This window comes from Maylandia zebra, linkage group LG8, assembly GCF_041146795.1.
Source record: "Maylandia zebra isolate NMK-2024a linkage group LG8, Mzebra_GT3a, whole genome shotgun sequence".
NCBI classification, from domain to species: Eukaryota; Metazoa; Chordata; class Actinopteri; order Cichliformes; family Cichlidae; genus Maylandia; species Maylandia zebra.
Genome location: NC_135174.1, coordinates 25,205,913 through 25,350,091, shown reverse-complemented (window position 1 = coordinate 25,350,091; position 144,179 = coordinate 25,205,913). Strand labels below are relative to the sequence as shown.

The following is a 144,179-nucleotide window of genomic DNA, read 5'->3' as shown; positions in this document are numbered from 1 at the left end:
GCCATGTCATTGGCTGATTAGAAATTAACAAGCAGATGAACAGGTGCCACTAATGAAGTGGTTGGTGAGTGTATTTTTACTGTTTCAGCAACAGAGCAAATAAACCCAAATGTTAAGCTATTCCCTTAGAAACTGCCTGCAGAGTAACCTCTCTTTGTTTTACATGTCCTTTATGTAGGGTGCCTCATTACCTTCTCTAATAAAAACTACTTTTCAAACAAAAGCCTGGGTCTTTGATGAACACCAACAAGAAAAGGCTTGTGCCTAAATGCAGACCTTCAAAAGTTCCACAACAAAAGCCATGTAAAGAGACTAAAGTTAAACATTAAGGCTGAGAATCCTAAACTGAAATCTGTGGGAGAATTTTATAAAAGGAAAGAAAAGAAACTGTTAATTATTGATTCTATTTATGCAGTTTAAAAAGTTTATTTTCCGCAGTTATTTTGCCCATAGTGACTTAAAATCATCAAAAGCTCTTCATCCCTTTTTTTAAGCTTGAACAATTGATAAGTCAAAATCTAAAGAAATGGAGGATGACTTAAGACTTTTGCACAGTTTTTTTTAGCATTTCTGTACCTATTAAACCTTTCAAAAGCATTTGTGTTGATTACATTAACCATGTTAGATTTGTATCGAGATACTCAAGCTAGGCCAGTAACCTCAGCAGTAATAACATTATTCTAACAGCACACTTGAAACAAGTCTTTTCTAACAACAAAATAAAAAAAGATCCATGCAACTTACAGCGTTGAAAATCATAACTACAAACTGGTTTTGTTTTGTTTACCTATATTTTAAATAAGTGAAGCTGTGACACAATGTGTGCAGTGGGTAGCTGATGTGATATAACCCCCATGGTAGTGCAGACCGGTATGTTCAGAGGGATGCTCTGCTCCTATTAAAGAGCTGGAAAGAGAAACTAAAGCCAGGCAGTGATCAGTCTTACTTACCTCAATATTAATACTGTTATGCTTTGACTTTTGTTTGAGGCCTTGAACTTAAATTGACCAAACAGAGGAAGTTTGAAATAAGAGTCTGCCACCACTAAATGCCTGCTTCAAATAAATGTCTGTTACCTTCAACAATACTACAAGAAATGCTAAACTGTTATTGTATTCCACTCCTTCTATACTGCCTAATAATCCAGACAATAATACTGTTATTTAGAGGTCACACAGCACGTCTGTGCACCCAGTCTAAAGCTCAGACCTGGCTGTTTGCCAGGCTCTGGTGATAGGTATCGGCATGCTTGTGCTCTGAGTCATTACAGTAGTTCTGTAAATAGCAACCCAACGAAAAGGAAATATCTTAGATCAAATCGGAACATGAGTATTTTTCCCTAAATGCTTCCCCAAACATAGCACACACACACACACACACTCACACACAGCAAAGAAGCAACCACCTACACACAGGCATGCACACTCACACTTTGGTACACTCTGCTTTGTCTTCTGAGGATTAGAGACTTTCTGGGATGACGATGACTCAACTGCTCCGCTGCGAGGATAATGTTAACAAAATAGAACATCTTATCAAACTGGTTCCTTGCTGCTTTACCACTCGCAGAAGAAGAATTGCAGTCTCTCTCTTGACATGTCCCGTTCAAACCTTTGATTTAGATACTAAACCAGATGACCAGAGCACTGGAGTTGCTCGCCATTCCCACACGGTCGATATGTTTCACTCAGATTACCGATTGTCACAACATAAAAATGAAGAAGTGACCGGTGGGGTCTCGTTGCAGCCTTTCTCTACTCTTTGGAAAGTCTCCCACGAAACGAACTGAAGTGCTACAATAACTTCACAACACACTTTCCCACTCCCAGAGGCTACATCCATACTACAGAGTAGCTGTTAATCTTGATGATACAGGATACAACGGCTCCGCTGTGGCTGCATTGCAGACTCAAATCTCTTTCTTACTCTCCATTTCAGTGACACATATCAGATATGTTATTTGTTGTCTTAACTAGGGTTTATTTACACGGGTCCAAACTTTTAGATTTTTAACTCTTTGCTGTACCAAAGCGGAAATGTCATGTTCAAATATGCTTTTGCGTTTCAAAGTGGATTGTCTTAATGGGCAAGAGTTGAGTTTTAGGATCTTTTATTTAATCTACGCTCAGATCAGATGTGCACACAATCTGGAAGATTTATTATTACTATTAGATACAGATATCTCATGATTGTGAGATTTTCCTGACTGATAATATAAATGAGGAAACCACATTAACCTGATTCTTTTCCCCTATTGTAGGATGTTATTAAGAGGCCACATCTGTGCCACAAAATACTTAAAACCAGATGTGTGTTACAATGTCAATACAGCCTGAGTCCTGTGGGCAGCATGTCAGGTTTATGCTGAGTGTGTAAATGTTGCCAGTGACAACTGTGTGCATTGGGAGTGAAGTTGTATGTCATTATATTTCAGCTGGGGTTTTTTGGTCTGATCCAGGAATGTGTAGGAGGCCCTTAATGGTGACATCACCATGCTGTGTATGACTCCCTTGAGTCACGATGTTGACCAAAACCAAGCTGCCTGGTCATGACCTTTTTGCTCTCGAAAACAGAATGATGCAATTACTTCTAAACAGTGGCAACATCCTAAAGTGGGAACATTTTACACAGAGTACAAAGAGAGTGGTTTCCTGAGTAATACCAGTGATTTAAATGTTACTTTATCCGTTCACCCAGTGTCTGTTTAAGCTTTTTGTGACAAGCACACTGACTGTACTCACAATTTATTAGGTACACTTGTGCAACTGCTTGTTTAAGGCAAATACCCAATTATATGTCAGTAACTAAATGCATTTAGCCATGTGGACATGGTCAAGAAGACATGCTGAAGTTCAAAATGAGCATGAGAATGGGGAAGAAAGGCGATTTAAGTGACTTTGAACGTGGCATCGTTTTTGGTGCCAGACTGACTGATCTGAGTATTTTGGAAACTGCTGCTCTACTGGGATTTTTCCATAAAAACATCCCTAGGGTTTAAAGAGGTTAGTCCGAAACAGAGAAAATATGCAGTAAGTGGCTGTTTTTTTTGGGCAAAATGCTTTGTTGTTCTCAGGGATCATTGGAGAATTGGAGAAAGCACTTATACAAAGGAAACAATAACTCAACCACTTGTTACAACCAAGGTATGCAGAAGAGCATCTTCTGAATGCACAAAATATCAAACGCTGACGTAGGAAGCAGAAGACCACATGGGTGCCACTCCTGGCAAGATGTAGATGGGATGCGCTACTGGACACACAAATGGAGTGGCTGGCATGTGTAGATAACTGAGTAATATAATCATTTACTTGACTCTGAATGTTTTATCTTACTGTACAGCTGGTGATTGATTTTGTCCTGGTCCTCTACAGCCTGGGTTAGCTGGTATATGGCACATGAAACAGTTCTCGGCCTGCCGCAGATTGAAGTTAAAGTGAGCCTCCAGTTCACAGTGAATCTTGAAAGTATATGAAACACCAACAAGGTGGAGTTTGAGTCCCACAACACCAGTCTGACCAGAAATTCAGCTGCTGAGAAAAAAAACACACAAGACGTGAAAGGCTAGGCCTGACTAGCTAGATCAAGTTGATCTTTCAAAATAAGTTAAAATCTTCTCTGAGTGTTTTTTCCACTCTAGACCATGTGAAACTGAGAAAGTAAGACAGACTTTAACGATTTATTCTAACTGGCAGAAGTGTCTGTCAGGGCCCGGGCAGGTGTGGTAGTTTTCTGTAATTTTTTCTCTTCGGGTGGAATGGTGGGCAGATCTTGTCTCTTCTCCGCCCTTGGGTGGAGTCGCTGTTCCGTGGCTTAAGATCAACTGGGGAACTGATTCTCTGCCAGTTTGTCCCAAGCATTATGATGGTAAACTGGCAAAACTTGTTGTTTCCTATGCCTTATTGCCCCCTAAAGGATTCAGTCCACTTACCTGTAAAACCCATCTGCCTCACCTTGTGGAACTCTCAGCTCACAGCCAGATTGGATACCCTCCATAACAAGTCTTCTGCTACTTGCCGGTAAATCTTTCTTCTAATACTCGCCTGCCCACTCTCCACCGCATCTGTCAAGCCTTCCCTTGATTCCAGCCTGCCCTCAGACAAATCCTCTCTCAGAAACACTAAAATACTGAATTTTGACACCCCCTCAAGTGAGACATCTAAACTCACAACCCAAAGAAACTATTCAGTCATACCTGCCAACACTACCTCTGTCTCTCCCGCAGAAACCCAAGTCTTGCAAGACTGAACAAGAAGCCGATGACATAAATAAGTAAAGGGGGTTACAACAGGTACGGTGACAGTAACAGCAAAAATATATAAAGATTTTTCTTTATTTATCTTACTCTGAATGAACATTAATTCCAAACATCCTTTAACGGTCTCATTGACAACTACTGTCTGAACCTGGAAAAGCCATAATGGTCATACATAATATGTTCATGTTTAATGGGGAAACAAGACGGTTCAATACATGACAAACAGAAAAGGTTTGAGCTATGAGGAAAGGTAAAATCAAGTGTAACACTAACATCAACACCCTGAGCACATGTGTCTTCAGTGACCACACATGTACTGCTGTGTGCATGCACATGTGTACCGTCGTATACAGTACAGACTCTGCATTGGTGGTCTGCTTGTGCATTAGTGCTGCGGTGGTCTGAACCTCAAGCTGGCTCCGTCCCAGCAGCTCCGAGGCAGACGTGAGCCCCGCTGCCAGCTCCGGCCTCACTGTGGGAAACAGCCTCCATGTTATTGTATGTGCAATGAATTGCTGATGACGCATTTGTTTATGTGCTCGCCTAAATAATGGGAACATTAAATATTTGGTCCGAATAATAATAATCCATTTCCTTGCCACTATAGAAATATGACTAATCACATGGAAATTTAAAAATAAGCAAACAAGCCGTGAAATTATTGTATTTTGTGAAAATGAAGATTTTTCTGCACACACCCTGCGAGGTGAACATTACCTCAGTTTTAAATGCATCACAGAATCCGTCCTTTACACGAGGACAGCCACAGTTTTTGGAAAGTCCGCAATGTTGATGTGAATTTGAAATGTCTGAAATTCAGGACTCTGTCATTTTCGGGAGGTGCATGGAAATTCTGATCAAAATTATGAATCTATGTTTGGCAGCAAAAACAACGTCTGGTATTAATGGATGAATCAAACTGTGTTTGCATGTGTAGCCTTGTAGGCAGCATCTTCACTGGAAACTTCAAACTCCCTTGCAAATCCTCCCATCTAATACACTTTCCTCTAACTGTGAATGTGACCACAGAGCTGTTATTCCCCTGTGACAGATATTCCTCTGTCGAGAACTCTTACACTCTCCCACAATCATTCTCACAAGCTCCTCGCTCCATAAATGTAGAAGGAAAAAAAAATCCAGGACACGTGAAGATCAAACACAGGAATAAAACACTATAAACATCACACGCATGCGAAGGGCTCTTTATGGGTCAGCACATCTTGACTGACAGACAGCATGGTGGCTGGCATGTAAAACGGAGGGAGTTCAGGTCTATTCACTGACTTTCCTGTTTATATGTGGTGGGATTTTTCTTGAGCTGCATTCGGTGGGCGAGCAGGAGGAGTGTTTATAAATGGCTGACTGGTAGAGGGGGGAGGGAAGGGTGTGAGAAGTTTGGAGGAGAGGGGAGGTGAGGAGCTGTGCAAGGTAATTTAAATTCCTGAGGTTTGGCTGTGGCAGCTTTACAAAGATGTGAAGAATAGCAGCTTGGCTTGCAAGGTGTAAGGTTTTTAAAAAGTAAAGCATGCTGGAAGGTAGGAAGCAGGGTACTGTAGTTTGAACAGGATCAGGGTTAGTGACCTGTGGTAACTTTTATTCAGATTGCAAGCACTTTAGAAGAAGACTAACCCCTTTGTTTGGTCATCATAGCAGGCTTAATAGTCCTAGCACTGTCAAATATAACAAGTGTCAAGAAATGCCAGCTCACTTATAGTTGAACGACTGCCATGTCCGCACTAATACGCTTTAGTTTGAAAACTTTTTCTCTCCGTTTTGGCCTTCCGTCCACACTGAGATGGCGTTTTCGGTCAAGGAAAACTGAGCATTTTGAAAACGCTCTCCAAAACACATACATTTGAAAAAACGACACATTTTAGTCAGGTGATGCAGTCATGTGACCAATTAAACTAAGATAGCGGAGGGCATTACACACCAGTTGTTTTGTTTGCTTTCAATTTTGACAGCCATAATAAAGATTAATATCAGTTTGTACTGCTCCAGAGAGCTTTTCTTCAGATTCTTTAACTCTCACTCACTTTTGCAACTTTGTACTTTTGTGTTACTCGCAGCAACAACTCCGCCTCATTGTCAGTCCATTTAAAAAACTCGGTGCTTTTCCTCAACATTTTGCTGCGACGTTTCAAAGAGACGGAAAGTAAATTAACGGCAGACGGCAGGACGAATCGTCTTGTGTTCCACCCATGCGCAGTACAGCTGTTTCACTGTGGACGCACAACTCTGTGAAAACACATGAAAACGATGATGTGGACACAGAGCGTTTTCTACGGAGCCCCTCTGATGACATGGTCCAAAAAATAAATAAATTGTGGCCACAAAATACTACTTCGTGCCCTCGAAATAGTATAACGTGCCCACGAAATGCTAATTTGTGGGCACGAATTGGGTATAACGTGGCAACGAATTACGCATTTGTGGCAACGAAATAAATAATGTGCGCACATCATATTGATACAATTCCTGGACAGCTGCGTAGAGACATAAGCATAAGAGTAGGCTAAACCTATACACCATGGACAAAGACGGCATGATTGAGTTTTATTTTAGGCTGGGAATGAACTACAAATGCATTTTGAAAAGCCTGGCAATGCAAGCAACCATTATTATGGAGAGACATTTAAACAGGATATTGAGAGCCCAGTTGCTTTACAGACGTAAGTACGACCTGGACGCCGGGATAGATTTTATTGTCAACCAACTGCAAGGGGCTGGGAAGGATCACGGTTATCGGTCAAGTGTTTTGTGCCCACAAATTAGCATTTCGTGCCCTCAAAATAGTATTTCGTGGGCACAAATAAGTGTTTCGTGGGCATGTTACACCCATTTCGTGCCCACGAAGTAGTATTTTGTGGCCACAATATATTTATTTTTTGGACCATGTGATCAGAGGGGCTCCGTAGTTTTCAGATATGTACGCTGTTTTCAAATTTATCTGGGCTAGTGTAGATGTAGCCTATGTACAGAAATGACATATTACTGATCCATAGTCTGGCTGTCGTATGGTCCATGCAAGCTACGAGGAACTACAGCAATCTGCTAGTGTTGAAATCAATCACAAGGAGGAGGTGAAAACTCGTCAAGGAGTACACATTTTTCTCTAGTGAACAAGGGTTGCCACAGGTTGCCGACCGGACACTAGGCCTGTATGACTAAGGTCTTAACTGCTTATCAAACTCAGGTGGGATACATCCTGGAGAAGTTGCTAGTCCATTTCAAGCTAACACAGAGAGGCAGACAGCCATTCATGTTTCGCTTTAGTGAAAAAACAGGCAGACCACCTAAGAAATGAAAATTCAGGCACATGAAAATAATAAAATGATGCAGTTTCTTGTTTCAGGTTCTCTCAGGGTCAGTGGAAAGTAACTCGATATCTTACATTTAGTAAAACTACATCTGCAGTAATACTATTTAAGGAAAAAGTACTTGTTACAAGTGTAGCCCCATAGCTGCTGTTGTTTGACTGAAAGTAAAAAAAGTAAGCGCAATACATTTTGTGTAAAACACAGTATCAGTTGACAAAATACTAATCACATGAAAACATCCAGAGCCGAACCACACAGAACATTTCCTACAGATTTCCTCCTTCACAGATGTTAAGTATTTGTTTTCTCTGCAGATGGTATTTATCAGTACATAGGAGTGAAACAAGTCATCTTGTATATGTTTCTCATGCATCACTGCTGATCAGCCTACATCATTTCACAGACCAGATTCTGATAAAATACTACAAGTCACATTCTCATCCCCAGAGAAAAAAACCTTACTCATGACTGAGACGGCCTGAAGACCAACCTGACGCACCGACGCGGAGCAAACAAAAAAAAAGCTTCATTTATCAAGCTTGGCTCGCTTTACATGAAAGCATTTTCACAATTTCATTCCTTGGCTTTTACTTTTAGTTGATAAATATAATGGAATTTGGATTTTTCTGCTCCAGAGAGGAAAAAAGAAGGGGACGCGAAGAGAAGAGCACTCAGGTTAAGACCTATCCTGCCAGACATTACTAATGAACTCAGCTGTCTGGGGACTTGCAATAGCAGCCTGCCTTCCGGCATTCTTATCATCACCCACACAAAACCTCCCCACCAATCAAACTGGATTCTGGAAAGGAAGTTGAAAATGTCAAAGGCTATTAATTCTGCTGCGGCCGCTTTGTCTGCCTCTCAGAATACTAATGGACAAGCAAGAGAGGGCCAACCCTCTTTTTTATGTTCGATTACAAGGAAAGTGAAAATCTTTTAAAGACAAGTGTGCTACAACTCACTGCCTAAGGGAAGTGAGAACCATGTAAAACCCTGTTATTTTAAGATTCAGCCTAAGACCACCTACACAATAAGGCATTCACATTTTTTAAAAGCATGTTGTTGGCACTGGTTAAGCCGCGTTTCCTCTTTAATAGTAATGATATCCTGTTCAGCACACTTTCTTTCAAAGGATTCAGGTAAAGCATGGGTGGGACCTTCCGTTTCATGACATATTTTGTCAAAGTGATGACTTTTCTTTGTGCCTCTGCATATAAAGGGGCTAAAGTATACTCTTTAATGCACTTCCTACAGGCACAGGACCTTTACAGGAACTGCATGTTTCATTTGAAGCTGAGACACTGTCTTAACAGTTATCCTTGCTCAAAGCAGGTTATGCCCCACTATTATCATTATTACTTTGTCATTGCTCCAGCAAACAAAGCCTTACATGCTCTCGGGGTTAAAGACATCTAGGGCACTTTGTGGCCACGTTTGTGCTGCACATGACAGCAAGTATGTTCCTTGAGCTTTTCACAGAACAATTGTTCCCATACCACTCACTCACTCACTCACTCACTCACTCACTCACATACTGCAAGCAAACATGTTTGTTAGATATAGCATGGTTTGAACCCTTTCCAATGTCAGCCCTATCTATGTCAAGTGCAATTTTGCTTTGTTACGTCTATAAACCCAATGAGAAACCCTGCAAAACACATGTGATGAACAGCCTGTTATACTTTACTAACCACACTGTTTAAAAAATTTCATCTGGATTACACAGTCTGTATTATATCTACATCAATCAGTACTTTTTAAACATTTTAATCAAATGTATGTATTCTTTAAAGATGCCTCTTTTAAAATGAGTCTGCAATGTGAACTCATTACTATTCCTGTCAGTCTCACCAAGTATGAACACCGAGCCATTTTATATCTATTGTTTACTAACAAATGGTTCTTATCAAGTGATCTTAAATTAATGCCAGATAAAATAAAACTGCACTGACATCCGTCGAGAGACTTCCTCAGATCTAATCTTTTGGCTGCCACTATGGCAGCTTTTTGGAGCAAGAACTGAACAAATTAGGATGAAAGGATTGAGTGACAAAACTAGCTTGGTTACCAAGCTGCATCCATGAACAGGGACACATATCTTTTAATTTCCAGTAACAGACAACAAAATTGAAGCATAAACTTTTTGAACAGCTAGTCATATTATCTGCCAGATAATTGCGTCAATAATGCTCCAAAAGGAACCAACTCAATGGCATTGAGGTTCAATTTGATAAGTCCAATTAGTAAGGACAGATACCGGGTTCAGTTATCTGTGTTAGTACATCTATCGAATCAAGCTGGGCATTTTAAAATGGGAGTATGGGGAGTTACTTTATTTTGGAGCCAAGTGGCCATTAAATGGAACTGCAGTTTTTGGTGCTAGCACATTGATTTTAATTTTTTAGCTGCTACTGACTAGTACAGAGCATAAAGTCAAGAGGTTACTGGTCTCAATCATATCAGTAACTACCAGCCTATTAAATACAAGGAAGATAATTAAAATCCACATATAAAAGGCTCAGCCACCAGGATTGAACTCTAGAATTTTCTTTGCTGCGAGGCAAAAACTCTAAGCTGCTTAGCTGAATAATATCCATCCACCCATTCGCTTCATTGAATAATATCCAATGAATATGAAATATAATTAATTGAAATGCCCAGTCCTTGTTAGGTTTAAGCATAACTAATTAGAATATATCGCTTTATGAGAGTAGAAAAATGACTCTTACAAAATGTATTCAAATGGAACTCTAAGCAGTCTTTTAGAAGCGTCCATATGCAAATAGCTTGGAATAAGACCTGCCTCACTTTTATTTTATAACCCACTGCATAACAGTTCACACACCTAAGGACAATTTGTATCTTTTAGATGTGAATAAGTGCATCAAAGCAGCAACCTCCAGGGCTGAAAAATGAAACCTTCATGCTAGAGCCAATTTCCTCTAATGACCACTGTTCCGACGACTCCCATCTAAAATGCCCAGCTCCAACCATGAAATTAACATGTTCGTCATGTGATAACAGGAGAAGGGAGAGCATTTTGATTGACAGCTGTGTCAAAATAGGCAGCCAACCGCTGCCTGCTTAACCTCATCTCTGCCAATCCCAGTCATTGAAGTGGACCTCCCAAACATGTTATGCATTATGGAGTGAATAATATGGTCTTATGTGAGGCATATCCCATCCAGGAAGTTTTGGAGGCTGAAATTACACAACCTTGAAAAAGTGTTTTGGTTTTTTTTTCCACACTTAAATGTTTCAGATCACACAAATTTTAATATGGGACAAAAATAACCTGAGTAAATATAAAATGCAGTTTTGAAATTAATTAATTAAGTGAAAAATGGCTCTTAAAAATCTACCATATGGGAAAAATTAATTGCCCACTAATCAAGTGTTTGTGGTAACTTAGTGTTTTGGCTCTCTTTCCTTTTCTGAAGAATTTTTGAGCATGAATGGGCCGTTTTTTAAGTTCATCTCGGATTTAAGCCCAGACTTTGAGAAAGCCAATCCAAAAAGTTTTTTGTTTTTTTTTTTAATTCAGAAATGGATTTGCTGGTGTGTTTCAGATCATTGTCCTGCTGCATAATCTAAGTGTGATAGAGCTTCAGGGCATTAACTGATACCCAGACATTCTTCTTCAAGATTTCTGGCAGGGAATCCACAATCCATCAAGTATGGCAAGTCATCCAGGTCCTGAAGCAGCGGAGCAGACACATACTATCATAGGGCCACCATGTTTGACCGTTGGTATGATCTTAATAAAATGCTGTCTTAGTTTTACAACACCTGCAGCAGGATTCAAACTTTCCACAAAGTTCAGCTGTTGGTTTGTCAGTCCACAGAATAGTCTGAAAAGTTCAGGAGATCACTGAGGTGTTTGGTATTTGTTAGCAAGTATGAGGCAAACATTTGGTTTTATTTGTTTTGTTTTTTTTGGTCAGCAGTGGCGATCACCTTGCTCTCCCATTGATGCAATTTTTTTGTCCAGTCCCTTACTGATTCGTGAACACCGACCTTAACTGAGGCAAGTGAAGACTTTAGTTCTTTAGATGTTGTTCTAGTATGTTTCGTGATGTCCTTGTTGACTTGTCAGTGTGTTTGGGGGGCATTTTTGATATTCAGGCCACTCCTGGGAAGGTTTGCCACTGTTCCAGGTTTTCTCGATATGTAAATGATGGCTCTCAGTGTGGGCCACTAAAGTCCCAAAGCCTTTGAAATGGCCTTGTAACCCTTTCCAGACTGAGAGATGTCAATTACTTTGTTTCTTAACTCTTCTATCCTTTCTTTAGGTTGAGCCATCATGTATTGGTTTTTGAGATCTCTAACCCTACATAACTTTATCAGACAAGCTCTTAAAGGATTTCTTGATTGAGCAGATCTGGCAGGGAGTTGCATGAAGAAGGCATTGATTGCGCCTTATAGTTTGTTGATGCAGCTTACTAGCCTAGCTTCCCAAGCTTTCTTACGCTAGCTGATAACTTAATTGTCTCTTCCAAATATGGCCAACTTCTAGTTCCAAAAATCCACCATAACCATGGCCAAAATGCTGAAGTTGAAACTTCAAAAGACAGAGTCCAAAAACAGATGTATGATATCAAGGTGTTTTTGCATGCAGGTTATGTGTTTGATGCCCTGGGATTGGGAGCAATGCCCCTTGTGGTCAAACACCGCCTGTAGCTGTGTTTACTTTGGACTGTATGAGGAGCCATCCATGCCTGCTTTTTTGTTTTTGAGGTTTTTAATGCCCATAAAGACAGAAAATTGTGTATGTTTTCTTTTCAGTGTGTCCAAAAACCACCAGCTTTCCCAGCTATCTCTGATTTGAGGACAAAAGCATTTCTGTTTTAAAAATGTTTTCATTGCCATTCAGAATCAGCCGCACTCATCACTACATATTGGAAATATTGGCAGGAACATCTAAGACCAATGATAGTGAAATAATACTGTTGATGCTGAGTTGGAAAGCAAACAGATAGATGATGAAACAGGAAATCTTTGTGCATGTGTGTTCCTCTTTCAGCAGCTTTTGATCTGAAATCTGACATCTTCATGCCAATTTAAAGTTGTTTCCCCTCCTCCAGTCTCTGTGGTTGTGTTGAAAACAAAAATCATCTGTTTAAGTGGCTGTCCTCCTCTGGGCCATGTGGCCAAGACTGAAGGTTTGGGAGCTGGTGACTAAGGCAAGATGTAATGCTTGGCACAAGGACACGCGTTCTCTTTTTTATTCCTCCCACAAATTCCCCCACTTTGGGGTGTGCAGAAGGATCAACAGGATAAGGTGCAAACTGTTCTGTGTGATCTAAAATGTTAGAACTTGGCTCATGAGCTTTTTCCCCCCCCTTACTATCCCTTTTCTCTATTATCTTTGTATGGAGTAATAGAAAAGCAAAGAGCTTATAAACCTCGCTTATTGCTCTTTTTCTTCCCCGGAGTCCCTCATTGAGCCTGTTGCTTGGAAGCTGGACAGACTGAGAATGATGGCAGCGTGCTCACCAGACCTTAGAGCATCTTAAAATGGACATATGTGTGGGATCTTTGTTTGAGCATGGGACCAGCTGGGCGCGGTAGCGTAGGTGTTCAAAGACAACCAGGGGGTATCAGTGAAGTCATCTCTGACAGTAAAAATCAAGTTTCAGTTGAAAGAAATAACAGGTCAGATGCAGGGGCAAGCAAGTTGGATCGACATGTTTTACCTCATTTACTCCACACTCTGTTCCGATGATCTCATTTCCTCCAGGGCATCCCACTGGACGTACCATCTTGGATGCTGACCAACCACTTGGGCCTGAATGATAGGGTGTGATCTGAATGGGTAGATCCGTGAGTGTTTTGCACATCATTGTCCCACAGAAAGGACCATTACCAGGACCTTTTTCTTTTAGTCCAAGCCAGACTTGACCACAGCAGGCTTTCTTCTGTTCCTGTGCATCTGTTTTAGGTCAGGTGAAGGTGCCACTCCACATAAGTTTCAGTTCATTCCAACAGCTTGTTTTTTTTGATAGACCGACAGATTTACTAGAAATATACCGAGTCCAGTATCCATCCATGCATCCATCAATTTTCTTCCACTTATTCAATTTTAGGGTTGCATAGGGGCTCAAGTATATCCCATATCTGTCAAAGCACTTGAACGAACTTCATAACAATCTTTTTTGACTTAATAGCAAAGAAAACTTCTAACCTTTCATTGTTAGCGTCCTTTATATTACGTTAGCTCTCCTGCTGGCAGCCCATGCACTGCTGCTGATGCTTGGCATAGTAAACACAGAGCAACAGATTATAAAGCGCCTTATGATTTGGTGCTATACAAATAAAATTGAACTGAAATGTAATTAATTTGTTACCAACAATTTCCATTAAAATTATCTTTTTTTATTTTAACCAGTATTTTTACAGTGTAGCTTCTATATTTGTCTACTGTAAATTAATGTATTTTCCTTTTTTTGGACATATGATGATAACAACATTTTAGAATATTAATTCTTTTTTAAAATTGTCTAGAAGACAGGAAATGACATTAGCATTAAACTATGGATTCTACTCACCTAAACCTGAATTCTGTATTTTTCTGATCCCAACAGATATCCCTGATAAACATGCACAGCTTGCTCACTCATTTGCTGCTATATCCATTGAGGACACAGGCTGAGACACCACAGCTAACAGCTACTGCTCTTATTCTTCTTTGAAGTATTCATTAAAAAAAAAAAAAAAAAAAAAGTACAGCAGGAATTTAAAGGAGTATTTGAAATTTTCTCTTTCAAGAAAAAAATAACATGGTTTGGAGTCAGTGCAGTCAATATATATAGTGATGATACCTAGTTCATCTAGAAGGACTGGAGTAGGGCAACCGAGAGGCTGTTTTGGATGTCTGTGCTCATGCTGCTGTGGGTTTTTTTCTGGGTGTTGTGGGATTGTTTCCAGAGCTCTTGAATGCTTCACTGCAGCTCAGTGTATGGAGGCATCACACCACTGTGACAGGCCTTTGTGAGCCAGTGGAACAGATTAAAACCCTGCTCCGCCCAAGTAGAGAAGCAATCAAAATAAATTTGAGGGGAAAAAAGTAAAAAGTGAGCACCTCTGTCTCATCCTCTCTCCTTCAGTCTGTCCTTCTGTTTCTTATATCTCTGAACTTTACCATCTGTTACCTGACACACACATTGGCCTTCAGCCACAAAGCACCATTTTCAAGACCAGGACAATAGCTCGCCCTATGAAGAACTTCTGAATGCACAGGGTGGCACGGCCGTGAGGTTACAGTCAGCTATTGTTGGCCAGCACAATACAGAAGCACATCCTTCTTTTGATTGTATTGTGGCACTTGCGCTCTAAACAGCCATTCTAGTGCTATTCCATGCACGAGGTGATTTCCGCTTGCAGGGTATCGGCTTTCAGGTTATTGATGTCTCGTTTTGTTACTGGTGGCTTTCACGCAGCGGGTCAATGGGGGTTTTTTGGAACAGGTTGTCCTGTTAGTGTGTGAGAATGTGTCTGGGGAGGAAATTCTACAGAAACATAGGATGTAGTCATCTTTTCACCTTTATCCTGTAGCTCATTTCTCTTTCACTCCCTTTTGTTTTTCCTGTCTGCCTGTGGGAAGATAGCATTTTTTTTTTGTTTGAAACTTTAAGAGCTTATCTCTTTTCATCAATAAACACGCTACAGTCTGCTGGAGGATAGGGCAGAACGATTTCTGGGCTAGGTAGGATGTAGTGTGTTGAATTCGTTGTAATGTTTGTAGAGGTGCAAGAATAAATATAAAGAAACATGGTGTCTAACCAGATGCCTACTTTGGATGTTATCGCCTCAGCCTGCAATAAAACAGAGGAAGGTTTGAATCATTGTTGACCAGGATCTGCTGTGTGCTTCCTTTAACACACGTATTAAATAAATTGTGAAAATTAGAAACATCCCCCGCTCAGTGATGCTGAAAAACAAGTCGTGCATTAGTCGTTTTGAGGCTAAACTTCTAGGTTGTTCTTAAAGCTCTCTAAAGTTCTGTTGTTCTGTCTATTATCCCGGGAAAAGTACAGTATTTTCCTGTAATAATTATAGAAATTAAGTAAATTACAGAAAGGGCAGTGTAAAAATGACAGTAATTTTAGGGCAGCAACTCATGTGCTCTGAACGAAAACAGTCAAGCCTACATTGTCTTTAGTATAACTCTCTTTTGATGACGCCGGGTAAAAGTATTTTAAGCTATCTTTGTTAAGAGCTGGTTAAACACAACAAAGACATCCATCAGAACATGGGTTCTTTTGCGTGTGTTTCTAACCACAAGTCTGCTTTCTAAGCTGTAAGCAGACACAACATCACTAGAAACAAGTTGAACATGCTTTTGACTGGAATTAATGTTGTGAAATGGCCCATTTGTTTTTATTTTCCCACTTCAACATCATTAAAAGTATCTACTAGAGTCCATGGGTCACAGGCATGAGACATTAACTGAAAACGTTAACTGGATTTTCTTCCACAATGGACAGTTTCTTTCCATATGTGCTTGTGGTTATACTTGTTCTTGTAAAACACGCCATTCATGTACGTGTAACCCTTGGATTACAGACTGCTCCAGACCAAAGCCTTTTTCTTCAAATTAGATCAAAGTTAGTATTTCAATCCAAGGAATGACTTCTAATCTGTGACATGGCCAAACAGTTTCTGGTGTTTACTTGGGTGGTGGCATAAATATGCAAAGTCTGGATCAAATTAGAAAAATATATTTGAAAATATTTGGAAATTCATGTGGAATCGCTCAAATAACAAATCTCGTGGAGAGTCGCATGGCTTTTCGGCTGCTTGACAGATTTGGTAGTCAGCGTTTCATGTCTGGTTGTCCTAAACATATTTTCAAAATATTTGTAAACCTAAATCACTTCAAGTACTTTAACAGACCTGCTGCATGCCATCTACTGAAAAGAGTCTTGATGGCATAAGGAGAATATTGGACTTGGCACACACTCACATATATACACATGGACGCGCGCACACACACACACACACACACACACACACACACACACACACACACACAGTCTGAGAACCAGCTGGCCTTGGTAACCTCTGGCAGCATGGCACTGTGACTTCGGCCTTGTAGCACTGACCCCCAGCCAGTCAGAGACGACTCGGGGAGCCACAGGGACCAAAAATTAAAAATGGGGGGCTTCCCATGAGCCCACTTGTAGTCCCTAATTAAACAGAATTGCATTCCTTTTCCTGGGATAAGGCTGGAAAAGGGGAACATTTTAAGGAAAGCCAATCTTCCCCCCTTTAAGTTTGTTTTCCCACAAAGCATGGATAAGAAGCTGGGAGGCTATTCCATTTTTGAATTCGCAGACAAAATATTTAGTCTTCCAAAGCATGAGCAACAGCATTATCTGCTGGGGCTGCACTGTTGTTGAATCATTAATAATCAGAGTTTCTTAATTTGGCCATGTGTCTGAGTGCACAGCCAGGCCATGTGGTTTGTTTGCTTAATAAACACAAAGGGAGAGGGAGCTGGTTTTATCCTTTAATCTCGCTCAACAGAGGCCCAGTGTCTTGACATTACTGAGCTTCTGAAAGACACAGCCATCAATTAAGAAACAATAAGGAGCTCTGAATGACCTCTTAAGAGAGTCATTCAGTCTATATGTATCAGTATAGACAGGCTTGTCTTGTCAGATTGAGACATTTTTGATGTGGAGAATACAGCCCAGCAACATGGATAAAAATGAATTCTGTGAGGTTAAAAAAAATAGTCTAGTGAAGCCCAAAGATAAGCTTTCTAACTGTCCATCTTAGCTTTTTAAGAGAAGATGTACTTTATTCATCCTCAAAATTGGGAAGTTACTGTGTCACATCAGACACACAAAAGTCTGTTTTTTTAATGGGACATTTAAAGGAAGGTTTATGAGACATTTTGAAATTCTGGGTTAGTCATATTGCTGGGAGTCTTGTTTCTAGTTTTATCTGTTTGGTTGTGAATTCTCAGTTATCCTGGCATTTTGTGTTTTTGGCTCTGGACTTTAGTACCATTTGTATTTGTTCCCTCTGTGTTTCCTGTTTCCGGTCCCCCAGGTTTAGATCATACATGTGTCATATGTGTTACTATCCTCACTTCCTGTTTTATTTTGGTAGTTATTTGTCCCTAGTGTCTCATCTTTAGTCTTACTTCCCCCTCCTGTCTCATTAACTTTGATTATCTGAACCTGCATCTTGTTACCCTCCTGTGTCCAATTCCCTTATTACCTCTTTATGTATAAATCGTGCTGTCCCAGCCCCTCCTCCTCATCTCGGTCTCTCCCAGTATTTTTTCCTATGTATGTGCTCAGAGGTTTCTGTTTGGAGCTTTATTATTTTACTTTTGTTACAACTGCAACAGAAAATAGCTCAGAAATGTAAAATATACTCTAAAGAACGAGCTTAATGTACAAAAAGTTAATCAAATATTAATATGATGCAATAAGGTGGTTAAATCTAAAGTGAAGACTGGGTTTGTGATGAAGGATTTTCTTTATCTGTGAATGTGGCAGCAGAAAATGATGTGTAATCCATATGTCACAAGTGTGGCACAGATCTCACTATGAAACCATAACAATTATAATGCATATATGTAGCCACCATGACCCATTGGTTCATGTTCCTTAGAGAAAACATTAAAAAAACCCTCACTTTATAAAGTTTTCCATTTTTCAAGCAGTTAAAGCATCTCTCACTCAGAATTTGTCATCATATACTCATTTGTTCAACCTGGCTGCACCAGCTGCTTCAGGTTACAATAATCGAAAGACCGAGCACAACCAGCAGAAACAACACTACATCGCAGTGCTTGAGCCTTCAAATGCAAAGCCCAAAACATGATGTCATTGTTCACAAGTGCATCTTTTATGTGATTCTCACAAATAGAGAAACTTTATTCGTTGCAATTAGTGTAATTTGAACACCAAGTGAATGTAGACTTCTTTTTGAGATATCACGTTTGATCAAGTTGTTTAAAACTTAATGTGCCACTCGGTTAGTTGAGAATAATGACTCCTCTGTGGTGCCGTATGAAAAAGTCACTTTTTCGAATTTCTGTGATTTATTTGCTCTTGAGCTTACTTCAAGTGTGTGTGTGTGTGTGTGTGTGTGTGTGTGTGTGTGTGTGTGTGTGTGTGTGTGTGTGTGTGTGTGTGTCTGCTTGTAAAAACTGTGATGTGATCATCAATTAAATCTGCTTGGAAAAAATAAAGACCAAAACAGCCACGATTTGTTATCATTTGCATATAAATTGAAAGCTTTTTCTTGGCATCTGCCATCGAATACATTTCAAGGGAAATCGCTTGAGAGGTTGAGTCCAAAAGGTGAAACTGCAGGTGGGGAATATATATATATATTTTTTTTTATATGAAGGAAAGGGGAAAAGATTTAGTAACGCTCACACATCCAGCATTTCAAATGAGCCGAAACATCACTGGGGAGCAAGTGAAAGACTGAAAAGGTGAGCTGAACACTATTGTACCATTTACTCAATTAGAAGCTGGAGCTGCACCAATCTAAACACTGGCGTGATGACAAAGTGATCACAGATTCTTGACAAGAGAACTTCCAGTGTTTGACCTGCATATGAGTTTGCTTTGGCTGATGCTCATGGCTTGTTGCCTCTCAAAAAAGTTCTGGGATCTCTAAATCTTCTTTTCTCATTACACTTTATACAGCACTTGCACCCCCTGTATCTACATGCACACTCTGACATGTACACACGTGTTGGCTGCTGGAGAGAATAACATTCAGAGAGAGCTTGGTAAGCTGATAATGTTTTCTCATGGATAAAAAGCAGTTGGAATCTGTAGTTTTGGTGGAAGTTATGTTGTAATTTACATAATCTTGCTGTACAAACACTACAGGCCAAGAATTGTGTTGCAGTAACACCAAAAAAAGCTACATCTAACAACCTCTATCCATCAAATTATTGCTGCTTATCTGGGGCTGAGGGGGCAGCAGTCTAACGAAAAACGCTTCCCAGCTGCCACCTACGGTTTTTCAAGGAGCTCACCAATGTGTTCCCAATCCGATCAACAGACATTTTTTCTCCACTGCATCCTGGCTCTGCCCAAAGTTCTTGTAATAGGAACAGGACATGCACAAAAGACCTCACCTAAGAGGTATTTAAGACACCCTGGTCACATGCACAAACAACCTCAACTGGCTCCTTTCAGTGTGTTTGTTTAAGCTTTCTTTGTGCAGTGGAGTGCTCACATGTCTGCTGGACATGATCACACTTGACCTTGCTGGAATTTTTTAGGACTTCTCAGTGTTAATGACTTTTAAAAGTGCTTTGCACTACAAGTGTACTTGATCTACCTCACATGCATGGCCAACTATGTCTCATGTAAACTCCAAAGAAAGGGCCCAGTCAACATGAAGGTCCGAACTAGGGACCTTCTTGCTTTGTAGTAACAGTGCAAACCATTGTACTACTGTGGCACCTCAGGCCTTAAGCCACATATACACTGGAAGTGATTCACTTGTTGCACATTGCTTTGAAACTGCCAGATGGTTGTATGACATTCCTGGCTATGGTTGCCTCAGTGACCCTCTAATGTATTAGATAGCAGGTCATTTATCCACCAATGATATTCTTCACCCTCACTGGAAGTCTCTTCAGTCGCTTGCCTGAAGGTTTATTGCGAGTCACACCCACTTTGGATCGCCAGCAGTTATTTCACCCATAGTCACAAATCGCCAAGTATCATTCACTTTCTTCTGGTCGCCATGTCACTGCGAATCGCTTCAAGTGTGTAGGCAGCTTTTACTCAACTATAACTGTTCAATTTTCCCCCCTTGTTGGATTTGTTTGAAAATTTAAGCCAGTATAGCTTAGAACAGCAATATGCTTTTCCCATTAAAAAAATAATATATGGGCTGTGGTCACTCTGACAGGTGTGCTTAATTCCTCTAAACTGAGTTATTTAATTGGATTTTAGTTTGTAAAAATTCCAGTATTTCATTTTGTTAAAGTTTTTAAATGAAACCACAGAAAGAAGGTGGACACGACCACCATGACATCATCCACTCATTTCCAAAGTCCAGTTTTGAAGCCTCAATGAGCATTTTACCTTCATCATAAAAGAATGTATTTTTTATGAGGAGGGGCAGGTCTCACTCAACAACCTGTCAAAAACTAATTGTTAGCCAATGAGGATAGCAATCTGTTTCTCTGTCTCTTTCCCCCAGTACGACCTGAAAAGAGTGGCTGAGCCCTACCTCATCAGTGAAGTATTTGCTGGGGTCAAGTCAGAGAGCCGTTTTGTTTTCTTCCAGAGAGTCGTTTCCCAGTAGACTTATATAGGACTGGAAGTCTTTTTGCAGCTTTTGCCATCCATTGGCCTTCAGACTAAGTGGCTTTATTTATCTGACCCAGAAGTTATATCCATGGATTATGTCTATGATCTCAGCATCCTAACCTAGTGTTAAGTCTGTCATCAAAATGTGAGAACTTTTAGTTTCAAAAAGATGAAATGAAAATGTGTCACAGTGGGTTCATCCATCTTTTATATACAGCTTATGGGTTTTGTTTTTTGATTTTTTTTTTTTTAAATCTACAAGGCTCAATTTCCTTAAAGGGAAAGGCTCGACCAGTAACAAGAATAGTGTTGCACTTTAGCTATCAGCCTCAGTCAACAGTTTACCAATACTGCAGGCCGGGTTGTTGCACGATGAACAAGTGCTCGACTCAGATTATTGACCTTTGATCATTCAAAGCAGCCCTAATATTAACATCAGCATGCCAGCAATCAAAATATATATATATATATATATATATATATATATATATATATATATATATATTAGGGGTGTAACGATACTCATATCGATATTGAACCGTTCGATACAGTGCTTTCGGTTCGGTACGCATATGTATCGAACAATACAAAATTTTAAATTTATTTTATCAACTTTCCTTCTGACGATGCTGTCTGTGTTGAGCGCTGAGTGGATCTGCGCTCGACAGTGCAGCCTAGGCGGAGTAGTCGAACGCAGATTCACTGAGCGCAGGGCAAGCTAGCCAGACAGAAGTTAAGCTCTCCTTGCAACATGGCAAATTGAACCTCCCCCACCCTCATTCAGATCTGGCGTTTGGAACTATTTTGGTTTTCATGTGACGTATGACCCTGAAGGTAAGCCCGTCATGGACTAAAGTAAAACAGTATGTTGGATGTGCCACGCAATGCTCAATTACATGGGTGGGAGCTAGTGTGTTAGCGCAGTTAGCTCATTAACGTGTTGGCCGTCCAGCCCCACGCACGGGGCGATCCGCGGTAGCTCGTTAACGGAGATTTGCCGTGTTGTGGCGTTAACGTCATTTCAACGAGATTAACCTGAAAGCACTAGTGGGAACACAACGAATATGACTGCACATTTACGCCGACAAACAACAAGCACGCATGCTACAAACTTTACCCGAGTCATTTAGACAGCCGTTAGCACATGATTCTCCTTATGGGGGCCTGATATGTTTAATATGCTGCTTAGAATATAGCCCATAAGAAGCGTATAGTATAGCTTTTATTTTGGAAAGAGCCATTTCTCTGTAATAAACTCTCTTTTCCAAAGATGAGTGATTCCTCAATCAGATACAGGGCTCGCAAAATCGCCTGCCCGACGTCCCGGGGCTAGCGATTTTTCCAGTCGGGTTACCAAAATCTATCTCTGCCCTGCCCATCGGGCTATCATAGGAAGGAAAAATATATGTCAATGCTTTTTCATTCTTTCGGAAATGTCATCATTGGCATCGGTGAGCCACTGTCAATATGTGACATATTGAAATCGCGTTTGAATTTGCGCTTGTTTTTTGCTTTCACTTTGCAATCGCACGAACTGTGTATAGAGATTGGTGAGTGATGATAATTTGCGCACCAATTCCTCTGACATCGTCTTATCAATCGTTAGCTTACTATGCAAACATGACAAGTGAAATCTCCCGCAGCAAGCTTAAACATGTGAGAGGTTGATCGCGCAGAGAATCGCTGAGCTTATGTGAGTGCGTGTGTAAAAGCAGCAGCATATATATTTTAGTTCTGCTGAGCCAAATAAGACAGGTCAGGGAGAAGAAGTGACAGTCAAAGAAAAGCTTACCACAAAACGGAAAAGTTATGACAAATCAGACTATAAGGCAAAAAGAAAGTGCAGCTTTATGGTTTCATGGACAAAAGAATTTCTGTGGCTGCAATACGACAAGCTAAATAACCAGGGCTGCACATAAGTGGTCCACAGGTGCGCATTCGCTGTCAAAATAAAAAACGCGCACAAGATAAGAAGTTGCAACGCGTGTTTGCGTACATAAGATTTTCAGGAGGAGGACAGACATTTGTTTAGAACTCTTAAAGATGTCGAAGAAGCAAGCTCCTTTAAGCAATTACTGTGATGTTCCTCCACCTCCAAAGAAATGTCAGGAGTCCGAACCACAAAAGAAGCGCGTATTCTCGGAAAAGTAGTTGCAGGAGGTGAGCTGGCTTCAAACAAATGATGAACGCACAGAGATGTGGTGCAAAATGTGCCATGAAAATTTAGTAAATGACAAATTAAAAAGGCATGAACATTTTTTTTGTATCGAAAAAATATCGAACCGTGACACCAAAGTATCGAACCGAACCGTGAATTTTGTGTATCATTGCACCCCTAATATATATATATATATATATATATATATATATATATATATCCACACCTTCAGCTACTATTATTCATAAGGAGTTAGCACATCAGTTAGCTTTGCATTTGTAATTTGGAAAATATAGTCTCCAAGGGAGTGTCTACTTTTGCTAATAAAGTAATGAAGAATTAAGAAATGAGACAAGACTTATTTTTGAGGGTTACTAAAATTGTGTTTGATTACGTTGGGAACATCATTGATGTAGTGAAGTAGGACATACAGAGGATGCAATGGAGAGTGTGAGATGGAGGCAGATGATCCAGTGTGGTGGTCCCTAAAGGGAGCAGCAGAAAAGGAGAAGGAAACATGAATATCTCTATTGCTAGTTCCAAATTCATTAAATAATATGAACAAAAAACAAAAATATCAGTGTTTAGTAAATGAAATATCAGGTGATCGTTTGGCGTTATCACCTAGGGACCATCAGACTACATGTCTGCCTGCAGATTGATGCCTCTAGCATGGTCCAGAAAAACTATAAAAGGATTGCAATTCACAGAGAAATAAACCAAAAAAATATGAAGTGTTTGGACATGCTGGATGCTGTTTTGGGCCAAAGTCCAGCATGTCAAACCACCTCATAATTTTTGCTTCACTGTTTGCATTTATACCACCACAGCTGTGCCTTGGCTTCAGTGTGAATAAATTAACAATATCACCACCACTTTTTCATTGTCTATCCTTTGGCATATTTCTTTAATGATGTGGGTCCAAAATAGCCCCATTTGTGTGGAAACACAAGGAAGTTGAGCCTATGCTGAAATAATTCTTCACTCAGTGGCAACAGAACGGCACACATGCACACGCATATACAAACATGTGGTTACACATAGGTGAACATAAATACACAGACACACGGATTAGAAAGCGGAGGACGCCTAACCACACTTGGGCAAGTTCGACTGTTTATTCACCGCAGGGGTGGGTCGTGGAGAACAAACACAGCCTCAGACACGGAAAAATGTGATTCAGGTGTGTGGGAAGTAAAGGTACTGTATATAAGGTGCAGCACAACATTAGTATGACATGCGTAGTGGAAATATTTACGAGCGGATGAGAAAGAAACAAATCAGACATAATGTCCTGGGTGTTGTCTTGGAGCATGAAGACAAACAATGGAGAGGATCAAATGGCATTTAAACCTTCAAGAGCCAACATGGTCATCATTTACAGATACTCAGAGCTGGCTGCTACTTCAATGCGCTGCTTAGATCCCTCTCAGAGTTTGATACACAGACCTGAGCTGCTGTTGGAGTATTTACTTGACATCAGTGGGTGTGAAGTGACATTGTTTATGTGCAGTCTTATGTAGCATGACATCAGCTACATCTGTAAAAGCTGGCTTTTTGTGGCCGTGATTGCAAAAATGAAGCAGCAACAGCTGATGTGCCAGACTCCCACAGCGTGAAGCCATGTGCCATTTTCCTGAGAGCCCCCACCAACACCGCCCTCGCTACAGTCCTTCCAGCATTAAAGAGCCTCTTTAACCCCAGTAATCATTTTAAGATGTCAAAAAAGGAGCACTGTGTTTCTGAGAAAAGTATGTATCACAACTGATGTCTGCAGCCTTCTAATGGATGTTAAGCTGAAATGATAAAGGGGCTAGTTCAAAGCAAAACACTCCCCTTCTACCTTGAAATCTTTAAAAGCCCCCCTCAAAGAGTGTGTAAGCATCCCAACTGGGCACCACCCTTAAATAAATTTGGCTCCACAGCCAACGACTGCCAAGAAAGTAATTGATGGTGGCTGACCAGTTATACTTTGAATGCAAACACTTTGGGGAGGATTGTGATGGTTCAACAGCATTTCTAAGAAGAACTCTCGGTCACTGGGCAGTTTACTGGCTCTCTGCGAGCAATGAGGAAGGTGAAGCAGAAGGCTGACATGTAATGCACACTGACAAAAACCCCTGGTTTTCATTTGGACAAACATTTACTGCATTTTCCGCTATTAAGTCTCAGAACAACAGCGAATCAACCTAAAGCCCCTATACTGAAGCCACAGACTTAGCATCATACCCACTGAAACAAAGCGCTGCCCTTCGCTGATGCATACTGTCTTGGACAGACTATGCACAAGGGATGGACTGTAAAGCTTTGTAACACAGCTTGCATGAATTAAGCTAGAGCACCTTGGAAGCGAAGCTAAACGCGCCATCTGTCAGAAAGAAATAATTCTCAGAAAACATAAACGTTGCAGGTACATACAAACAGCCAGCAACAAGCGTGACAGGCGCTCCAAATATTTAGGCTATATGTCCATGTACTCTACCGTAGGTACATGTCCATTGTTCCTCTGTGTGCATGTATGTATTTAAACATGCATGTACTTTAATTCATCCCCATGTTGCTATGCTGGCACAGGGAGACAGCTGAAGAATCTGCTCCCAAAAATTATCTGCTTCATCTCTCTTAGCCTCCATCCATCAGTCAGCTGTCAGAATTAGCAACCTCAAACTGACCTTAATATGTTCCCACAATCTCCCCTGTGGTGCTGCCTTTAAAACCTTGATAGATAAACAAGTATGTTCTTCCAGGTTTCATTTTTTTTAAATGGCAGAAAAGTTGCTATAACAAATAAATGTAATTATAATGATCTATCAGTCCTCTTCATGCCGGCTTCTTCTTTTCCTCTTGTAAATGATAAATGGACTCGTTCTTATAAAGTGCTTTTCTACTCAGCTTCCTAATTCACCCATTCATACAAGCACTTCTTTTTATGCTCTAAGAGGCATACATATTTATACTCCGATGGATGGATCGGGGAACAACTTGGGATGAGTATCTTTCCCAAGGATATTTGGCATGCCGACTGGAGGCATCAAACCAATGTTCCGATTAGCAGATGACCACCAGAGCTACAGCCACCCCGACACAGGTAAGTCTTTATTACTTGCTTGTGTTTGGTGGAAGGACTCTTTTTGGGTCCCATCCCTCTGGATCCACGCACCTGGAAGTGATCAGCTCACCTGTTCCTGATGATTTTGTTTGCAACCACTATTTAAGTTGACGGTTGATTTTCAGTCTTTGCTGAATTGCTAAACTACTCCCAAATGACCATATCTGGAAACCTCCAGGTGTCCTAACCACCTTAAATGAATAATTTGAATACAGTGATTTGCCTCACAGTGGGAGCTGTATTTCTCTAGGGTCTCTCAAGGCAAGTTGGCCTTGGGGCTGGGACTGGACTAAGAACAAATCATAAAACCCTAATGAAATTGAAATCTTTGTGCTGCATGACCTCAGAAGTGGGAATCCTGGGCCCCTTTCCCATGCCAGACCTAGAAAGAGGGCTTACAGATGAGTCTGTTTGCCAGGTCTGGATTCATGGGCATGCTGGGCACAGCCTAAAGAAATTATATGAATCCACTGCCCTGTATCCTACAAAAATATCCATCTAAAACTATAAATCCCAGATATCTGATTTATTAGCAGCAAATTACTCAAGGTACATGTTGGTATACTGAATGACAGGATCACAGTTTTTCTATTTGTACTTGCTGATGTACTGTATGTGTCATAGGGGCACCCATACATCTCATTCCATGGTGGCTTCACCTGGGTAGTCTAAGGAGCTTAGAAAGAAAGAAATTGGACTTCTTTAAGTTTCATGAAGATATTTCACCTGTCATTCAAGAGGTCCAAGAGGCTTTTTGATGACAAGCTCAGAATAAAGCTCACAATTGAATAACTGAACTAAATTAGTGTCTTGGTTGGATATAACTTCTATCTATCCAAGCTCCTTAGATTACCATGACCTGAATCATTGAGAAGCTATTTCAACTGGGAGTTTGCCATTGCCATTTGTTTGTGTTGAAGTGGCTCAGACTATGAAACCCAGCATCACTGGCTAACAACTTGTGACTAATAAGTTCGCCAATAAGTTATACTAGATAGTTCTCCTTTCTGACTCAAGTGATCACAAGTTACACATAGACTTCCATTCAGTTCAGTTTTATTTATATAATGCCAAATCACAACGGTTGCTTCAAGGCACTTTAATACAACTGAAAGGGGTTTTTTTTTTTTTTTTTATAGCTCCAGACGTCTTGGACGTAGATTTAAGCCACTCCTGACTTGACCTTTCAGGCCTTAAAGCTACATTTATTTTATCTCATCTATCTATTTTCATTCCAAATGGTAGAGATCGACTCTACCAAAGCTTGTAATGGCAACTAGTAACCAAATGTGATCTACAAACAGATCAGTAATGAGAAAATAGCTCTATTTGTAGATGGTCATTTATTACCAGTATCCTATTGGGTGTCCTACAAGGTTAGGTGTTCACCAAGTTATGAAAACTTATGTCTGGGTTTTTTATGGTGTTGGTAGTGCTTTACAAAACAGTTTTTAGTTTTTTGGTATTTTTAAAATTTTTACTGCAAGTAAGAAACAAAAGGAGGCACTGTCACACATATTTAAAGTTAACAGAAAACTGTTTGCTTTTTTCCCGAAGGTGAGGCTGTCTCTCTGTCTCCCTATTATGGGTGGGGTTTTTTTGGTTTTGTTTTTTTGTTTTGTTTTTTACCATTTTCTGATTGTTTGTGGACTGAACAATTACACCTGGACAGCCCACCCAAGTGAAGTGTCTGTATGGGAAACATTTCAGGGGTTTTGTCATTTAAAGAGGCAGTAGAAGCAAAGCATTCTGGCAGATTAAATGTGGAGTAGGTGGACAGATGTGAGAGATCAGATAAACACTGGCAGACTCAAAGAATTGAATTGATCCATCTGTACAACATATGCATGAGTGTGGTTTCCCTCTGAAACAAGGGAAACAAAATGAGGAGATCTTAACAGATAAGAAAAACACAATTGCAGAGAAAACTTTCTTCAACCCCCTGATGAGGGTCTCCTCCATGTCTCCGAGGGCTGACAGACTCAACATGCCCTTATTTAGAGAGTCGGGGGATGAGGAGTGTGTGAGGCTGGGTGATAGAGAGGATGAAAAGATGGTGGGGCAGGAGTATGAGGGATGTATAGATAGTGAAGGTTTATTGGTTCGGCCTTAACCCAAGGCCTCTCCCAGGTTGTACGACTGTCCCAAAGGATCTGAGCAATGCAAAACCCAGAGATGGAGCCCTACGATAAGGCCTCTGAGACTCCGCCCTTTCCCGCTATCTTCGTTTATAAACACCACAAGGGGGGTAAATAGGGGCACAGACTTCAAACACACACACACACTCCCTTCTCTTCTCACCGTACACCATCTGCATTCCTCTAATGCCCAGGGGATGGGTTTATTCCCTTTTCCTCACACGGTTGCGTATGCTTTGCACATGTTTGCTATAGACCTCAGTACACACAGAGACACCTTGACACACAAACACAGGCGCACTCGAAAGCAAACTCACACTGTAATCTCAGATTTGATAGATGTATGAGGCCCTCTTTAAGTGTACAACATGTGTGCCATATGATGCTACGGCCCCAAAGCGGGATGATTCAATCATGGTTTGAGTATATGCTGACAACTCTATAGTCGCTGTCCATTTAGAATAGCTCTGTGACATCAGATTTTTACTGCAGTGATGAGGTCTGGGCCCTCCGCGGACCGCTGTGATGCTTTCCCCACATCTGACTTGCATTTGTTTACATTCATTTATCAAAGCATTTGTTGTAGCTGATTTATTTGCATGAACATTTTTGTTTGTCCCAAAGGAGGTCTTGAACTAAAAGTTTGGAGTTCATCAACAAATACTTAAGCCAAGCAACATTTATATGAGACGTCCACAGAGGCTGGTAGAAAATTATGTCTTGGCTTGTCAGCAAGATTAATCAACAAGACTTTTAGAGCTTTTTTTCTTGGATAGATTTTCGAGAGTTTTAAGATATAATGTTCCTAATCTGTTAAATTTTTCGAATGCTATGGTAACCATTGCAGTAATGAAATTCAAAGCAACTTTAAACCTCAGGACATCTAACAGCTGTTTCTCCTGTTGGCAAATGCTGGAAAGAGAGGCTTAGTGCAATATTAGCAGAAATGTTATAAGCAATAGACATGGCACTAAAATGATCCGGAACAGAAATCGATGGGAGAATTCTGTAACGGCAAACATGGCAGTCAGCACCACCCTCCAACCGACAGCTAATCTGTTAACAGTTCAAATACATTTGAAAGTCACTGCATAGAAACTGCATTTTCATTTCTGTGCTTAATCAGCACACTGACAACGTTGGATTTTGCTTTTTGTGGATTAACAAGCATATAGGAAAAATAAACGTTAATTGTTTAGGCTTTTAAAAAAATAGAAAGCAAACTATTATATTAAAATCTTCCACGTAGAAGTTGCAGTATGATGTGATGCTCGAACTCAGCAGGCTGTCCATATCCAAATCATCTGTTTGAAACTTGAATATGAATGATAAAGAGTGGGCTTGTACTCATGACTTTTCTCATAATATTGGAATTGATGCTGATGAGTTTTCGACATCTTTGCATCATCGAACTTTAATTAAACTTTAAATTAAACCATTTGTCTCATCTGGCTTTTTGTGTGCTTATTTTTTGGAAATCCTGCCTAAATGTTAAATATTAGTGATGAGCAGCTCTGTAATGAGAAGTTTGTTTTCTTTATTTTTTATTAAAAGAACTCAGGGTGGTTTTTTTAGTTGATTGCTCATTAAATATGAAATTATCCTTGAAAAAATAACATGGCTGCTGTCTGTTGAATTTGTAAGGGTGTCATTCACTTTAGTTTAGATTATTTAACCACTTTTTGCTGATGTGAAGGTTATCAGAATGGAAATAATATAACTCCTCTTTTGGCAATGAGGTGGCTCAGAGGTCCATAAACAGAATTCCTTATATGGGGATAAAGGCGTAGTTTATAAGGCGGTTTTGCTTACTGACAAAGACATACTTATCTTTTAATAGTTCTAACGCTTGAAATATATTTTTATCTGTAAAAACGTTCAAATTTTAACTAGAAAAGGGATTAATGGAACATTAGGTTTATGTCTAAACCTCTGTCTTCATTACCACTCTCTCCACTTTACCTCAAGGTAAACTTATTTCCTTATCTGGAAAAACTGGGGTGTGGCAGTATGCCGATAATAAGCAGATTGTGGTGATTTAGAATTAGTCTTATTTACTACAGCAGTAAATTTACTAAAATTTTCTGATGCATATGTGAATAGGTTTGTATGCATTTTTTTTTCATAACGACAAAAGGCTCTCATACTAACAATGCAGGTGACTGTGGCAGGCATAGCAATGAAATACATCCTCTAGGGCTGCAGGAGCACAAGGGGAAAGGATTGGAGTTCAGACTCTTATCCTGAGAGTTAAACAGAGTGTATCAGTACAACCTGGATATTTATTTATCCACACAGATGTTAAGAAAAAAGTGACAACAACTGAAAGTAATTTACCCAGGCTGAAGTGAAAATAACAAACAGAACTAAGCTATCTTCCCCAAAAGAGGTGAAAACAAACAAAAACACCTCAACGTAACTCCCTGAAATACACAAAACAAAGAGTGCAAAAGAAAAAAGTTTCAATTCACTCCTTATTTTTCAAGGCGATTTTTAATAAAAGTGGAAAACTATGTTATGTATTATAGAAGTCTGGCAATGCCAACCAAATTATTAGCACTAGGCTGGCAAAAAATTGAGTATTTTCCATAAGAAACGCAAAATAAATTACAATGGATTTGAAGATGCTGTTGCTGCTGTCACTACTAGAGGAACCATGCAGACAAATGGATCTGCTACAGGCCACATAAGGCTGGAAGGGAACTATGATTCTGGCGATGATAACTCAATTCTTCCATGGAAAAGGCAGAGGGTGAACATCCTCTGCTCCATGTGTCTGTTGGAGCTGGCTGCACATTCACGGCTATTATATTACAGCTGTACCTGCTTGCCTTGCATCCCCCAGATGAAAGTGGTTAGGACAGCCCAATTAGGAAATTATGCTTGATGTTTCTAATCAGGCACTCGGCTAGAACAAAGAGGAGACTCACCCTGGCCCGTGGGGCTCGAACACGCGGATGTGGCCGTAGCTGTGTGTGTGTTTATATGCATGTGAAACCTGGATGAGCCCCAGTCCCTTACTGAAATGAAGAACATTAGTTCAATCACTCTGCTCGAGCAGATATACAACACAACTCCCCAGTGCCTCCCTATTTTTCCCCACAATAATTACAAATCTGAAGTTAAATGTGGTCTTTATTAACTAACTGCAGATTACACTTTAAGTATGACTAAATATCACAGTCATGGTTCTTGTTAGTTGTCCACGAGGACCCCTCTACTTACTAAACAGCCCTAATGAAATAGAAAATCTCACATCCAACCACAAGCTGAGCTGCCCTCCTTTTATGGACTGAAGTTCAACCATAGTGTGCCACGGTTTCCTTTCACCCGAGTTCAGGCAAGAGAAAGGGGTAGTTTAAAAAAGCCCTCAAACCCCAACTGTTGTTTTAACCATTTAGGAGATTTTGACCACAAGCCAGGGTGCTGTAACAGTATCCACTTTTATGTGCTCGTAAAGCCGTTCTTTTCACACCACAGTGCAGCCTGTTTGTAAAAACACAAAAGCTTTTGAAGTATTTTTATCAATATGGTATGAAGTCCAAGTGCAGCATACAGTACATATGTCTGGAGATCGAATCTTTTGTGTCGTAATTGCTGTTTTTAATATGAAATGTGTAGAACTGGAAGGGGTTTTCCTGCATAAAGAGCTTATTAGTGCAGCTAAAGCATAAGCATTGTAATATTTAGTAAAACTGTTTCATTTACTCAAGCTTCAGATGCACTCGCATTCAGATTTTTGCCAAAAAACGTACTCGAAGACAGTGTTTGCATTGTTTGCATGCGTAGTCACCCCCAATAAGGCCATCCTAGGCCAGGAAGAAATGATGGGGATCACAGGCAAAAGTCAAGCAAACACCTTTTCTTTTAGTTTGCATTAGCTGACTCGTGAGCATAGCACAAATATTTCCACAGAGCGCAGAAACAACAAACAGGATTAAACACGTTCTTCAAGGCTGTGATTCCACTGCAGTTGGCCTGTAACATGTAAATGTCTTCCTGGGATTCGTGTTGTTGTAACCACATTGGGAAACCTTGAATAAATTGACTACAGTGCGCAGCGCTGGAAACAAACTGAGCAGATAGAAAGGCGAGGTTGTCCATGGGTCACGTTATGAACATGGGGGTCACTGCTAATATTCTCTGTGGGGGAGATCACTTTGCTCCAGAGGGGACAAAATCCTGGCAAACAGCCACGGCACGTCAGTTTGTCATTGTTTCACCTCCATGTTCACTATTCCAAAGCAGAGACCTGCGACTAAAAAAACAACTCAGAACCAGGTTAAAAGTACGTACTACATTAAAACAACTCTGCCGTCAAGTTAGGTGAAATATCACAGCAATTCAGTCCTCACCTTCTGGCTGCTTTTTCATTGTTTTTAATGAGTTTCTGCTTTTTTCATATCTGTCAGTGCTCTCCCTATCTCTCTCTCTCTCTCTCCCCAGAGGGCAATGCGTTGTTCTAATGAAACTGTTAAAATTGACTTTGGAAGTACATTAAAGGAAGGGGTGGACAACTTTTAACGGGGCTTCTGCCAAGATGAACAAAGTAAGTCAGCTGCCCCGTTGGAAGATGAGCTAAAACACATCAGGAAACACACAGTCCATCTCCTCTCTGCAGACACGCAGTATTTATCTCCTCTCTCTCCCTCTTTTTCCACGGTCTCATTCCAAGATTGTTTTTTTCTTATTTGTGAATTCTAGTCATGCTAATAGAACAGCTAAAAACAGTTCACCGCTTTATCAGTTTTCCTCAAATATTCATGGTCCAGTCTGTCGATTAATCACTGAAAAACTGAAATGCAAGCCAGGCAGCTTTTTTTATTCTTCACAGAAATCGTTCCATTTACCAATACTAGTAAACTTAATGTATTCCTACTAGTTTGATCAGACAGCTGTGACAATAGGCTGGTTTATTCAGTTCTGTTGTTTTGTTTCCCATCTTATAAGTCAGAAATGCTGGTAGGAACTCATTTTTGCTAGGAGAACTAACAGTATCAATGATACATGCCAGCTAACACAAGAACGTGTCTTCTGTGTCCTAATAGTAAAGGTCAAATAAATACATTTGACAGTGCTTTGTGGCAACTGTCTATTTCCTTTTAAGCCCAAATGCAGAATAGGTTCAGTACAGATGCAGAACACCCATCATAAACACCTGCTGTGCTACATAACTGTGCAAAGGCAATATTTGGTATGGCTACTTTTATTTGTACTCATTTTAGCTTAGATAACCTGTACCACTGTTAAAGGGAAATGGGTGCAGTAATTTATTGAAACATGCAAACACACATGGAAATGCAGAAAGTCATGAAAGTCAATAGTTGGTATGAATACCGTCAGTCTTCAACACAGCCTGAACTCTTTTCAGGCAAATCTTCTAGGAATTTCTTCAAGTGGTTTTGAGGAATAGTTGCTTCTTGAAAGATATTCAAAGCCGTTCTTTGGATGTTGGCTGCCCTTTGTTCTGTTCTCTGTTAAAATGATCCCACACTGCTTGAAAAACGTTGAGGTCTGGATTTTGGGAAGGCCAATCCAAGGATGTGACTTTCAGAAATTTTGTAGATGGTTCTTTAGGTCTGCCACTTCTTTTGTCTCCATTTGGCCTGTTTCCTCAATTTTTTGGGACACACGAGATATGCCAAGTCTTAAGCTAACGGCTCTTTGGGAGTCATCTTGTTGGTGCAAAAGTACTAATTTATGCCTGTTAGAGTGTGTTATCTTTGGCATTTTTCATAAATTCAAGAACTGGGAAGAATTCATGTCTAGCTACAGGCTGTAAGTAACGACAGGTGCCAAAAGATAAAATTACATTGTAAATTAGTTCTTTGCCAAGTTGATTGTTATGTGTAGACACATCCATTGAGTGTGTTTTGTATGCTTAAGTGATTCATAGGTCAGTGGTAAGTGGCTTAACAGACAAACAAACACTCCTCTGAAAATGGTCATGTATATAAATTGGAATGAAACTGAGTGAAAAAGCAGTCGATGGTCAAAATGGAGAAAAGGAAGCGACAGATTAAAGCTGTGCGGGGGCCAACTGAAATATCAGTTGACTTCGTCATCTGCTCGATCAACACTAGAAAGTACTGTTTGCATCTTAGCGTGCACAGTCTGGTCTGAATATAATAGAGTTAGTCCAAAGTCAGTCCTTCCAGTCCATAATACAAGGTTAGAACAAGTAGCAGGCCTTAAAGGAAATGTTCTCTCATGGTTTGAATCATATTTCTCTGAGAGGTCGTTCTCTGTCATGATGGGAAAATATTCCTCTTCATCTGCCCTTTTCCGCTGTGGTGTGCCCCAGGGCTCAGTACTGGGTCCTGTGTTGTTTTCTCTGTACATGTTGCCTTTGGGCTCCATTTTTGAAAAACACAATGTCTCTTTTCACTGCTATGCTGATGATATTCAAATCTACCTCCACTTGACTGGGGATGTTTCATCTTCACTACATCCTCTGTTTGATTGTCTGAGGGATGTCAAAGACTGGTTATCACGTAACTCTTACTTTAAATGAAAAGAAGACAGAAATTATTGTTTTTGATAGGAATATGCCTCTGGGAAAACTGACTGGTACACTCGGGCCTGTTGCTAATCACCTTACTGATGCTGCTAGGAATCTTGGAGTTTTCATGGACAGTTGCTTCAAACTAGATAAACAGGTTTCTACTGTGGTAAAAACCAGCTTCCACCAACTACGCCTAATTTCTAAGGCTAAACCTTATATACCACGCAAAGATCTGGAGAAACTCATTCATGCGTTCATCACTTCAAGACTAGACTAATGTAATTCTCTCTACTTGGGCCTCCAATCTTCCCTCCTCCAGCGATTGCAGTTGGTCCAAAATGCCTCAGCACGTCTCTTAACTGGCACTAGAAAGTACGATTCTATCACCCCTGTTCTAGCCAACTTACATTGGCTTCCTATTAAATATCGAATTGATTTTAAAATTTTATTGTTTACTTATAAAATCCTAAATAATATGGCACCTAATTACCTAGCTGATCTCCTCTGTCTGTATAGCCCTAAGAGAGCACTAAGATCATCGGGCCAACTGCTCTTAGTGCAACCTAGGTCTCGGCTGAAGACCAGAGGAGGTGCCTTTGCCGTTGCCGCACCCAGGTTATGGAATAGTCTTCCTCTTCATATTCGCGCATCAGATTCTATTCAATCTTTTAAATCACGTCTAAAAACGTACTTGTTTAACCTGCCATTCAAGGCTAATTAGGGTAATTTACATCTGGCTTTGCATTTAGATTATGTAATTATTTTATATTCTATATCTGTAATTTATATTTTATATTGTGATTTTTATCTGTATCATGGTTTTAATGGAAAGCACTTTGGTGTACTTCGGTCTTAAAAATGTGCTATATAAATAAATTTTGATTTTTGATTTGATCCTAACAGGGCTGTCAAATGACATTGTCAGGCCAGGATGAGATCAATAATGATTAATTATTGTTGCTAAAGATTCTAATTGTTTAGCACAATAAAAATCAAAAGAAGAGTGAAAAGAAATTATAGTAAATGCCAGGAGAACTTCTTGCACTGAGCTGAAATTAATGCAAATAAACGAAATAAAAAAAAAAAAAATCCCATTGTTTACACCAAAAACCAATTTGATTCTTCCTGTTAGTTTGGATTTAAATGTTACATAAAGTTAAAGATCATGGGAACAATTCAGAGACAGACAGGTGTGTTCCTTATGACCAAAACGGATTAGAAATTTGAACTAGGCCCAACTATGGACTACAGCTGCGTGCACCGTAACTTTAAACCTTAACACTATAAATGAGCCACTTCTATGTCCAGTATCCAGATACATTTATTTATTATAAAATTTACCTATAATGCATTTATAACTAAGCAAGAACAGATCCATAGAGGCTAAAACTGTTTCATACCAGGCTGTAAAATAAAATTGGCTTTTTAACATGGCAGCCTATGGGGATTGACTCTTTTAGAGCCAGCCTCTAGTGGTAAGTGGATGAACTGCAGTTTTGCTACTTTGGTGTTTTGTACATCGACACTGTAAATTGTGTTTTACAACATTGCCTCATACACATACCTTTAAGATACCCAGACTCTTCTTTACAATTTGGAACATGCTATATCAATTTATCACCGGTATCACCGGGTCCATTTGTAGTTGGAGCTCGCCAATACACTAAACTATACAGATGATAAACATGCCAGACATAATTCCTGAACAGCAGCCCTTCAGTTTTGGCATTGCAGAGCATTTTCATATACACGGGAAGAAGCTCCAACATACTGCAGTATTTCGATTGTCAAAATAACCTAGGATTTGCATTCTTCACAAAAAAACCTCCCACTTTCTTCCAAAGTTTTCTTCTCAAAGAAACACGGAGGTCCATTGAATGAAGTCTGAGTCATGAGGCTTAAAGGCCAGCCGACCTCTCCCAGGTGCCTTGTATGAGCGCAGCGAGCAATAGGGTGAGTGTGATGATGTTATGGGATTATTTTTATAGAGCTGCTGCATGAGGACACTTTGCCTGTGTTGCCATGAATTATTCCACCCCCATCGGTGTTGTTAGAGAACTCAGTGCTGCATTGTGTGTGTGTGTCTGTGGGGGGGGGGCTGCTCTATTTTTCGTGTAGGAGATTAAACGCATGTTGCCGTTTTTATATGAAGCGTTGCCTTAGATGTACATTGGGTTGCCAGGGCCTCGTCCTCAGTGAGCTGTTTAAATTCACCACAGAGCTGCCTGCTCCCACACTAGACACCGCCACCACCACCACCGCCGCCATGCACACGCTCATGTACCAGCGTGAAATGTGCCACACACATTTGTCTTTCCCTGCATGAAAAGCTCTTTGGCCAGGTTTGCCTGCCTGCCAGGCTGTTCTATGAGAACTTAGACAACTGAATGCAGTGACTTGGGATGAAGACCACCAGGAAAGTGGATGATGAAAACTGCCAGAGGAGTATAAAAGTTGCCAGATTTGCTAGCCTGTCAGCTCAGTGCCAAAGTACTAAAGGTCCCACAGTGACAGCACACCCACATGCAGGTATTTCAGTGCTTTACTGGAGACTGAAGCCCTTTGTTTTCCAGTTTTCCACAACAAAGTCTTTAAACCCTAAAAGACATCAATGTCATGCTTCAACACAACATCATTCTGCGATCCTAGACCAACTGCGGACAGGTGAAATTGCTTGAAAAATGGGGATAGTCAGAAAGCAAGCTCAAGGGAAAGCCCTCGTTTTCCCTGCATCATTAAACTAAAATACGTCTTGGGTAACATAACAGCTTTCACTACCACAGAGCAGTGCGCCTGCCATGTCTGGCACTGGCCTTAAAAGTGTGCATCACTATTTCCCAGCGCATTAATAGTCACAACATCCTGATTGGGTGAGAATTAAAAATGCCAGTTAAAGCCAACAGTCGGTTTGCATTAAGTATACCGATGCAGACTCCTGTTATGATTCCTCACTCAGTCTCCACAAGAAATGCTTAGAAGATATAAGGTTACAACAAACTAAATCTCCACGCGATGGAACAAATTTGCTCCCATATGCATTCACTCACTGGCATTAAGTGGCCTTACTTGTTGGTGGAAATACAGATTTCTAACCAGTAAGTTCTAATAATTCCAAACATTAGATTTGTGGCAGAAGGTTTTGATATAATAAGTACTCTGGTAAGTGTCCAGTAATTTTGACCCGATAGCTTACCAACCAAACCATAAATCCACTTCTTATTTCTAATTCATTGAAACTGATGTAGCGTCCCAACACGGTTCTGCCATCATGGTCTGAAATACTTCTCCCTAATGCATACCTAGCTTTATCATCCATTTTACTCTAAACGCAGTTTTTCCTGTGTAGAAGAAAGTTTGGTTCTATCCCAAGCCATTTTACCTAGCGATTCAGGAAAATCATGAGTGCCAAAGTGATAGCAACGGAGACTAAAAATGTCAATTCAAGCACAATGATTGAACAAGCAGTTGAAACTTCAATATGACACTGTTATCTCATTTACAGTCATTGTATTTTACAGTATACAGGCACTGGATAAGCTAGCTAAAGCTGCATTATTTTTATTTTGACTAGGTACGACTTTTATACTATCTGCGCTCCAATCGGTCTGCAGGAAACGATTCAGTTACAGCCCAGGTGGTTTTAAAAATAGCTTTTAATCTGAATCAGTCAGGCTATACCAGTCCAGGCCCAGGGAAGTAATTTTATTTCTAATAGCAGTGTCCCCACATCAGCAGGGTAACGGCTATGCATGTTATGCTTTCTGTGCTCACATTGATCTCATTTTAATTTGGCAAAACTCCCAATAAAGCTGTTCTTTAGTACATATTTTCCTGTTTTTGTCGTCAGATGACTATACAGGTATGAAATGGTAAAACAAGCGCCTATCACTAAGACGAAGGTTTACTTTAAATCATTTCCAAAGCATTTTTCTTCATTTCTAGAATCCCAGTTTTAAAGCTGGCAAAATCACCATTAATGTTAGTTAAAATTAGTCATAACTGCTATATTTATATGTTGTATGACCTGCTGAATTAGAAGGTTTTAAATGACAAAATCCTGGTTAGTTATCACAACTCTCTGAGAGAAGGATGGAGGTAAAACACAGTTGTGTTCAGAACAAAGAAGTACAAGTCACTCAGCATCTGAACATTTAACAAGATAAAAACAAGATAAGTGAATTTCTGACTTGAGAAGTCAGAAATAAAAACACTAAATTTACTTTTTCTGTTCAGGAATGAGAGTAAACAGCTATAATTTGGCATCTTAGTCAAAAATAATAACGTGCTTTACAAATTTGTTATTTTGCTTTTTTTGTAAAACGGCAAATGTGAAAAATCAGACAAGAAGAATAATTATATTTTAGCATTTAAAATCTAATATTGATTAAAGAGCCTGTGGACACGGGTGGATTAACTATTACAGAAATATAAACTGTTGAACCTTTCTGTCATTTTAGATTATATTTAGCAGATTTAAATAAATTGTTCCATCTTTTCCGTCAACTCTTTGCATCTTTATTTCAAATTCTCACTTCAAACCCGTTTATAGTTGATGGTAATTTTAAAAACTTTTATACTTAGTTTCCAAGTTTATAAAATCAATGTTTTATTACAGTTTAGCTGTGACTGTTGATATTTTTGCAGCTATGACCCAGTAAATGTCAGCGCTAAAGTTTCTTAACTGACCTTTGCATTTAAATGTCAGCGAGTCAGTGAGAATGTCAGCAAGCTCATTTTTAGCTCGTTAGTCTCTAAAGACCCTGTGAAATCATTACCACTTTTCATTTAATATTTTAACCACTTAGCCTGTGGTTACACAGACACAGAGAGAGACAATATAATGTTTTCCACAGGTTTCAGAAGCTCTTTTAAGTTCTTAATGGAAATATCTCTTGCACATTATTCCTAACCTTGGATGTTTTAGCATCACTGAAAGCAGAAGTTGGTTTAACCATTATTTTCTTAAGGAAGGAACATCGTCTATGCTTACCTGAAATCTCAGTACTTGTGTGACTCTATTTGTGTATTTGTGACTCTACGGTTAGTAAGGAAGACAATCACAGTCCAATATGCGACACAAACAAATGTAAAGTGGAAACCCAAAGCCTCCAGAGCACACTATGAGAATGCACTTTTCAGAGAAGGAAACATCTTGTGACTAGTAGTAAAACATGAAATGAACAACAGATGCTGAAATTTTTCATCCAGGGAGGAGGAGTGCACGGACTATACTACAAGGTTGATGAAATCTAAATGCGCAATATGCTTTTAAATAGTGTAGCAATGCACAAATAATTTTACAAGCGTTTTCTTTTAACATATGTCTGGATGGGAGGTTTAGAAAAAATGTAGTATTGAACTGAATCCATTTTAAGTATTAAGAAAAATTTGCTGTGGACCTTCAGATGTAGGTTGTGTAATAGACCCCCCTTTTTTTTAAAGCAGACACTTTGATGTGATTAATGATGGCTGTATTTCTCTTAGAGGAGGTTCTGCTTTTGTACATGTTGGTTCACTGTCAAGGCTTCCTGGGACACTTAATGGAACAGAGCCATCATCAATTCCTGTGGTTTCCTTTCTGTAACAAGGTAAGGAAATAATGTCTGCTGTGGAGAAGGTCAATTTTAATGTAACTTTATAACCTCCGCCAAGAAGGTTTGCTTATTTCTTAGGATTAATCAAAAAGTTATGGATGGATTTGCATGAAAAGTTTACCAGAGGTGGAATTTGTCTCAACCTAGATGTGATTAGCTTTACATCCAGATCTATAGGGATCTTTTTTAAAAGAATAAAGGGCAAAGGCGGACATGTCTCAACTTTCAGAAATCAAATCAAATCGAAATACGAAAACCTGGGAGACAATTTCTGAATGTTTTCTAGGTAATATCACCAAATAATCTGGATCCAGGAACTAATGCATTGTTCTTGCATGGTGCAAAGGGAATTTTCGAGCCATTGAATTGCTTTTGTTAAAATAAATTAACGACAGATGACTCTGCAGGAGCCGATTTGTTCTTTTCTTCTTTTCTTCTATTAACCATCTTAAGAAAAATGTTTAGAAGTGACTTTTTAATGTTCAATATTAGAAAAAAAGTTGTTAAAGCATCAAACTAAAGATGGATTACTCTGTTTCTACTGATTGTTGTGGTGGTTATTTTCTGTGTTGGATCACTTATGACAGTATTTAATAAGAGCCCCTAGAAAAACACTAATTGCATCAAATGGCAGATTGTCATGTCACACTGATCTAAATGTTTTGTAATGGAGTTATGTCAACACTGAGCTTAAGCTAAGCTGCAGACACTCAACAGGACTCGGCAACAAAGCTACACAGAAGAAAGTCACATTGAACGAATTATTAACTCCTCCACGCAAAAAATACCCCATAGACAACTCCCATAAACACGGCTGAGCATTGATTACATATCATAAAGTCTTACAGTATTCTGTGTAGTCACAGCAGTGCTTTGGAGATTCTCATGTCTTAAAACTGTTGGCGAAACGGTTCGTATTCCTCTTTCTCCCTCCACTTGCGTTCCACTGGACCAAAATTTGCAAAACCTTAGCTGATTTACTGAGTGTCAGACAAGTCGTGATCTCTGGCCTTTACAGACAGCCAGTGGCAGTAAAACACACTCCCCATATGTAACCCACCTCCTCCGCTAATGAAGCCCATAAACCAGACTGTTTGACAAGCAGCAAACACAGCTGAGAGAGCAGGCCGGGTTTTAATCGGGCCTCTGGAGGGAGACCCACACCTACAGGGAGAGGACCCTGGGACACGCTGACATACATCAGGCGCGACAGGGAGGCCCGAGGCCCCGTGCAAGGCTTGAACGGGGACCGTCCCTGAGGTCCTCGGCTGCGCAGGTGTGTGACGGAGACACGGGGAGAGGGGTTAGAGTCAGGCTTCGGTAAACGCAACTGTTCGGGATGGGAAATGGTCTGTGCTGTTGTTTTCCCTTACCCGAGTCAGGTCGGGAAAGTGAAAAGAGTTATGTCATCTCTAATCGTAATCAGTAACCGGTGGCGTTCGCATGACCTTTAAGATGTTATGTTTTTGGCTTTTTATTAATATAACAAACACCCAAACCTTCAAAGTTATTTTAGATGGCTTTTGAGGCCAGCTGTGATATATTACTCTTTTAATACATTTGTCTTTTCACTTGTTATTTTATTACTTTTATCATTTTCTGCTTTACGACTCCTTTGTTTAATTGCTATGATACCAAACTAAACTTTACTACCAAAACATGGCAAGCAGAGAACCATTTGAGAGCAGACCAGAAAAAGTCATTATGCATGTTTATTTAAATAAACTCATTTCATTTAATACGCTCTGACCTCTATTACGCTGATACCACCTCAGGGCTGTTTGTTCCCCATTTGGCTCCTGATGCCAAATCACTTTATAAACCGGACTCAAAATGTGGGAGATTTTCAAAGTTAAGACTTTTAGTCCTCCTGTTATGAAAGATTAATCAATTTCAACAAAAAAAAAGAAAAGAAAGAAAAAACAGAGCGGAGACTTCCACTGGAAAATAAAGCAACAGATGCTGAACCACTCCGAGACGCAGCCTGCCAACTGAGGGTTTAGCAGAATGATTCCCCGGCCATTTTTTCCCCTGATCTTGCAAGGAAAATAAAATCTCTCCTTGGCTGCAGATTAAGCATAAACGGAGGGAGGTCAACCTTGCTGATGCCTTTTCATCATAATTTATACTCCATCTGCCGACTCAATCAGCACCTCAGAGACACCCAGCTCTATTTGTCCACAGAGCCATTATTCCTAATGGATATTGCAGCACATTTCAATGACCGCCATAAAAAGTACACACATTATGCATCTATCTGACCCATCACGAGTTCACCCTTTAATGGGTACGTGCACGGATACAAGAGGAGTCAGATGGCACTGTATTTCTGAAGAAGTAAATACAAAAAAGGGACATTAACTTGCAAAAACAGTTTTTCCTTTCTCCCTTTGGTGATCTAAGGTTTCGACACAACAGCCCCGTTTGGATGCGGCTCTGTTGTTATTCACAAGAGGATGCATGTTTTTAATGGCACAAACATCAGTGGAATCCTACAGCCTTTCGCCTTCCCCCTCTCTCACTGACTTGTAACGTGAAGTCAAATGTTTGCAGTATAGTTCTGGCAAAGGAATCTCATGTATTATTTCAACTTTATCTACAGTGTTGTGTCACCACAGCGGTACGTAATGCAAAAAAATGGGTAATTACAGCTAAGGTTTGTTAAATTATGCTAATGCTGTCCTTTGGGTTTTTGTGATTTTGAAGAAAAGCGCCTTTGGGCAATGAAATCTCTCAGAAAATATTTGGATTGCAGCTGGTTTGAAAGCAAAAACATCCTCCCAGCAGAGGCACATTTCTAATGCAGAACAAGCTCGGGAGCAACGTAGGAGTTTTCTTTTACAGTAAAACCAGATACCCATCTGTCGTGCTGCAGCCCCGTATCAAGAGCAGAAGACGTTGCTTTGACAGAAATCTTGTCAAGAAGCAGGTTTTTTTGGTAGAAAACTCTGGCATTTATTAGCAAGTTTAAAAAAAATCTAACATGAGGCAGTTCAGCCAAACCAAAGTAATAAAAATAATAAAAGAATACCACCTGCACAGGTAAGTGAAACACAAATAAAACTAAATCTAAATAAACAACAAATCATAACCTGATTTCTGCTGACATGCACCTGAAAGAAGGCAACATCAAGTATATAAACTGTGCATCCATATATCAAACAGCATGTCAGTGACTGCAGAAAACCCCTCCCTTATTCTCCCCTACTGACCCTGCATGTCTCAAAGGCCTTTTTATTGTCAGTTCTGCAATATGCACATAATATACACAGGATTGAAATATCGTTATTCTGACCCATGGTACGCAACAAGAAATGAATCATGAATAAAACAGAGAAATATAAGAATACACATTAAAGGTATTAATAAATAAAGTATACACAATTTATTAAGGCCTACATATATTTTTGCAGTCTAGGTAAAAGAAAAAAAAAAAGTAGAGGTACAAGAATTATTAAACCCGGTTTGTTCGCTTATCTGATTGTCCTCATGTCTTCAAATTAGATGCCAGGGGGATAAAACAAAACAGAATGACCACTAAAACAGTACAAATCAGTTTTCATAACTTAATATTATAAAACTGCTTGTATAATAATGATAATAGCTGACAATGTTCAGAAACCGGGAGAAGTGAGAAGAACTGGTCCATTTATAGCATAATTTAAAAAATGAGTAGCTGATATTTATTTCATCCTTTAAGCCAAAATAATATAAAGTGAACTGCAAGAAGCCATCAAAATAAAATGAGTGGAAAATATGCAGGCTGAAGCTATTCTCTGTTTAAAATATACAGTTTTATAATGAGTAAGCTCCTCAGTAGCTATAATACATTTAGTCTGGCTGTACGAATGCGCTTCTAATTCAAAATACAGACTGCACACACACACACACACGGCCTACATTTACCAAAAAACATCCATCCACATCCACCCCAGCAGCTGTGGCAATAAATATAATTTTTAGTGATTTTGTCAAAATGAATGACAATTACTGCAGCTTTCATGATGAAACTATGACACCAGCAGCATGAGAATTTGTGTTTTATATATTTATTTATGTAAAACTTTGCAGTTGTGACCTCTGTCAGTCTAAAAAAACTTCTCAAATTCAAATTCAAATTTTTATTTGTCACATACACAGTCATACACAGTATGATATGTAGTGAAATGCTTGGACAACTGCTCGTGACCTAAAGAAAACAAAAAAGGAAAAGGCTATGAATAAGAAAGGAAATAAATATGAAAAATTAAAAAGGGTAAATTTAACTAGGAAGGAATAAAATATAAATTAAGGTTAAAAATGAAATAACTGTACAACACAAATTAGAATGAAGGGTAAATTTAACTGGGAAGAATAAGATAAAGATAAATATATAAATTAAAGTTGAAAATAAAATAACTGTACAACAAAATACACAATACACAATATAGAACTATATAAGAATGTATGAAGAAATCTAAATATAAATAAATATATACACAATAACAGCAGCTGTTCTCCCAGACAAAGTCGTTCAGAGCTTTACTTTTACTTTACTTACTTACCTAGACATATAAAGTGAGCTACACAATGCATTGTGGTGAAAGACTTCAGACAGCTCCAGAGCTGTTTTTTGTTTTGTTTTTTTTTACCAAGTTATTACTAGTTTCTAAAGTCAGTGCTGTTTTAAAGGCTGTTTTTCTCTTCAGAATGCTGGTCTCATATTTCTTATTTGTTTAGCTCTTTGTCTATCCATTAAAATAAGTTTGTTCAATCTTTAGATTTGCATATATGGTCGAAATCTGAGGACAGTAAACAAAAAAAAATTCTGAATAAAAGAAGTACTCTACTCTGTCTGCAGCAAGTGGCTGTTTTCTTATAGTCCATCTTTTTGTTTGCATTTGCTGGAAAAGCTGTGATTGTCTGTTAAAGTTCTGAGTAGGCCTTTACAGACTCAGTGGGACATTTGCCTTTTCATCTGTCGAGTGCATGGTCTGTTTCCTCACAAACCCAGTTTTACAGCCAGAGTCCAATTGGCCCGTGCAGGCGCATACCATGCCAGTGCCTTTATAAGAACCGAGTGTGAGTGTGTGCAAGAGTACGTCTGGAGTTTCGAAAGCCATTAAACTGGCTAATTGTTTGTCGAGTTATTTACTTTTAATCCCATCCCTCCCGTTTATGACGAATCGCAGCTGTGGAGGCAGTAAAGACAGATTTCGGTCCCAGCAGCGCGCCTGTCCATGCCAGGTGATCAAATACTGCTCAAGTCATGGGAAAAATAAAATACAATCAGTGGCAGGTTACAGGTCACAAATAAATGCACAAATAAAATCAAAAGAAGATGTTAAAAGAATTTTTCTTTCTTCTTCTTTTTATTTTTCTGCCTCCATCTCACCCTGTCTCTAGCATCACGCTATCCATCTGCATGTCCACCTTTGCTACACGAGTCAAGCTTCTTCCCTTTCTCTTAAAAAGATTTCTCCAAGTTTTGAAAACTAGTACTTTTAACTGGGTTACAAAATTTGGGGAAATCTTTCAAAGTAACCACGAAAACCAGTCTGACCAGTGTTTGGATATTTAGATGATTGATATCTGTGCTAATTCTTCCTGTTCCATGAGCTGATCATTGTTTACAAAAGCAGTTAAAATTTAATTGTATTTTCTTTTTCAAATTTACTTTTTCAATAGTTTTCAGAGAATCTCTCAAGATTTTGCAATTGCATTTTGGTTAAGGAGGAGACGTGGCACCCCACACATTTAAAGATGCTGAATGTCCCTCCCCTCCCTCAAAGCAGCCAAACCCCAAAACGTATGCGCTAAACACATTGTTGAGATTAAGGATGGCTTCTACTGTGTTTAGATGAGCATATCTACTCATTATCATTCTTAATATAGGAATAGGTAATATAGAAATGAAATTCATAAGTGTACTTCTCATAATATTCTTGAATTTGCATGCCATATTTTTAGTGCTCATGAGATGATGAACAGAGAGAGTGATCTGGACTGAGCTGTTAATGAACATGCAATGTTGTGTAACTTTGTGCATATGTAATGTAAATATTTTATAGTTTTATTTTATAGTTTTATCAGTCACATCCAGAGATGGGCAGTAACTTTGTAATCCAATTACTCTTTTCATGTAATGAGTAAAGTAATGAAATACCGGTGCAAAAAAAGTAATTAGATTACAGTTACTTTCCCATAAGCACATTGCGTTACTACGATACTAAACCGTGATTTTGTTTGTGAGAGTGTCTCGTGACAATGACGTACGAGCGTGTGACGTTCGTAGTAACAGATGTGTGCAGATCAACAATGGATAATATGGCGTGCGGGAGGGAGTACGACCATGCAGGTTTAAAGCTTGGAAGTACTGACATTAGTTTGAGTTTGGTTCCGTAAAAAGTGACAAAAACTTTAGCATCTGCTGTACATTCTGAGTGGGAAGAAAACTTCTTTCTATAGCGAAAACTTAAACTTCAAATCTGAGCAGGCACCTAGCACGCCGTCATGGGAATGTGAAATTCACAGAGAAACAACCGGATCCTCTCACTGACATGACCGCTGCAGCATCAGGCAAACCTCCGCCCGCCCAACTCCTGCTAAACAGGTGACAATAGATTCAAGAGTGGCAGGACTCAGTGTTGCTGAATCTTTGATTTTATTTGTTTTTTGCTGCGTTTTACTTGCATCTATTTGAAAGAGTGAGTGTAAACACAAAACATTATTTTATTTTATATGCTTGAATATGCAGAAAATAGGTTTAAATGTTCAACAATTTCTTCAAGTCAAAGACAGTTGCATAGGATTAAATTTTTGCTTAATGCAATGTGCATAAAATTAGAAGATTAAAACTAATAAAACAATTTTTAAAAAATAGACTTTTTCACATGATTCAATTATATATGATGGATTATGCAGAAAAACTAGAATTGGGCTGAAAATTCTATTGGTTCATTACGTATTCAGGTTGTATATCATGTTTTTTTTAAAGTAACTAAGTAGTAAAGTAACTAATTACTTTTGAAAATAAGTAATCAGTAAAGTAACAGGATTACTTTCTTGTAGAAGTAATCAGAAATTAGTAACTAATTACTGTTTTTAAGTAACTGGACCAACACTGGTCACATCTGATTAAACTCAGGTGGTTTTTAATGTTCAAAATGAAAATTTCTTATTTGGAGCAAATGTTAAGCAGGGCCAAAGGAAAATCATTGCACAGTGTCATGTTATTTCCACCCCAGTATCTTAATATATAAATGCAGTTTTTAAAAAATATTTTTGATTTACCCCTCACCTCTCAAAGCATGAAAAGGAGAAATGTTCTCTGTCCCAAAGCGCCAGTTTGGATAGACAGTTTAGCTGCATTCAAACCTGACTACAGAACAATAGCTACATGCAGTTCATATAAGGAAGCCAGAAAGCATCCAGTGCCAGGAATCTTGTCCCCTGTCTTCAAAGTCTGTATATTTATATGTAGACATCTGTTTATAGGGATAAGTAATAGTGCCACTACACTTGGCTATCTGTTTTAAAATCTTGTTTTACCGCAGACTATTTCCATTCAGGCAGTGTTTTCTTCTATAAGAGTGTAGATTGACCAAATATGCTCTTCTCTTTGATCTATTACCCCTTGATTGGCTCACATGCTGCTCCTCTCTCTAGTTGCTGTCAGATGTGACATTTGATACTGCATAGGCCGTCTCACAGGATCTCCTGCTTTCTAATGACTAAACATGGCGTCACGTGCTAAGCCCCTCCATGGCTGTGGAACATCTTAGTGAGTGACGTGATGGAGCTCAGCTTAAAGAGGATGTGAGACGAGACGAAGGAGGAGGAGAGCCATTTAGGGGCTGACTTGCTGGCGACTCTGGCAGGAACAGGAGGCACCTGCACAGAGTCATGAGACAGCCCGCCTGGGGCCCCGATAGAGACTTATGGGTGCTGTCACGGGTCCAGGGCCGTGTCCTTGCTGTCACGCTGCATGATGGAGCCCAGAGCGATGCTTTAGAATCACGTTGTCTATCACACAGACAGGCACACTCCCTCACAGAGCAGCCAAAGTGGGGCTTTTTATGCCTTTCGGCCTCAGTTAAATTACTCTAAAAGACAAGCTAAGAAGGGGGAAAGGCGAGGAGATTTACCCATTGAGACCAATACCTATTAACAGCTAATAGAAATCACTAGGGCTGTATAGAACATTTACAAATCATTAGTAAGATTGAGTTTCTAGGTTGTAACAATGACTTTGGTTTGGATTTAAGCACCTCAAACATTATGTGTTGTGCTTTTTCCTCTTAAGGCCGCATGAAGACCCTTATCAACTGGAAATTTTGACCTCTAACCTTTTCAGAAACCTTTACACCTGAGCAAACATTAATGTACTATTAATATTCAGACCTGCACCTGTCCTTTTATTAAAGACTTAATATTTCTAATAGCAGAGGATTCCACAGGTATAAATCTCATTACCTATTTGTCTTACTCTATTCTGGGCCTCGGTGCAGCCCACTATAAATATTTTTCTGTCTAAAATAATTAGTTCAATGTTCTTCTCATTGGTTGAATCAAAAGGTTTGAATGGCTTGTTGAATGGAACTAGATACCTTAGCTGACCATATTAGGGATATCTCCTCTCACTGACTTTATACGGAGTCAAGGTAAAACTGTCCGAAACCTGGCCGAGTTTGTGTTCACAGGGACTACTTACACTGTTGATCTGATTATTTGAGACCATGTTTAAAATCATTTAGATATTTAGTTTGCACTAACTTGCCATTTTATCACATTCAGCTACTCATTAATGTAATCTAATTAGCAAATCACAGTGCAAAAACTCACTGTATCTAGTCACGTAGACATGGTCAAGACAACCTGCTGAGGTTCAAACCAACCATCAGAATGGGAAGAAATGTGATTTAAGGGATTTTGAGGCATAGTTGTCAGTACTAGGGATGGGTATCGTTTAGGTTTTATCCGATACCGATGCCAAACCGGACTTTTGAAACAGTGCCGGTGCTTAAACGGTGCTTGAACCGGTGCTTAAAGAATGGAGAACACAAACTTTGTCCAAAAACCTCTCATGTTCAGCTGTTTTCCACTTTTTCTTTGGTCATTTTAGCCTTTCTGGCCAGGGTGAAGGGAGTATCTGCCATCAAACAAGAAGACAGCCGCATGTAACTACGACGGTGTTTGCTAGTGCACCTTACGTGCATTAATTTAATAACGTGGTTAGCCTACTCAACGTAAATTACACACGAACAACATTAAGCTGTTCGTCAGAGAAGAACGGCTGCTGCTGCCATCATCATCCATCATCATTTCTGCTCCACTGGCAGGGCTAGGGGCCAGGACTCTCCTCTTCGGGTTGGGGGATGTTGCTAACTCCGGGTCCGATAACAGGCACCACACCCGCAGTAGGTGTACCGGTGTGAGGTCTCGCAGCAAGCTATCAAATACGGCGCATTTCTCGGCTTTTAAAAAAACGCTATACGTCGCCAGGTGTTTCATCAGATTCGAGGTACCGGATACCGGTACACTTCTCTAGTCAGTACTATATCAAAAACTGCAGATCTACTGGGTTGTTCTCACACTTACTTGGCTTTATAGAGATTTGTCTGAAAAAGGAAAAAAGTAAGTAGCAATTCTCTGGGCCAAAAGGCTTTTTGATGCCACAGCTCTGAGGAGCATGGCCAGACTGCTTTGTGCTGTTAAGAAATCAACAGCAACTCAAACACTTGTTGCCAAGGTAGGTTTCAGAAAAACATCCCTGAAATCACAATACATTGAACCATGAAGTAGACGGGCAAAAGCAGGAGAAGACCAGATGGGTGTTATTCCTCCCAGCTAAGAACAGGAAAATGAGACTACCGTTCACACAGGATCACCAAGTGTGATGTCGCCTGGTCTGATGAGTCTCTGTTTCTGCTCCCATATTTTGATGCTAGGGTCACAATTTGCAGCAAACAACATGAAAGCATTGAGCCATCCTGCCTTACAGCAACTGTTCAGTCTGGTGGAGGATGTTTTCTTGGCACATTCTGGGCCCATTAGTACCAGCTAAGCATCATTTAACACCATAGCAACACCACAGCTTACATGACTATTGATGCTGACCATGTCCATCCATCTTCTGATCACTACCGTTTCTAGTAGGAAATGATTTAAAACTGTTTCTTTGTTTGTTTGTTGTTGTTTTTTAACATGAAAATGAGTTCACTGCACTCAAATGGCATCAGATTCACACTGTGGATGTGCTGCTAACAAATCTGTGAAACTGTGTGATGATGTCATGTCAACATGAACCACAATCTCTGAGCAATGTCTCCTGTACCTTGTTGAATCTATTCCATAAAGAATTAAAGCAGTGCTGATGGAGGTGGTACTAGCAAGTTGTATAATGCAGAAAATGAGGAAAATACCAACAGGCCTCCTAACTGTAGTGGCAAATTTGATGTTTATTACTTTCTTGATATGCATTTATTGCCACAGACTTGGTGGGTTGAAGGAAAAATTAGATTATTAATGACTTTATTTTCTGCTCTTTTACCACTCTGTGAAATTCTCGCAAACCCTCTGCAAAGTGAAACTTGTGAAAACTGATAAGCAATGACGTGTGTTTATAGATGACTAGAAAATTTTAGATACACAAACTCCCTTTGGGTGCAAAACTTTTTACAGCCTCATAACCCAATGCTGATGAGTGAACTTGCCGTGATATTAAATCCCACGGAGTTCAAAGACGCTACAGTTGTTTGATGAAGAAAACACACTTAATAAATCCCATTCATCAATCAAGCATCTGCTTCTGCCCAGTTGTGCGGTCAGAAGGAATTCCAGGCATGTGGAGTGTGGTTTTAAGGAGTGCCACCTCTTCAGTTTTACTCAACAACACAATGCTGTTGACTCCCTCTGTGATCCAACGTGACTCTTTGGGATGGCTACGTGAAACCCCTGGAGACACCGAGAGTCCATTGCATTCTCCTTTAATTAATCAGACTGAGGTGAGATCAAGCAGCCTGCACCACTCCCACTGTAGGGTGGGGGAAAATACTGGAGCTGGGGAATTTTACTGCTTGTTTGGTTTTTGCAGCAGGAAGGGAATTGATGTTTGTTTTCTCTGCTTATGATTATCTTTTTCATTTAGATTTTTTAATAAGGTGATAAGGGATGATAGCCAAACGCACACTAATCTGTGTCCTTCCCTGCTGTCTTTATAAACACAGAGCTTTATTGGTCCAGATGCATGCATTTAAAAAGCTTGGGAATCTACAGCCGAGTCTGTCAAATTCAACACCTGCATTTCAGTCCCCCATAAAAACACTTTGTTTCACTCCCAGCGGTGATTTAAGGGCACGTTAGACTCCATCGCATCCCCTTAGCATCAAACTGCAGGTTTCGCCGGCTCGCTCACATCCCGAGGGTCATCTGTGTTTATTAAAATGATCACCGGCGTCATGGACTGACAGGAATCGTATGATTACGTCATGAAAAATGTCGAAAAATGTTCAAAGAGGCTGGCGAGAATCAAGAAGAAATTCAAACTGATTATATAAATATTTGGTCTGAATTGTTTTAAACCAATTCCATGTAGATCATTAAGCGTTCAAAGCTGTCATTTTTCATTTAATGAACAACAGAATCAGATTTAAAAAGACGTCAGAGCTGATTTCACATCATTTGAACACTTTGTTATTTCAGCTGTAATTCTCCTAAATAGCTTGACTGTTATTATAATTCTCAGCTGTAATATTTGTCTATTAAAAACAAACACTTATTGACATGTAGAAACTTTGCAGCATGCGAATGATTATTCTGTTCATGAACAAACTCATATAGCACTTTCTACTGAGCTCTCGTTGTATTTCACATCCTACATTAACACCTGTGTGACTCCCTGTAAGACTGAGGATGCATGTGCCTCTATTTCTCCTATATCAGCAGACTTATGCGCCCGAGATGTGCACTAAAACTTTAAATGAAAAACCTGTTGACATGTCCTCGGGGACAGCAGGAGAGCTTGTGGGACTGCGGCTCTCTTCGGTTCAGCTGGCCCGATGGCTAACGGGCTGCCATGAGGTGTTTAATGGCTGTGTGAAGTTCCCACAGGGGGATGGCTGCTGGGAACATGGATGAATCCGGCCCTCTCACTCCCTCCTGCTCCACAAACACAGCTCCAGCTCAGTGATGGATGAAACAGGCCGGAGCCTACCTCTCCTTTATTTATGGGAGCAGCAAGTGCTCTCCCCATTGCAGTGAATGCCATTATATGCAGGGGGAGAAGGGAAAAAGGTAAAAAAAAAGAAAAAGAGAAAAGACATCTGACATTGAAATGAGCTACAAGCTTGTAACAGTTCTTCTGGACATGGGAAGTTTTCACAGTTTGTAATATGGACATACCAGAAGTGGAAGTGAGGCAGACCACCAGAACTAGCCTGAGCTCCTCTGCTCTTCCAATCATGTTCTTTGCCCTCCACGGGTTGCTAATCCCTGATTGGGTTGCTGAATATACATTGGGCATTTGGTTGATGGGAGACTTAAGTGTGAAGATTACACTCATACGTGAAAGCTGAAATGCTAGATCTAAACAGCTGCCAACTGTACTTTTTTTCAGTTAGTGAGTGAGCATTCATTTGTTAACTGATAGTGTATTAACCCTGATTCTGGATCCTAGCTCCTACTGTGTTCATGAAATTGTTGTTTTAATGTGTTGCAATGCTTTTTCCTGAATAGAATAGAATAGAATAGAATAGAATAGAATAGAATAGAATAGCCCTTTACTAGTGCTCCACACAAACTGTGTTGGAATAAAATATGAATAGTAGACAGCAGGAATAAATAGAATCGAATCTGGATGTGTAAGAGTGGCCTGAGTGATGGGGGTTACTCTGACCATGGCTCAGATTGGGGGATGAGTGGACAGAAGCTGTTAGTGAGTCTGGAGGTGTTGGACCCGATTGACCTGAGGCGCCAGCCAGAGGGCAGCGGATCAAACAGGTGGTGTGCAGGGTGCAAGGGGTCACCTGTGTTGGCCCTGGTTTTCCTGAGGCAGGAGGATCTTGCGATGGCCTCCAGGGGTGGCAGAGGGCGACCAATGGCTTTTTTGGGAGTGTTAATTACCTTCCTGTTCTCAGTAGTGGTCCCTGTGTACCAAACATCCAGGCAGTAGGAGAGCATCTCCACTGAGGAGTGGTAGTCCAGGTTATTCTTATCAGGACATGGAGGAAGTGCAGAGAACTTCTTTACCAAGGCATTGGTGTTGTGGGTCCAGGTGAGATCGGCAAAGATGTGAGTGCCCAGAAACCTGAAGGTGAAGACATATTCCATCCATCCATTATGAGTTCTTTTGTTTTAAGGATGTTTGCATTCTGGTTATTTTCTGCACCAGTGGGACAAATTGAGCCCAACCACGGTGGTGTGACTGGCATATGTGACAGTGACATTGGTTGGGTGAGTTGGTGTAGAGTCTTAGGTGTGCAGGGCGTAAAGTTGGGGGCTGAGAACACAGTCCTGCTGGGATCTAGAGCTGAATGACAGGGGCAAGTCGGACTGATTGAGGCTGATCGATCAGTGTAGTTTTGCGTCTTCAACTGCAGATATGTGCATTTTAGTTTTTTAGAAATCTCTCAGTCAGAATATGGTATATCCTCTTTAGATAGAAACTAGCAAGTTAACTTCCTACTAACTTCTAAATCTGTTAAACCTTGTAAAACCTCTTTTTTTTATATAGATACCACGATGTTGAACTTTATTATAACACCTGGGAGAGCAGCCACACTTTATTAAAGAAAAAAACAATCTTGGCTGTTTTTTAACTCTCAGCGATGCCACAGTGTTTGAGTTTGATGTCACACTTAAGAATGGATAGCTGGCATGCTAACTGCTATCATGAATATGGTTATGTTAGATCAGCTGCAGTATTTGTCCAAACTTTTTTCAGGAAGTGTTTTCTTATAATAGAACTTACGGTAATACTGTTTAATAAAGAGCATCGGCATAACATTGTGCTGAACATTGGGGGAGTCAAGATCTCTGTCTAAATAAATAAATCTGGGTAAATTCCCAGATGTTTAAACATGCAACTATTTTGCTGCTAATAACTGAAATGAGTAAAGAAAATCAACAGATAATTGCATTGGGGGGGGGAGTTATATTGGTTGGGTCTGATTATTGGGGGGGTCATAACCCCCCTTCAAGGTATCCCAAACTGTTAAAAAATGCTTGATTTCAGACAGTTGCTTCTACCCATGGCGCTGTATGATAGGTACGTGTCCTTTATATGGTCACACAGCTTTGGATAGGAGCACAAGAGGCAGCCAATCAGAAGAAAGTTTGCCTAGCGGGAGAGGAAAGAGAATTAACACACCTTGTTTCAGACAGTGGATGAGAAACTGCATCAAGTCCCAGTATGGGATAAGCATGGATTATTTTCAACTTCAAATCATGCAAAGCTACTCTAGTGGAGTCCACTGTATGTTCAGTCCACTGTAAATCACAGCTACAGGTATAGTGGGTTCCCCCATTTTTGTCTACCTAGTTCACCGTTATTTTTAAGGCCAGCACTAATAAAATGACTCACCAACAGTTGAATATGAGTAGCAGATTAACCAGTAGTACCACTTCAAGTCAGGTCTGGTGGCTGAAATGTATGGCGTGGTCCTGTTTACCCTAAAGAAAGATGATTCACTGTGGGAGGAGGAAAGGAAGAAGAAAAGAAGAATGTTTACTATTGTAATAAATGGTGATTTCTATAGTATGTGTTTCTCAATCTTGGGATTGTCCACATACCTCTGGCCAAGACGAGTGTTGTGATAGTCCTGGGTGGCGCCTGTGACTTCAGCTGTTTCAGATCTGGAGGCTGATGGCGGGGGTCTGGAAACAACTTTAAAGGGCTAAACAATATTGCGCACAAGTGCTTCCCTGCTTCTGGAATTCTTCTTGTTTTCAGCATTAGTGGCCTATAAGTTTACAAAACACTTCAAATTAATCAGACAAGTATGATTGGAATTGTAAATTGTAGTGCACTTGTTTTTGTATTTTTCCTTTTAGTTTCAGTTCAACACTTCCATAAGTGTTTCATCGCCATCCAGACTGAGAGTGATTTTAAACCAGACAAAGAATACATCATTTATATTGCCTCGATTGGAGGGAAAACACAGTGTCTGCACTGGGTGATTAACTGTTGACGCTCTAGCAATCAGGTTTTATTTATCGGGGATATTTCTGAACGTGCACTTCTCCTAGCCAAGTGCTGCAAAATATGATCGATCGAGCCATAAAACTCTCATCTCCATTAACGTAGAGGTTTTTTAAGAAGGTATTTGGCTTTGCAGTCTTCTAGTCATATACCATTTAACATTCAATGTCCATCTCTCTAAATTTATTAGAGCAGAAATTGCTCAATATCTAGAGGTAAAATAGTGCAGCGACTTCCGAGTTTCCCTCCAAAGTCAACGATATGGTGCAGAGATTTTTTGCATTTAATGACTGACCCGCTATACACGGTAGTAGGAGAGGGTTTTGTTATGCGTTTAATTATCTATGTTCTTCCAGGTCGCGTGTCCACAAAAGATCCCGGAGGCATCTGCTGGTTAAATTATGTCTCTTTTCAGTGGAGGCAGAAAACACAGTGTCAGCCCAGTGCTTCTTCCTGCTGTCTCAGATATGCTGACTAAGGGAGCGATCGCAACACACTGTGATAACAGCATGAAACCAACCAGGCCTTTTTGAGCAACTGTTAAATTTAGGCATGTGAGTTTGGCTGAACAAAATCGAGAGAGAGAGAAAAATAAACAGGGAAACGGGCCCTCGCTGTTTTGTTGAAACAATAGCACCACATCATTATAGATGTTCTCAGGAACAGTGACAGTATATCATCTTCAACAGGGGGAAAAAACAAGCAGCATTTTATTTGTGAGTTCTGTCCCACGCTTCTACTGATCTCAGTGAGAATTTGGAGATGATGCAAACATTTTAATGCTTAAAGTGGAAAAGTTCTCAGCAGATACACAGATGGTAGACCGTGAGTCATAAGAAGAGACACTTTCTCATAGAACAGTTCTATAAACAATTAGCCTTAGCTGTCATAACAGTAATAATCCTGCCCACGCCCCGGTATCAGCCTGCTCTGCTCTCACACCACACATTTGCCTTTTCCATGAGAAAAGCAAATGCAAAATGTGATAGTCGTGCCCAGCTATCAATTATGTTGTTGTCAAGCACAGAGATGACTTTTTCTCAGGGAACATTACTTTATAGCAGCGTGTGGGTTGACAGATCCTCCCAGAATAGGCTAATGGGCATCATTATTCACCACATAATGGGAGCGTACGTTCAGAAACCTTCTTTGCAACCTGGGTCAAGTTTGGGACACTGAATCCGGCCTGGAGTTCCAGAGGCTCTTTGACATCTGATAAGGGCTGGAGCTCTGAATTGATCCTGATCTTAAACTCTCCTAAGCTGGGTAGATTGTGGAGATATCGGTCTTAGGCTCTCCTGGGTCTTGCACCCATGGCTATACGGATAGGAAACAATTTCCACTGCACTTGGAGCTGATTGCATTGAGCCCGTCCAAAGGGGTCAGAATAAAGTAGAAAATAACTGACGCCTGATTAATCAGCAACAGGCCTCAAATATAAAACAGCTTCCATCTGGGGCAAAAAAAAGGAATATACTGGCTGTTTATGTATCGGAGAAATGCTATCAAGTTTAGGGAGAAAGATGCTACGCTGCAGTGTTATGCTACTGCCCCAAAATAACCTCCTCAGATGAGGAACTATGACACAAACATACAAACAAGCATAAAGGCACCAGCATGTCTGTGGAAGTAGCCATAAAGCCTTGAGGGAAAGAAAACTCCAGTTTGTTGATCTGGGAAGGAGAATATGCCACTGTTTACTTCTCAATCCTGCAGACTCTATTTTGCAATGCCAGTGAACTGAGCACGGTGTCTGCGGCTTTTCAAGATAGGCTGCATTACATACGATACCCTCCGCAAGGGAGAGTCGATAAATTACTGTCTGTGCCATTATAATTCAAACAGCATAAAGATGCCATCAGCCAGCTTCTGTCCAGAGAGGTTTGTCATGATCAGAATTAGATTAAAAATTTATGAGTATAAAAAACAGGGAGGGTACCGGGAGGGAAGGATCACTAGTCACGGTCTGCTTGGCACTACCACATTAGTACAATCAGCATCACTGCGGTTAGCAATGATGACATCAACAAAATTGGTTTGATTCACTCATCTGTATGGATTCAAAATACAACGGGAGGTTTTGGTTAGAGACTGACTACTGCCTGTCATAAATCTGTTTCTCATGGGCTCCATAATCCCCGACATGCCATGTCTACCACCCCCACAAATACTTTGCTCCTGTTTTAAAATCATCCACAGCACATTTAATTGTTTCTGTGCGCCCTTAAAGGAGAAAAGCTTTAATGCCTCTGCTGATTTTAGTTTTTGCACAAATGTCTGCTAAATTAGCTCGCCTTATTGAAAACACACTTTGGCTGAAGTGCTTTGGGTGACCACCAGCTTTATGTGAGCGTGTGCTCGCACAAGGGTTGATGTGATTAAAAAAAAAAAGACAGCATTTGTCATTACCCAATAAATGGATATGGTTCACTCAGACACCACATGGTGATGTGGTTGCCAATAGGACCTCATGAATGCCTGAAAATAAAGCTGACATTTTCAAAATACACATTTTATGCCCCACCCGGGGATGGCTTTGTCCAGACCTGGGTGATAATCTTTGGAAAATGACCAGCTGAAAGGGGTATGGGAATAAAGTTAGCTCATATCTTGTTAACCAAATATATTAAACTTGTGAAATGTGAATTTGTTGCAACTGCTAAAATGTCTTGAACAAACTGTTTGTGGTTTTCTTGTGTCAGAGTTCATTTGAAAACAATGCATTACACTTGAGCTGGTAATCTGTACTTTATTTGTATGTCTAAACGCAGAAAACTAAGAAAAACTCCTACTTCCTGAACTTCTAGTTCAACATGGGGGTGCTGAAGATAATCCAGAAGAAAAGGGGGCCTATGGAGCTTTAGTCCAAAAATGGGGATTTTATTGGGTAAACATTTTTCCTCTGGCATTGCCAGCTATAAGTTGTGATAGGGGCTGACGACAGAGAGTCGTGTGAAAAAGAATTTTACAGGACTATGGAGGACTTTTTGCACAAACTCCAAAACATACCCAAGAGCTACATCTCAAAAACTACAGGCCTCAGTTAGCATGCTAATTATTAAAGTTCACATAAGAGCAATCGGAAATTAGAAAAAGACTGAAGTAAGGTTTTTTTGTAGACGTTGCCAAGGGAAAGCCTGGCAGCATGGCTTAGGTTTGCAAAGTTACATATAAATAAACCACAAGATGTCTGGAATATTGTCCTTTGGACAGACAATACCAAAGTGGAGATGTTTCGCCATAATGCAAAACAAACTGCTCATACTAGCTGATAATGAAACGGCTGAAAAAGAAAAGAATCAAGGTCAAAGTGCAGACCCCAACATGAGTGAAATGCTGTGGTGGGACCTTAAGAGAGCTGTGCATGAATGAATAAGGTTTGCAGACCTCAAGCCCACAAACTTTAATAAACTGACGCAACTTGTAAAGGAGAGTTGGCCAGAATTCCTCCACTAAGATGTAAGAAACTTCAGTATATTGCTGCTTAAGGTGACTGTACATGCTACTGAATTGTGGGTGTACATAGTTTTTCACAGAACTGCATAGACTGCCTGTGGAAACTATTTTCCTTTTTTTACATACAATTTGTTCCCTTGATTACCTAGATACTTTTTTTTTCGTTGTGGGAGTACTGCTGCTTAAAAAGTAAAAGTGGAAAGTCTTAGGACAGCATATTGATATTGCACCAAGGTACTTCCTCTGCTTCCCTGGATTTGTGTAAGTTATTGAGAGGCACCAGATTAAACCATTGACTAAAGCAGACTGGAGACTGACCTCCAAAAAAGGTTAAAAAAAAAGAAAGAAAAAAGATACTGTACTTCTCTGTCTGAAGAATGTGTCTATGGAAAACATTTAGCCATAAAAAACAGTTAAATAATAATAAGAAGTGTAACTTGATAAGCTAAAAGAGTCGGTTGCTTTTGCCTCTAGTAGCAAAAAGTAATTTAATGTGTCTGCAAAAGAAATTTATTGTAATATTTATTTCTATCATGTAAAAATGCTTAAAATTTACCATTTTACAATATTTAGCAACATTTAAATAAACAGAAGGACTGAACTTACATCTCTTATCCCATGCCAAAGGGATCTCTGCACAACCATTTATTTATACAAAAATTTGCTGTTATGCCGTTACAATGTTCTACACATTCAATGTCGCAGTTTACAGCCTGTCAAATGTCTACAGGCATTATAATTGCTTGTGTGTGTGGAGGAACTGACCTTGCTTATGTCAGCTTTCCCCGAGTTGTCAGAATCATTGACCTCAAGCTAATTACAGAATGACAGGTTATGTAAACTCTTGATAATACACGTGTAGGGCTGACCTTTCGTGCCCTCTCCGTCACACACATAATAACATACATGTACTATACAGTCTGCAGCAGCAGACACATGATATTTGGAATAAAGTGCATAAAAAGTTGGTAAATTGCCTTGGACGCTACTCAAGTGCTACTAAAGCAAATAAAGATTCAGTTCAGTTCTACTAGAGTTTTGTTGTTGTACTATAAATAACCACAAGCAAAACAACACATTTTTCTAAAACATGACTATGAGTTAGTATTTCAGTGCACGTTTGTTCAAGATACAAAGTCCATAAGGTGATGATTAAGCATGGAAATGCATTCTGCCTCCGGGATCTTGGGGCTCGCTGTGGTTGTTTAGAATTGTTTGTTGACAGCCCTGTTTCCTATCCTCTGCACCTCCTGTTGTCCTGAGCACATATGGTTGGCTCGCTTCTCTACATGCCTGGCCTCAGCCGAGAGACAGAAAGAGAGCCGTTCATGGCTCAGTGGAAGCTCCTGACCCGTGCGGTGCTCCTGTCCATCCCTGGAAAAGTGTCACCTGCTTCTAAGACTTTCTACTCATGCTTCGTCATAGTTTCTCTGGGATGCATCTGGAGCATTAAGCAACACTAACAACGCTCTGATTCACTTACCGAGGTGCAGTCTGGATGCTGAAGCTAACACAGAAAGTCTCGCCTCTATCCTGACCCCAGCTTCCCCCTTCCCTGCAGAGAATTATACTATGAGCTTGCAGGAAATGCTATCCACCTTCCAAAGCTTGTATTGCTGGAAGAACACAAAATTAGTTGAACTTGTGCTTTCCACGTTCCTCACTCCTTTAGGCAGCCAGACATCTCTTCTGGTTTCCATTTGTTTTAAAGCTATTAGTGTTCATGACCTGATAAGGGAGTGGTTGGTGTAGCGCAAACATCCGTCTCTGAGTATATCCGTCATCGTCCATATGTGTTTGACCAGAGCAATAATATCCTCTCCTGGAAAAGTTTGAGTGGGAAGCCTGGGAGGTGAAACTACTGGGATCGAAACAGTTTTAGTTTATGTAATTCTTAATGAAGGTCTGAGCAAGATGTGCTCTATTACTTTGGTAAATATTCTCCATCTCCATAAACATTTTGGGCAGCCTGAAACATTGCATTGCACAGGCAGCTGACCAGAAACCCAACACTTTAAACTCATTTATATTTATATGGGTTTGGCATCCTGGAGAAAGTTCTTCACATGCTATGGATGTCAACTAAAGTCATTTTCCACTGGTGCTGTTTTCAGTCAACTGCAAGAGAGATTTGCTTGCTTTTGTAAGATGGATTCCACTGGCAAAAACAAGCACCAGTCAAGCATCTCTTTATTTGCAGATGATATACAGTCTATTTTATTTGACTGTCTCTTGTGCACTTGGCAGAACATCAACTAAGTCTGTGTTGACAGTGCCTAAGCCATTCAAGTGGCTGCTTTTTAGACAATGTTCTGACGATGCGATAAACAAGAAGCCTGTGCGGCACAGAGCTGAAATTAGATATTTTACCATAGCATCGTGTGACTTCAAAACCACCTAAATATGCATTTGGAAGCAGCGTCTCAACATTTGCTGCATGTAAACTTGCACTGAAGACGTGGCGAGATGGAGACGGGTCGATGATCGCACTGCAGCGAGAGCAGGATATCTGGAAAGCTGTGAGTATGTGTGAGTTGAAAGATGAGTTTAACACATAGAAAACTGAAGATCCAGCATCATTTTTATTCCTATGATGCAGAGGTAGTAACCTTATTGTGCAACACAGGCCACATAGTCTGATTTTAAAATCCCTGACAAATAGTACCTTCACCGTCAAGTGACTGTTGTTATTTATGACCCCCTGCCTCATATTTATATGTGCCGCTGTGATGAGATATATAAAAATGTTTATTCATGGCACACATTCAACAAGGTGCTATAAAGATTTCTTAGAGATTTTGGTCCATACTAACCAGATTTGTTACAGATTTGTCACCTATAGCAACCCAAAGTTGTTGTATTGGGGATCTGGTGACTGTGGAGGCCGTTTGAGTACAATTACTCAATGTCATGTTCAAGAAACCAGTTTGATTTGAGCTTTATGACATGATGCATTATCCTGTTAAAAGCAGTCATCAGAAGATGGGCACATTGTGGCTATAAATGGATGTAACTGGCTGATTAGGTATTTGCATTAGTGAGCTGCTGAACAGGTGTGCCTAATGAATATATTCCTCATTACGATTCAAACAACCTGTTGAGATGTACAAATGCTCTCAACTTTCCTTACATCTTCACTCATGTGCTACATCCTCATTGAAAAATTTGAATTATATAACTTCTGTACAGTTTTCGGCCCCTTTGGTGGACCTTGTGCTTGACAACTGTGTCCTGGAACAAGATGTGAATGTAATGTACGTCCACACGTACCCGGGTATCTATGCGTTTGCACCTTTCGTTCACACGTAAACGGCGTTTTCGGTCACTGAAAACTGAGATTTTTAAAAAACGCCTGCCAGGGTGGATATTTTCGAAAACTCCGTTTTTGCATTTACGTGTGGACGAGAAAAACGGAGAAAACGCAGCGTCAAAGGTGTGCGCCTTTTTTTGACGTCACACTGTGCGCCATGTTATTGTTTCGGTGAAATTAATTTCTACAATGGGGACTTAGACAAAATACTGTTACTGTTAATTGTACTCTCTGCAGTGTTTAAATGCTTACATATACACACAGTTACTGTCCCTCCACACATACGACTCGTTTCTGCTTCTATGCCCCATCTTTGTTTACTATTTCCCACCGAGGCTTCTAGATTTCTGATTGGCCAACATTTCTACACGGTTATGATTATATCGCTACCTGTTGCTTTGGCATGTTCCTAGCAGTGTTTTCCTTCATTTTTGCGTTTATGTGTGGACGGGATTATTTTTTAAAACGATAACGGAAAATCTCAGTTTTCAAAAATACCCGCGTACGTGTGGACGTAGCCTAAGACAGATTTGGAAAGTGCTGCTAACTGTGTTATGAACAAATATGACAGCAGTTTAACAAGTAAACAATACGTGAAATAACTTCTGCTTCAGAGAACTTGCTGTTTTTGAGTGACTGTAAAAAGATTTTATTACTGTGTAATGTAGCGACATCGATAATTGAAGTACTAACACTGAATCTGTGATTTGGCACGTTTTAGTAAAAATGGCATTTTGAATGAATCACTTTAAGGGATTTTCTTTATTCTCCACAAGTTGTTTCTAAAAATACTTTTTATTCTCCTTTGTACTTTTACCTTCCTCTCCTCGCATTCTCACACCAGGAATAGCGGTGCAAAAATTCATAACAACTTTTCTAAATTTTGCACACTTTGCAAAGCCATCCACAGGACGAGATTGGACCCATGTCTCGGGCCCGGTCTGGCTCCTGGGCCCTATGTTTGACATCCCTGCCATAGTGCAATCATATCATTTATTCACCCACATTTGGACAAAGGAAGTCGGTAATCATTTGCTGTGGCCTGTGTGTCAGTTCTATAAATATTCCTTATAGAGGCCATGACTCAACTAGGAACTGTTTGTGAACTCTTGCTGTTGTGTGTACCGAACTGAATCCAGTTCTTACACTCGTAACAGAGGAGGGACCCTCAGGGACTTCTGCACCTGGTATTCAAAACTTCACCGATGACACTTGCGCCAGGGCCTGACCGAAGCGTCGTACACTTGCATCGCTTGCTGAACATAAATCATGTTTGGCTTCTCATGCACCTCTGTATTTCCCAGGTCTGTATGGGTTACTTGCAGGTCGCTGTGTGTGCAAGCGGTAACGCGGGGCAGATGCTTTGTCACCATCGATATATTTATATACTGTTTATATACAATTCTTAAGGATGTGTTATTGAATTTCTTAGGAAACTTTTCCATGCTAGTTGCCTGGCATGGCATATCTCTCCTGGAAAAGAGCGCTTGGAAATGACATAATGACAGCACATTATAGATGATGTAGTGAAATTTAATATCTACTGTTCTGCCTTGGCACAACTGAGGACAAGTTCTCAGTCACAGTTACCACAGTGATTTTCTGTTTTGTGTTTGCACTTAAGTTTATTTGGCCATTTAAGGGAGCTCTTGTGCTGCCAATTAAAAATAAATACTTCATTTAGGCTGGCTAGATTTTCAATGCTTGCATTGCATAAGTGCAAAGATTCGGTGAGCTTGGGTAGTATTGCTGGCAAGTTTGGATGGGCTACGACAAGCGTCCATTAAAAGCTCGCAGCACATCGAGCTCAGAGCCTCGAGGGAAGAGAGGTGGAGAGGAATAATGTTGAATGACGGCTATAGCCACCCGCACACGCAGAGAAGCGTTGGTGTTGTGACTGAGATGTCGAGAATGTCTTCTTTTGTAAAGTTGTGCAGACAAGCAAACCTCAACTTCTTAAGCGCCTGAATTTCTTTCCACACACAGCAAAGCATGTACGCTCAGAGAGAACACTTTAACCTTCAATATTCAGCATTTATTTATATCATATTGTAGCACATAGAAGAGGAAGAAGTGTTATGTTTTTGTAAATTTACAGTATTTTTCTTGATTTATACATTCTCCTGTCATTAAAGCTGTATTTTTCATTTGTGCAGCGGTCTTTGCAGCTTACACCTCAATGTCAGATGTTAGATTCAACAGGGTTTTTTTTTTAACTGCTGCTCTGAAAAGAATTTGAGACCAACTCAGGACAACTAAATCTGAAGAAAAACAGCAGCTATTAAAGGTTCGGGACACCAGCGGTTTGGTTTTTGTGGTTCGGTTGAGGACATTAAAACAAACATATCCTCGTTAGCAATCGCAGCAAGTTGATGTATGATGCTAATGAAAATTTGCTTATGTAGGCTCTCTTGTCACAGCTGCACAGTAACACGTGGGCAGTTTTTGTCTGGGAATATTTGAAGACTATGATTCCACGCCCTTGATTTGAGTCACTGCCAGTATAAATTACTTAGTGCCCAATAATGCTAACCTCTGTAAACAGAGTCTGTATATGATTGTGTAGGATATTTAGGCTGGTCTTAACATTTTTGACACCGGGAGGTTTCTGGTGTTTAGTCCAAGGGGAGTAGTATGTGCTGAATAACTGTCAGCTATAGTCTTATGAAGATTTTGCTTTCCATGTTAATCTGTAACAAAAAATGATAATAATGAGAAGACAGAAAAAAAAAGCCTCTGACTACTAAGGAAAACTGGTTATTATCCTTTAAATATGCAGACTATTTGTGAGGTTCCCAGTTTGCAGCTGTTCAGCAAGCATAGACATGTTTGATACATTATTTTCAAGATAATAAAGGAACAGATGTTACCAATTGTTTTGTGATTTTATACAGAAATATCAGAAATCCAATCAAAAGATTCTAAAATGTTCAGTGTTACTGTTTGTTTCTTGCTAAGTACCCAAGTTACCTAAATCTATATTCTGGAAATTGAAAAAAAAAAGGCTTCTTTGGGGGGAAAATTAACTTTATGTGAGTGTTTGGGTTTTTTTTTTTCCAAGACTTGGGAAGGCCACTGCAGGGCTCAAGGCTATCCCAGGCCTAATTCTATGTGTCAGTTTACAGTCTTTACTATCCTGTTTAATACAGGCTAAAATCGCATAATAGCTTATTGTAGAACTTGTTAACAGAGTGTTAAAAGGTGGGTTTAGTGTACTTATTGGATATGACAGTTAAAGACTTTTTATAGAGATTGCTTAACTGGTATTAAAATGCTTAAGATTAATGATTTGAGTGCCTTTGAATACATGCTCAAAGATGATATCCAAGAAACCTGCTGTGCTCAAGTACCAGCCTTCACTTTTGCAAAGGGAGTTGACAAATGCATTCATATCTGCTTGCAAAGTCTTTGTTATAGCCTGCAAGTCATTTATTATATACTACTTATGAATGAGAGCAAGCTGACACGTTGCCAGTTAACACCTTGGAAGACAAATGATACCAAAAAAGCCGTTTCTTTCAAATATATCTGGCTTTACTTTATTCATGTACTGTACAGTTTTTCACTTCCAAAGTCTTTATTATACTATATGACAATAATGGCTATCATTTACTACAAAAGGTTGCATAAATAATTTAAATGTGGAAATAAAAAATAAATATGTAGTTCATTCTTTTTTTTTTTATAACAGTCCTTCGTTGTGTCTGTAGAAAAACGGCCTTTCCTGCTTCTCTGTAACACCTTGTCATGTGAGGGCAGAAGACCACACAGGTATGATATGTACAATCGCGCTATGCATCGCAGCTCTCGGCTAACATAACAAGCCCCTTCCAGTTGCTCTTTCAAACACACAGTTGGAAAAAGAAGCAAACATAGTCAGCATAGACTGGACAACCAAATCAGAAAGCAGTTTGAGCAGAGCTGACAATATGTGGAAACACTGACTATTCTTCATGAGTTCAGGAGGAAGGAGCTCGCTCTGTCGGCAGTGACACACTGGGTTCCTCTTCCTTGCTGGATTTAATCATAAAAACCCAATTATTGTTTTTATTGTGTTATTTTTATTCCTATCTTTCCTGACTGAGCTATTTACAGATTGAGAGCGGAGAGGAGTGGAGGTGTCTTGCAACCAGCAGGCTAATACGGCAGATGGATTTTGGCTCGCTCACTGCTCTGTTTGGCCCGTTGCAAAAGAATTCCAGTGTGGGTGTGCTGGAGAGCGCTTTGCCACTAGGTAACAACACAACCACACACATTTTCTGATGCCTCCTACACACCATGTGCACTTTTTTGTGTGTGATTCCAGCAAACAGGAACCGGCTATGACGACAGGAAGAGGCTTTTTTTATGACTCAAATCCCAGCACAGGAATGGGCTCATTTAGTGATTAAGAGGAGCCACAGGAAGGCCCGGTGCCCGTGTGGTGTTAGTGCTGCTTTCTCCTCTACTTCTCTGTTTCTTTGCGTGTACTTGTGGGGAAAGCACTACCGTAACTGACAGGGCTGGTCAGGGCTTCAGCAGCGTGGAGAGTGCTGTAGGTCTGTCCTGATGAGTGAGGCCTTTAGCGGGCTGTCAAAGAACCGCCTGGACCGCAGTATAGACCAGGGCCTCTCAAAACCTGTCAACATGCCTCCATCAGAGACCCCAGAACTGCCGCCTTCTCCTCTCCACACACAGCTGAAAGGAGATGGATTACAACCACTCTGGAGCAAAGATACACCTTTTTTCAGCTTTTAACAGAGCTGCACCGAGCGTAGGTCTGCATCTGCTGGATGTTTGTACAGATGGGTCTGAAACCTCGGGGAGGAGTTCTTATTTTTCATAAAGAAAAGCTGTTGGAGTGGAAGTCTGAGCTGTTGGGGTTATCAAACACCATTCATCTTCATGGCAAGCCCTGGCACTGACTCATTTTGTCATGCAAAAAAGCCAAGTTCACAAATATGCAGACAGGTGGCTGAACAATATATGGACTGACGACTTAAATCAGTCCAGCATTTTAGCTTATGGATTTGCAGTCTTTGAAATTGTATCTCCTCGCTATTTGAAGGAGATATGTTGGTTGATGTGTTGTGTAACGTGTGCGTGAGTATGAGTATATCTGTCCTCTGTCCCGGGATGCCAAGGGGGAGGATCAATATGAGTTCCCCGTCAAAGGCGTGTTGTTCTTGCTCCGATCTTGAGGCAAACGACTGTGCTTCTTGCTGCGTTGCGTCTTAGGGACCTCCTTGGCCACCGACTGGTTGTGATGCGGCCTAAAACGCTTGCACTTGCAGGAGGTGACCACGCGGATTTTGTACGTCCGAGTGTTGCTGTTGGGACACTGCAGCTGGACCCTGCGTGTCCGGGAGTGCGCCGGGATGCAGCGGTAGTCTGAGGCGCTGCTTCTCCACCACTTGCCACGGAGGATGGAGTTCGGCATGAGGTGCGCCGGCAGGCACTGACCCGAGCACACCAGCTCTCGGATAGGCTTGGCACTGCGGCAAGAGCCGTCGGTGATGTAACGGGTCGAACGCAGCTCCCTGCAGCTCACCTCCGAGGCACCTGGGTTGAAGAGAGGAGATAACAGTTAACACTCATGGATCGAGTCCAGAACAAACACGCACAGTGCTGCGGACTTTCTGCAGGGCGACTGCAGCTGTGTCTTATTTCAGTGTGTGATCATTTGCCTCGGTCTGTTTCTGACTTCACGTGTGGCGTTATTTATGTGAAAAACAAACAACGTAAGGCCAATAAAGTCTGAACCGGAGGCAGCGTTACATTTCAGCTCCGACATGTTACGAGACACAAAAGAGCAGCTGAAAAATCCACTTTTCTAAATTCAGCCTAATACAGTAATTTTTTACTTTTAACTGGAGGCTTAAGCCAATGAGATCAGAGTTTCTGAATTTGATTTATGGTCTGATCATTAGCTGACAACTGGGCCTGACGAAGAAATCCAGCTGGCAGCAATCAGCTGATAGCAAATCCAGACCAGAGGGCCATTAAAAAGCTCAATCAAACCGAACGGAGGTTTGGTCTGGAAGGAAAAAGCTGGCATTCACCGTTGGCCCTCAGGAAATGTATGTGGTGATGGAAGAGTAAATAGCTGTCTGGTTATTTTAAGGCAGCGCTACAACTGTACACTTCTGAATAAACTGGACATCTGCCAGGCTGATTCGAGACAGCACACTCAGGCTGTAATCCTATATTTCAGCTGCAGCTTTTTAACAGCCGTACGCATGAGTTATTGTCCTGTGTTTCTTTTTCTTTTTTCTTACAAGCTGCATGTTCAAAAAAAAGGGAAAACGAGGAGGCAAAAGAACTGTTGGTTAAGAAATGATACACTCGGAGAAGGATCTGTTTTCCTCTGTGGCTTTCTTTGCAAAAAGGGCTGAACAAAGGATTTATGTGAGGTGACTTCCTTTTTTTCCCTCCTCACGAGAACATGATCTAGCGTTATTCTGCGGCTGCTGGTGAAGGCGACCGCAGAAGTATACAACGCCTACAGCGTACACCGGGTGGCGGTTTGCACCAGTTACCACCATATGCCAAAACAGACAGGTTGTCTTATTTATGAAGCACCAGGATGTGTTTTAATCCAGCATAACATTTTCAATTCTCCACCCTGGTTTTAAAATTACTAATTAGCCTGAAATTTTCATGATTACACACTAGACTACTGTAGAGTTGCGTGAGCTGTTCTTTTCCCTCAGCTGTGGGAGACAAGCCTCTGGGGAAGACTGGAGGGAGGCCAGGCAGTGGTCACAGCCTCTTTTGTGACCCCACAGGGGAAGGGATAATTTGAGAATTAAGATATGGCTGAAGAAAATAATCCAGGAGAGTTCTGCCTCCATAAACTGCACATTCACTGTAAAAGCAAGAGATGCATTTTCCATCCTTGCTAATAACGAATAAATTCCTGTTAAATGAGATCTTCTGGAGCTGTTGCTTGGCGTGTGATTTTTTTTTTTTTTTCCTTTTTTTTTTACCCTTTAAGACAACAAAATCAGTCACATTAACTTTCCTCGACTTAATAATCACTTCTTGTCAGCTGTTGCTCTTCTAATCTAATCAATCACCTCCTCTGATCTCCAAATCAAGGGGCCATAATTGAACAAAAATGTTGCACCACCCATCTCGAATCCATGAGACCAAGCATGAGATTATCCTGCATGCGCCACTTAATCAGAACACACAACCGTTACCGGCCACAGGTGGGAATCATTGTCAAAGGCAGTGTTGCATTTAAAAAGCAATTTCTAACCCCCCCAAAGACATCTCCCCGAAGAGCAAACTGTGGGCTTTTTTCTGTTTGGGAGACATGTTGTTGCAATCAAATAGTTATGGTGGAAGTAGAGCTTGACTAATAGTATAAAGAGAGAAGGAAACAACCTGGAAGACAATGTGAAAAAGCCCCGATGTCTCACTGAATGCTATGTGTAGGGGAAGAAACCACAGGAATGTGCGTCTGCGCAGCTCTCATCACCCTCACCTCTGGATTAAACCAGATCTTTTACACTCTTCTTAATCAGGGAATTGATGTGATAATGAAGCACGATGTAGAGGCAGGGTGTTTTAGGGCAATTTCTAAAAAGCCACATTAATTTGGAGAGCCTACATTTTCCACATACACTGAATATTTTTGACACAAGATTTTAAATTGTTGTTTTAAGCCAGAGAAAAAGTTGAATTAAAGTTTAAAATTCTTAAATGTGGAAAATATAACGAGAAGTAAACTTTCCTAATTTATATCACATTTTTGTGTATTAAGTAAAGGTTGGGTGTACAGCGCAGTTGGGTCCACGTTTATTCTTTATAAACGTGCACTAATTGGAAATGGGGACCTAAAATCAAATAAATAAGCATTTATGCTCCTTCCTGCTTGTTCTCATACAAGCTGGGAATAGGTTTTAGGCGATAAACCCGAAAGTTTTCTAAATTTAAGCCTTTTAATGAGTTTTTATAAAGCTCTGACGGATGGTTAATTTTAGGCACAGGAGCCTCCAATTAAGAGATCAAATTAAATCACTTCAGCATTTAAACTTTAAGCATTGCGTCGATTTACTTACTGATCTTTACCGTTTAATTCTTGTAAAATTAAATATTTAACATTTGTTCTGTCATCTTTATCATACTTACTGTAGGAAACTGCGTTTGCCGCCCGTCCGCCGTTTTTTGCCCTGTTATTCATAGCGTTGCTGTTGTTGTTGTTGTTGTTATTGTTGCTGTTGGACGGCTGTAGTATTGCCTCCAGCGGCGTCCGCGTATTTTCTCTACGTTCTGGTAAAATCTCCGTGCCATCATTTTTTAAGACCTTCCATCCCTTCACAGCGGTGCAGCATCCCTGGAGCAGCAGGAAAGCCGAACTGGAGACGAGGAGGGCCACAGACACCTGCATGCTTGTCGGTCAGCAGGAATAAATCACACAAGGAGATTTAAAAAAATAAAATAAAATAAAAAATATTAGTTAAAATTTAAAAAACACACACACACATACACACACATACACAAGAGATGTCCTTCTGAACAGGCTGATCACTTGCACTCTCAACGCAAGAGGCGAATGCGGTATTTAAGCCCTGCGCAAGTTTTCGTCAGGGCTGACAATTAGGCGCTTACACAAAGTGGGAGGGATTGAACCTGGCCGAGAGATTCATTGAGAAAGGAGGAGGGGAGAGGTTTGGATGAATGCGCAGAGAGAGGAGAGAGCAGGAGAGGAGTAACAGAGAGAGGAGAGACAAGAAGAAAAGTAATAGAAAACTGAGAAGATCAAGGAAGAAGAGACCGCAGTGAAGGAAAATACAGATATGAGCAGGAGTGCTTCCATTATTTATTTACTTATTTTTAAAATAGTTATTCAGAATATTTGATCAGAAATAAAAAGAGTGTAGAGGATATTAGCGAAGATTTCCAGGCTTGTGTGCAGCCTTATGCCTTCACACAGTACATGTGTTTTATATGAAAAGTGTCTGCACAAGTGCCTGAAAATCATTTTGTCAAATATTTAGACCCTTTATTGAAGTAAAAGCCATAATCTTACAGCTAATGTGTTTTGGGTCAATGTGTTTTGGCCATTTAGAGCAACAGTGTGGTGATATTTCCATCTACACGCAATAAAAGTAACATTTTCTTCTTTTTTTGATCTTTAAATGCTTCACAGTACTCATTATGCTATTCAATCATAAAAATTGATTCATTAATGTACATGTCATTTTAATCACCTTTACATACAAAATAATAAGTAACCAGACCAATGTCTGCATTGGTCAGTTAAATGCTTGAATAAAATTCTGAAGTTATGCTCTACCACTTATCCATGTCCTTATCCACTGGTGTTGGGGATTATAAGTCGAATAATTCTGGGCTGGTGAGATGAAACTGAAAAAGGAGAAGAGAGGGAAAGGTCAAAGGAGAGTGGAGGAAATGGGAGTAAAAAGAGGTAAAATAAGGGGGATGAACGCCAAAGGAAAGGGTTGAAAGGACAGAGAAATAAAAAGAGAGAGAGAGATACTGGAGAGGAGCTTACTTATGTCGGAGAGTGTTGAGTGAGGCAGCTCATCTGCACATCGCTCTGTGCCGCTGTTGTTGTTACTGGATTTAAGTGCACCGGTGCATCTTCTCCTCCCCCTTCTTTAACAACTTCCGCAGCATTACGTGTCTCAAAAAGCATCTTTTTTTTTTCAAGGGGGTTTATTTTGGACTGCATCGCAGGGTGCAACTTGTTCCACTGCTGCTGCAAACATGCGCCACACGCACTCCTCCCGAGACACGTTTTTACCCTGTCTTTGACTCAAGGCTACACAAATTAATCATTTGATCCTTCAAATTAATTACCCATCATTACACTTCTCAGCAGAGACACTTAATATAACGAGATGTGAAAATCTAAAAACGTATGAGCACATCAACATGTGTTCTGAGCACAATTTAAATGTTTGCCATGACAATCCAATATTCCATATCCACATATCTGTTTTAAATGAAATGTTATAGACTGTGAGTTCTTGGCACCCCTCATATCCCAGTGATTTGATGAGTGCTGACAGATGGAGGCTCTTCCATTCAAACACTGCCCTCTTGAGGGAGACTAAACAAGTTTTGCATGACACTGTCTGGCTCTACTGATGGGTACAGGCATGCAGATCTTTGGTTTTTATCTCTTAAACTCTAAAGTGGTTCTCTCGGTCAGTATTGCATCACTCTAACCGCTCATTGAGGCACCGATGTGCTTCCATAATCATACACACCCCCCTCATTGTCTTTCTAGTTTTACACAAGCCTCAAATGAGGGTTTGAAGCTTTGGCCAACTGGCCCATCCATCACAATTTAAAGTGGTGAACATAATGGGGATAAGATTAAATGACATTTATTGTTAAGGAGTTTTGAATAACATCATCCAGTCAAAAACATTTTCTTCTGAAGAGCAAGTAACAACAGAGCTTTTCATCATTTCTAAAAGCCTCGTATAGGGGCCACTCTTCTTGAGTGTCAAATCCAATTATCTTTCAAATTTGCATTTTCAGTCCAGCCTTTAGGAGCATAACAGTCCTTTCTTGTGTTAACGTCCCTGCATCGACTGTAGGTATGTACTAGTGTTGTTTTACAGCTGCTACTTGATTTGATGGAATTAAAAAAAATGTCAAATGTTGGTTTAGAGAGAACAAGTTTTTTTTCTTGGGGCTAAAACCAAATCTGCATTAAAAGTGAAGTAAAAAAAACACAACACAGCAAAAACACTGAGCAGAAATGAAGATAAGAACATGGAACTTTCAAACAACAAGAGAAAACAGTCTTCAAATGGGGTTTGCGAGCCCTGAATATTAATTGTAGTTAAAAAGACTTAAAAAGCACCTGGATCTGTAACTCTGTTGTTCACAATAGTGAAGCTGCTCTTTAAGCAATAATCACGTCAGAGCTGAAAAACACTTTTTACTTTCAAAAAAGTACATAAAGAGAAATTTTGATACCTTCTGTGCAACCGCAGTACAGCTTCAAACATCAGGACACATTGCTGTGAAAACACAAAACAGTTTTTGCAGTAATTTAGCATTTTTTGTGCGTGTGTGCGGATAAATACTGTAATTGTTGACCGCCTGCTCATCTGAGCTTAACAGAACGACTCAAGTCATTCAACTCATTAATGTAGAAGTGTTGTTATGCCTGTTTTAGGTATGTCGTGTTTAGATTATGATCGTTGTGGATGTGTGGTTTGTGTGGTCCTAGCTAACAAAGGGCTATCAACACAAAGACTCCTGAAGCAATTCATCATGTCCAGACAGTGTTGTTCTAAAAGTCGGCTGTTCAAATGTTCTGTAAAGTATTATTCACATGACTGTTTGATGTGATGATGGGAAACTGCACAAAAGCTGATGTCAATACATAGTTTAAGAAGGAAAAGAAACTTGTTCAACAGCCATAATCTTACATTTTTATCTTTTTTTATCAGACAATATGATAAATTTACCACCTATTTGCACCAACTAACCTCAACTTTTTTGAGTGCATATAGTGCATTTCATATAGATGCATATTTGCCAGTAAAAACACAGTTATGCACTGGCTATCTCATGTGTTTGCATGGTTTCTGTTATAATTTATGATATTCATAACATGTAGGAGTTTATTCTATAAAACCCTTTTAGACTGAATGTATTTTCAGTGCATTTAAATAATATATATTTTATATTTTGGCATCTAAATGCCCCCAAAATATCAAGTGACCCAAAGATAAATTCAGAATAAAAAGTGCTGGGATCATTTTTATGATTGTTGAAATAAATTAAAATGTACAAAAATCAAAAGCTGTTGAGATGCCTACATTTTCTGTAATTTTGCCAAAATGTGTAAGTAGAGGAAATATTTATGGCATAACCATAAATATTGATAAAAAGTGATAGTGACACATTTAACACATAAAGAGCAACACTGCAGTGGTATTTCTGGCCATTTCCAATTTTCACTTACATTTTCATCTTTGCTGTTAAAATGCAGCACTATATTTAGCAGCTGTTTGGTGCTATCAGAAACTAAAATTCACACTTTAAAAGCGGGAAAAAATTGTTGTTCATTTTTAAAATGTATTTTATTTAAAACATGGTTTTACTTCTTAAGTGCAAACTTGTAAGAATTGGTCGAATTAATAAAAATGAGTTTGCCACACTTGGGCTAAACAGTGTTTTTATCCATGCATCCATTTTTTCTCCAGCTTATTTAATTCCGGTTCAAGGTGGAACTTGAGCGTATCCCAGCTGTCATAGGGCGACAGGTCAGGTAAATGCTCTAGTCTGTTGTACAGAGGGGCAAACAACCATTCACATTCCAGCCTAATGTGCATGTCTTTGGACTGTGGGAGGAAGTTGGAGCACCTGAAGAGAATCTACGCAGGTGCAGGGAGAACGTGAACACTTGCTTGGACGAGGCTAAGCACTGCGCCGCCATGCCGCCAAGGTGCAATGTGTAATATAGGAGTCTTCTACTGGCTACAACGGATAGAGTATAAAACTTTATTGCACTGAAGTTTGCATCAAATTCAAAGTGTTCGCTTTTTCCCAAAAACTGCAGATTGGCAGCAAGAACAACGTGAAATCTGATGAACAAGAGTATTGTGAAAGATGCTAACAGGGGAGTTTGGCAGACCTGTGCCAAAAATAAAAAAATTTGAACCAGAGGGTGATCTTTTGCAATGGTATCCATTGGTAATATAATATAATTACAGGTAAGAACTCTGTATTGGAGTATCATGTTTTGCCCCAGCACCGACGCTGCTTCTTTTGTAACATTTATGAATTTTGACATCAAGCATGATTCTCATTTTATAATCCAAGGGGTTCTAAAGTAGACCGAGCAGACAGCCTTGTCTTCCTATTGTGTGTAACCCTCCAGCTCTGAGGCTGTGCCAGATTTTTTTTTTCCTAGTGGGGGATTGATGGTCCCACTGTCTACACTAAGCCAACTCTGATTACAGACTTCTCGCCGACATTGCGACGGATGCCAGTCACAGTCTCAATTTAGACCTCTCTGGGTTTCTTTATAGAGCCCTTGGGCCCCAGCACAGTGTTTTTATCATGATAACAGTACAATGAGGCCCAAATAACAATCAGATGCTCACCAGATTGCAAGAACGCCTCCAGCAATGCAGAGCGTGGTGGAGCGTAATTTTTATGGAAATGAAGAAAAACTGTGTTTTTAGTTCATAAACAAACTGTTGCAGCTCCTTGTGCCCAGTGTTTGGTAATGTGATTCACTGTGCATGCTTCTTAACTGCTTTCTCACCAAGTTTAGAAGGAAATTTGTCATTTCCGCAACACAATTACGGGCCAGTGATAGCAAAGAAGGGCTGTGTCACCTGTTTGCCACCCTCACTGAGGGTTTGACTGAGGGAATTATTCATCATGTGTCCACAACAATTATGCAAAGTAGGTCAAAATTTGGCTGCTTGGCTTCCCTCATCTACAACCTCAAAGATATTACACTCGGGTCTTTGTGGGCGTGTAGAGGTTTCAAGGATTCAAAGAGCTTTACACATGTTTACATGAGGTGGAATGAAATTACGTGCACACAGTCCCAGAAATCAAGAAAAACAGTGTTTCTTTTTTCCTGATGAAAATGCTGGTAAACTATCAACTTTGTCCCAGCAATTTATTAAAAAGTCAAATTCACCATGCTCACTTTGTGACTACGACTGCATCATATTATCCGAATGATCTGCAGCCACTCATTTGGAAAAGAAAAGAGGTTTTCATACCTTGAGACTAAGTAAGGATTGATATTCAGCGTTGTTTTGATGCCGACTGAAACACATCTTTTATATAAACTCACTAGCCACTTTGTTATCTCTTTAAATTTTTGTCTTAGCAAACAGCTCATTAGTCAATCAAATAGCAGCAACTTCACATCATCAAGATGAATTGCTGGAGCTCAAATTGCGCATGAGAATGGGGAAGTGAGGTGACTTATTTGACTTTAAATTTTCAGTTTAATTCACTTTTACTTATAAATCACCGATTCACAACAGATGCCTCAAAGTGTTTTATATAGGCTAGAGATCTTACAGTATTAGAAATAAACCACAAAGTGCACAAAGAGAAGAGAGCAAGGAGAGAAATGACAAAAGACTAGAGTTTAACAATGGCTAATGATTAAATGCAGTAGTGAAATACACTGTTAAAAAAAAAATCCCAGAAAAACAGTAATATTCCGGCAGCTGGGGCGCCAAAATAATACCATGAAATAACAGAAAATAACTTTCCCATAAAAATACGGTTATTTTCAGTAATGACAATACAGTTTGTTGCCCTAATTTTACATGGGATTTTGCCTTTTCCAAGTGCTTTTAAACATTAAATTAGGAACATTTTAATGTGATCAAACAATGAAATTACCTATAAACAAGGTCAATGAATTTGGCAATATGAATAATAATACTTAAATGTACAGAAATATACAGTTAACAGTTGGTTTAAATAATAATGGATTGCATGCCCTGGGACAGACTGACAGAGGCGAGGCTGCCATATCGCACCATCGGCCCCTCTGGCCATCACCAGTAGGCTGTAGGTGAAGTGTCTTGACCAAGGACACAACGACCGAGACTGTCCGAGCTGGGGCTCAAACCGTCAACCTTCTGATTACAAGGCGAACTGCCAACTCTTGAGCCACGATCGCCCTAAATAGCAATAATAGTAATAATTATTTGATGTAAACAAAGTTTATAGGAATCATGTTATATATTTTTCCATAGCACTACATTTGAATTTAACAGTTCAATCCTTCACATAACGGACAAATATTTGTGCAATCATGATACATTTGTGAATGTATTTTAACAATCTAAATATGCATATGTACAGACAAATACATTTAAAAAACAAGGAAATTATGTTTTATTACATTACAGTGATTTTACATTAATTTACATTTGAAATGTGAAATCACATTCTATTGATGTAAATTTAATGATATTCTAGAAGAACAGAACAAAACTGTAAAATACACAGTAAAATACTTTTATATTAGGACTTTTTCTTACAGTGTATAAACACAAAGAGAGTGAGACGTAAGTGAAGAAGAAATGCTCAATGCATCATGGGAAACCTCGCAGCAGCGCAAGCCTATTGCAGCATAACTAAGGGATGGTTCAGGGTCACCTGATTTAGTCCAAACTAGAAAAATTTGCATTTCCTGCGAAAATGCAGTGTGGATGCCTTAACGGCTGAAGATATCTGCTGAAAAAAGCTGAAAAAGTTGGAAAAAAGAAAAAAAAAGATTCCCTGAGCAGGATTTGAACCTGGCCCTCCTGGTCAAAGGGCAGCTATTTAGCTCACTGAGCCAAACACTTTTTCACAAAGAAAAGGTGGAGAGATTGACAATTGTGCTAGCAGAATTTGGGCAAAAAAAAGGGGGTGAAAATTCTGCTGAAAAGAGTTCAATCAGCAGAATTTCTGCTGAAAAGAGGTGACTGAGCAGAATTCTGCTGAAAAGAGGTTTTTGCTGAAAAAGAGCTGAAAAAGTTTGGATTTGTGCTGAAAAGGGGTTAAAAAAACTGAAAATTTTGCTGAAAAGGGGTGAAAAAAATGAAATTTGTGTTGAAAAGAGTTTAAAAAAAGTTTAACTGTTAAGTGAAAGAAATGTTGCCATAAGCTGGATTTGAACCCAGGCCTCCCAGTCTGAGAACGGATGCTTATCTCACTGAGGTAAAACACAGCTCAGCCCATCATGCAAAATCAGTGACCACATTGATAATGTGTTCCATTCATTTCAATGGTCTAAAGTCATAACACACATCAGCAGAAATAGCAGAATTTTTTAAAGTTTAAACATAGCATTTCTGCTAAAACTTAGTATTTATGCTAAATAATATTTTTTTCCTGCCAAATCATAGCATTTGTGCTGGAACACAGAAAGTTCCACCAAATCATACAATTTGTACTAAAACATTATTTATGATTTAGCAGAAACATTGGGACTTGGTAGAAATACTATGATTTACATAAAATACTTTGACTTAGCAGAAGTACTACAATCTAGGAAAAAAGTACTAAAGCATAGCAGAAATTCTATCATTGAGCAGAATTACTAGGATTTAGAAGAAATACTAAGATTTGGCACAAACACTGATGTGGCTCAAGAACCTTTATTGTGCAGTTATACTATGATTTGGAAGAAATACTATACTTTGGCACAAATACTATGATTTGGAAGAAATACTATGTTTTAGCACAAATACTATGATTTGGCTCAAATACTATAACTATCCTCGGTCAGAAGGAGAGGCTGACATCCAGGGATTAGATTACCACGAGGTGGAGTTTATTGCGGTCAGATGGATGGTACAGGGAGGTATGGCATACAGTAGGAAGATGTGGAGAGGTGATATGGTGTGGTTTCTATGATTAAGAACAGAGTATGCATTACAACATGCATACAGATTAAAGATTAAGAAAACTGGTAACAAATTCCTCCACTACAAATCAGTCTGATGCCACTTTTTACAGGGTTCCCGTTTACTAAGGCACTACCCAAAAGGCGCCACAAGAGGGCACTCCAACACAAGAGATGACCTATTTACACTGATGCACTTAGTAAACAGCCCCTACTTAGCCACTACATAATACAGTGATATTACAGTATACAAATTCACACAAATACTATGATTTGGCAGAAATACTATGACTGAGTAGTAATACTATAACATAACAGATTTCCTAAAAAAAACTATTAAATTGCAGTAATTCTATGACTTGGCAGAGATACTACGTTTTAGCACAAATACTATAACAATGCAGAAATACTATGACTTAGTAGTAATACTATAACATAACAGTTCAATGTTCTTGCACAAATACCACAATATGGCAGAAATACTATGTTTTAGCACAAATACTGTGATTTGGTATAAATACTATGATTTGGCACACATACTATATTCCGCAGATACACTATAACATAACAGATATTCTACAACTTAGTAGTAATACTATAACATAACAAAATTATTATTTGGGCACAAATACCACGATTTGGCAAAAATACTATGATTGGGTACAAATACTATGATTTGGCAATAATACTGCATTTTAACACAACTACTGAGATTTAATTGAAATACTATGATTTAGAAGAAATACTATTACTCCATACAAATACGATACTTTGGGACAAATACTATGTTTTGGTTCCAATACTATGATGTGCAACAAATACTATGATTTGGCACAAGTACTATGATTTAGTACAAATACTATGATTTGGCAGAAATACTATGACTTAGTAGTAATACTATAACATAACAGATTTCCTAAAAAAAAACTATGAAATTGCATTAATTCTATGACTTGGCAGAGATACTACGTTTTAGCACAAATACTATAACAACGCAGAAATACTATGACTTAGTAGTAATACTATAACATAACAGTTCAATGTTCTTGCACAAATACCACAATATGGCAGAAATACTATGTTTTAGCAAAAATACTGTGATTTGGTGTAAATACTATGATTTGGCACACATACTATATTCCGCAGATACACTATAACATAACAGATATGCTACAACTTAGTAGTAATACTATAACATAACAGAATTATTATTTGGGCACAAATACCACGATTTGGCAAAAATACTATGATTGGGTACAAATACTATGATTTGGCAATAATACTGCATTTTAACACAACTACTGAGATTTAATTGAAATACTATGATTTAGAAGAAATACTATTACTCCATACAAATACGATACTTTGGGACAAATACTATGTTTTGGTTCTAATACTATGATGTGCAACAAATACTATGATTTGGCACAAGTACTATGATTTAGTACAAATACTATGATTTGGCAGAAATACTATGCCTTAGTAGTAATACTATGACATAAAAGATATACTATAGTTTTGCAGACATACTATGATTTTGCACAAATACCATGATTTGGCACAAATGCTATGATTTAGCAGAAATACTATGATTGGGTACAAATACTATGATTTGGCAATAATACTGCGTTTTAACAACAACTACTGAGATTTGATTGAAATACTATGATTTAGAAGAAATACTATGACTCCATACAAATACGATGCTTTGGCACAAATACTGTGATTTGGCAGAAATACTATGACTTAGTAGTAATACTATAACATAACAGATTTCCTAAAAAAAACTATGAAATTGCAGTAATTCTATGACTTGGCAGAGATACTACGTTTTAGTACAAATACTATAACAATGCAGAAATACTATGACTTAGTAGTAATACTATAACATAACAGTTCAATGTTCTTGCACAAATACCACAATATGGCAGAAATACTATGTTTTACCACAAATACTGTGATTTGGTATAAATACTGCGATTTGGCACACATACTATGATTTGGCAGAAATACTATGCCTTAGTAGTAATACTATAACATAAGAGATATACTATGGTTTTGCAGACATACTATGTTTTTGCACAAATACCATGATTTGGCACAAATGCTATGATTTAGCAGAAATACTATGATTGGGTATAAATACTATGATTGGGCAGAAGTACCATGTTTCAGTACAAATACTATGATTTGGCAGGAATACTCTGGTTTAGCAGAAATACTCTGATTTAGCAGAAGTACTATCTTTTGGTAGAAATTCCTGCTAAAAGGTACTATTTCTGCGTTTTAGCAGAAATACTGTAATTTGGCATAAATACTATAATTTGGGATAAATACTATGATTTGGCACATATAATATATTCAGCACATATATTATAAAATAACAGAAATATTTGGCCCCAAAACCATGATTTTGCACAAATACCATGATTTTGCAAAAATACTATGAATTGGCAGAAATACTATGATTTAGCAGAAATACTATGATTTGGCAAAAGTACTTAGATGTAGTAGAAGTACTTTGCTTTAGCAGAAATACTATGATTGAGGAGTAATACCTAAACATAGGAGAAATATTGATACACAGACACACATACACAGACAGTAAAGGGAACAGGAGCTGTGGAGAGTCTGGGCTTGGTATATGTAGGTCAGTTAAATTAGCTGCACCTGCTGTAGTCAGCCCTTACACACACAGACACAGAGAGAGGTGTGAGTTTTCTTCAGTGTATTTCTGACATTCAGGATTCCCCTCGAACAAATGGCCATAATTTCCTAACCGTAGAGGCTAGAACGGTCATTCAGGCATCGTTTTATTCAGAAGAGATGGGGGAATCTTCAGGTCTTCATAATTCAGAGATAAAACATACATTCTTAAAGATATATGACTTGTAATACACTGTAACTGAGTAGAGGCGAAGCAAAAACTGCCTTGACTTGCGCTCAAACAACCTTTGGTAACTCTAAATCTATATGGAGCATCAAAATCATTCTTTCACCGTAAGAAACAGCAGGCTTTGGTGAACAGTCATGGAAATTTTCAGGGCTCTGTGGAAATCCATCAAAAAGATATGACGAGAGAAAAAAGTGGTTCATTTCCAGAGATTGAAATCTGATGAAATCTGAGCGAGGGACAAATTTCCTACCCTCAAACAAGTCCAACTCATTTCACAACGGTAATAGGTGAGAAAGAAATTCTTGAATTGTGAGCGTCAGGAGTGTCTGAACATATACGGGAACAAGCCTCATGTCTTAACTTCGCTTCGTTAAGGAGATATGACAATTTGAAAATGCCTCTCATTAGAGAAATCCAGCGGTGATTTTGAACAAACTCTCCATTGAGTTTATATGGAGAGTTTTCTGACTTTGTGTTACTCTGAGGAGATTTGCAAAATATCTATGAGTCCCACAACAATGATAGTGACATTTTCTGAAAGCCAGCAAAAATACCTACGTTTTGGTGTATAATTTGTGGGGCTTGAGTGGAAATTGAGCGAGTAGCAAGAAGTTGTTTGGACATGAAGAGAAAATTCAAACAGTTTCACTGTCCCCTCTGAGTTAATTGCATAGCAACCATAGCAACGCATGTATTTTCTGAAAAATCACAATTTTGCAACTGAAAACTCAAAGAGGGATAAGATTAAAACGGTAGAAGATCTGAAAAAGCTGAATCATACAGGAATAGCCAAATCATTTGAGAACATTTTAAAGTTTGAATGAAGTTTCTAGGTGAAAGTATGAGGCAGTAGTTAAGTTTCAAAGACAAGAAAGTTTTAGCAGAATTGTGGAAGTTTCCCATTCATTTCAATGGGACAAATTAAAGGAAAAAAGTGTAATATTTTAAAAAGTATAATAGTAATAAACACCAAAAGTCATAGCCGGCATTAGCAGAAAGAGCAGAACAGTTTAGAGTTTGAATGGTGAAAATAGCACAAAAATTGTGGAAGTAGATCCACGGCAAAAAGTGTACGGAAACACCCGGAATAATAATAAAGAAGAAAGAGAAACAGGATCTCAATAGTGTGGATGCCTATTAAGGCATCCACACAACTATAAGTTTTGTCAAAAAGAAACGTTTTAAGCCTAAACTTCAAAGTAAAGAGAGTGCCTGTCTCCTGAATCCAAACAAGAAGCTGGTTCCATTTCAGCTTGTCTGTGGTCTGCTGCTTCTGACAGGAGTGACTGTAAGAGCCGCTCCGCACAAAGGCTCACCAAAATAGAAGAAGAAGAAAATAGGACAATGGAAGATTGGTGGTGAGTCTCCATTATAGGGTCAGAATCCGGCGTAAACAACATGAAAGCATGGCTCCATCCTGCCTTGTATCAACTTTTCAGTCTGGAGGTGATGTAGTGGATATGTTCTTGGCACACTTTGAGCCCCTTAGGACCGACTGAGCATCGTCGAAACACAACAGCCTATCTTGATGGACAGTGTATCTATCTTCTGATGGCTGGCTTTGTGAAAGTACAACACTGAGATAAACAATGTACTACTGGTTGGTGGAATTTATTCAAACATTTCTCAAGTTTCTCAAGACTCACAGTTTAAGCTTACCACATCAAATACAATATAATTGCTTTCATAAAACACAAGAATCTCAAAACAAGATAAGAAATGTATCACAATCTGCTGACAATGTAACGTGCTAACAAACACATATATTTATGCTGTCTGCTATTAAACAAATGCGCTGGTTTGTTCTCTTTAGATGTGGATCAGTGATAAATACACTGATGTTTCTCCGTGGTTTAAAACATTCCTGAACGTTATCCCACTTGAAACGCTGTCATACTCTGTATATCTAAGAACAAATTGGACCGATTCCTGCTTACAAAATCAAGAGTGCACGAATGTATCATTTGTGACATAACAAATCTGAGCGCAGATAAAGTTACAGAGCAGACCTCTCTGGAACATCTGCGATCATACATATGCAGATATTTATCAGTGTGTCCAAGTGTTTTTGCATTTCAGATATCGATCATATTTACATTTCAAGAAGCTGCACATCTGGATACATTTAGCTCTGTTTTTAAATAGACTACGTGAACTATTACCGATCTACGTTTAATGTCACCGCGTGATTCGTTTCCACTTTAAAATCAGTTGCGGTTTATGAGAGCAGCTTTCGCAACTAATAATGATGCAGATTTTATGAATAATGTAGAGCTACGAGACAAAGCCTCTTAACCCTTCGGAGTTAGTTGGATTTCTGCACTGATTACTCATAAAATTTGGCCTGATTCTCATCTAAATCACAAATACAGATACAATCTGACTAAATTAATAACATACAAGGTTGTGCTTTTCATGTATTAGCTGTACTTTTCATGTCTTTATTGAACACAGTCAGTGATTCCTCAAAGTGTAGACAGGAAAACATATGTGAAGTCACAAGAAGTGACGTTTCCTTTAGCTGCTTGTGAGACTTGCACAAAAAGATTGAGGAATTTTGGGTTAGTCATCGCTACAAAACTGTTTCAGCTCATCAATGTTTCTGGGATGTCTTGATTGAAATGCTCCCTCCAGCTCCAGCCAGAGCATCCCAATTGTTTTAATGCCAGGACTTTCTAACTTGGCCCTCTCTTGTTCAGTTATCTATGTTCTCTTGTGCTGTGGATCTTCGCGTTGAATCAGCCAACCTTAAGCTTCAGCTTCTGCTGCCCTAATATTTTCCAGATTTTTGAAGCTATTGTTCTCTTTTTGACTGCAAAGTGCTCAAACCAACTCCGAACTATGTTGGTGTCCGCTTCATTTTCCGTAACATGTCCTTCTCTATCTCCTCTGTCCTCCTGCCTGTGAAGGACAGAGGAAAGAAGTCTGTCAATGGAGCTATAACTGAAGATGGCAGGTGTATTGGAAAGAGTTTTTTCTTACTGGAAATTTTTTTTTACCCACAGTTCTTAACGACATTGCTTCAGTTCACTGAGGCTTTCAGGCATTCATTCTCCCACAGCTCTCTTAAGGTCCCAGCATTTCGGCTGAGCTGAGGTCTCAACTCTGATTGGACCACCGCAACACTTTATTTTTTTCATTTTCAGCCATTCTTTCCTGGATTTGTTGATGTGGTTAAGGCAGCGGTCCGCAACCTGTTCTGCGCCACGGACCAGTTTATGTCCGACAATATTTTCACGGCCTTTAAGGTGTCGCGGACAAATACAACAAAATAAAACCAGTACCGGTTCCAAAAAAAAGAAGATTTATTCATTCGTTTTTTTTTTTCAAACATGGTGTTGAACATTATGCTTTGGTCTCATATGTCTACAGGATGTTGTTCCAGAAGTCTTGTGGTTTGTTCACATGTAACTTTTTAAACCTACAATCTTGTTTTTAAAGAGGCTTTCTCCTGGCAACCCTTTACAACAGTCTTTTTCCAATTTTCTTATTATGAACTCTAACTTTCAAATTGCAAATTTAGGCCTGTAGAGTTTGACATGTAGCTCTTGAGCTTTTTGCAGTTTCTCTGCGCTTTGCATGTCTGACCTTAGGGTGACGGATGTGTTGAATATTTTCTACTTGTGAATTATCTTTCTCAGTGCTGAAATATGGACTTTAGATTGTTTGGGAATAGCCTTATAGTCCTTCCCAGATTAATGATCAGCAACAACTGCTTCTCTAAGATCATTACTGATATTTTTTCACCCTTGCTGATAAGTTAGTCAAGTGCATTTGATTAGTAGTGTTTGCTTGATACTCACCCTGGAAGCAGTAGGGGTGGATTTTGTTTTTCACATAACTGTATCTGCTGTATTTTTGCTTAGCTTTTGTTAAATAAATGATTACAAAGTGTTATACATTATATGCTGTTTTTCATCTTAGGTTATATTTATCTAATTTTAACATTTGATAAGGACCAGATCATTTTTCAATATGTCCTTGAGAACTTGAGAATTTTTTTCACATGATATATTACACTATATTAAACATTACTTTACAACGTCAGCTACTGTCACCAGTTTTGTACTGGTAACAGTAGTTCAATAAGGAGAGATCATTAAAAAGAAATTAACATGATTTATTGACGTACAGACATTAGATAAAGGTATGTGGCGGTTAGACTCCGATGGCCCGTCTCGGTGTAACGGAACCCCAGCGGTCACAGGGATTAGAGCAGGACCCCTCAGAGTCGCTGTTGGTGGAGACAAAGATGGAGGCTTGAATGGAGCCACAATGAGTTATGGGGAGGAGGTGGGTAGCACGAAGACGTCTGCAAAGGAGAACGATAGATGCGCAGGTTTATAGTACGCGGCGTGAATGCTGATTGGCCTGAACAAGGCCAAGAGAAAGATGATTGGAATAGACCAGTGATGTCACAAACAGCTGACAGTGTGGGAAAGCGGAAGTGATGTGAAGCATAACTGGCAACACCATAGTTATTGAACTTACACATGAGCTTCATAAAGTTGGGATAAGGTTTTGAAACTAGTGTGCAGTCCTTTGTTTCAACCCTTCGAAATACAGCAGCTGACATCTTTGCCTAAAAGAATCTTGATTCCAACTTTTTACCAAATTTTTGTCCCAGATCTGTTTTTAGAGAGCAGTGGTGTCCTTCCATTAACATCGCTTTTACTAGTGTTTTTCCTATAGTAGACACATACTGACAGATTTTAAGTAGATTTACCCTTGGTAGGCTTTCCCACCTCTTTGAGTAGTGCATATTGTCCTCTTGTTGCAACAAGAGTTGTAACAAAGTTACTACTGTCATCCATTTGTAAAGAGTTAAAGTAGGGAAACAGTGAAAACCTGAGTTTATAGTAATGCTTGTGTAGTCTTTGCCAATGTTGTGCTTCTCTATAACATTTCTTGTAAGGTTCTTTAAAAGTAGTGTGATTCACTCATTGTTCACCCCAATGAGGCTTTCTTGAGAAAAGCTGATTTCATCAGTAACTTGACTTGTAAGAGATTTATGGGGAGGGACACCTTCAGACTTCCGTTCTCATCTCCTAATTGAAACAAATTAGTTTTGGAGAACTTTCTAACGCAAAGGTTCATTTCCTTTTCCCGCCTGGGCTGTGAGCGATTACTGTGTTCAATGAAGATGAGAAGAGAAGTACAGCTGTTTATGTTTTATTAGCTTAGTCAGATTATATTACTCAGTAAATGCGACTTAGATAAAGATCAGACCACATTTTATGAGTAGTCAGCGCAGAAATATCAGTCATTCCAAACTGAACCAATCTTACTATCAGAACTCCCTTAATTTTAAATTAAGCCGAGGATACTGAAATGACAATGTCGCTGGGGTAAAGTGCTCAAAAACAACTCTGTGCTTGCACTTTGCATTTTCATTGCTCTCATCGTTTAAACACGTGTAAATAATTAAAAAATCATTCATGACAACAAAGACTTATTCACGGCTCAAAATGATAAATTGCTGTAAACTGACCTTGGACTCCTTTGAAAGTGTTTTGTTAGTGAGGGTGGCTCTGCTCAGCATCACTTTGTGTACATCACTGTACATCAGAGCCACTCCTCTCAGCGCTTTCCGACAACCCGGACAATTGATTTATCTGCTCTACCTTTAGTTTTTTCCAAGCCATATTGCTACAATGTCCTACAATGAAAAAAATATATCATAGAAAGATATTAAACAATGAGAGAGAGCGAGAGGAATCTGTTGTCCACTTGCAGCCATGATTGGTTACTTCAGTAGAGCAGGAGGTCACCACGAGGTGACTGACTGCTCCAGGCGAGCTCTAAGATAAGCCTTTAAGTCCAAAGTGGAATTCTTCTTCCTCACTGATCTTTTATGTGGTTTCCACGCAGGAACACGGGACATTTAACCCTGGCTGTTATAAATCAGACTCCAGCCATTTCCATTGTTTGCCTTTTCAGAGAATCATCAAAATAGAAAGTGCAGCCTTGAAGCCAAGACGTAGGAACTGTGGGAACTAGTCTGGCTGGACCTCGGAGACCACACAAAACTGGTTGCTAACCACTGTGAGCCTCTCAGCGCACCGCTTGCCACCGGCACGCTGCCTGCCGGCCAACCACAGGTACTATTCTTAGCAGCAAGAGAAATTACCCAACAAATTATTCACTACACATGGTAGACCACTATCTCCCTGTGTGAGTCTCTTTTTGTGTCACACATGAACACAGTTGTTGTCAGTGTCATGAGCTTTAGCTGTCAACCAGCTGAGGTTATTTTTGGGCCAGATTTTGACCAGGAGGCAACTTTATTACTCCAGAATTTAAGGAGCTCTGCATAACTTCAGGAAACCATTGTTATTAAAGGCAGCCACAGCCTTCAAATGGATGACAGTAATTACTGTGCAACTCCTCACTGCACACCACCTGCAGGCTGGCATTGGAAACAACAGTGATGAGACATACACAAGACTGTCCTGCACTATTACGATGCACTGCTGTATGTATGTATTTCATGAATGTTGTGGACCAGCTGAGAGTGAGAGAGATTGACATTGACTTGAAATTAACAAAGCTTCTAATGTCAGATGCATATTGGCTAGTAAAAACACAGCTCAATAACCCACCTGTTAACGTAGAAAAACAAAGCTAGTTATACAGCTTTCTTTTGTGCCATTACATCACATACTGATGGCTGAAATGAACACATAAACAAATAATATAGTAATACACTGAGTTAGTTTTACACTACCTGGTGAAGTCATTTAGCAAGATTTAATGTGATTTTGATCGTAGATGGGGAATAGAGGATAGTGTGTGCATGCAAGATATCTTATAATTTAGCAAACCTTATCTAGTCAAGAACATGTTTTGCTACATAAGACATTTTGCAGTTAACAGCCATGTTAGTGTTAGCTAACACTGACCAGAAGAGCAAAAGTCAGCTGCATTGTGATCCAGAAAAGAACTAATGTTACCTACATGAATGATGTTGAGCTGATTTGACACTTGTCAAATTGGCATTTAGGCGTCTTTTGGCCAACATTATTTTGGCTTCTAATGTGGATATATTTCTTGATACTAAACATACCATGCTAACCCTAACTTGCTGACTTGCTAGCGTTTTAAACTCTCTTTGTTTTGTTACTCTAATATGTGTGACTGACTTCACAGACAGGGTCGCCCAAATAACTGTGGCTGTGGTGAATGGATATGAATAAATAAATCTACTTATTCGTAGATTTATTTTATTTAAATAAATCTATTTATTTTTCTTTTTTTCTTTTTTTTCTTTTTTTACATTTTTCAAATATTATTCTTTTTAATTGAACTACAGATTTACAGTAATTCTTTTCATTGCTGGACTATTTTGTTTTGTGATGTTGCATTTTTTGGGCTGAGTGGTTTGGGCTGCTGGGAATATTTCCTCTCAGTTTTTTTGTTGTTGTTTTTTGTCAGAACCTAATAAAATGTATGCTAAAAATATCAGCCAAAACATAATTCTGGTCAAAGTAGTTCTGCCAAACACTGAAACTTCAAAGAAAGAAAAACAGAGAGAGACATTAATTACCTATACCTGTCCTTATAAAGGAAGAGACACTTTCTAACACTACCTACATAAGAAAGTACCAAATTTGAAAATTGTACAAGGTCAGGTAGTTTCAAGGGAAAAATTGGATTTTGTGTTTTCCTTTGTGCTATTCATATTATGTGTACATGTACTAAGGGTGAGTGCACGAGTTACACTGACATAAGATCAAGTTTTTATGTCAGTGTAGGACAACCATTACTGTTGTCATTGTTTTTCTCTATTCCCTAAATTGCCAAACCCTTCCCTTTCTTGCTTTTTTGGATCTAAACGTGTAGTTTCTTAGGAAACCTGCATCCGATTGTGTTTCACATGGCTGAAGAACACAAAAACTATATAAATACATTTGTTTTGAAGGATCTGTTATATCCACAGAAAATACAACCCTTTGTTTACAAGGTGGTTACTCATCCTTGATTGACAACATCAACTTTGCTGTGTTAAATTAAATGTGCATGTTCACCAGCCTGTATTACTGGTGTCTTTTTCAAAGGCACTATGAGTCAGAACCATTCTGCTGATTCATGTCTGCTTCCCATATTGCACCTTCCCTTCAATCTAAACTGTATAGTATAAAAGAGCAGTGCTATAAAATCTCTAACTATAACCTGTGGAGTAGTCAGAGAAGCACGGACTGTAATTAACACAGCAGCTATTGTCATAGAGATAAAGGACTGTTGTCTCTGCAATGATTACAGTGCACTGTCTTAACATATAAAAGCTACCATAAGTCCTAACCAGAAATGGTTTGTGTATATGTATGTACAGCATTACATGCTGGGAGTCATTTTTAACCTGTCATAGGGAAAACCCTCACTGTAGGCAATACATTTACACAAGTTTAACCCAATAGTTGAATCCTCAAAGCCAGCATTTTTGTCCATGTTCTGTGGAGCGTTGAGTGCTAAGTTACCTGGTTAGGAAGTGGTGTCCATTTATAAATGGACACCACTTTATAAATGGACTGGTTGTTCTGCGCTCACAGACGGGACAGACAGCGCGCAGCAATGTGCCTGATGACGTTTAAAAGATGCCAAAGCACAAGTGCAGCTTTTCACACAAACTGCAAAAGAAATTTCCCTCGAACCGTCCTGGTACTGGTAATTTTTTTATACAGATGAGCCCTTATTTCTGTACCATTATTTAATTCCAGAGGTTTTTAAGTTATTTTTTTGCACTTGTTGACTCATAAAAGCCTATATGACATTTTTTTATTTCACCATTCATTAACCGCACATAGAAGGCATCGTTTAAATATGTCTAAATTCTCTTTAAGCAAACAGTATTAAAGTTCTTTATGACTGGGCCAAGTGTCCTCTTTTTTGGAAATCAAAATATGGTCACCCCAGTATATTTCATCATGGCATCTAATGGGAATCTACTCACTGTTGGAGCCAACCTCAAGTGGGCAAAACAGCAGTTTTTGGTATTTTCGCATTGCCTTCATTTTTTATCCCTGTAGTTGTGGCTTGTGATGGAGACTAGGAGAGTTATTTAAACTTACTAAGAGTTGTGGCCGGTGTCTGTGCATTTTGGAGCATGTTTCAGCCATGTAAAATTCTGCCATGTATATGTTAGCACTAATTAGGAGATACCTGCATCTGTGCAATCCACCGTTAAAGTCTATGGATGCAACTTCCTAAAAATGCTGGTAGCTTAGCATTCAGTTATCTTAATACAAATATGGAAATTTTGTAGCTCCAGAAATGTTATGCGATCAAAACGTTAGTACACAGGCTAACTGGTAATATTACATGGGCTACACCTATCATAAAGTTCATTGGTTTTCTTTGCTTTCAGTATTTAAGCTGTGATAGAGTAATCACGTCATTGTTTCATACTTCATGCATAAAATTGGAAATCCTGGTGTATTTATGTCACTTTAAGTACCAAAGCTAATAATTGGATATGCCAAAAATAGCTCTATAAATTGCGTGTGCTAGAAATCCAGACAGACTGAACCTTTAAACTTCAATTTATGTGGCGCTCAAGTCATTATTCACATGCTGTAATGCTCCCTTGTGATAATATATGATGTGCAAGCTTCAGTATTAAGTGCCAAGTAATGACTGACAAGAAGGAAAAAAAGATCTCACTGAGTTCATATAAATATCGGTATAAGCCTGCTGTGATATACGTAGATGTTGAATGAAAAATCTGGTTCTGGGGCTGCACATTCTTCCCCACTGTCAAAATCTCCCAGAGTCCTTTGCGAGGTGTGCTAATTAAGCATGAAAGTACAAGCAGGCTCAGCAGCCAAGCCTCCGCCAGCACAGAGACGGATATAGGGCTCAGAGAACCATTCATAACTTTAGTTTGTTTGGGTTTTTTTACAAGATTAATAAAACTAGATAACAAGCATGTGAATTTAATCTGCAGCTCTTGTTTTTAATCCAATAAAGCTAATTATAAGCAGAGATTTTAAATGAGGCTGGGCTTCAGCTCATCATGTAAAGGTGCTGCAGCTTGCTGTCAGCTCCAAGCCCACCCACTGTGCAGCTTCCTGACAAAGTCCAGCCTTTGTTTTTTAAGCAGAAATGTTGCTTTCCTGCACCTCTTCACAAAGTATGACCGCACACGGGTTATTTGTGACTGAAACGGCTGCATGCACTGGAGATATGATCACAGTCATGGTACAGCTGAAAGAGTATTTATTGGCCGCGCTTCTGAGGCAAATTTCTGCATAAACAGGGCAGATGCTTTCCACACGAGAGTCCTGTCACAGCCAGCAAATACTCAATGTGATGTAAGGTGCATTGGCGCGCAAATATTTTTTCAGGTCTTAAAGATGTTTTCGTGCTTTCTCATGAACAGGATATCACTTGACTTCCTCTGAAACCTAAAAAGCTGCGTGCACACAAACAAACACAAAGGACTTGAATGAGGGTACTAAAATCCAAAACCATGCCTGGAAGAGGAAAAAGTCAGTGTGTACCTCTACAATATGGGGTTTAAAGAGACTGCATGAAGAATATGAGCCTGTTAACATCGAGCAGGTGATACTAATTGAGTGGTGCAGTCCATCTGGAGCCGATTAAGGAAAATGTATCACTCAGATACAATTCCTGTAACCGGACAGGCGCAGTCACAAGGATACAGACACAGTGCCTAAGCCGGTGTATTGTATTTATGTGCTTATAACAAACAGATTTAAGGTTCAGGGGAATACCTCATTTTTCCATTGTGCAGTGAAATGTTTCACTCCTGGTTACACAACCGGTTGATGATGTGCAGCTCTCCTTTGCAGTTAGTGTGGCTGCGAAATCTGTTTTCAAGCTGAGAAGGAGGCCTGTGTTTCAACAATGTCACCCAGCTACTTTCCACGACTATTAAATGTCAATCTACAACCAACAGCTCTTCATAAAGATGTTTGTGTTTATGGACAAGGATAACGGTTCTCCCAAAGCAAGTGGTTCTTATTAAGTGTTTTCCATCATTGTTAAGAAATATATCTCCTTACCGTTCACCGCAAATGAGTATTGTGTTCATACACACAGTGGTTTGCATCTCTGACCTCATGACAGCAAAGATGGTGCTTATAAGTATAACTTAAATGTTCTTTTAGTGCAATTTTTTTTTTAAGCAGTTCACATGCTTCAAGATAGCTGCCGAGTGAAAAGACTTGTGTATTGCTGTCTTATCGCAATTATCGCTTAAGTCACTTGCCTCGAGGCTGAGAAAAGTTTAACTTGGCACTTACCTCCTTCATGCCGCCAGCGGATGTTTGATCTGCGGTTACTTGAAGTTGTCAAATGCCTTTGGCTTTCTAAGTTCTCCTCATTGCTGAGAATCGCTTCCTGTGTAGATATCGCTTAAGGTGTTGTCTGTTGCTGTGTTAGCTCTGGTAATTGCCAGAAACTCCCAATAAGCATAGCTTTATTTACATTTTTTGAAGTGACTGGCAGGATATGTTGTCACGAGTATTAGTCACAAATGCTCACAGGAACTTGTGCCATGTCAGGTCTTGTCATGTCAATCACACAGTACGAACTCTGTCAAGAATCCATCAACCTATTCATTTTCTCGATCCATTGCCTTCAGATCTTCCTACTTTATGCCAAAAATTCCCAAACTGACTGAGAGACATCAATTTCTTAAAACATACCCAATTCTATTATCTCTTTTTTATTTACTTATAGGATTATAATTTATATCATGGCCCTCAACAAAATGTTTTGCTGGAGGTAACAGATCAAGTTAGCAAAGGCAGTGTAATTTTCTCCTAGACTTCTGTGCAATTGGACTTCCTTTGTAACCAGAAGTGTTGCACCTTGCTAGGTATTCAACAAAAAAAAATGCAGGTTTATGTACAGACTGCATAACAGATTGATATACTGGAGGTTCTGGTGTGAAAACTGGAGCCAATGTGGAATTTCCTTAAACCTACATTCTGTTTAATTGCCAGTGGAAGGTGACTCCTCTAGATGCAAGAACACTTATTATTGCATAGTTCTGCTTCCTTTCTCTGGTACCTTAGTAAACACTTTCTTAAAGAATGAGTGGGCTCACTTACTAGTTTCAGGTTAGTTATGGTAGTTAGAGTCAGAAAGGAGGATTAGCCAAAGTTTGTTCCACCCTTCATTCATCACAGGATGGCGACAGCAAAAACACCTAGCGTAACAGGACTTTCATTAGCCGTGTGACAGACTGGTGCCCTGCCTAGGGTAGACCCTGCCTCAATCCCTGTGCAGGCTGAGGTAGCCACGCTACTCTGAACTGTATAAGCAGAAGACGGTGGATGGATGGATGGATGGATGGATGGATGGATGGATGGATGGATGGGTAACAGTACTTCACTAACCAACTGATAGCCTCTTATCTATCTCCTTCTTTTATATACAGTCACTCTGGCGCTGGCTTAAATTTTCCGACCTGGAAGCTACATCCATCTTCTCTAAACATGTTTCTGTTATTGTTTTTAAAAAAAACTGTCTCGAAAGTACTTCTGCAGTGTCTTTTGTTTGCTCTTTTTATCTTCTTTGGCAGTTTTATCGTCACATCAGTCTAAGGGTTTGATCTACAAAAGCTGGACCCGCAGGATCAACGTATAGCACAACGAGAGCACTAAAAAGAAAAGGAGTTGAGAGACGTAGATGAAACAAGCAACACCAACATGGGCACAGGCACTTGGAAGAGGATCTGAGGACTGCTCGGTTCCAAAACCCAATCTCTCTTTCTCCCTCAGTATTTTCTTATAATTAGTGCTGCGCCACAGATGTGCATTTCTCCCTTTTTCGCCAGCTTCATACTCTGAATGTGAATGCAGGTTATTAGGATTTAAAGTGAGCATCATATGCTTTCTATTTGATAGTCATTAAAACCGGGGACAAAGATTAAAGTTGAAGGGTCCATGTGAAGAAAAGTGTATTTCAGGGCCGTAAGTAGTTCGATGAATCCTACATAAAAGAAAAGAAAAATGTAAGTGACTTTGGAAGTTTGAAACTCGAATCAGCGGAGTTCATAAAGCCCCAGGGAAACAGGATAAATGAGTCAACAAGCAGTAAAAAATTTCAAAGGCGAGTGATAACTTTATTTAGTGAGATTATGAGGAAAAATTTGGGTTCATTAAGGCCAGAAATATCTCACCAGTGAATCCAATGAATCATTTCCCCCATAAACAAATATCAAACATCAGCTCCCCACCCAGATTGTTCAAACATGATGAGTGTCTCTGAGATCATATGAGATCAGGTATGAAGACAATGAATCAGCGCGCGCTTTCATCTCCGGGTTCCCACCTAAAGCACGGCCCTTTAATTTGCTTTATTTGAAAAGCAGAAATCAAATCCATCGCAAATGTAAACACGCTCTTCCTGCAAGTCACTAAAGTGTCACCAAGCGCACAGGAACTCGTGTCTGCTTTGATTCCGGCGTCAGCTATAAACATTTCCATTCTGCGCAGACTGCCGCTGCACATAGCTGGAATAAATGGCACTTCATCACACAGAGCCCAGCGCCGTTATTGATGAGATTTCGGAAACAAGCATCCTGGATTCCTTCAAGTAAGCAGCAGAGAGGGACCTATAACCTGCTGCAACACATAATCCCTCCTTTTCTTGCTTGAGCTACTTCCTGACCCTCAGCTCTCCCCGGTGTGTGCTGTACCTGGCATATTTCTAAATCAGAAACACTGGATGTAGGCTAATAGGTCTGGGATCCGTTTAGTACAATTACAAAAAAATTAACCTTTTCTGTGCTTCGGCAGCACTGGAATTGTGGTTTCTATTTGAAACCCTCAGCTTGCAGGGATAGTTTGAATTCAGCCGGAGCAGGGAGGAGGTCCCTGGGTTACTGGAGGCCCCAAAGGGACCACACAGCTGGCCCGCTGTAATTGCAGTGTAAGGGACCGTGGAAAGAGAAGAGCAGCGCAGAAGGCAGAGAATTGGTTTCTCAGTAACCCTGATGGATGTCATGCTGTGTTACTGGTCCATCCCAGGTGTGTCTGTGCAGTCTTGTGAAACATAAAATAGCATTTGCATCAACACTTGGAGACTCAGACCTGGAAGGCTTGCTCATTCTCTCTCTGTCATCGTATTCCCATTCTTGATGTAATTTCCCCCTGGACTTTCTTTCCTTCTCTCCCTCTGTATCTGTTACTCTATTTTTGTCATTAGTCCTCGTTGCTGGGTCAAATCAGGAAGTTTGAACAAAGGTTTGCCTCCACCCAGTGGTGAACCTGTGCAGCAGCTACAGAGATACAAATGCAAGGCACACCCATAGACCCAGATATTTATTTCTGCATGTTTTGATTTTTTTATTTTAATGGTAAATGGACTGGTTCGTATATACACAACTTGCCTCATTCACCCATTCACGTAATCACTTTTTTGTACATTTTTGTGCTTTTTTTCTGATTTTATTTGTGTTTGAAATATATACTTCACTCACACAAACCTGCTACCGGCAAATAATTCATCAGCAAAGCTAAGATTTGATTTATGAACACAGTCTGATGCATGCATACTGTTTCCTTCCCGGATAGCTGACTCATTTGGGTAGAATCCAGGATACCTGTGACCTGTGATCTGTTACAGTTACAGCACTGGGAAGTGATGTGTCAGTCAAATATGGCCCAAAATGCCACAACACACACTCAACATTTGTCCCATAAAAGGTGATCAGTGGCTGAGCCAAAGTTATTATGGTTTTTTTTTCACATATATATAGTTGGTTTTTATTTATTTATTTTTTTTCATTTATTTCCAGCCATTGACGTTTAGTTTCAGTTACTTTCCAGAATGGATTTTTTGTTTCAGTGATACAATTTACATATTAAATATCAATTTGTTTATTTTTATTTTAGTTTTCTGAATTCACAAAATCATTTCTGTCAGTTGTTTTTCTTTTCCCCGTCGAGTTTTTAAAAAGAACCAATACAGCAAATACCTGGATCTCAATGATCGTTACTTTCCTCCACTATTGCCCTCACAGATGTGACTCAAATTCCTTTTGCATATAAAGGATAATTACGGACGGTAAAAGAACTGCTGAACTTTGGTCTATGATTTTCCTCTCTTATGTTTTTCTCTATTGACCCTGATGATCATGTGATTTATTGGCTGTATTTTTGTTGAAAAAAATTCAAAAGTAAAGTTAAAAAACTACTAATAAGTTAAAGTTAAAGGAATTAAGGTAGAGGCCCCATTGTTTTTGAAACCCTGTGTTGCCATTATACATTTAAATGACACTTAGTCTGGCCCATTTGCCCAATAAAAGACTCCAATAGGGTCAAACTGACCACTAGGACCACAGCTGCTGGGATCAGCTAGGCACACAAATCCCTCGACTGCAGTTCGGTGGTGATTCAGGGACGATGTTTCCATCAACCTCACAAACTAACCCGAAGGAAATGTAAATGTTAGAGTGGGATCACTGTAAAACACAATTTTGTTTCCAGTAGTCTATATTTTATATTTAAGTTTAATCCATTACCTTTAAATCTTTAATATTTAGAGGAAAAGTCGTTAAGCTTTAATCAGACTTTTTTTCTGATAGAATAGTAGGTGAACAAATACCTGACTAAGGACATTACTGAAGCTTCTGTTCCATTTAGGTGCAAAGCCTTAATTTATGTGATTGGTAACATCTGTGTTCACTATTTCATGTCAAAGTGGCTGCTGAGAAAAAGGTCTGTTGGCTGTTGTTCCTTTACTTCTCTTATGGCCTTACGTCTTAACTAAAACACTGTGAATTGCCTTGTTGAAAGACACAAATTTGCCGGCAAATGAGACGCACTTAATTTTTTTAAGGTTTCCACTTCAGTAGGAATGAGCTGGCTTGCAGTCGACAGCTACAGACTGACGGTAAGAAAAGTGCACAAAATCATCAGTCTCATATTTTAAAGGTGTAACCACTTAAATAGAAACCCAACTAGTCAGGATGTTGTGTAAAACAAATAAAAACAGAATGTAATGATTTGCACATCTCGTACACTCATATTTTATTCAAAAACAACATAAAACATATCAAAAATTTACACCAGGACATTTGATTTACGTAAAATATTATCTGTATAAATAAATCTGCAAATTGTGGAATCATTTCAGAATAATGTTCCTTAATGTTAAAATACAAAGACTTCTACAGTAAATATATCATCAAAAGATTCTATGAATCTGGAGCAATCGGTATGCAAAGGACAAAGCCGAAAATCAATATTGGATGGCCGTGATCTTCAGAGACTCAAACATGGTGCATTACAAACATGCTGCTGTGGAAATCACTGCATAGGCTCAGGAACACTCCCAGAAATCATGGCCTGTGAACACAGTTTGCTGTGTCATTCATTAATGCAGATTAAAGCTCTACCATGTGTACCACAAGGTGGTCCAGTGAGTCAACGTAACCTTTATTTAACCAGCCAATTCTTCAAGAAAATATTCTTTATTGCAGAAGTCTGGCTAAGGTCAAACCCTCTCAAAGAACTTGAGGAAGCCTAAAGAACAGAAATAAACATCTAATCACATCTTCACAACCACTCTCAAAATGCCACTTCCTGGTGGTTTAGTTCCAATTGGCAAAGGGTTGTTTAAGAAGTGGCTTTAAAGTTTTTGCAGCTCTTCATCAAGCTAAGTTTAGTCTATTTTGTTATACTTTGTGTTTAACATTTTACCTGCTGTGACTAAAAGGATTTATTCATAGCTTTTGGAATAAATGAAGAAGAATAACTGAAAAAAAAAAAACAAAGTAGTCCCAAAAAGAAAAGATTTGTGCTTAAAGTAAAATAAAAACTGAAATAAAAATATTTAATATTTATTGATAAATATTTCATCAGCTCAAAACTGACTCAACATATAAATATGTTGTACCCTTCCCCTGTGCTGATTTTGAAGTATGTGCAAATTATCTAGTCTTGGTAGCTGGGGATCAGTCCGCCGGGCCTCGGGGCGGCCTTTGCCATGGGAGACCCTACCCTCACCTATGGCTACGAGCTGTGGGTAGTGACTGAAAGAACGAGAGCGCAGATACAAGCAGCAGAAATGAGCTTCCTAGGAAAAGGTCCCTGTCTAAAGGCCTGTCCCTTAGAGGTAGGGTGAGAAGTTCAGCAATCCGGGAGGGGCTCAGAATAGAGCCGCTGCTCCACCACATCGAAAGGAGCCAGTTGAGGTGGTTCGGGCATCTGACAAGGATGCCCCTGGGCGCCTCCTGTGTTCTGGGCATGTGCCACCAGGAGGAGGCCCTGGGGCAGACTCAGGACACGCTGGAGAGATTTTATCTCTCGGCTGGCCTGGGAACGCCTTGGTGTTCCTCCGGACAAGCTAGAAGAGGTGGCTGGGGAGAGGGAGGTCTGGGCTTGGATGGATGGATGGACAAATTACCTAATTTGTGCTTTTGTCAGTTAAGCCTATTAATAAACTGCTTGTGTACAACACACAGAGCAATAAGGGCTCTGTTGTTAGCCAATGGCCATCCCTTAATCTTTAGTTTAATAATGCTCTTATTACAATACAACAAGACCTGAAGCTAGTGATCAAGCCCATAAAGTCATCAGGAAACTGGAATGTTTTCCTATAGACTTGTATACAATCACAGGAGTCGCCCCCTAGCTGGCAGTTAAGATAAATGCAGATTTAAGGCACTTCTGTGGCCTCACCTTTCAGGCCTAGAAGCTATGATCCAAGTACTGTTATTTTTTGGTGGGGTTGTTTTTTTTAGGCCACTGTTTACCAATGTTAGCTTATTTCATATTTTATATATAAATTATTAGCACTGTCTGGTTTTGATGCAACAGTCTCTTGATCCCAGATGATTTTTCTCTCGCGGGAGAGAACAAAGTCACTTTAAAATAATCGTGTTATGTTTGACAAAATAATAAACCACTCAAAGCCGTTAATACCTCAGCCATTTATTTCTTAAACATAAGAAAGAAGGGACTTCTCAAAGGTAAGAAAAATAACATTGCAATTTAAAATCAAGTGCACTTCAACGATGTCTCGCTCTATAATAAGGGAGCTGTCCCTTCCTACTGTGTGAAGTGAGATACACAAAAAACTCAAAAACATATCGTAAAGAATCGATCGTTTCCGTAAGGCTTTGGGTGCCGAGTGCCGTTACTGTTGTGATGCTTATGCTGAGATGACAGTGGTGGTGACAAATATATATGTACAGAAAGGTGACAGATTACAGGAAAAAATAAGAACATAAAGTGGCTTTTAAAGGTGTGGCAAGACTATGAGCTGCAAGAGTCGCTTCAATGCTCCTTGGCACTGGCATTTGGATGATGATGAGCCACAGTTTCCTCACATAATTTCCAAACCACTCTTTGTGCCCCGTTTATGGGGCTACTGTCATCCTGGAAGAGACGATATCATTAAGGGGACAAACTATGCCTGCAAAATGCCTCCAACAGCACAACAAAGCCACTGGATCCCCTCACTTTTCCTTTAATTTGCCACCGATCAGTATATATGTGCATATACCCATTAACAGCCAATACAACATCATCCCAACAACATCCTTTGCAACATCTGTACATATCTGTACAACAGAAATATGTGACGAGACTGTGTAATGGACTCCAGGAGGAGTCGGGCAGTGGGCTCATTTGTGCTAAAACTCTTGCTTTAAGCTGTTCATCAGGATGGGAGTGCAAAGTGGAAGAGAAATGATGACAGCTCTGCATGTCAGCGCCTTACCTGCGCCAGATGGTATTTGCAAGTCATTTCCGGTGTTTGTTTGAACGCCCTGAAGGGTAAGAGAAGGGAAGGAGTTTACTACATCAAGAAGCCAGATGAGTTTCCATGATGTAAGATATCAGCTGTCAGTCACAGAGGTCTTAAACATGGCAGCTTCTTGCCTTACAGAGACACGCCACACGGGACAGCGAGTTTGAGTGAAAATCGCAGGAAATTATTTGTAAGTCAATTTAAGGTACTTTTCTGCAATAATAAACACAACTACCTGGCTCCAGTCGAGTAATTTAACAACCCTCCATCCTCCTCTCCTCTCTGGTTTTAAAACGGGCGCTATGAATGAGCTGCAATTACAGTCTGGCCCTAGTCTGACTACCATTATACATGTGAGTGACTCATCCAAAAACAACACGGATAATAAACTCACTGGTTACACTGGAGAAGTGGGTCACACATTTCCTACCATAGAAAAAACCCTCTGAAATGAAAACAAACAAACAGCCTTCTTTAATGAAACTAAGAATAAACTTTAATCTAGATTAAAAAACTAAATGTTACTTTGAGGAGAAAATAAGTCAAACTTTTTTTTTTAATAACTCCCAAATATCAAACAATGTCCTATCTTTACACTGTAACACCCCAGTTACAGTAAAATGCAGCAATTCACAACGGTCTTAATGCCTTTTGTTACATACTCAGAATATAGAACCATATATATCAATATCAATGGCATTTCAACATTTTCGATAATACATAACACATACTCTATTACCCACAAAAAGATGCTGGTACTGTTTAAACAAACGGGTGCTTCAGATTGGCAATTCAGGGTTTCACATAAGGGGCAAAATAAATAAAAATGAAAAGAGACCTAGACAAACAACATGAGACTGGATTATAAATACTTACGATGTGTTAAAGTGGACCTATTATGCTCATTTCCAGATCCATATTGGCTTCTCTTCACTGGCTCCCTTCTCCTTAAAATCATTCAGTATCAGGGTTGGGATTCGCAATCAGATCCTACGGTATCTTATATCTGAATTATTATCTGAGTATTATCTGATTTAGACTTCTGCAGTGAGTCTTTTTAGAGGCCATGACATGAACTACTCCAGCGGCCGACATTGCTGGCAGCATTTATGGTTGTGTGTTAATTACCTTGTGGTTGTGTCCCAGTGTTTTAAATGCAGTGCCTGCCACAATAGGAACAAATAAAATATCCGGCATTTTTCCCTCCTGGCGTCACTACTCTTTGTTGTGGTCAGTATTTTTTCTCTTCAAAGGCAAACATATTTATCCCTCAAGTTTTTCCACTTCTCTGTACATTCCCTCATGTCCATTCCAACAGGTTTGGCAGTACCCCTTCAGGAATTTGCTGATATTTGCCCTTATATTGATACTATGATTATTATTCCTTATATTGAGGCAATGGTTATTATTCTCTTAATGACAAATTTTAAAATACAGATGCACCTGTGGCATCAGTTTCAAAATACTTGGACGTCCTTTTTGAGTTATCGGATTTAGAAGATTTTCAGAAAACTTGACCTCTGACCTTGATCTTGGGGTTGAGATCACTGAGATTTAAATTTGTCTGACACTTTTAACAGATACATCTATGGTATCAATTTGAAACTCCTAGGTTGCCTTTTTCTCAACTTATTACATTCACAAACTTGGGTGTCCACACCGCCTGCCTGGCAGGGTGATGACAATATCCCATCGGCGTTTTACGGCTGAGTGGTAACAGTACTGGACAGGCCAATCGTGGTAGTTGTGGGCCATGTTTATGGGACTTGTAGCCTCATTTTTAGGGTTAGGGTGTAGGTTAGGTCATAGGGTTTCAGAATATTTGTAGATACGATGAAGCATAAATCCCCAGTTATTTGTGGTCCCTAAAGTTTCTAAAAGTTGAATGGGAGCCATTCAGCTAAGGAACCTGCACATTGGATTCAGGAGACAGAGGACCTCTCTTCAAAGTTTCCTTTTGGAGAAAGATAATTGGCATTGAATAAGGTGACCCTTAACGATGTCCTGTGTGTCTCCACGCCACAACTGCATGACTTTAATTTTGATTTTGTCTTTTGTGTTTTGTTCTGTTTTCTCTCTTCCCCCCCACGAGCCAGTTTCTTCCTATTAAAAGGGAGTTCTTTCTCCTCACCATTGCTGCTGCTCAATGTTGAGGCTCTCTCACTAATATTGCAGCCAATATTCATCTTAATATATAAAGTACCTCAAAAGAATTGTTGCTGTGAACTGTAGCTATATAAATACAGTCTAAATTTAGTAGATTAGCTTTGCATAATTCTCATTCAAAACAGTCCATATTTATTTCATACTGAGCCTCGATGCAGCCCCTCCATTTGTCTTCTGTTTGCACTGAGCCATTTTAGCTCTCTAACTGTAAGTTGTAAAATGAGCATGCATCATTGTTATAGTACTAAAAAAATTTAAAAATACATATGCATAATAGGTCCACTTTAAATAATTAAAATTGGTGTGCAAACCAGTAGATTTGTTGAACAAGCAGGTGGCAGTGTTTTTTTCTTTTACAGAACAGTGTTTAAGCCAGCAGTGTTGCCATGATAAAAACTCTCTGTTCACATCATTGCATCCAAAAAGTCATTTCAGTTGCATCAGAAAATCAGTTTGGGCAACCACAGAGTGCTTTGAAAACCCTCCATGAGTTACCCGATAAGCAGGTCGGTGTAGGCAGTTGATGCTTTAAAGTACATACCCTCATCCTGGAATGAGCTGAGGACATTTATACCAATTCCCAAATTTAAAGAGGTACCAAACCGTGTCTTGTTGTTGCTTTTTGTGTATTCAGAAGGAGGGCAGTATTATAGAGCAGATCCAAACAGTTGCATGAGTGAAACCCCAGGCCATCTGAATGATGGCAAAGCCAATCATCTATAATATAAATTGTTTTTGTCGCGTATGTCGCTTGGAACTGACAATTTAAACACATAATATAGCCGTATATCTGTACTACCTTTTCATTGACAATAATGGTGGTGTGGGGTTCATGATGAGGTGATGGGAATGAGTGGTATGACGCATTTACTAAATTATACTTAAAGGTCGGGAATTTGAACTACTGCACCCGATTTATCTTGCCACAAGAGGAAGCAGCGTTTGCAAGATGTGAAATCAAATGCTTTGCTTAAAACATTTTCACATGTATAAAAATGGCCAAATGAGAGGGCTCAGAGTCAACTGGAACAACCTGCGCATGAACCGCAATCACAAGCGCACTTATGTTCTCGCTCTGCAGGGTTTGTCCTCGGTTTTAACTCCCTGTGAGAACATTACCTTCTCTGACTTTTCCTCCTGGCCAATAATGAGTCAGAGGCCAGAGCAGCACTGGACATTTCAGTGTATGTTTTGGAATCAGCACAAACACATGGCCTTTAAAATGTCTCTGCTGGCTGTATATTTGTAGACTCATGTACTCTTTACTTGCACTACATGGAGCAGGAAGGTGCTTTTTCCTCATTATTAATCAATCTGAGAATTGTTCTCCTGATTGATCAATAGGTTATTTGGTCAATAAAGCCTCTGAAAAAACAGTGAAAACCGAACTTTGTAATTTCCCAGAGCCAAATTATCATTAACAGTCCAACAGCAGAAGATATTTTACTTTAAGACATAAAAAATGTGCTGGAGCAGTCAAATACTTTCTTGAAAATTTCATTTTCAAACAAGTAAGTGATTAATTTGGGTAGACTTCCACTGCTTGCTTTGAAATATGAACATTTAATGTGAGACTTTAATCTTGATCTGCTTAATGTACCTAAAATTATAAAGAAAAATATAAATGTAAAAGCTGACTTATTAAATGGCGCACTTTGCTTGACTGCTTTGTGCTCGCTTTACGTAAGAGGAGAGAGCAACAAGACTACAGATCTGCAAGGTCTGAACGTCTGAAAAACTAGGACCATAAAATATCCAAGTCCAGCCACTCAAGGTGGATCTTTAGTTTTATATTAAATGCCTTTTGTCACTTTTCAAAACCTCCCTTTAGTTTCTGGACATGGATCTTTTATGCAATATTTTTGGTCATATTTTTTCCATTTTCTTTCTTTTTTCATTCCATAAGCACAAGTGGTTTGAGGGACACCAGACGTGATCCTGTTATTTCCTTTCACCTAAAAATATTCCTCTCACTAACACTCTCATCCAAACAAACCCATATATCGATCCTAAAGCATCAAAAGCGAGAGATGGAAATAATGCCAAATGAAATGGGTGATGGGATGAGTCCATCTTTGGATGGTCACTTGCGTCTAATGATGCCACCTGCATCTTGCTGTATTTAATGAATCCATTTGCACTGATATGAAGACGTTACGCTGTACAAAACGCTACTTAGATACAATGATTACATGCCCCAGTATCCTGGCTACACCAGGAAAAAAAAAAAAACCCTGCCATCATAAGCACGTTTTGCACAATTGCGATATGAACTACCACAATTACACAGAACAATTTACATGCACATCATATCCAAATATTAATGTGCATGTAATTAACAGAAAGAATGAAAGCGCTACATACAAGTAGAACATGTTATATAAAGACGATACTGACATTACCTACACGTTATAGACACATTGCTCATACATTCATATATGTCAACACTTAAATATGTATATACAGTATACATGTATATATTTAAATGTATACAGATATATCAAAGGAGGAATAAATAGTGCCATTAATGAGGTGAGAACCTAGTTTTCCTCTTCCTCTCTTGCATGACAACAATCCTGCCAACATGACATTTAGTTCACGAGTCTATGCGTGTCTGATCTCGCTCGTGCGACTTCTCTAACTTGAGGACTCATGTGGTGCAAGAATTCACTCCATCGCCATCCTTCCTGGCACTAGGTCTAGTTTACAGTATTATGCCCAGTATTAAATACAAAATGTACTGCTGAACTAAAGTTGCCTATATGTAACAGCTACTGCCTTGTTAGTCATATAAATGTGATTACATTCTATATATCGGATGGGGTATTGACATATATTGCAATGCTTTAGTGCACACAAAACAAAACAAAAAACAACAAAAAAAGGCGTTGTGATCTAATTTGACCCTGTGTGTGTATTAGTTAGCGTATGACACACACATTTAGGGGTGAGATAAGTGACATGTTGTGTGGGGACCTCTGTGTGGATGAAACAGTGGTTTTGGGATTCTGAGTGAATGGTTGTGTCAGGGAATTGGCAGTGTGCAACTCTCTGGTGGCGTGATGGCTGGATCTTTCTGTTGAAAGCGGGTGGCATCCCATCTGGCTGATGCATTTGACAGTTAAAACAACAGGCCCCTAGTTTGAAGGTGGCAGAGTAAACAACAACATCTTAAACACCTCTGAGCAGAATATTCATAACCCACTTTCTCAAACCCAAAGTGCAACAGTAACTATTTTGCCATCTTTAACTGAAGAACCTACATTCACATGCAACAGCCTTGTGTGTTACCTTTATATTATCCAGAAAAATATTATCAAAAAAATAGAAGCTCCTGATACAGGTGCAGAAATGAGGTCATGCCTTGATGTGTAATGCAGAGAAACACCACCGGAGGGCAGTCTCTACAGGGGAAATTATCGTTTCAGCTCAGTAAGTTTAAAGGAGGCAAGTGCAACTATAACTAGTAAATTGTTTGGGAGTATTTTAGCCTTGTTGATAAAGATAAGCAAGTTACGATTTTCCTCTAAGAACAAGAGGTCGTGCTGCTGGGTTTCGGAAAAAATCATAATCCCAGTTAGTTATTTTCTCCATATTGAGATCATGATGATGACTTAACATGTAACAATACATGAAAATTATGCAACCTGCAGTGAATCACTTCTTAAAACACATTTTTATACTTTGGCTTTAGTGTGATTCCATAACTGGATTCCCTTCTGGTCATCGTTTTGCTTATCGCCCGTTTCTTTCTATGTGACTTTAATATGTATTGTGTCAAAGCACTTTGTAAACTATTTTTTAAAGGCAAGCAATGTGCTGAAAGACAAAGCAAGAGTTACTGACAAACAACATACCGATTATGGTATTTTAAGAACATTTAGCAACAGTGTATTAGGGCTACTGCGAGTGTGTAAGGGGCTTGGTAAGGATGTTTACAATCTGAGAAAAAGTCCAAAATCTTCAAGATTATAATCATATTCATAAATTCAGGAAAAAAGGACAATTTATTATTTTACAAAAACATACAAATTCATGAGAAACAAAGGCAGATACAAGTTTTTTTCTTGTAAATTTGTCACATTAGCCTCAATTTTATTTTTTGTTAACCTTTAGTGACCCTAACATGCTGTTGCAGTCTCACAAATTTGAAGATTATCAAACCTAAACTTATTTTTAATAAAAATGTTATTTAAAAAAAAGAAAAGAAAAGCCGTCCTCTGGCTACAAACATACTTTAAAACCACTCACATGTGCCCATTACTGGGAATGACAATAAGCTCATTTCAAATTGAAGGCAAAGCATTTCGTGTTTTTAAGCAGATATTTGATCCAGCGTTCTCCTCAGATTTCTGCATCTACTGTACTGAGCTACTATCCAGCTGCAGTGAACACTCATCATATCAGAGGCTAAATATGGCTGCTACGTGAACGCCTCACGCAGCTCATTATTTTTAATTGGCTCGACCTTTTCCTGTTCTCAGCAGCGGCGGCTCTGTCGACAACCGTTTGCGCTGCAGATAAATTTCATGCTACCGCTGTCAAACAAGAGGCCTGAGTCTGTTAACTGAAATGCTACATTGTGTATTAGGGTGCATTAGAGTGTGAGTCATCTGTGTTTGTGCATTAAATCTTTCTCCCAAAGGGAAGAATTAAGGATTTTTAGGAATCGACTGGGCGTCATTGTTTTGTTTTTTTTAAGATTTAATGGAATGTGGGATTTTCCTTCATCCACTCTGTGTTGCATCATTTGTGGCCATCAACTTTCAATATTTAGGAGTTTATTTGGAATTATTTAGAGTACTCCTACTGGCGGAGACATCACTGACATTCCCGGCAGTGGTAAACTATGGAATGATTGTGCTATAATCTTCTATTTCCTACAAGTTTGTAAGTAAAATTTTAAAATCAGGGCAAAGATATCAAATTTCTAAGTTGTGGGAATTGAAGGAATGCTTTAAGTAGCTCAGAAATGAGAGGAATTCAGAGCTTTAGGGTATGAGCAGCAAAATCTGTGTGAAGTTATAAAAAGGGGGATGGGTTTTTTTTGAGATCACACTCTTTGTAGAACAGCAGTGAGAGACATGGACTAAAGATTCAAACAGAACAGCATGTACATGTGCAAGTGTGTGTGAACACGAGGAATAATTCCACAGATAAATGCATGTATGCTTCAGAATACCCCTGATGTGTTAGATGAGTGCTGGTTTGGTCAGGGTGGGGTCAGTCTACCAGAGCAGCTGCAGCCAGTCAAAGGCAGGGCCGGAGGAGACGGGCAGCACCTCTCCAGCTTTCACTTGGCCTTTAATTTGCCCAGGTCCCCGTTCAGCTTGCCCTCCTTTGCCAGCTTCTCGTTGAGTTGGCACAGTTGGCGAAGGAAGCCGTCGTTAGGACCGATCTCTCTCTTGTGCCGCACAGTGGCCACCGCCAGCCGTGCATCCATTCCGTGGCGCAGCATGAGGTAAGCAACAACCATGGTGGGGGAGCGGCTGTAGCCTTCTCTGCAGTGTACATACACCTTCCCTGGAGGACACAGAGAACAATAAGATGAAAGCTGTTTATGGTGCGAGGCTGGTTTCACACACACACACACACACACACACACACACACACACACACACACACACACACACACACACACACCACAGAGAAATAGTTTTCATAGAAGAGTTTTCTCAGGCCTCATTGTGGCTCCTCTGCTATCTGTTATCCACTGCACAGGAAAAAGCATAAACTAGTACATCCTGTAATTGTCACTCTGTAAGAGCGTCAAAAATATCTGTTCCCGGTATGACACTGGAAGAAGCATATAAATGAAACTTGTCGGATTGCCCTGGCTATCTTTATTCATGAACAATGACCAGCTGTTACAGAAGGCTGCTTGACTGCCACAAAAACTATGATCACAATTATGACAATTATTCGTGAAGTCATGGACTTACTGATCTGTGTATATTGTCTTGATTGGGATTTCTTTGAACTTCCTCTAGATAGATCTTTTTGACTGAAAACTCTTTTAGCCATCTTTGCTTGAGCTAAACTAAACAGCAAGTGAGTTTGAGATTTAAGAGAAAGCTGTGCGCTTGAGTTATTAATTAATCCAAATATATTAGAGTGGCTATCCCTTATATGGCCACCGTAGGCACAGACTGTGACAAATTAAGCCCCTCCCATTAACTGTTTAAACATATAGTTTGTGAAGAACAGCCAATCAAAAAAAAAAAGCTGGCTTTTCAGAAAGGAGGCAAAATAGTTATTCAGGTAGAGAATGAAGTAAACGTCAGTACAAAGGGCCACCACAAGATAAGTAAGGATTAAAATAAACCATGAATCATGCAAAGCTACTCTAGTCGAGTCCAAGAATACACATTTGGAGTTTGAAATTAACACAAAAAGTCCCCTTTAATGCAAATCATTAATCAAATCAAATATATTGTGTCTATTTCTTTTTATTTCTCACATGTGGGGCATTAAATTAAGATAAGTGAACATTCAACACAGAAATAAAACATGATTTTTCAGGTTCGTATCAAGTATACAGTGTCCTTAAAGCACCAGAGCACAAACAGGAGTTTTCCCTCGTGGTAATTTTGAGACTGCAGGACAAAAAGTAGGAGGTGGAAGAAAATGAGGAAATGAAGCAGAAACAAATAAATAGAAAATAAGAGATTGTTAGAGTAGTTGGAAAACATATGCTGTGACCAAGATTGTCCAGCAAAGCAGCTTCTCTTCTAGAAGCTGCATATATAAGACATGACCTTTGCTGCAGACTCAGCAAAGTCAATCATCTTCCACCAGCTGAGGTGAACCCACATCCTGACCACAGCAAAGAATCAATGTCGTCTTTGTGTGTGCAAAATACATATGTGTTTACTGTTCTGTATTTTTATGTTCATGCCAGTTTGTGTGTTTGTGTTCATTTTTAAGGTGTACCTTTGTCTAACTTACACTTCCATTACAGACTGGCTAAAACGCCACAGGGGATTTAACTTGGCAACCTTCACAGAGCAGCTGATGTGCTCGGCTCAGGTCAGATCTGCAGATTCTGCACTTTATTTGAAACCCAACACCTCTCTCTGTCTCTACTATAGTTTTATCCCCAACATCTTTCTCTCCCTCTTCTCTCCTTTTTCTTTGACTGGCTCCTCTCTCACACTCGACCGGGAACACTTCCATGCCAATGACGTGACCTCTTCAATACCAAATCACCATGTCTGCCACAGATCAATTCTAATTCCACTGTATCCTCTTGTTAGACACACACGCTCTTTGGCTCTCAACTCACTTGCTCCATCACTGTCCAGCTCCAATATCCCTCAGTCTTTACTGTGTCTTGTATTTTATTGTTTTATTAGACTTAATAGTCTTATCTGCATTTGTTGGAAAAACATTAAATTCTATCCACTGTTGGGCACTCTTTTCCTCAACAGGAGTTGTCAGTGGGTGCAGTCAGCATCGTTCTCTCAATGCTGCGGTCCTCCTGTAGACCAAGCTAGCAGCATTAGCATCCAGTCCGAACTGCAGCACTGGCACAGCTATGTACACTTTACACCCCCTGACTGACCCTTTCTCCCATTCTTTGTCTATTTGTATACTATTCATCCACCATATTGACAGTTGGCACTGGATCTACAGAAACAACATACGATTTAATTACAAAATATTTAAACAGTTTTCTAATCATGTTCCCTTCACTACAACATTAAAAAAATATTTACGTTAATGCTCCTCATGGGGAACTGTGCATGTTCCCCACGAGGACATGCACAGTATATTAACCCACGCATGCCTCCACCACTTATGAGAGTAATTTTATGTTTGTAGTGACAATGCTCAGCTCTATGGAAAAATGTGCCTACCAATTTCTCAGGGCCCAAATAAGAAATGATCAACTCCTGGAGTTTATCTGAAATCATATCAGGAGCTAGGAATTTTGACGTGGGAAGAAACTTCCACATTTTGCATATCTTCAAAAATCTAACTAAAATGAGAAAAACTCATCCCGATGCTCTTAGGAAAATATAAACGAATTCAGATTGAGCTAACCTTCTGGATCCAGGCACTTGATTCATGCATGGTGCAAAAGTATGGGCATGTATTCATTCCATCATTTTGACCTTAAAGGTTCAGCGTACTGTTTGATGGAGCTGCAGAGGACAGAACGATTAGGCAGAATTTTTAAAAGTTTTTCCAGCAGGATGCCTCCTTTTTATTGGCAACACACTCCAAATTTGTTGAACTATGGCGTTCAAAAAAAGCTCCTAAACTATGTCCTGCCACTTGCTCGGTGCAGCAACACATTTTCATTGCATTGCATGAGCCACTGAAAAAAAAAGCATCAGGCTCTTAAGGCTCCTCTCAGTGCTTCAAACGTGATCTGCAAGAAACTACCACACCCAAATTAAAAACAACTAATCAAAGCAAGGAGGCATGTCCGATACAGTCTCAATGGCTGCTTACGCAGACGGAGCAGCACCCTCCACCCCCTGCATGCCCTCAATTTGTCAAGCTAAATAACTATAAATAATAAATTAATAATTAATTTAAAAAATATAAATTTTGTCTGAAATATACATTCCAGCATAAATTATTATCTATCATACTTTAATTCTAGATCATGAATCCAACCATTTCTCCATATCACCACAGTTGATGCCGTTAAATTACTTTTTATCATTGCAGTTTTAATGTGTTGGTTTTCTGTTGATTGGAGGAAAATACACAGATCTGCACACTGTAACCTTGTGTCTTCATTATGGAAAACTCACAGGAGCAATGCATTAGTGCAGTTCCTCATTAAAATCCTGGACCTTGGACCTTTTCCAAGCTTACAGCTGAGGGTCACAAAATGTCACACTTAATGTGGCACAATGCACAAATGTCAAACTGCGGCAAAACCACCAAGCAGAGATGAGGCATGCTAAATCTCTTATGCGCTCTTCTCCACAGGAGCTCTTCATTCTTGATTTACCACAGCACTGTAGTGACAAAAAACATTCGGGGAATTAAGATGCTAGGTTTCAGATTTGAAACAGCTGCTTTTTGATTCGTACTATTCAAAATTCAAAGTTTGCACACCTGAAATGGTGTATAGTATGCCTGACCTAGAAGTTGTATGAAAGTCAAGACTCAGTTCCCTAGTGATTTCTGAATCTTCCCCTTTCTTACAACTTTTTACTGCAGTACTTGTTCTGTTCTTTTACACAGTCCCAAAGTATTACAGCACCCGTTTAACATCTTACAGGTGTGCTACACATCAAACATTGTGACGATGCTGATGTGCAGGGATGTGATCGGGTAATGGAATATGGAGCAGGACTCATGAGTGTGTCAGATTTAGCGAGAGGTGTTCAGGGCCACTGTGATTATCTCCTGTTGTTGCTTTAAGATCCACAACAATGAGGAGTACTAAGACTGGAGCTAAGACTGGATCTTGTTAGACAAACAACAAGAGGAACTTGTTTTCATGTCTCAACTTTTGGAGCAAATTACTTTTAAGTGTGAGCTATTGAAGTAAGAAAGGCATAGTGCTCCCATTTGTTAAATAAATATAAATATCCAGCATAAGGGATACATTTCTTTGAAGTGCTGGATATATTTAGGTGCTAGTTTTACCCAAGTTGTGGGGTACTAACACATACTAATACTGATGTAATGTAATATAGTCAATCAATATATTCTCTACCTGTGCATATATAAGCATACAGACTTCCTAGCACCATATATAGTCAATAGAGGGAAAACAATGGGCTTTTTCAAACATCGAGTGGGTGTTATCTCTAGTTATGGCTCCTGAACAGCTTTTTAGGACCTCACTAAATAAAAATAGTCTGAAGAATGTAGAAATGATGTATTATTTTTGTGCTTTCTCAAGAAACCGACTACAAATTTGGCAAACAGCTATTTAACAGAATTTGGTGCTTTTCTTTGCTACACAAGACTGTAACGGGAAGTTCTTTGGTCTCTGGACAGCTTGTAGTCCACAGTTTAATGCACATAAGCGTAAGTAAGAAAAACATCCCACAGTCTGTCCTTCTTTTTTTCCCCCCCCCATTTACAAATCAAGCAAAAAATGTCAACAACGTTATATGTGCAAAGTGTTAGGATGTCCTACCACTTTGTACACTTGTTGCTAAGTGGTAGATCACTTGCACACAAAAGTTTGGTGGCCATTATTTTAATATTCTACTAAAAATGAATACATGTATTTCAAGAGTTAACATTTACCTCCTTAGTCCAATAGATAAAACATAAACGACAAAATAACCCCACCTTTGCCATTATTGTGCGCTAGGGCCTTGTCGATAAAATCAGCCCCTTCCTCAAAGAAGGCACTGAGGTCGAACTGCTCTGTGTCATTGGCCTGGATGCCATGATAGGTGATGCCCGTGCCAGCGTAGAAATCCGCACTGGTGTTGACATGCATGAAGGAGGTGCCCTCTGCTACATTTAAGACGTGTGTCACACCAAGTTTCTGCAGACGCATTGTATTCTGAGCGACAAACCTGCAAAGGCGAGAAGAGGTTAATGATCAGAGATGAAAAAACTGATCAAATATGCTTACCAGTCTACAATTTAATTTCAATTTAGAGGCACTGGACTAAACTCACAGAGCCTCTGAAATTGAAATAAAATGATGAATGTGCAGACACAGAACAAGACATCTGAGACAAATAACAGTACTAACAGCACCTGACAGATACAGCAAAGCAGTGTGTCAGCACAATTTTTTTTTAAAGTGGTATTTTGACAAACAGGTCGCAATAACACCACATGCAGCACACAGTGTTTCGCTGCATCTGTTGATGAACAGCCAAATACTGAGTATCTGCTGGGAGACAAAAGCAGCTCCCTCGTACTGATTTTTCAAACAAAAGTCACATTAAAGTGCCTTTTGTCTCAACTTATTTCCAAAGTAGAGTTCTCATGACTCGAGGTCTAATTACAAATATCAATCAAACCTATAATCGCTCAGCAACTTTTTTTCCAGTTTAACCCTGAAAGACCCAACCCTTCAAAAAACTAGCCAGAAAATTCAGATTTTTTTGGAACTGAGATGTTTATTAACCCTTATAACAAAATCCACAATTTATTTTGCTATATCATGTTGTGTATGATATATTTTTATTGTATATTTATTATATATTTTCTGTATCGCATAGAATACATTGGGCATTTTTTGCAACTTTTTGTTAACAACAGTGTTAATTTTAGTTTTGTCTATAACATTTTGAAATTATGTCAAGTATTGATCATGTTGATGAGCTAGAGGTCTCAGAAACTCATATCAAATATGATACAACGGGCATTATAGGGTTAAAGTGCTTCAAAGGTTACAGATGGTAGAAGTGAGAAAAGAAAAACAAATATGCAGTGATAAATTTAAAATAAAATTAAAAAATTTAATTTAATAATGTAATACAATTCACTAACATGCCATCATTCATGTTAACGGTAGCACATGTGCTCATTAAACACTAAAGTAACACAGTTTCAGTTACCCTATATATTCATCTAGCTAACGTAAACTGTGTGGCCAGACTTGCACTACATTTTGAAGGTTTGGAATAATTGTTTTTGAAAAATAACCGCATTTATTTCAGGATTTCCTACAGAATCACAACAAGGACTCCTGTTACCAGCTGCAGTCCACACTACAGAATGAGACTCTCAGGTAATCACCACAACAGTGACCTGGTCAGTGTAATGTAAACCAGTGTTAGGCTTGGGCTAGCTACTGAGCAGTTTAAAACAAAGTGAAGTCAAGGTGATGGATAAAAAAAAACAAACTGCTAAACATCCTTGGGTGTCTGTTAAAATACTGCCTACATCCTGTGGGGCGCATGAAGCGCTCTAGTACGATTAATATATCTGAAATGTTTTAATTGAATGAATATTGGAATCATTTAGATCATTTATTTTATTTATTTCTCTTGAATATCTAAGTAGAGGTTCATTGTCAGTAAGCATTACTCCTATGTCTGTAACACATAAGCACAGCTTGTTGTACTGTGCTGAAAATAAGAAAAATAAGAAAATTTGGCTATTTGAGTGTCTAAAGCATCAGCCATTGTGAGTTCGATTATAGTCCCCCCCAAAAAGTCTTTTTTCTCAGTAATGGTTGGTTTTCATACAGCAGTGTGTACTACCCTCTTCACCAACCAGTCCAATCCAGCTCTAATGGGCACCATTTGAAACTGCTGAGGACCTATAAAGGTGTCCATTTTTCAGTCTGCAGACTCTGATGTATTTGTCTTTTTTATTTTATTTTTTGTAGGACAACAGACAAAAAGAACAATCTCTCTATTCTCAGACAGCTCTGCTCCAGTATTTTCACCTCCATCATCATTCACCCTACTTCCAGGAAACAATGAATCTGTTTCTGCTTACCTCCTGCTCTAATACACATCCCCTTTTAGAGCTGCGTTATTGCACATTAGACCCATACAAAGCAAACAGTCCCACACAGCTAACAAACCATAACAAAGCAGTACAAGCTTCTGGCTGCTCCAGCCTGCCTGGCCCAATGCCTGCATCCACATCCAACCTGGCCAAAGGCACTGCCCATTGATTCTGAACAAAAAACCTCCTTGCGTATTTAGGTTATAAGTTGTATTCCAAGTTTATGGTACATTTAGTGCCACTAATTGCACATAATTTTTTAAAACAAAAGAAATTGCACATAATCGAAAACACAAAAAATAGAAGAAAGAAATAGAAATGGAGAAGAAAACTGGAAGTATATAAAAGCTGTTGTACAATGATATGGCAAAGTTATGATGCAAGCAAAATATATTTCATTAAAGATTACTATATTTATAAGATGACTGCTATTTCTATCTGCAGTCATTTGTATTTGGTGATTTAGTGATGAGTGGTTGGAGGTGGGTTTCAAAGTAGCTTGCAGAAGAACCAGCACCTATGGGCATAGCAAAGCAGTGCAAATAGCACATCTTATGTTAGATTTGTCAATGGGATGCAATGAAACCTATCAGCTGAGCCATGAGCGTATGTTAGCTGGCATTGAGAGCAGCTGATCTAACAAGATCACAGCTAGGCATGGGACATGAGGAGAACTGATAACACCAAAGCTTTGGTAAGCATCTGGACAAACACTGCAGCTACAGTATAAGTATTTATGCAATGTCACTGATTCTTAGAGAAATTTTTGTGTTAAGGAAGTTTTGATTTTGGACTCAAGTGCATGGCACGGGGTAGCGAAAAAAAACAAAAAGAGAAAAAAGTAGTTAATACAAGAATCTAAAAATACAGAAAGTCCAACAGCTAAAAAGAAGTCCAAAAAATAGGTACAGGAAGCCGGAAGAAAATGTGGCAAAGTTAAAGGGAAAGCCAGGTTTATAAAAGTACACAAGGGTGAATGATGTTAAGAGACAGGTGGGAACAGGACACAGGTGGATGCAATCAAACAGGTGAAAGTAATGACAATCACAAAAGAGGGAAAAGAACAAATGCATGAATTAAAACCAAAATAAGGCACATCTAAACAACTAAACTTCAAAGTAAAACAGGAAATTACCTGGAGGAACATGAAGACTACCACAAATAATATCAAATATACTTTGAAATTAGTGTGAGCTGTTTTGGAGGCCAGACATAATTTTTCATTGGTCATAAGTCTGCTAAAGATTACTTTGTTTGATATTATGGTGATAATTTGACATGAATAATCATTAACTTAATAAGCCTGATGCAGTTCTTGAATTTCATTTACCCTGACCTTATTTTTAAATGCAAATAAAATTAAAAACAAATAAAAGGAAAAAAAGAGGTGGTTCTTGACATTGTGGTGTTTTTATGGCTATAAACACAGCCTGCCAGCCTGCTGCCATCACTAAATGTCTGGAGTTACAGATGGGGGGCGAAGAAAGCCCCAGGTGGAAGCTCGCGTGCCTTAGGAAATCTGCACAGTGACAATGGAGTGAAAATGGGTGAGAGACTCTGAGAAATCCAGAAATAAAGGCACCAGTCAATTCTCCACAGATTAAACTTTGTGAGTAATAATTCTGCCTTGGTATGTGTTGTTTATAAAGTTTTTTGTTCATATATCTGCAGTTTTATTTGCATACACTTATGCTTAAGACATATTTCTACTACACTGCAATGGACAATAAAGTTTTCTCATTATGATTTTAGACATAGCTTGTTAATTGAATTCTCTCATTTAGTTATCTCATCTGGAGCTGAACTAAACAGCAAGCATGTTTTTAGGTGCTTCTAGAAAGAGGTGAAATTGACACTGTAAAGGAAAGGGGTGTACTTTATGTATAACACATAGAAAAGTGAGGGATCCATAGCAAATAATAATGGATTGGATTTATATAGCGCTTTTCAAGGAACCCAAAGCGCTTTACAATGCCACTATTCATTCACTCTCACATTCACACACTGGTGGAGGCAAGCTACAGTTGTAGCCACAGCTGCCCTGGGGCAGACTGACAGAAGCGAGGCTGCCATATCGCGCCATCGGCCCCTCTGGCCAACACCATAGGCGATAGGGTAAAGTGTCTTGCCCAAGGACACAACGACCAGGACAGAGAGCCCGGGGATCGAGCCGGCGACCTTCCGGTTACAGATACGCTTCCCAACCCCCCTGAGCCACGGTCACCCCAAAATAGGACAAGAGTGACAGTTTTATCAAGATCATTTAATTAAGATCAATAATGACCTCGTAGCCTGCCTTACAAATACTATTCATGATATAAGTTTATATATGTATTGTTTTTTATTTTAAAACCATTTTCACGAATCTGTAAATCGTTCACTCTGACAAAGCTTTACTATACAGGCTTAACGTCAACGTGAGCCTGGAGGCAAGGTGAGGTGACCCTGGGCAGCTCCCTAGAGGTGGAGGCTGCAAAACCCAATACCTAACAAGAAATTCTGCTACAATGTTACTTTGCAACCAAAGGAGGAGGGATGAAGCAGCCTGTCTGCTAGCATCGTAGCTACAGGGCAGAGATTCAGAAATCCAGGCTACACATTAATAATATCTTCATTTCATTCACAAAAAGTCTGTGTATATTTAGACTAAGCTAGTGCTCATAAATGATTCAATATGCATGCACACTATGAGCACTTCAATGCAAAAAAAAGTGAAGCAAGTAAAGCGTAGGCATGCGTATCTCTTTGTGTGTAAAGGGTAGTAGTGTGTAAAGGCCTATACTGTACTTCTACACAACACAATGCAGAGGCACAGTAGGTTCAACTGGGTTCACAGCCGATGGCTTCCTTCCTATTTGCCGGGCCTGTCCCGGCCTCCTTACCCTGGGATCTGCAGTCCCAACACATCCATTATTAAAGACCAGCTTCACAAAGAGCCAGAGCGTTTCTCAAAGCAAACAACCACACCTTAAGTCCCTAAGCTGCACACCGTGGTTTAAGAGTGCTGACTACAACTGAACTGAAAACATTGCAAGCTGGCAAAGTAGACTCATAATCCATTTATGGATGCAAACATTGACTAGTTCAATAAACACAAGTGCTGCTCTAGTCAACATCTTGTTTATTGAATTAGTGACTTTAAACTTTTACTGAGTGTCTGCTGTATACATTATTTTAAGTGAAAGAACTGAATAAATCAGCAGAAAGACTCAACAAATGCAGATGTGTGGTCAAAACACCAACGTAGGAAAGAACTGTCACTCCAGTTGAGTTCAAAGACTAAGAAAACTTGTATTAATGGGCAATTGGCAGGTAACTACAGGCAAAATAATTTCTTGTGATTGTGAAGTGGGCGGAATCTGAGAATTGAATGCAACTACCAATGAGAGTGAGGAATACTGTTAATTGACAAATGAACAGGTAATAAATAAGTTAGAGGGTTAAGTAGGAAACCAAGCGACTAGCTGTGAGCTTTAAAGTGATGCACAATGAGCGAATGTATGTATGTACAAAAAAAATATGAACTTACAATTTAATGGTCTGTTGAAAATGTTAAATCCTTACAGAGTACGAAAATGGGATGTTTTTTGGCAGCTGTATAAGTATCCCTGATTTTTCTATTAAATGAAAATAAAGAAGGGAAAGCAATGCTGTACATTTTCCCAACAAATGTCAGCATGAGTGACTACTGTATATCTTAAATGAACAGTTATTATGTAAATGAAACTGTGTCTTGACCTAAAAAAATTAAAATCTGACAGGCAACTGTATATCAAAGCCTAAAAATGGTTAATGGGTCCAATTCCTGAGGGTACCTATGATAAGAAAGTTTAATGAACATTTTCAAGGACAGATCTCTTTCTAATTTAAGTCGAGCGCCGTAAAAAACGCGTATGCGAGATGCACCACATGCTAGTCTTGTGTTAATAGATGCACTGGTTTTCATCCAATGGATTTCTACCGGCCAGCTACATAATTTGATTTATAACGAGGTACAACTAATGAGATGAGCAGGGAGGATTACTGGGTCCCAGAGGTGGAAACTGTGGACAAGGCATAGCCTTTAATCAACAATCAATACCGGCTCTCCCTGCCTGAGATATGTGTAATATCACATTATGTTACACTGTCCTATCAAGCTTTTCTAAGCTCTAAGATATGCTTTAAAATAAAATAGCTCAGTAATTACCCCCCACCGAAAACTCAAACCTAGTTTGTTCATCAGACATCAAAATCTCTTCGACAAAAGAAGTCATAAAGCTGAGAGCACTTTAGAGTCGCTCTTTCATGCTGACAGTTTTCTCTGATCAGCTTCAGCAGAGCGCAGGTCTGCCAGCACTTTGTTTGGAGACTTGGCCGGACAGATTGGCACATCCAGATTGATTGTGTTGTAGCACTGAGCTACAGTAATGTGCTTGTATTCTGTCCGGCTCGGCTCCTCCACCACTCTACTGGCAGTGATTGAACCCACAAGTTTCTTTGAGGCATCCCTGAATCTGTTCTCTCTACCACAAATCCATAAAGGTGGCATTAAGAGCTGCTCTGTAAAAGCTGGTATACATTACCACACAGCAAAATATATGCAAAAGAAACTAAATTTGTTTCTTTAATAGCAACAAAATTACACTTTAAACACATAAAGAGGTTTTTTGCAAATTAGCCCACTTTTCCATGCAAACTACACAAAACTGTGGCAATCTGGTAATGACCAAAGGACCATTATTGTGACCAGTTTCACCTAGAGACTGCCAGCAACCACTCACCAACCAGTCGAGGAATAAGAGTAACAACAGTAAGGTGTTTAAGAGTAACTTTGCTAATAATGATGGCGCTAATAGAAGCAGTCAAACAGAAAAAAAATAGTAGCGCTGTTTTAACAGCACCCTCTTTTATCTTCAAGCAAATGCACCCTCCTCAGAGTGCACCCAAATGCTTGTTGATGGACCTGCAGAAGCTGGTGATAGCCTAGCATACTCAGGCGGATGGCGGACATGTACATGTCCATGCAAGTTAGTCGTGTTTAGAGTCCTTTGCTCACAGTGTATGTCTGCACAAGCGGCACTCCACTTTGGTTAGATCCTTAGGTTTACTTCTTTCATCTGGTTTAAAGCCAAAGAAATCCCAAATTGGCGACTTCATAATTTTTTTTAGTGCGGTCAGCGTTAACCCACCGTCATCACGACTAATGCAATTAACAATTAACATCTGGAGCGCAGACTGAGTCAGAATCTCTGAAATGTCTCTGTCAACGTATTTCGGGCATTTTGTCCAAAGTTTGTTTGTTCTGCGCTCCAGATGGGTTGAGCACGTTAAAAAAATTGATTGCGTTAATCGTGATAGCCGCGTTAATGCTGCATTAACGCCTTAATGCTGACAGCCCTAATTTTTTGGGAAATGAGTTCGTCCATGTTTGGACTTCTTCTGTGTTGTAAACGCGCAAATCAGTCCCCCCATGATTACATTGCTCCGCCCATCAAGTCTGCGCATGCGCGAATATATTGCCCATTGTCGATTACTGGACTGACGATTGCCGGTTGGAAAATTTTTTACATATCGCCCAACCCTAATTCACGCCTACAGCCAATTTCAAATTACAGAGGTACTGGAGAAAATCCACACATGCAGAGGGAGAGCATGCAAACCTTACACAGAAAGGTTCCAGCTTTCTGTTCAGGTGGATTCAAACCCAGGACCTCCTTGTTGATGGTGCTAACCAATTAATTCATCCATCCATCCATTCATCCTCTTCCGCTTATCCTTGTCAGGGTCACAGGGGGCTGGAGCCTATCCCAGCTGTCTTAGGGCAAGAGGCGGGGTACACCCTGAACAGGTCACCACTATGTTGCAGGGCTAACACATAGCGAGACAACCATTCGCACTCACATTCACACCTATGGGCAATTTAGAGTTACCAATTAACCCAATCTCACTAACTACATGTCTTTGGACTGTGGGAGGAAGCCAGAGTATCCGGAGAGAACCCAAGCAAACATGGGGAGAACATGCAAACTCCACAGAGAAAGACCCAGGCCTGGTGGTGTAATTGAACTCAGGAACTTCTTGCTAGGTAACAATGCTTTATTGGTAAATAAATTAAAATTTTGCCACAGGAGATGTTATAGTATTAATAACTGCCTCACAGCATGCAAACAACCAAATCAGGTAAGAAAACATTGGGGAATCACAGATTTGTGCATAAAATATTCATAAACTATGCATATGCAACTGGCAAGAATCAGTTCAGGATATTATCTGATATTGCTTTTTCTCACATGCAGCACACAGTAGGAGACAGTCCACTTTATCACTACTGGAAATACTATGGTTTAGGCAAGGGAGCTCTTAGGATAGAGCATGTAAGATATAAAATAGATGATTTCTACGCATTCATTTTAAATTCACCAGACTATAACTTACATTTGTAGTAAAGAACTGGCAGATTAAAACACATTAATGTAAATTCAACAGCCCCACATGCAGCTGTGTCGAATAAGGTCTGGAAAAGTTCAGAGCTGCGATGCGTGTATTGTAAAAGAGCTATTACAGGCAAAGAAAAAGCCCAAAATAGCAATACCAGTAGTGAGACGAGGACCGTCTCTGTTTATCTCTAGGTTCAGTGGGAAGATTTTACAGTACATCTCATACACAATCTGAACTGGCTTTACTGGAACACTGGGTAGTAAATTCCTAAACAGTCAGCATGTTCATTACAAAGCCAATAGCACCAAGTCAACAAACAACCATGGATTTATGGTTCAGCTGCAGACCTGTTTAATAAACAAATATACATTATACTCCATATACGCTGCATGTGTGGGTCTGTGTGTGTGTGTGTGTGCACAGCATCTCTTACAGGAAGAAATAAATTTAAAAAAAAAAAACATACTGCTGCTATTAAGTTAATTCTATTACCTTTGTTCCATGATTTGATTATGCACAAAGAAAGCACTGGTCTGGTTTGTGCCTGTGTTCAGTCTTAGACGTTTTCCAATAGATGTTTACAATCAACTATTTAATGCACAGATTTGTATTTGCAAATAATTTTGTGTTGTGTTTTGTGAGAAAGACACATATATACGTCACATTTCTTTACAGAGATGGGAGATTACCTGATTAATTAGTTACCTGGCAGGAAAAATATTAAATATGAATTCATTTTCTGCAAGGAATGTGACACATGACCTCCTTTTAGTATCTTAGCTGCAGTCATTTGCAGTTTCCATTTGCCTTAGGTGAGTGTACTTGTTAACATTATAAGTAAACAAAGGAATTAATGCAATATAATTTTATTAACATAGCGCCAGCCTAAAGAGATATGCAGGAGTTTCCAAAAGATCACACAATGACATATGAGCAAACACTTGGTTATGGTGGGGAGCAAGAAATCCTTTTTAATAGGAAGAGATAAAATGTGTTTGACACTGCTGAATTAACTTATATATGACATGAATTGACTAGATTCCTGTTTATTCCTGTCTAAAGAGCATCTTCACAATTTAGACTAAGAATTCACATCTCTTTTTTTCCACAATTTGCTCTGAGAGAAAATGTTTTTCTTCTTTTCATATAATAAATGAAAGATGGGGGGTGGGGGAAGAGTGGTGACGGTTGCTGTGTTCCTGCAGCCCAGCGGGACTGAAAGGGGAGCGGCTTGATGAAGACATGGCAATGATACTAATGACAGAGAGGGGTTCATTGAGTAAAAACACCTCTTTAGTTTCGTCCTTCGTGTTCTGAATTCGTTGGTTTCCTCTGCTTTAAAGGTAAAGAGGATCACACGTAGATTTGTAATAATAATAACAATAATAACAATAATATTATATATTGACAGATAGTCGTGATATTGCAGTGTTATCTGTTAATCAACTGTCTGGCTAATGACTTCTCCCTGAAATCAGGCTAGTATTTCGGGGTTATCTGTTGTCAACAACCGCCTGTCGCTTCCTCCATGATGATGACAGCGGAGGACCACCGCTCGTGCGCGCGTGCTAACCGACATGCGACACCGTTGTCATGGTCGCGTCTGGTCGGAGTATGTGTAGGGAGTGTCTCTCAGTGTCACAACGGCATCACGTGTTAGATTCAATGGTGAATGACTCACGCGTTACCGATGTATATCCTGGGAAAGACCTCGTTGAAGTGCTGTGTCGGTAGGCTGTAAAAGCCGTTGCCGTCGGACAGGAGCTCGTTGAGTTGCTGGACGGTCACCTCGCAGGCTGGAACTTCAGCCGGTGGTGGCGGCTGCGGCTGTTGATGCTGTTTCGTAGGACTCAGGTGTTTCTTCATGGCTCTTCTTCTGCTCGCAGAGTAATGTTAGAATTTAGCCAGAGCCCGACTCGTCAGACTGGTTTCGTTGTTCAACAGCATTTTATACGTCCGCGTGTGAGTCGTGCTCGCGCTGTCTTCTTGTCTCCAAGGTGTCTGAGTCTGAAGAGGCGCGAGCTCTACAGCTTCACACTTCGTCGGCGACAAGTGCGAAGCAGCTTTGAGACGGACTTCCGGTCACACTTTCAAAGTAAAAGATACATGTCTTTGAATGAAAAACCTAAAAACTGATTTGTTCTTTACTTTTTCAGTGCATTTTTTCAACATCAAATACCAGATTTAGAAAGTTATTGTTTAATTTTCTTGTGTTATTTTTTCAATTGCATATATTTTAGATTATAACCCCATACTGAATATCTTTTTTTTCTTCATTTTTTCTTATTTATAGATTTATTTCAGTTTGATCGTTGCTTGTGTTTTGTTTTTTTTTTGCTTTTCTTTCTTCAGTTTTACACTTTCTTTTGTGGTCTTTTAGTTTTTATTGTTCTTTTTCAGGCGACTTAATATTTCTTATAAATGTAGTTGGGGGGGGGGGGGGGGGTGACAATATACCCCCCCCCTTATTTTTTCAGTTTTGGGTCTCATTTCATTGTATTAAATGTTATTTTTATGTTTATTGTTTTTACTTTATTTTTTCTTCATTTAAAATGTAATTTTTCTTGGGTGGGGAGATCAACAGATAGTTGCAGCCCATTATGGCCTTTACCTTTCAGAAACAAGGAACCCTGATTACTGAGACAGAACTATGTAGAAAAAAGGACATTTTGAATATTAGTGGGAGTTTTGGAAGATTCTATTTTTCTGAAAGAATCTGCAGTAGGGTTTCAGTTTCATTTTATTTTTTGTGCAACAGTATTAAATCCTGAAACGTACTTCTGCAAAGAATAAGATATGAGGATCTCTTAATAACCCTTGTTGTACTCCAAAGGAAGAGGTTGCAGTTGGCAGGGACAGTGATTCAAGCCGTATCTTCACTGTCTCGGCAGTAACAACTGACTGTCCTGCATAGAGCAATGGCCTCAAACACATCCTTCGAGTGAAAAGAACAATTAAATGTGAGTTCTTATTAAATAAGTACTGAACTCTAATGCACATGTAGCACAAAAATCTAAGTTTTTACAAGTTTAGTTTAAATTGTGATCTCACACTCTGCAGATTTGTCGATGTCTTTCAGTTCAAATTCATTTATTTAAAAGTTTAATTACAGTTAAAGGCAAGCCAGTACTTTTATTTTCATCAATACAGGTTCAAGTTCCGGTACAATATTGTCTGTTTGATGCTCACTTGACGCTGGTTCATTTCGCCACCGCTATCTCCAGGAGACACACCCCGCCAGCGGTCAGACGGGAGCTGGATATGAGAATGATGGTAGTTGCACGCGCAGACGATGCTGCCTTCAAGTACGGTTTGTGAGATGCTAAAACTAGATCAGTTTAGAACCTTTTTGAACAAGTTTCAAAGCACTACAAGTACCGCTTGTCCATACTTAACATGAGTTTATGATTGATTTCTGGACACAGTCTAAATGTGAATATAATTTAGGGTCCAAATATTTTTCTATTAACGTCCTAAAACAGGTAGTCAGTATCCACATAGAAGAGGCAGAGGGCAGTGAGGCTCATTTCATGGATCTTCTTGGGTAGGGTTGGGATTAGAAAAAGATTCTGAATTGGGTTAAACACAATGGTTGTGACTTTTTAAAGGTCCACTTTCCCGGTGACTGTGTAATTATTTTTAGTTATTATTTTTGTTTTTAATGACCATTTCTAGTCGTTGCCCACCTCTCGGTCGTTGCCCACCTCTCAGTCGTTGCCCACCTCTCAATTTTAAGTCGTTGCCCACCTCTCAATTTTAAATACACGTAGACATTGAGGGCTAGCAGGAGGGACTATGCGCTTACCTGCTGCTCTCTGGCAGGTAGCTCCATGCCCTCCTGGGTTTTAAATGCACCTTAGAACACACATGCATCAACACTACAATGAGCGGGTGGAGGGAGGTTTGGAGTCTTCTCTCACCCCCATTCTCTGCGACCTGCTGGAGCGGGGGGGCTAGGAGGAGGAGTTGGCCGTCCGACTGCGGTCTGGAGGGTGGGGCCTCCCTGCTGCTGCGGAGTCGGGGCGGTCTGCCTCCCCCCACCGCAGGGAAAAGGGTAACACCACCTGGGTCTGGGTGCAGTTCCCCCCTCCAGGGGCAAGGGTACCTAGACCCGGTTTGTAGAGTACGCTTGGGGAGTGTGATCGTGTGTACAGCGTCTCTTTATGTCTGTCTCCACGTTGGTTGAGTGTGGAGTAAGTGCATATGAGAGCATGAGGGTGGGATGGATGTTTGTATCTGTGTGTGTCTGTATTTCTGTGTCTATATGTCAGGTTGGGTGTCAGGCGCCACCTCTCTGGGGACATCTTAGGCCCTCCAAGGTTTGGAGGCCTATCTCCCCCTACCACCACTTCCCCTGCCAGTGGCGGACTCCCTCAGACATCGGTTCGTTGGTGGTTCTTTGTGTCCGGGGATGGGCGTCCAGGTACACACCGGCTCACTCCTTGGCGGCCGCATATCGGGGCCTGGAGCCTGGGGCTCGCTCGGGCCACTTCGGAGGTGGGGTGCCCCCGGCCTCTCGGCCTGGGGCTCGGTCACTCAGGCACGGCTGGCTGCCGGCGGAGCTCACGGGCGCGTCATTGCAACTCCCCCTGGCTTCTGCTCCGCGGCTGCTGAGTGAGCCCTCATCTGGGACTCTCCTCAGCTCTTTCTGGGACAGTGGCGCGGCTGCCCCTCTGTTGGTCTTCCTTGGTCTCTTGTGTTCTGGGGGCCTCTGGATGTCTGGAGTTTTGATCTCCTCCATACCTGCTTCATGCCCTGGAGGACGGGGCTGTGGCCCCCCCACACCCTCTAGCAGATCATTACATGAAGGAACCTTTAAAAAAAAAAAAAACAAGCGCGTCCATGCTCACAGGTGTACACACGGGTGATCACACCCACAAACTACACCCTTTTTGGCTCCTACCTCAAAGCACACTGTGTTCTGTTGATCTTATGTGCTGCACAATAATGTTTAATATTTAGTATTTACTGTCATATTCCCATATATCATTGTGATGTTGTTTATTCTATTACTCTTGTTCTCTTCTGCTTGTTTTCTTTTTTCTTTCTCAGCAGGTGACCCAGGTGATTGATATATGTATTTTTTCTCCTTCTTTTTTTTCTGCTCATTCTGTTGGTTTTTGTCTTTTGCCCTTCTCCCCCGTCCCTCTTCTCAGCTGTTTCTCTTTCCCTCTTTCTTTCTCCCCTTCTTTCCCCCAGTCAAGTCTGTCCCGTATTCAGTAAGTGAAAATAAAATGAACAATAAAAGGTGAATCAAATGGACCATTACGGCAAGGCTGGGATGGTCAATTTGGTAAAGTAAATCCGTTGGGCATCTTTCTTTGCCTTTAGACAACAATTCTGATGGCAAAAGAGCCAAACGGGACAGGCAAAAAAAAAAAAAAAAAAAAGACCATTTCATGTGTTGCCATGAAACCAGGCTCTCCTATACTCTACAACAGGCCCTTACCATAACTCTAACACAAACCTAGTTTGCTAACTTTAACCCCAAAAGCAAGAATTAACCCTCAAACACACCTTTGAAATGAAAATGAAAGAAAGAAACCATGTCAAAAAGTCAAAGTCTTACTAATTATGAACACTCAAGTGGTCCAAACTCTCACAAAACTGGAAAAGTGTGGAAATAGTGTTTCTTATGCTCTACTTATTTATTTATTTTTTTGTTGTTTGTGAATATAATTTTGCTTATTCTCACTACTGAACTGATTTCTGTCTTCCTCAAAACACTTCCTGTATAGTGCTGCCCACCCCAACAATACCATAATCAAATGTGGTCAGGATACTACAGTGTTTGGACCCGAAATTGTCAGCTTAGAGTTGAGAAAACAGCCCACTGAACACACTCAAAACTAAAGAAATCACCTTCAACTTCAGAAATAATCCTTGCGTTCTGTTTAATGTTTGATAAGTGCAGACCTGGCTCCCTTCTACATCAGCATTAACTCTGCAGAGATGGTAAACATTAGTACCTTTTACCTTTAAAAACCATTTCTTCAGTGCATTTGAAGGCGTGGCTGCTCTGTGTTGTTATATGTGGGATAATAACAATTAGGACTAATTCTAACAGGATGATTCAGCTCCATTGCCACAAGAACAGACACAAGAAGTCTTTCATAACTGCAATAATCGTGTAGAATGAAACACCTGTTTAACAGAGAAACATCTACTATATATTCTGTTTTATTTAAACTCATTCATGTACTTCTAATCTGATGGAGATTTTTTTTCTGTTGTTTTGTGTTTGATTTTATCGTATTTTAAGTTTTTTATTGGCACAGGTTGTGTCCATCATTATAATATGATCAGAAAAGTTACTGTCTTGGTGTAATAACATCTTCAGCTATTTTGAACCATCCTCCAAATGAATATGTCTGACACATCTTAACAGAAGTATTAGCTCAGCACACCCCTAGATGTCAGCATGAGCTTTTAACAGCCTGTTTGTGCAGCCCTGGGGGGCTATCTGTGACTATATTTAGCTCCTATTAATGTATGTGTCCCTTCTAATTGAAGCAAAACCTGAAACAGCTCAACTGTATGTGATTTTAGGATCTGAATTTTAAGTTAATAAGAAAAAACATAAGCAAATCTATTTGGTTTGATAGACCAAGATATAATTTTTATTGCACTGTACTGAAGCACAGCGTTGATTCAAATGGTCACACAGAACCACAAGATGGAGCTACTTTGCTATTAATGCAGCACTCTTAAATACAAGAACCTGGGGTTTTCAGAGGCACAGAAAGGGGGCTGTTTATCCAAACAATAATTACACACAGTGCACACCAGTGAAAAGTAAATTATCCATGGAAAATGATCTGTTGTGTTTCAGTAGGTTTGCAGCAGAGTTGGAGGGCTTAAATCCACAGCCTTGGCAGTCCGAGCTGTTCTTCTTCGTAACCTCTTGGTGGCGACGGTGAATGACTCATTTTTTTAAAGTGGGTTAATGAGTCATAACAATTCAGGTGCACTCAGTCGTGTTCAGCCAGTGGCCCACAAAAGATTGATCTCACTTAGTTAAAATTACTCGAGAGGAAATGTTTGCTGAGCACAGCTGATTACAAGCTTCTCAGTCAATTATTCATCTATGTTTTCTTTGATTTAACAAAATGCACATCACCCCAATTATTTCAGAGAATATGTCTGACTTGTTTACAATGCAGTTTCCTGTCACCGCTAAGTCACCTAGCAGAATTACATCTGAACATTAAAGTGAGTGCTTTAGTGGAGCAACACGGTAATGTGACACACATTTTATTTGTTAGTAGGTTAAGAGTTTTTCCCAGCTGTGACTCCAGAGCTCAGGCTAAGCCGGGTTTGCTGTGGTCGCCCCGTAAAGCCCGCTGACGGATTTTGTTTCACTGTTTGACTCGTCGCAGGTGCTCTTGACCCATTTCACTTACAGCCCCAATGCCAGTCATCACTTTTGCGTTTCCATGGCAATATAAGCAGATGCAGTAGAATGCCATGGCAACAACAGATCTCATTGAGCAAAAACTGAAGCTCCCTGTTGTGCATACACCTGTGTGTGCTTATAACAGTAAAGTCTGCCTATTGAGCTTTTCCTTATTTTCTGTCACATATAACCACCTTTACAATGGTGCAATGGTCAAAGTTTGATACAAAGAGGTCATCATATAAGTAATCCCAGACTATTCTCCGGACATTCGCAAGACATCACTCAAATCTTTCTGTCAGTGTTTCTGGTGTCGTTCATTTATGCACAAGTTGTCCTTTTGCAGAACAGAGTATTAGCATTACAGAGATTGTTTCATTACTCCCAATCCTTAATTTTTCAGTGTTCGGGATTGCTGTCGTGAAGTTCATCTTTTGCCCCAAACCCCAACTTTTTACTAACCCAAACTGAGTAGGATTTGATGCCTAAACTTAACTAGCAAGTGAACACAAAAGTGAAAATAGAGTGAAAAATCAAAGAACTCAACTCATTTAAAGGGGGAAAAAGCAAGCCTGTTTGACAAGCTGTCAGCCTTCAACCTGCTAAAATTGACTTCTTAGGTTTCTAAATTGGAACTGTTATGTCTTAGTGGCCAATACTGCCATAGAATCAAGGGGCTGACACCAAAGGACACCGTGTGTGCAACAGGAAAATCCAGGTAGCATCTGACAAAATGGAATTTTATAACTCCCCACGATGAGAACATGATGGTAATCCCAGTGAGCTAAATAGTTTGACTTCAGACTGCCCTGAACACTCTGCTTCAGACAGTTTATTTCCTAATCTTGGCCCCTGTATGATGTCATATAGAGGACCCCTAATATGGTCATCTAAAGTGTATCAATGTATATCAGATCTGTGTGACACAGAAGCTTTACATACTCCTGTTCAAGAAGAAGATTGTTTTTTTTAACCATTAATGAGCATATGAGCAAAATTGTAAATTGTTTGATCATAATCCTTCAGCGTGGTAATTTTTCATTACAAGTGTTGGTTTATTTTTATGACACTGAAACATTTTCTGCTCAATTTCCAGACTGAGTTTAAACACAGATAACAGCTGCATTGATGCTTTTAAATCCCTGTATGCCTACTTAAGTCAGCACAGATAATTGATTGGGAGTCAATAGGGATTCAATAAGTAATTAGACCTGTAAGAAGAACTGAATTCAAACATTGTTGGCATAAATAAAATTGTATTAACCTCTGTCCCAGTCATAACTGGCATGTTGCATTTCTCTACTCTGTGAAAGTAGGATGTGGATCGTCACAGGGAACAGATCAACCACATTAGATTTGTAAGAATATTGTTGCAAAGCAGACGTGACCATGCTTTAAACATCATGCTTTCATGTTCTTTTTTACACCAAATTCTGATCCTGCCATCCAGTGTTGCGCCAGAACTATTCACTATCAGGAGTGCCGTCTGATGTGATCTTCTATTACTGTAACCAATTTTCTCCAAAGTTTAAAGTGTTGTGCTTTCAGAGATGCTCTTCTGCATACCTTATTTGTAACAAGTGCTTATTTCTTTTTGCTATATAACCTTTGCACTGTCCACTTCCTGCTGTTACAAAACAAATTTCCCACGTGTGGGACTAATAAAGGTTATCTTATCTTATCTTATCTCATCTTATTTTAGCCCTTTTCCACATACTCGGCTTGGCTTGCCTCAGATTTAGGGCTTTCCGTGGTTTTCCATGGTTCCAAGTGAAATCCATCCAGAATTTGTGAGGTCAGCAGACTGCATGAAACTGATTGGCCAGTCAATGGCGTTACTCCAAGTCACTAGAGCAACTCCTTCATAAAAATCAAAAACACAGTTTTTGAAACCCAGTAACAAAGGAAATGGCCGCGCAAAAATCAACACTGTGGCTGTGAGTTAGACAAAAAGCCTCAGCATCCTCCTTTGTTGTGTCACCTACAAATGGCGATCCCATGTGGATTAGGTGGCACTTAATTGTAATGGAAAACAACCAAAAGTGAGTAGAGCTGAGTCGAGTTAAGTCAAGTCAATCCAAGTAGGTACAAGTGGCAAAGAGGCTTTTGAGTTTCTGTTGTCTGCCTATCTCGAAGCAGTCTGGCCATTTTCCTCTGTTACCAACAACCATCCTGATGCTCAGTTTGAACTTCAGCTGGTCGTTTTTACCATGTCTACATGAAATAGATTAAATAGACTGAAGAGCTATTTTTGTTAACAAGCAGTTGAGTAGGTGCACCTAAAGGGGCAAGCGAGTGTATATAAATGATGGGTTTGTCCTCTAGGTTTGACATGTGAAGAATACGCCGAGTGCCTTCTTCTTTTCCAAAGGTCAACAGGGAGAGACTAATGTCGAGGCAAAAAGAAATGTGATTGTATAGAAGTCTATAGGAAAATGTCTCCTGAACCATGGGAAAAATTAATTTTGCCCTAGATAAACACTTTCCTGAACATAAACGTTTTAGGCGTTCAGTGACTTTTTTAGAGTCTAATTGAAAACAACAGAGAAATGATAAAGTACATGACACTTTAGAGTAGGTGGACATTGCCAATGAAAAGTTACAACGCCTAAGACCCACCCTATGGTATTACATCTTGGTTCCATAAAACTAAAAACAAGACTTTGCGAACCACTGGCTGATGTCATGATGGCGTTATCCATCTTTTATATACATTCTACCCTATTTATGTCATTTACTGAATAGTGGAGTGGTGCCTGGTGTGCTCTTCTGTTACTGTACTATTGAATTACATTTTAACACTTTTCTTATTATATATTGTGAGGTTTTACATCCAGACACATCTTTACTTTAGTCCCCATTTTAAAGTAGAAAGCAGCAGACACTGGAGAGATAATGTAACACAAAGATGTAGAATAGATCAATTATACGGGGTTTCTACAACAGAGGCCACCAGGAGCCCCATCTGGTTGAGACATGTTAAGGCTAAACATTGATTTATTAGCCTTTTTATTGACAGTTTCTGTCCTTATTTTACATCATGATGCTGCATGAGCAGTTTAATTGGATGACCACCACCTGAGTCCTTCTGCAGATCAGCTATCAGTGACAAGCAGTGCAGTTACAGGGCACACTCAAATCTGATTTGAAAGTGTCTCACAGTATCTGATATTAGCTGATCTGCTGCATCATTCATATTTTTATTTTTGAAAATCTGCTTAATGTATTAGTTGATTTGATGTTTGCAGTTGGCAGGTTATGTGATATTTTAGACCCTTTTATTTCCAAATTTTCTGATTTTAAGGACAACTCTGGTAGGTTCTACTTAAAGTAGATGGAGTGATTCTTTTTTCGGCATTATTTTTGCCCAATAATTGCCAAATTTTCCCTAAGGGCTCAAGCAGCTCTGGCTTGGAAGATGTTCTGCTCTTTCACCTGCAAGCAGAGCAGATTCAATTTGGGTGCTCTTTCAACATCCGAGTGGAATTTTTCTCATAGTATATGCTCTAAAAAACAATTATAGGATCGTAGATATATTACAAACATGTCAATCCTCATGGTAAAAGTGGCAGGTTTTCCTTAAAACACGTGTAGGTGGAACCTTCATGTGATCAAGAGAAGTTATTTGTGAGCCCATCAAGACATTTTTATGCTTGGAAATATCCATTCTTTCCTTTTTCTTCCACTCCTTTCACTCTTACATATCTTAGAGTGATTGGGGGACTGGAGCCGATCCCAGCTTTCATAGGGTAAAAGGCAGAACTGCTAATTTAGACTCACCAATTAACCTAATGTATGTACGTTTTTGGACTCCAGAGCACCTGGAGAGAATTGTTTCCTCATTGTTTCCTCACTGTGAGGAACAATGTTAACCTCCACGACCATCCTGCACAGCTTCGAAGTAACAAATGAGAAAAGGAGACTGGCTGTGAAGACTTCATTGTAATTTGTTGATGGTCAAAGTATTACGGAGTTACACATTCATCTATATTTTGGCGTTTAAGCGATACCAGCATACCTTATTTCACAGTTTACTCAAACATAACCTAAGTTTTGTATAAATAACTTTATAATGCTGGAAAAACATTATGGATTTGTTTTTTCATACAATTTGATTTTTTTTAGTTTTATTCTTGTTCTATAAAAAATGACTGTAAGGCATAATAAGAAAAACAACAGTACCCAAATGCAGTCAGCAGAAAAAAGAAATGAAAAATGAGCTTTTACTGGCTCATAAAGTTGAAATAAAAACTGAAAACTTAGAAACTGAATTATAAACTGAAATTAAAAAAACAAAAAAAACCTTTATTAGTCTTTTTAAAGTCATCCAACTGCATGGGGGAAAGAACTGTTCTTGTGCCACGAAGTACTGGTGTTGATGAACCACAGCCTCCTGCCAGAGGGGAGTGACACAAAAGGTTTATATCTGAGGTGGAAGGGGAGGGGTCAGCAACAGTCTTCCTTCCCTTTCTCAGTGTCCTCGAGGTTTAGAGGTTTCTGAGTGACAGCAAACTGCAAGTTAGTCAACGTCTGAGCAGAATGAATGACACTCTGCAGTCTGCCTTTGTCCATAGATGTGGCAGCAGTGTACTAGATAGTGATGGAAAAATTAAAGATATAGCAGAGTGCACAACCACTGCAGCAAGCTGAATTTCATCAGCTACTGCAAAAGTACTATCCTCTATTGTGCGATCTTGATGAGGAATCTGATGTTTCCACTTGGCAGGCCTGCAGGAAGAAAGAATCTGGCGGGACTGGTTTCATGCTGAAGCCTACAATCTCCTCCACTGTTCTGACAGCACTGAGCTCCAGGCTGTTGTCTGCACCGGGTCACCAGAATGTCAGTCTCACTCTTGAGAGAATCAATGAGCATAAAACTGAGCTGCACATGAGGCAACAACATGACAAAGAAAGGAGAAGACAAGACAATACACAAAAACAATAAGGATTGAAAACGTGTTGGGGAACGTGGCAAGGGTGCGCGTCATCAGTGCAGGTGAAGACAATCAGGACCCAAAACCCAAGACTAGAAAAGAGAAAACACTGAAGGTGAAACAAGAAAATGAACAAACAGCCAATACTGAAACAAAGTAGCCTGGTCTCACATCTGTTCATGTCAACACCTTTTATTTACTGATTTGTGTTTCTGGACACAAATTTACTAATTATTTTTGTGCACAAAAATAACAATATTTTATACATTTAAAAAGGTTAAAAAAGTCCATATGAGGAAGTTGGAAGGGTTGATAGTGCGGCGAATAAATTTCCTGTTAACACAAGAAAAGTTTGAGTCATACTGGACATAGAGTTTAGCACATTTTTGTAGGCATTTTTAAAAATAATTACTAATTACAAATATGTTGCTTGGTTAAGTTTATGCACTAAAAATTTCCAGATCAGTTTTGCATGGGTTCTCTCCGGCAACTCCGGCTTTCTCCCACTGTCCAAAGACATGCAGTTAGTGGGAATAGGTTAATTCTGTCTGGTGACTTGTCCAGGGTGTACCCTGCCTCTCGCCCTAAGATAGCTGGGGTAAGATCCAGACCCCCCACCAACCCTGAAAAGGATAAGCGGAAGACAATGGATGGGTTACATGTTACAAAGACAAAATAAAGGGGAAGAAAAATGTGGAAAAAAAGGTGGCTAATTCAAAAATCCATTAAAATCCAGACAGAAACCAAAAACACAGTGAGACTGAAACTGAAAGAAATATTAATAAGGTTAAAGTGGAACCAAAAACGTGTGTGACAAATTCTAACATATCTGTCATACAAAAAGAAAGCAGGTATAATAAACATAAATAGGACCATTTGTAGAGTACGCTTGGGGAGTGTGATTGTGTGTACAGCGTCTCTTTATGTCTGTCTCCACGTTGGTTGAGTGTGGAGTAAGTGCATATGAGAGCATGAGGGTGGGAATGGATGTTTGTGTCTGTGTGTGCCTGTATGTCTGTGTCTATATGTCAGGTTGGGTATCAGACGCCACCTCTCTGGGGACATCTCAGGCCCTCCAAGGTTTGGAGGCCTATCTCCACCCACCACCACTTCCCCTGCCGGTGGCGGACTCCCTCAGGTGTCGGTGTGTTGGTGGTTCTTTGTGTCTGGGGGTGGGCGTCCAGGTACACACCGGCTCACTCCTTGGCGGCCGCTTGTCGGGGCCTGGGGCCTGGGGCTCGCTCGGGCCCCTTTGGAGGTGGGGTGCCCCCGGCCTCTCGGCCTGGGGCTCGGTCACTCAGGCGCAGCTGGGGGCCGGCGGAGCTCACGGGCGCGTCACTGCAACTCCCCCTGACTTCTGCTCCGCGGCTGCTGGGCGAGCCCTCATCTGGGACTCTCCTCAGCTCTTACTGGGACAGTGGCGCGGCTGCCCCTCTGTTGGTCTTCCATGGTCTCTTGTGTTCTGGGGGCCTCTGGATGTCTGGAGTTTTGATCTCCTCCATACCCGCTTCACACCCTGGAGGACGGGGCTGTGGCCCCCCCACACTCCCTAGCAGATCATTACATGGAGAAACCTTTGGAATGCAAGCATGCTGATCCACACAGGTATGCACACATGGGTATTCACAGACGCGGACTGAAGCTTTCTTGGCTGCTGCCTCAAAGCACACTGTGCGCTGTCTATCTTGCGTGCTGCACAATATCGTTTATTATTTAGTAAATATTGATATCTATGACTAGCTAGTTTATTGTGATGGTGCTTTGTTTTCTCTATTATTATGTTGCTCTTTGTTGTTTGCTGTCTCCTCTGTTTGTTTTTGTTTGTTTGTTTTTTTTTTCTCCATACAGGTGACCCAGGAGTTCTTTTTTTTTTTTTCTCTCTCTTCCCCCCCCTTCTCACCGTCTCTTCTCCCCTTTGGTTTTCTTTCTTTCTCTCCCCCTCTTTCTCTCATTCATTCCCCCTGTCCTATTTATTTAAAAAAAAAAAAAAAAAAAAAAAAAAAAATGACAAAGGATGAACTGAAGCTCTGCCATCACGTAATGTCGCATACTGCTGTTTCTGATGTCATTTAGAAAAAAAAAAAAAAAAAAAAAAAAAATAGGACCATTGAAAAGTATTCCCTTGTGGCCATAAATGACCCCATTCGGTCAGTTTCAGTTGCTAAAATAGCTTGTTCGCTTGAGGGTTAAACTAGTATTGGTGGAATGTGCAATAATGGGTTTCCTTTTGACTTTTTGAAGACTTTATGCATTTCAAAGACTACATAATATCACACGTAAATGCTTTTCTGAACCGAGCAGAAAGCAAAACTCTGAAGTATAAAGCAAGGATTTTTCTTCATTCCTGACATCCTTTCTGTATGAAAGATTTCTACCCATCACCGCTCTTTTGCTGAATTATCCAGATGGCCTCTGCATGTGCTGTACTCTATCATTTAGAGTTGCCTCTACATGCTCCCTCCATTGTAATGCATATCCGCATGTGGTGCTTTTTAGCCAGCAGCTCCTTTCACTCCAGAATCAGTGCATCTCAATCAATTTGAGCTCCTTTTATTCACACTGACCACTGCTTTGGCCAGAAGCTTTTGTAGCCAGACAGTAGAAGGTTATTTGTCTTATGTCTGAGAATATACAACAATAGTAGCTTCTATAGGCGGAGATGTGATTGAAATAACCATCTGCCTGACTGGCCACCTTGATTAAATTGGAGTGCTGAATGCTGATGCCTTGGGATAAGAGCAAAGATCACAGAAGAATTTCAACTATCAGCGAAAGCAACAACAACACCACAAACATGATGTGGAGGGTATAATTTGCAAAATTACTTTGATGGTTTCCTGGCTGCCTTCCAGAGTTTGATACATGTGTTTATTTGTACATGTATTTGTCCTTTTTTTAAAAAATAAAAAAATAAACTTGTGTAAATGTGCCTGTGGGTCTTCTGGGTGGTCAGTCTGTGCCCACATTAATCTCACAGATGAGAGAAGAGGTCCTGACCTCGGGTGTTTTTCCTTTCAGGGAAGGTCATTTTCAGTCAGCTAGTCTGCTCGTTCCTGGTGTGACTTGTAAATTCAGGGGTTTGCTCGGTCACCTTTTGTGAGAGCGTGTTTCTCCTCACGCCCTAATTTAAATGAACGCCTGGAGATCGCTGAGAAAAATATTGTTGGTCTAAATGTTACTTAAATTTTTGCTAAATCAGTATATATTGTACAAACTGTTAATTTAGATGCTAATCAATTTATATTGTCAAGCAATGACCTATTAGCCACCTTCAATAGTGATGACATGGTGCCATTTTTGCATGGAAACCTTCAAAAATCCCATATGGAAAAGAAATAGTAAAAACTTATATGTGATTACTCATGAAAGTGGCCACTTTCATGAGTAAATCATATAAGGCTTATATGATTTACTCATGAAAGTGGCCACTTTCTCATTACTTTCATACATTGTTTTAGTAATTATCCAAAACATACAAGTTTCATTATATAATTTTTCAAGGGATCTTATATCTGTTTTCACTCTTATATGCTTTTCATACAAGTTTCACACAAGACAGATACAAACTTTATAAGATTTATATATATCTTTTCTATATGGGATTGTAAAACAAAATAACCAGACAGCAAGCTGGGAGATGTGTGCTGAGTGCTGCCCCCAGAATCTGGACCCAAATAGAAGGGAGGGCATAAACTTTTAATTGTAACGTTAATAACAATATCTGTGATAGTGATTTATATGTACGTTTTTGTAAATGACAATATATTTTATTTACTGATTATCAAAATACATTTGCAGGAGGCCTCTGGCCTACACTAGCAGTTTAATATATTAACTGATGGGTGCATATGAGAAACAGCCCTCCACTGTGAAGTAACTCTAACTGAAGACATGATAACATTTGGGCAACCAGGTGAGTTCATCTGGGTGGTGAGTTGAGATGGTGAGTTAGGCAAGATTAAGATTCCCAGCACTTGGGAAACTGTCTGGCACGCAGAGGAATATCACGACTGGAGCTGTAAGTGTGGGTGACTGAGCCGGTCCTCGGATACACAGAGGAAAGATGAGCTGAAGCACGCTAGGCAGGAGCAACTGGAAACCAGGCATCACTCATCGCCTGACCAATGGCATCCCTGCTGAAGCATGGTGGTGGGAACATCATGCTGTGGGGATGTTTTTTGTCAGGAGGAACCGGGAGACTAGTCAGGGTCAGGGAAAAGATGCAGCAATCTACAGTGACATTCTTGATGACAACCTGCTCCAGAGCACTCTGGACCTCGGACTGGGGCTACGGTTCATCTTCCAACAGGAAAACAACCTTATGCACAGCCAACATAATAAGGAAGTGGCTTTGGGATCACTCTGTGAATGTCCTTGAGTGGCTCAGTCAAAACCTAGACTTGAACCTGATTAAACATTTCAGGAGAGATGTGAAAATCGATGTACACCAACACTCCGCATCCAACCTGATGGCTCTTTGGAGGTTTCGCAAAGAAAAATGAGAAAAACTGCCCAAGGCATACCAAGCTTGTAGCATCACACTCAAAACACTTGTAAAGACTGTAATTGCAGCCAAAGGTGGTTCAGCAAAGCACAGAGCAAAGGCTGTTTCAAACAAACTTCTTTTTCACTTTGTCATTGTGGGCTATTGTGTAGAATTTTGAGGTGAAAAATGAATTGAATCCGTTTTGGAATAAGGCTGCAACGTGACAAAATGTGAAACACTGTGAATTCTTTCTGGATACACTCTACTCTCATAGCAAGAGATAAAAAGAAAATAGGAGTAAAAGCCAGCGGTACCTGGGCAGAGACCGCAGCACTGAAACTATGAAAATATCCTAATTTTACTGAAACTAATTTGCTAACAAGCTTGTGAGGTTATAATTTCAGGCGTGTTTTGCAAGTCCAAAGACACCAAATACTGACATGCTGACATTTGGAAGGTAATATTATGAAGGTCACTATCTAGGGTCAGCACAATTACCATTGAACACACATTACTGATACTGATGGAAACAACAACAACCTTTATTTATTTACACCATTTTAGATTTATGTGTATTATTTTAAACATTCCTGGGTGAGCATGAACACCTGCGCTAGATTTGTTGTAGCACTAGGGGAAAAGTAACCTAAAGATCAGGAGGCTCATTCTCTAGGGGCTATGATGTATGCAAGTTTTGGAAGTTTTGTGCAAGTCTGTGTAGGAAATTTTGTAATATTTCTGAACGGACCACTCGGATAGTAATCTGCACCGTTTGTGGAGATATTTCAGTCTAGACTGAGTCACACTGACCTGACACCAATTATGTGGCTAAATCTGACCTGTAGCCATTTAATTCTCCATATAATTTGGAGTAGGTCACTGTTTACTGGGTAGTTATTTTTAACGAGACCACTGGATATTAAAAGAGTCGCTGGGATATTTACCTACCTGTCCTCTCCTCTCTGCTCAGTAGTCCATCCTTATATGGCGCTAGGTCGCTTTAGATTAAAGCTTTATATTTAAAGTTAGCATCTCTCTCTCAGTTCTCATTCTTGACCCTTCTACAGTTTATCAGTATTTTAAAATGATGTGATGGAAACACATGATTCCTCTTATTCTCCTTCAATGTAAATTATTAACATTTAAAATAGAGGAGTGAGCATGCATTATTTAGTAAAGTCCTTCATGCTACCCTTTTGAACAGGCTGGCCTTCTTGTTTAACGATATCTGGATTCTTTCCAGCATAACCTACTTTTCATTTTTTCATAATTCAGTAAAATAAGGAACACCAGGTTGTGCAAGCTTACAGCGATCAGACGGTTGTGCTTAGAGTTTAACCCAACGACGTCTGGGGAAACAGATAACATTCTTCTTCTACAACAAATACTTGTTCTCACTTTCCACAGCAAACAAACCTTAGTCTTGTGAACTGAGCAGCATGTTTGAGGAGAGGATCTCTCCCGTTGTCTGAAATTAGATTTACAGCCTGCATATTTGCATTTCACTTAGAGCGCCCTGTTTGTTAAATCCTGATTAGGCCTAATGTCATTTCAACCGCAGAGTGATAATGTGATGATAACCATGGACACTAGTGTTGTCTTAAGTAATCAGAGCCAGGATTTTAAAAAATCCAAAGGGCACAAGGCTTTTGTCTCAAGCAGCTGCAAAATGAAGACTCAGTATAAAGGGAATATTTTAGTTTTTTGCATTTAATTATCGTCATATCGTTATTGTTAGTCACAATGTTACAGTTTATGGCTATACAGTCCTACGTAGTTCTCATTTGTCAGTAGTAAAAGTTTGTCCACATAAACTTCTCAGCTAGTCAGTAGTTTTAGTTATCATACCATTAAGTCAAGAAAAAATAAATTAAGATATATATAGAGAGAGATTTTAACACATACTTAAAGTTATGTATTCAGTTCCCCTCAGTTTGATTGTTAGCGGTATGGCCTTGGCCTTAAGTGACCACTTTTATACCAGAGGGAAAGGCTAACAAGTAACACTAGCAAGCTTGTTTAGTAAGCTTGTTTAAAAAATGCATCTATAAAGAGTTTCAAAGCGCAGACACGTGTATATGCTAATTAGTAGTAAGTAAACAAATAAAATATTAGAATTTAACATGAAAACTGAGGTCGAGATTTCTCAGACAGTGTGTTACACAGCAAGTCATAATTTAAGTCAGATAATTCTATAAAGATGCTCAAAAATGCATTAACAGTGCAAACACAGTGGACAAATTCAGTTCATTGACTAGCGGGACTGAGGCCCTGCAAGACCAGCACTTCAGAAACAGGTGAGCTCACTGCAGCTGCATGTACTTGTTCTACTGTCTATTGTTGGGACTCCTGTCAGTCAAAGCAACTGTAGAAGCCATTTATGTGAGGTCCATGTATCTCAAAGAGCTTGGTTTGTAAGCACACATTGCACTGCTTCTTGGTTGTGGAGTGAATCATTTTGTTTGTGTTGTTCTCCATGATTAAAAGTAGTTGCACTCACATTCTTATCCGGTGGTGATGGGCATGAAGGTAGGGTGAGCTCACGGGTGAAACTTGATGTTGTAGTAGGATTTGATGCTGTTTTTGTTTGCTTAACACTTCTTTCTTCCATTGAGCTTTTGTACTGATAGTGTATTAAGGTGATTGAAGAAAGGGGAACAAATAATTAAGAAGTGAGTTTAATTATTTTTGTGTATAGCCTGCCACAGCATTGTTGGTCACTGGTTAGCTGTTTCAGCAACTGTGCCCTAAACTCCAGCGTCCAGATGGATTAATTTCAAGTTATAAAATTCACTCTTCAGGATTACAAAGGAAAAAACTATCTACAGAGGTCAAAACACTTTTTTTTGTACCAGAATGTAAACACATTTCTTTATAACCCAGTTTTGCGTGTGATTCTATAGGGATTTACTTACTTTTGGAGACATGAAATGCTCTGGAGGTTGCCAAATGATCTTACAACAGATGTAGGATGTAGACACTAGCTCTCTGGAAAGCTTCACCTCAACTAATTTGCTTGCTAGTTCCTTGTTAGCTTGTTAGCCAATAGCTTGTTAGCCATTAACTTTGCATTCACACATTTTCTCCAAGTCACTGATTTACTGATGGTCTTAAGAACTAGAGACTGGAACCCAATAGGTAATGATATGATAGTTTATAGAATTTGTCTAAGATACAGTTTTTAGCATGTGTCTATGGGTGAAGTGCTGTAAATCTCGGTATGCATTATCAAGACTTTACCAGTAAATAACCTGTCCTCATGAGATGTTTTGTCACTCATTTGCTGACCTTGTGCACACTCCTCTTTTTTTTTTCTTTCTTTCTTTTTTTTTTTTACATAACATTAGATTAGAGGGTTGTCCTCTCATATTATATAAGCACTCAGGGTCATGTTATATCTAAGCCAGTGAATTCCTTTTATGTATAATAGTAGCCCTCTGGGAACATGTAAATCCATGAATACAAGGCCTGGTGGCTTTTGTGGCAGCTGGTATAAAGAACACTCACTTGTTCGTCTGGATTTGATTTGCAAAATACTCAGGTTTTTTTTCTTCTTTATATCATTTCTATTTTCTTCATACAACAGATGGGGGCTGCTTGTTGTCTTGTTTTTAATGTCATATTTCAATGTCTAAATTAGTTATGTCACAGTTTGGTGAACAGCTTTATGTACTGTATTTAAGCAGGTATTTTGGTGTTTTGACACCTCGCTTGTATACAGTGTATAATGCCAGCAATATTTAATGCTGTTTTTCCATCGGAGATACTAGTAATGATTGTAGGTAATCCTGTAGCCCAGGGAATTCAAACTCATTTTACATCATGGGCCACATACAGCCCACTTTGATTTTAAGTGGGCCGGGCAAGCGAAGGTCAATAGTTTCTTCCCTTTTGGCTTCTAGAGGCTCGATTACAAAATGAATCTTGTTTTTTATTCCAGTTATCTGACCTATAGTACGCAGGTGTGGCACTCCTAATACTGTTTCCTAACTGGCTGATTTGATGTCTTGAACTCCAGAGAATAATGATGGATGTTTGTGGCTGCTAATAATTGTTCATTTTAATTGCCGGTTACAGTTAGGGAATAATGCATGTCTCTCAAGTTTAGTCAGTTACATGATAAACACACAGAAAATGAAACAACAACCAACCAAAACAAATAAACTAACCGAATTCAGGCCCTCTGTGAGACCAGAGCGCACCAGAGATTGTAATTCATTTTGTGCTTCACTGGAGCAAATTTCCAGCAATTTCAGGATTAATCAAATTCTGTTGACAAAAATAGAGTCAACTCGAGGCTTATGGGGCCCGTTGGCGGTTTCCATTTTGCACAGCTGGTAATCTAGCTCTGCCAAAGACAGATTATACACAATAAACTTGTCTTTTAAGATTGTCACTGTGTCAGATTAGAGTCATGGGTTATACCCATTTCTGAGCCAAAATACATAAGAGACTATATTTTGGAGCAAACAAAGCTTGCCGTCTTTTCAGATCGTGTTACACAAAAGAGATCCTGGGATCAAGTTCACAGCATATGTTTTTTAGATGTGTAATTATAACTAAGACAGTTGGTCTCTCTCCCAGCAGCATCAACCCACAAACTGTGGGTTTGACTTAAAGTTTGTTATTTCCTCAGATAAAAATGCCAAAATTTCTGCATCGTGATTGCTGTAAAACGTCTCTTTTCTGCTGTGCAGTTAAGAAAAGACTGTTTGTCTCATTCTTGATGTGATAAATGCAAATTTTCCAGTTTGAAACACACATAAAGTCCTTATATGGAGGAAGAAGAGGTGAAGGTGGTATAAATCACTGTTTTTTTGCACTTGCTTAGTGTTTGGTGGTGACTAAACCTAACATTTTTGGGGTTATATGTCACACTTTCACAGTGTATCAGTACAATAAAGCACTTAAGATGGCCTTACCCAACCATGATAAGTCAGGAGTGAGACCAGGATTTGAGTCGCTGTAATTATTAGAGATTAGACACCTATTATGCTTGTTTTCACCTTCTTATTTTTATCGCCGGACTTGATGACTCATAGTTAACTTAATCCTCCATGTGAAAAAGTGTTTGCCCCCTTCCTGATTTCCTTTTTTTCCCCATGTTTGTCACACTTTTCAGAGCACTCTGAAATCTGTATAAGAAAAATTACCAGTACCGGGACGGTACGAGGGTTGCAGTTCGTCTGAAAAGCTGCAGTTGCACTTTGGCATCTTTTATACATCACCAGGCGCGCTGTCTGTCCCGTCTGTGAGCGCAGAACAACAACTCACAAAGCCGCAGCTCGGGGATGACGTCACACATGACTTCTGTAGGAAAACCTGGACATTTTCAATCTCGAAAATCCCCACGGACACCTCGGACAGAATGTGAAAAGTGGACATGTCCGGGGAAAAGAGGACAGTTGGTCAGCCTAAGGCGCACCGGATTATAAGGCGCATTAAGCAAAACAAAACAGTCTGATAAGTCAAACTTTACTTAACTCATTCTTCTTGCTTCCTCCACTTCCATACCATTGATTCATTTATTTTGAATTCTCTCGCAGCTGCTCTATTCCCATGTTGCTGCAGTATATTAATAACTAACCTCGTATTGTGGATGGATTATCTCAGTTGTTCTGTTGACTGAAGTTTGGTCCGTTTACAGCATCCTGTCATGCGGTTCCATCAGGAACCCTGCGTTAACTTCTATCAAGTGGAAAAAGTTAGCATTCATCCTCCAGCTTCACTGTGTTTATGTTATGCTAACATAGGTGTGTTGCTAGCGATCACGTAGCACATCATTATATACCAGCTAGCCCAACTTCAGTAACCCTACAAAAGTCACTGCTGTTTAGTTTTCTGTCTTCATTTATGTTGGAAGCGATGGCAGAGCTGTACGTTTTATTTTATTCAGAAATCTCTCCGTCAGAACATGGTATATCATGTTTAGGTGGAAACTAGCGAGCTAACTTCCTGCTAACTTCTAACTCAGTTAAATTAAATAAATTCTGTTTTCATGGATGCCTGGAAGTTAAACTTAGTTGTTACACCTGGTAAAGAAGCAACGCTGATCATTTT

General features: G+C 39.6%; 2 protein-coding genes and 2 long non-coding RNA genes across 8 annotated transcripts; 1 reads left to right on the top strand and 3 right to left on the bottom strand.

The window, feature by feature from the left end:
• Positions 1-66,000: 66,000 nt before the first annotated feature.
• On the bottom strand, positions 66,001-73,311 carry sost (sclerostin). 3 transcript variants are annotated; one of them, XM_076887688.1, is made up of 3 exons: positions 73,278-73,311; positions 70,449-70,708; positions 66,001-67,871 (listed from the first exon to the last, which is right to left on the bottom strand). In XM_076887688.1, the coding sequence occupies exons 1-3, from the start codon at positions 73,307-73,309 to the stop codon at positions 67,462-67,464; spliced, it is 702 nt and encodes a 233-aa protein (XP_076743803.1). In that variant the 5' UTR covers positions 73,310-73,311; the 3' UTR covers positions 66,001-67,461. The 3 variants fall into 3 exon arrangements, with proteins under 3 accessions (XP_076743803.1, XP_004556842.3, XP_004556841.3); XM_004556785.5 differs by lacking the exon at positions 73,278-73,311 and adding an exon at positions 70,817-70,883; XM_004556784.4 differs by lacking the exon at positions 73,278-73,311 and having other exon boundaries at positions 70,449-70,861.
• Positions 73,312-84,000: 10,689 nt separating this feature from the next.
• On the bottom strand, positions 84,001-123,352 carry dusp3a (dual specificity phosphatase 3a). 3 transcript variants are annotated; one of them, XR_013099917.1, is made up of 4 exons: positions 122,985-123,352; positions 112,754-112,986; positions 107,664-108,004; positions 84,001-84,487 (listed from the first exon to the last, which is right to left on the bottom strand). XR_013099917.1 is itself a non-coding variant. In XM_004556786.5 (3 exons), the coding sequence occupies exons 1-3, from the start codon at positions 123,167-123,169 to the stop codon at positions 107,775-107,777; spliced, it is 648 nt and encodes a 215-aa protein (XP_004556843.2). In that variant the 5' UTR covers positions 123,170-123,352; the 3' UTR covers positions 99,476-107,774. The 3 variants fall into 3 exon arrangements, 1 of the variants encoding a protein (XP_004556843.2); XR_013099916.1 differs by lacking the exon at positions 84,001-84,487 and adding an exon at positions 99,476-100,334; XM_004556786.5 differs by lacking the exon at positions 84,001-84,487 and having other exon boundaries at positions 99,476-108,004.
• Positions 123,270-124,605, top strand: LOC143419894 (uncharacterized). Its single transcript, XR_013099918.1, has 3 exons — positions 123,270-123,398; positions 124,137-124,263; positions 124,454-124,605. It is a non-coding gene; the product is annotated as an uncharacterized LOC143419894 (long non-coding RNA).
• A 9,164-nt stretch (positions 124,606-133,769) lies between these two features.
• LOC143419978 (uncharacterized) lies at positions 133,770-143,789 on the bottom strand. The gene is made up of 3 exons (XR_013100003.1): positions 143,707-143,789; positions 143,279-143,477; positions 133,770-134,256 (listed from the first exon to the last, which is right to left on the bottom strand). It is a non-coding gene; the product is annotated as an uncharacterized LOC143419978 (long non-coding RNA).
• Positions 143,790-144,179: the final 390 nt, after the last annotated feature.

What these genes read in the sequence shown, in the direction of transcription:
- sost (XM_076887688.1), bottom strand. Translation starts at nt 73,309, where the DNA reads ATGTTTGAAGCTGTACTGCGGTTGCACAGAAG. An exon ending in GTACTGCGGTTGCACAGAAG is followed by an intron (nt 70,709 to 73,277) that starts GTATCAAAATTT and finishes CTGACCGACAAG; the next exon opens with CATGCAGGTGTCTGTGGCCC. An exon ending in GGCAAACGCAGTTTCCTACA is followed by an intron (nt 67,872 to 70,448) that starts GTAAGTATGATA and finishes TCTTCAACCCAG; the next exon opens with GTGCCTCGGAGGTGAGCTGC.
- dusp3a (XM_004556786.5), bottom strand. Translation starts at nt 123,169, where the DNA reads ATGAAGAAACACCTGAGTCCTACGAAACAGCATCAACAGCCGCAGCCG. An exon ending in AGGATATACATCGGTAACGC is followed by an intron (nt 112,987 to 122,984) that starts GTGAGTCATTCA and finishes TCGCCTTTGCAG; the next exon opens with GTTTGTCGCTCAGAATACAA. An exon ending in AGCGCACAATAATGGCAAAG is followed by an intron (nt 108,005 to 112,753) that starts GTGGGGTTATTT and finishes TGTGTCCTCCAG; the next exon opens with GGAAGGTGTATGTACACTGC.